The sequence below is a fragment of the Lontra canadensis genome, unplaced genomic scaffold (genome assembly GCF_010015895.1).
Source record: "Lontra canadensis isolate GAN:19392208 unplaced genomic scaffold, GSC_riverotter_1.0 scaffold118, whole genome shotgun sequence".
NCBI classification, from domain to species: Eukaryota; Metazoa; Chordata; class Mammalia; order Carnivora; family Mustelidae; genus Lontra; species Lontra canadensis.
This window is the reverse complement of record NW_022631112.1, coordinates 2,756,265-2,891,480: the sequence shown is the minus strand read 5'-3', so window position 1 is coordinate 2,891,480 and position 135,216 is coordinate 2,756,265. Positions and strand designations below refer to the sequence as shown.

Sequence of the window (135,216 nt, the reverse complement as noted above, 5' to 3'; positions counted from 1 at the left end):
TTATTTTGGGGGTGAGAATAGAAGGATGAATAATGGACTCAGGGTTAAAAGACATGAGTTCTTTTTCTTTTTGTTTTTAAAGACATGAGTTCTGATCTCCATATAGTCACTAAAGACTTGAGTAAACACTGTCAAGTCCCTTTGCAATTTGGAAGTTATTTTGGCATATTTAAAATTAGGGGTTTAGATGAGATCATTTCTAAGCTTTTGAACTCTAAAATTTACCTGTCATCCTGGCTGACAGGTAAATTTATGTATATGTGTATATACATCATGTATGTATACATACTTCTATCAAAGTGATAATGCTGCGTGACCTAGAAGCACAGGAAAACATTACCATGTGCAAGAACTACAGCATCACCAATGATTTCCCTTGACCTTGGTGCTCCTCCCTATCCCTGTGATCTTCACTGCGCAGGGGAAACTGACCCGTAGGAACTGTGTTTATCATTCCCCTTCTTTGAAAAAATGGTTTGATCTCACAGGTATGTGTGCCTGGACAAGATTTGCTTATTTTAAGCCTTAGAAAAAGGGCTACATGTAGTCTTTTTGGACCTGTCTCTTTATTACCTAATGTTGGGTTTTTGTGTTCATCCATGTCGTTACAAGTAGCTGTGGTTCATTCATTGTCACTGCTGTATAATGATACTGGGTGGAAAATATGCCACATTTTGGTTATTCTTTTTCCTGCCAGTGGAGATTTGCCTCATTTCCAGTTGTTTTTGTGTGTCAGACAGTGCTGCTATGAACATTCTTGTATATGTCCTTGACATATAACCCAGGAGGCTTTGACATATGGGCTCCTAGATACAATATTAAAAAAAATGTGTGTGTGCATGTGTGTGTGGGAGAGAGAGAGAGAGAGAGAGAGAGAGAGAGAGAGAGAGACTGGAAAGTTCCTATTCAAATCTTTTACGTGTCCATGGCTCGTTCAGTGGGCCCATGCGTGGACCACCACTGGACCCCCTACTAGTCCACACACTGTTGGCTGATTAATGAAGCCCATGTCATTAGTGAGAATACTGAGGCAAGTGAAACCAGAATGTTTTTAGGAGGTGTGAATTTAAGTTTAAACTGAAGCGGGTCACCTGGGTGGCTCAGTCGGCTGAGTGTCTGTCTGCCTTTGGGTCAGGTCATGATCTTGGGGTCCTGGGATTGAGCCCCATATCAGCTTCCTGCTCAGTGGGGAGTCTGCTTCTCTCTCTGCACTTCCCCCTCTCATGCTCTCTCTCTCTTTCTCCCTCAAATAAATAAATAAAATATTTTTTAAAAGGTGAAAGCTGAAGCGTTCTTTCCTCAGACTCACATGATCCAGCTTTTAACGCAGCTCCGAGGTCAGCTAGACAGGACCCACTATATCTTTCCTCTCTTCTTTACCCACAATGTTGTGGGCCCCGCAAGCTCCGCCGGATGTTAGCAGGCTGTTTGCTATGATGCCAACCGTTGTTTGAGAGAAGTTACAGGAAGTCACAGGAAAACTCTCCACCTGCCTCTCAAACTGTTAGCAGCCCCTGGAGCATCACGCTGTGGTCCCATGATGGTGGACTGTGGAACCATAAGGGGCAGTGTGTCTGAAAAGGGCGGCTGCATGGTTGCCACCTGAGGCCCCAAACCTTGGCACCTCTTCTTCCGGGCACAGTGACCTAAAACAGGAAGCCAGGACTTTCTACTTCAAAGAGCCACAGGTGACAGAAGGTTCAGGAACCTCCAGGAAAGCTTTCATGAAGACAGGAAGGCATGGGTGGAGATGCCCACACGTTTGACGTAGGCTGTGCAAGAACAGAAGAATGTGGAGTCCCCGGAAAAAAGGCAGATTTTTTAGCTTAGTACTTTTCTTCCTGGTAGTTTTTAAGGTTCAGTTCATTCATCCTCCCACTGAGGCAGGGAGAGGCAAGAGTTAATTCCTGTGTCACTGTGAGAAAAACTGAGCCAGAGTCAGGCTTCAACTCAGGAGTGTTGGTTGGGTCGGCGTCACTTGTCCAAAAAGAGTGTAAAGAGGGTAAAACCATCCAATGTAAATACCGTTCTTGCTCACAAACATTGAAAAGCAACAACTTTAAATGCTTATGAATTCCATAAGTCAGACAAATAAATTGTTACTTTGTCCCTTTCCCCCTCCCCCACCCGTGCTCTCTTTTTATCAGGTCAGAATAAATACACAAAACCCCAAGATCTATTTTGGTTGGTGATTTGTGGTAATCAGATGTTAGCTTTCCAAATATTGTCTGGAAAAATCTAGTGGCCTCCAGTGAAGGAAAAAAGGGCAAATATAGAACTACAGTCATCTGTGGTAGACTCCTTCTGTTGCATGACTTGGTTCTCCTGGAATTCTCCAACGGCCTCTGTCACTTCTCAGATGTTTTCCAGGCCTGGACAGCATGCTGCTCATAGGAGGAGGGGCCCTGGAATTTCCAAATTGCCTTTATCTGAGTGAAAAGTTCAGATGGAATGCAGTTTTCCTTCTCCAGTTGCTTTTCTTCTCATCTCAAACTTTCCCCTCATCTTGGTGAAGAAGAGAGAGGTCATGCCAGACTGTAAGGCCAGAAAGGACCTTAGAGGGCGAGTATTTGAAGGCTAGCCATGCCTTTCTCAGATGAGGAAAATGGCCCCCTCATTTAAAATGAACTAGAGGGAATGCAATGACAACCCAAGGTTAAATCCTCGTTCTGTACCTCTTCTAGCTCTGGGCCATGGATTGTTTGCTGCCCCTTCTTCATCTGTGGAACAGGGCTAACCCTGCCCATGAAATAGGAGATCTGATGAGAGGACAACCACAAACTAGTTGGCACAGCATTTGACCCATCAATGATAGCCATCACCACCATCATATGCATCATCTTCATCGTCACTATTGCCACCCTTAGCATTATCAGTAATAAGTCTTTAGTGGCTAACCTGTAGGAAACCTTGCTTCCTCTTCCCCAATTTGGCCCCTTTTCAACCATATCACATGGACACAAGCATTTAACCCAGAACTCAGAGCTCATCTTCCAAACATCCGAGCTCTCTTGATAGACTGTGAACTCTCCTGACCCGGGCTTTACTCCTTTACTCAGCCTTTTCTCGATGATAATCATCCTTTACTTCTAGAGAAGCTTCATGGACATCATGAGATGGTACTGCCTGGTGTTGAAGACCCTCTAATACTTTCTTTTATTATTTACCAAAGCTATGATCTCTAGCAAACACCCTAGATTTTTTTCAGGGAAAGGAAGTCTCAACCTGGCTAAAGAGGCCTCTCACCGGGACAAGAGCCTGTGATGGCTCTTCCAATGGGAAATAGGACATCCAGGAATGAGTGAATTCTTTCTTTACTGAAAAAGCCCCTCAGGGAGTCCCTAGCTCACAGCATTGTGTATACTGGTAGAGCCTAGTGTCATGAGAAAGGCCATTTCTGTGGAATGTGCCCAACTCAGCAGCACCCTACAAAACTCCCTTGGCTGGGTCTATTCTCAGCAGTTTTCTTCCCATCACCCCTTTCTCCTTTGCCTTGTCTTTTTTCACAAATGATGTTTGCTTTCTCGCCCAACAGTTTCAAGAACACAACCTGGAGCCTTTTGGAGACTTTTGGTTTGGGGAGCTCATCCATCGCCATGCTAGAATCATCTCAAAATAGTGGCCCTCTATACTTTTCAGCAGCTTTGAGGCATGTCCACATCTTAGGAGCTTGCTATTTATGATTGATCATAGCTACAGTCTTAGTTGGGATCCCTAGAAGCAGAACCTGAGACAGGATTCAAATTCCCACGATTTTTCTGAGGGAGTACTTTTCACAAAACCTTATAAAGAACTGAAGGAAACAGGAAAGGGAAGAGAAAGAGTGGAGCAAGAAGATAGTCTCAGGGAAAGTCTGAGTTGTCCTTTAAGGGGACTTTGAGTACCCGGATCCCTCAGTCATTGGCTGCAGGCTACTTGCGGAAGGGGAGAATAGTCTCCAGGATGAGGCAGCTCCCATCTGCTGAGAACCATTTTCTAGAGAGGGTAGCGGCTGTGAGTTGTTAGTTGTCAACAGAGCAGTTACGGTATGGATGCACCAACCCAAGAAAGGGATCTGAGCTGAGAACCAACAGCATCATCTAAAACTTTCATCCCACGCATGCCTACCACATGGCAGGCTCTTGTGTACCTCAGCTCATATGGTTCCCACAACAATTCTGTGAGGTAGGTAGGTGTTATCAACATCCCCCTCCCCCTCATTTTACAGATAATACCACTGATGTTCAGAAACATACATCCAAAGAAAAAGCTGTCCTGGAGGTATTTCTAGTTCCAATGCTTTTCATATACTGGCTCTGTTTTCTCAAATAACCCAACAGAGTCTACTGCTATGTTATGAATGTTTTATGGCGTTTGAACCTCTATGCTCCGCATAACATTCCTTGGTGTCTAATCTTCAAGCCCAGTCATCCATTCAAACGAGATTGGCCATGCTTGTCATCCTGTATGGTCCTGCATCACCTACTTAGTTGCCCTCTGCAGTCATGAAACCCACATTTGGAAAAGAGGAGGTCTCTAAGGATGCCCGGAGCCCCAAGCTGCATCCATACGGGTTGGCCCAGCTGGTCAGAACAGATTATTCTCTTCCTTAAAGTGTTTGCTAAGTCTGCAGGACAGTGAGTGCCATCTTGAGTGTGAACTCCAATCAGCTGAGAGTGAGGGAGACTTTTGGGCACTCTCTGTGCTCGCTAGGAAAGAATGACATTGATTATCAATGACTGCAAAGAAACTTGGAAGAGGGAGAGATTCCTGTCTGTTTTCTCTCTGCCATTCTTGATTGTATGGGTCAGGATGAGTTGTAGGGCAATGGTATCAGCAAGATGAGCTTATTATGGGTTCACAGCATAGTTGTACCATGGGTCTGCAGGGCTCATTCTCCTCCGTGTACTTTCCCAGGAACCCTACATTGATAAACCAGCTATGACCTTAAAGAGGTTTGTTGCCATGCCGGAGGGAAAGTCAGCTCTAGGGAGGTTCTCACACAGTTAAAGGTCACCTCAGCTCACAACTCATTGGCCAGAATGAGCCACATGGTCCCGTGCAGCTTCCAGGGGGAATGAAATGCAATCCTGCCTCCCTCCATTCTCAGGATGGAGGAGATCCAGACACACTCGTGCCAATAAGTTACTGTAGTCTCCAGTCACCCAATACTTCGTGCAAAATGTACTCAGAGCCCCTCCCCCAAGGGGGCCTACACAAAGTCTCATCCATTCACGGCATCAAGCTCAAAGTCCAGGATCTCAGAGTGTCACGTGGAAGTTAGTATATACGGTTTATTTATTTATTTATTTATTTTTAAAGATTTTATTTGTTTATTTGACAGAGATCACAAGTAGGCAGAGAGGCAGGCAGAGAGAGAGGAGGAAGCAGGCTCCCCGCTGAGCAGAGAGCCCGATGTGGGGCTCGATCCCAGGACTCTGGGATCATGACCTGAGCTGAAGGCAGAGGCTTTAACCACTGAGCCACCCAGGCGCCCCAGTATATACAGTTTAGAGGTGGCTCCTGTTGCCCCAGAAATCGGTGAAAACAAAATGCAAGTTCTCTGCAGCCCCCCCCCACCCCTCCCCTCCATCCCTCACATACAGATGCTCCAGTGGCCGAATAGGGACAGTTTAATTACCATAACATACTCCCATCTGGAAAGGGGACAAATGGAAGATTGAGTCACTGAGTCATAGCCTTCAGAAATCCTGGTGGGCAGACATTAGAGGGCCCCCTTCACTTCGCATAAGGGACATTTCTTGATTAGGTCCTAATCTGGCTCCCTGAGAGGGCTTCCCCAGCTCCCCCACCCACCCACCCACCATGACATTTCATTCCACCCTCAGAAGCCCCTCCTTCTCCATCACACTCCGTTGCCTCATGTGAGGAGAGCAGGTAAGAATAATGTCTCTTGCAGCAACAGCATCTGCTTTCTGCTCATAGAAAGTTAGGGTTCAGGGATCCTTTTAATTCTCCATCAGGTACAGAGTTTTCTAGTTGAAGTCCACAGTGTCTTGGGCAACTTGACTCTTAAAATCTTCACCAGCTTTATAAATTTGACACTGCTCAGCCTCACATGCCAAGAGCCACACCCTCAGCCTTTCTAGAAACACATCCTTTTCTCGTAATTGTGGGGACCTTGAGCCAATCAGGCTTGAGGCAAAGAGCCCTGTCCTTAGATTTCTTGTTCTCTGAGCCATTATTATTATTATTATTATTATTATTATTTAGAACAAAAGGATATGCTGGATGACCCCATTAGCTCCTGCAGGGGTTTTAGCAATAGATAGGATGACCATGTCCTCAAATCGATTTTGTTTCTGAGACTGAGGGCATAACACGTCTATTTTATCTTTTATTTTTGGGGTTCGGAAGTAGTTGTCTCTTTCGGCTCTACAAATGTTCACATTTCTAGAATCTCGAAGTAATGAAAATATTTGAGTTTGTGACAGCACACTGATCACTCGGGGTCTCTAAGTGTGGTGATGGAGCCTGTCAGGACCTGTGATGGCCACATAGCAGGAGGGAGAGATCAACTTTGTCATTTGTGGCCAGAGAAAATTTGCAGTTGTCTGTACTGCAATCACCTGATATATTAGAGAAACGTATCTCCTACCCTAGGGTTTCGGCTTAGATGTTTTCTCTTTGTGGCAGCCTCATTTGGAGGCAAAATTAAACCCTCCTTATGAGCCAGTTACTACCTGATAATACCAATGGAAAGGATATATGTTTGTCCGTCCTGAGAAAATGGAACTCAGTCACCAGAGAGGCTTCTGAAGGCAGGCTGGAGGAAAAGACAGCACACATCAAAGTCGTCTTGGCTGACACAATCTAAGAGTATCATTTTTCTAAGGTCGAGGTATGGAGAGTTTAGAAATTACTCTTTTCCAAAAAAAAAAAAAAAGAAAGAAAGAAAAGAAAAGAAAGAAAGAAAAAGAAATTACTCTTTTCTGCACCAATTTCAAATTAGGGCTGAGGGTTTTTTTTTCTAAACAGCTGTGTTACTGAAAGCTAAATGATGAAAAAAAAAATAACCCAAACTGATATATTATCTTTATTTCTGTCCCCACGGAATGGGTTTCCAGCTGTCATCTGAAGAGATGAGTCAGGAAGATGGACTTTTTCCTTGGTCCAGCCAGAGTCTTGCTGTGGGGAAAAGCTCACGCTGCCTAGTGGGGGACCCACTGACTCCATTTCATAGATGAAGAAACTGAGGTCCAAATATGTTAAGTAAGGGCATAGTGTCTATTCAGTTGTTGGGTATCGGGAAGGGAAAGATACCCCACCTCTATTTTTCTCTTTGGTATTTGGAGGCTAGGAGGCAGATTAAGTTTGTAAGGACATTGCCATCAAGGCTTCCCTTGCCCAGCTCCACCACCGGACACAGCTGCCACATTCCCACAGCTGTGAACCTGTCTCCACTTCTCACTTATCTGTGTGCTGTGTGCTCAAGATTACAAGTCCTGGGGGTCCTTTGGACCAAGCTCGTCTAGCTCAAGTTCAAGTCATGCTTTTGTGCTCCTCAGTGCCACTCTGTCCACTTGCTGAGTCAGGACCCAGGTGTCTCCTACGGGACATGGGTTCTGTGGAAACTCCTCTCAGAGACACTCCCTTGGCACCCCCACTGGCTTCCAGCTTTCCACACTGGCGAGACCAGGAATCCTGCCACCATTTATGAGCCGTCTTCCCAAATCTGCTGAACTCTCTTTTTCTATTAATGTGCTTTCTTTCCATGCTTTTTGTGTTTGTAGATCTATACTCTTCCAATACATTGGCTATTATTTGAGCGAGTCTTAGGAAGGAATATACATAAATGAAAAAGAGACATAAATGAGTCTTAGGAAGGAATACACATAAACGTTGACTCAACCCGAAAGTCTGAGATGGAAGATCCGTTCTCGAATGGAGCCATTGTGCACGCTGCACCCCCTCCCAGAGGGCGGGGCCTAGCCCGGCTACACTGGCTCGCATAGATCCCTTGTTTAGATAGGGTGTTGTGGAAGAAACTCTAAGGTGCACCGTCGCCCACTAGCTGGCCAGCTTCCCTTTGACATCTTGGTGACACCCTGCTAACCCTTTAGCAGCCTGCCTGGCTGCTAATCCCAGCTTAATTCTAGGTTGTGACTTGGTTTGGAAGTAATCATATATCATTTTCTTAGGCAGATATTCTGGAAAAGCTTCCAAAATATAACCAGTGAATCCGGTTCCTCTTTTTCTCTCATATAAGATATGCCTCTTTCTATGATTCATGTGGGTCTTTAATCAGCATATATCATTATGCACCTACTGTATGCCAGAGTGCTCCTCTAGATGCAGAGGCCACTGCTGGAAACACAAGGCTTACTAAGAAGGTTATACAACCAGCTCCCGATTATCTGAAAGTCTTACACAATTGTAAGAATGGAGTGGGGAGAGGGAGATGAAATATTGTGGACTTGATCTACCTTCCTGTTTTCTTGTTTCATGTCTTTGTTTAAATTCTAGTTAGTTTACATATAGTGTAATATTGATTTCGGGAGAATGGATCTACCTTCCTTATTCCCAAACCATATAAGCCGGTGTTTGTGCGTGTGTGTGTGTGTGTGTGTGTGAGAGAGAGAGAGAGAGAGAGAGGAGAAAGAGTTTCATTCTGGGGTGGGCAATATGAAATGCAACTTTCTAAGATTTTCTCTTTATCTCTTTTCATTCCTGTTCCTTATCTCTCCTCCATGAACCCCATCTATTTCTGATATCCCCACAATCCTTTCTCCTGGTACCTGACAGCTCTGCCCACAGAAAAAAAAATCAAATCTCTGCCCCTTTCAGGTCTAATTCTCTCAGTGTTCCCAACCTTTCCTGTTGGATGTCAATTGATTTTCTCCTGCAAGCTATAATTGCTCCACAGGGAATGGTGGGCTCTATCTCCATGTCCTCTGCATTCTCCAGAAATGAGCCCTTTTCTCTGAGAACTGGAAGAATGGAAGGAAAAACTTGGTGAGAAATTGCCACCCTGGGTGGTGGCTGGATTTCCCCTCGATTACCCAAAATCAAACATATCTCATGACTTCCGGGCTTGATTTCCTTCAGAAACCCCTGTCCTGACCTAAATAACAAATACCATTTTCTCCATTCATCTTGACAGTTCTTAGAATGAATACCCTGGACTTAATATGCCTGAGGAGTATTTGCACCTGCCTTACCACTAGGGTAATTTATCAGACACCTTACTCTTACTGGACAACAAAGAACATCTTATTCAAATCATGTTTCCCTAAATTCTAGAAGCAGGAAGAAATCAGTTTATCCAATCAGACTGATATGATTTGAAATTCAACTCATTTGTGTAGCTGGTTATCAAACTTAGAGGATACTTTTTGGGAGAGAAAATATTTCCAGCTTAAAACTTCAGGGAATAAAGAATTTTACAGAAAATAGATGTTTGGTTGTCTATTTACTTTTTTCTAGAAATGGGGTAGATCATTCATTTTGTACTTCTTAAAAGATTTTATTTATTTATTTGCCAGAGATAGAGAGCGCACATAAGCTGGGGGAGCAGCAGGCAGAGGGAGAGGGAGAAGCAGACTCCTGGCTGAGCAGAGATCCCAACTCAGAACTTGATCCCAGGACCCTGAGATCATGACCTGAGCCAAAGGCAGACACTTAAACAACAGAGTCACCCAGGCATCCCTCATTTTGTATTTTTTAAAAGGTTTATTTATTTATTTCAGAGAGAGGAGAGAGGAAGAGAGAGAGCAAGCTTGAACTGGGGGAGAGGGAGAGAGAGAATCTTCAAGCAGACTCCTAGTCAAGCTTGCAGCCTGACTCAGGGCTTGATCCCATGACTCTGAGATCATGACCTGAGCCAAAGTCAAGAGCCGGTGCTCAACTAACTGAGCCACCCAGGTGCCCCTAACTTTGTATTTTTTATGTTAAATTCTTTTTAAGGAACAATAAAAGGCTCCAAATAATCCAACCTCTTCTTTGAGTAGCCTTGGATTCTTCTAGTGAATCCATTTAGCCAAAGGGATAATTCCAAACCAAATAGAGACAAAATCTGGTATAGAATTGAACTCATCCCCAAACACCAAACAGCTTAATATGTGCTGCGATTAGAACCAACTAATGGACATAAACCGTTTTAAAGTCCCAGATGATTTTGAAACTCATTTGATAGCTCATCAACGCTGATGCCAGCCCTCTCTAGGAGCTGTCACGAAAATCATTCCTGTTAAAAGCATCGGTGTGTTGGAGCAGAAGCAGTACCGTGTAGGGGCTCAGAGGCAGCCCTGGCTCTGTGCTATTCACGTTGGCATCCTGTCTCTGCCACTTCCTGAGTAATTATACTCCCTGTGTCTTAGCGTCCCCATCTGTAAAATAAAAATAATAAAGTACTTTATTCCATGTGGATCTCCCGAGTCTTGTTTTAGTTTTCCAACTGTAGCACATGCTTATGGAGCGCTCTGGGTGAGGCTTTGCTCTAAAGCCCAAGATGTTGATTCATTTAGTTTTGATAATGCTATGGACTGTGTTCTATTATCTCTTTAACCACAGAGAGGTTAAATCACTTAATCGGGTTACTGAGTTCAGCAGGTTTTAAAGAGTCTCTGGAAGGTAACAAGTGTCTAGTCAATGTCCACCATCGCAGATGGCCACCCTCCTCTCCATCCCCACGCCCCCCGTCCGCCCCATCGTGGAAAGTACTACAACACTTATTTGTGTCTCTCAGACGAAGGTGTATAGCCCAGTACACAGCATGGTTTTCAGCACATAGAAGGTATTTGGTATTATGATTAAAGAGCTGGTAATTAATATTTCCTTCTCTTTATGATCTTTTGAATCCTTTTCAAAACACAAGGTATTGGGCACCTGGGTGGCTCAGTTGGTTGAGCGACTGCCTTCGGGTCATGATCCCAGAGTCCTGGGATCGAGACCCGCATCAGGCTCCCAGCTCCACGGGGAGTCTGCTTCTCCCTCTGACCTTCTCCCCTCTCATGCTCTCTCTCACTGTCTCTCTCAAATAAATGAAATCTTAAAAAAACAAAAACAAAACCACAAGGTATTGATTAAAAAGAGAAAATGTGGACCATCCGTTGTCTCCTGATCCTTTGTCCCACCATAAAGGCAACCCAGTCTGATCCTTTGTCCCACCATAAAGGCAACCCAGTCCACTCCCACTCTACACTAAGACTTTAGTGCAAGGACATCCTTCAGACTCTTTTTCGGGTTTTACTTGGAAGAGCCAAGGACCAAAGTCAGGTGGCAGGATCCAACTTCTCCATGGACCGGAGGAATGTTCAGGAATGTCCACTAGGGGGCACATTATCAACGGGCCAGAGAAGACCAACAAACTGGTTAAATAACAGGGAAAGAACAATTTCTCAAAGGACACGAACCTAGATGGGAAAATTCCCATTGATCCCATCCTTGGCTTGCCAGGTGAACATGCAGAACTTTTCTTGATTGGGTTTTACACAACGCTCGAAATTTTGCCGGAGGAGAAAGTGATCTACAACAGAGGGTCAGGGAGTTGAGAGACGTCCTCTTGAGAGATGTCCCAGCCCGGTGCTGCCCTGAGACAGAGTCCAGTGACTCCGCCCCCTAGGCTAGATGCAGGTGCTGGGTCCCAGCATCCAGGGAGATTGGCTTCAGGGGGCGGAAGAGCAGGGAGGCCAAGTGTGGCCAACCCAACCTGCACTGGGCTCAGCAGCCAGCCAGCCTCACTGGGAATTAGAGGAGAGACACTGTCCATATTGGGACTCATGGGGAATTCTCTCTCTGCCGAATACAGAAAGGCCTTATTAAATGAGCACTAACTTGCTTTTGCTACCTTTGTTCAGGTCTTGAACTTCTTCGTATTCCTCTTACTTCTATTCTTTTCCTTCCGATAGCTTTTCCTGCCTTTTCTTTCTTCATTCCTTAATGAGATTTAAAGAATCCTTGGAGGAGGAGAAAATAAAAGGTACTGTTCTTTTTGAACTCTAGTAACCTCGCTTGAAGTTTGAATTGCCTATAAGCCTTTACAGCTGAAAACCTGTCTCTCCACTTCTCCATAGGAGGGTTCCCAAAGTGTGGGCTAGGCTCTTGGGAGCGAGGCCCCTAGAATTCCCATCTCCTGTCTCTCCTCATCCAAAAGCTGAAAAAAAGTCCCATTTTGGTGGGGTCTTCATGTAGTAAGATGTTGGCAATAATAAGCATGAATGCTCCACCCTTCCTCGGAAAACAGGAGGGAGAACCTCTTTTCCTTTCTAAGGGGTATTTGGGAATCTCAAAGTGGGAGGGTTTTTAGGACCCCAGTTCTTGTGAGGGTGGGAGGGGCTCAGAAATTCTTAGAATACCCCTGATATCCCCCACACCATGGTTCACATTCTATCTGGGTCCCTACTACATGTTCCCCTGAGAAAAAATGTTGAAGATGGGAGGAAAAAGGGGAAAAAAACCTGTGTACATCTGCTGTACCCCACGCATTTTTACATATATGATATCATTTAATCGATCATCTTTCTGGTAGTAATGACGATTCCCATTTTACAGATGAGGAAACCGAGGCTCAGAGCGATTCAAAAACTTATGTAAGGGCATATAGGGAGTAAGGGGTAGGGTTAGATTTGTACTCAGAATTTTCTTTTAAAGACAGCCATTTTCTAACTCAACTTGAGCTGCCTTTCCTGAGGTTCTTGCCATTCTTCTGTAGGGAGTGAGGAAAGAGGAAGTGGTTTGGACTAGACTTCTGGAAAACAGTGGTCATCACATGATGAGGCAAACAGTCTGGAAGCCTGAGGGGGTAGGTTGAGGGGGCGGGTTATGGGGAGCCCTGACAGGCAAGCTACTGGTGTTGAAGCCCAGATGTCAACATGGGCAAGAAATGCGGCTGGAGGCTGGAGAGCTGGTTATTGAGAAAGAAGGACGGCTCAGCCAGACTTCCTGCTCCCCTGACTCTTTGCCAGGCAGCATGGCAGAAATCATATTGACATAGGACCTGCTTCTCTTCCTTCCAATAAACACAGCATCTATGAGGTTGTTTACAGTTTCCGAAGTTAATTCTATCACCAATGTGGCCTAAATGGTGAGTGTACCTTCACCTACTCATTCCCAAGCCCTTCCTGTGGTTTCTGGAAGCCTCCTTCAGTCCCACCAGACCCAGAGAATGAGGGCACGCTGACCTGGTTTGCAGCCTTCAGAGCTGACCTCTTGACTTGGACAAGTTCAATTTGCCAAACTTCAGACTACAGGCAGCAAAGCACGGGAGGTCAGAGGCTCTGGACAGAGCTGAGCTCCGTTCCAGGCTCTACCCCTTTCTATGTGTGTATCTTAGGGACAATACTTAACTCCTCTTCACCCCCAGGTGCCTCACCTGTTAAAAATAGGATGCTAATTCTCCTTCATGGGTTATAGGAACAACTCAGAGGAGTGTGACTCCAGGAGTATGTAAGCGCTCCGTAGAGGGCTGTTGGAGCCATTATTGATCTTGGCCTTCTGATGTGCACTGGAGATCCAGAGCTGGATCCTGACCTCAAACTTGCTCCCTTGTGGAAAAGATAGGCCCAGGAGCCAATTAATTAGGTGGCACAGTAAGATGTGTGTCAATGACACCCGTACAAGGGCAAGGGGTGGCACTGGGAGAAGAAGGGGCTTGGCCTGGGGAGGGGTGTGGTGAGGCAACTTTCTGGAAATCTTGATCCAAGCTGTGGGTGGAGCCACCAATTTGGTTAATCCACAGTCACAGCTTGAATGGCCAAGATTTCATCAAGGGATGCCTGCTACTCTGCTTGCTGGACTCCTTGCTCTTTAGCCTGGCTTTGGAATCAGAAGACCTTGCTGTGAAAATCGATGAGCCTTGGAGCCCAAAATATTCTAGTTCCGGGCATCCTAAGTTAAGAGCTTAAAAGCTGATTAGAGCTCTGGAAACCAGAGAGGATGGTGAAGAGAGAAGTTAAGTGCGTACCGTGTGCATAAGGGACATGAACTGATATTCACTTAGGAATCAGTATTTTCGAGGACCTGATGGAGGCCAGACCCTGCCAGGTACTATGACCTCATTTAATCCTCAGAGTGGCCCTGTGGAATTTTCACGGTCCTTCTTTTACAGATAAGAAAATGAAGGCTCCAAGTATTTAGGATGTGTGGACAGGGTTGAAGTTAGCCGACAGAGTCAGTCTTAAAACCCAGGTTTGTCTGATTTTGAATCCCATGCTCCTTCTACTGTATTAGATAATCTCATGAACGTAGATTCACACAGGACCCTGCTTCTTCCTTTTCCAATAAACATGGCATTTATGAAGTTGTTTACAGTTTTCTAAATTAATGCTCTTGTCAACATGGCCGAGAGAGTGCGTGTACTTAAGCGTAAACATGAGAGGTGCCTCCAAGCACCAAAGCAACTTTCAACATATCTCAAGGACCAATTACACTAATGACCCTGATCACTGGCTCCTTGTAACCACACTTTTTGCAGTGTAACTTTGCAGCTCCTCCCATTCAGAGGTGAAACCTGTTTCCCACCTTTCAAGTCTGGGCTGCCCTTGTGCTCTGTCTGGTCAGTAGTACATGGTGGAATGATGGAGATCCAGTTCCTGGTCTAGGCCTCAAGAAGCCTTATGGGCATCTACTGTCACTTGGATTGCTGCCAAGGCTCGATCAGGCAGCTGGGGGCATGTGAGGGACACACAGGCGGAGACCACCCTCCTATCTTCCCAGCCATGCCAGATGAAGCCATCAGAGATTCTAGTTGACCTGTTGTTAACCACAGCCACATGTGTGAGTATAATCACAGCCCCTGAGCTCTTCCTGGGTCAGCAGCAGCAATGGGGAGAATCCTGAGAAATAATAAATGTTTGTTGTTTTAAGTTACTGCATTTTTGGAGTGGTTTTTAATGCATCGATAGCTAACTGCTAGAACAAAAATTTAATTTTCTTCTTAATTAGAGGTCTATTCATTTATTGTCAGTACTTCAGTTTGGACAGATTGGTCCCTGTGCAGCTGCCATCTCAGGATCTCCCCTTGTCATCATTGTAGGAATTCCCTTTACTTTGCTCTCTGTGTCCCATGCCCTCCTCTTTCTCAGTTACCTCCCTTGTTTTGATGGAGTACATCCTGTGGGAGTTGCCTGAAAATGGGTGGATAGGTTTGGAGACAATGCATATTTGAAATGCCTTCATGCTACCCTTTCTCTTAATTTGTGGTTTAGCTAAATTCAAGTTCCAAGTGGGAACTATTTCTCTCAGAAATTTGAGGGCATTCTTTCATGGTCTTCTATGTGGCTCTTGAGAAATCTCATTCTATTCTGATTCCTAATCCTCTGTATTATCAATCTTCCTTCTCCAGAGGCATCGAATGATCTCTTTGCCTCGATTGTGATGAATTTTTAAGATGATGTGCTTTAATGTGGGTCCGTTTTCACCCATTGTGCCAAGCATTCACCTGGTTGTTTTAGTCTAGATATTTGTGTTCTTCAGTTCTGGGAAACCTTCTTGATTTATTCTTGAATGAATCCTTCCTCTTCATTTGCTCTTCTGCAACTCCTATTATTCACAAGGTAGATTTCCTAGAATGGTTCCCTACTTTTATCTTTTCTCCTCTGTTTCCTTTGCTTTGTTTTTTCTCTCTTTTCTGGGATATTTCTTTAATATTATTTATCCAAATCTTCTATTGAGTTTATTTTTCAATTTGCAGTTTGGAGTTTAAATTTTATTTTATTTATTTTTAAAAGATTGTATTTATTTTTGAGAGACAGAGAGAGAGCATGAGCAGGGAGGGAGGGAGATAGAGGAAGAAGCAGACTCCCTGCTTAGCAGGGGACCTGATGCAGGGGCTCCATCCCAGGACCCTGAAGACAGACACTTAACCGACTGAACTACCCTGGCACCCCTAGAGTTTAAATTTTAAAGAGCTCCTTTTTTGCAGGTGTTCCCTCAATGTTCCTTTTCATATCAGCACTGTGTTCTTGTTTCATTGATATAGGATCTCCTTTTATCTTAAGGTGGTTATTTGTGATGTTTTTAAAAGTTTCCCTCTCTGTGAATCATCTCTACTTCTGATGTGTAAGAGGGAGCCAAAGGAAGCTAAGAGCTCTGTGTGCCTGGTGGGGGTTGAGATGTGATCTTCACGACAGCTTGCTTTGCTGTGCCATTTCCTTGGCAGAACTCTCATGTTTGCATCTTCAGAGTTTTCTCTGTCTTATCAGACTCCCCAGAAAGACTGAACTTCTGCCTGATGGATACATGCTTGGCTGCTGGCACTCTGGAAGCCAGGCTGGGGGGAGAAGGCAAGGGAGTCTCAACATTCCTTATGTATGTTTTCACTTCTGGGGATGGTATTTCTAATGTCAATGGGATATGCCTTGTTGCCCCTCGTAGACCTTCCATTTTGCCATCTTCAGAGAATGGATTTCTGGTCATTGGTTGGGATTCAGAAAGAACAGATTTTTAGCTACTTGAAGAGGGAGATCTGGGGTTCTAACTGCATCTTAAATAGACCTCAAAGCCATCCTCCTATTTTTAGCCCCATCTTCTCCAGCACATCTAATGCTAATGCTGCCAATTTCTGAGCCTTTCATGGGGGTTCTGCATCACACATGAAATTGACCTGTCTCAACTTCCCCACTGCTGGCTTAGGATTCAGCTTCTCCAGATTTGCTGTTACCAATGAACTGTCACTCTCCAGCTTCAAATTTTTGTTCCTATTGTCTCTTCTTCCATTCCCTTTGATCCCCCTGGTTTACACCTTTTTGGGATATCTCTATTGTCTTTTCAGAGGTTTGCATGAGAGAATGGAGGTGAATAGGTTTACTCTTCTCTCTCTGCATGGGAGTCCAGTAGTACTTGGTTTTTAAAGAACTAATGCTTCAAGATATCTTATTTAGTCTGAGTTATGTAGACCACACATTTACTAGAGAGGGAAGACTGACCCTCAAGTGGTAGAAGTCCATGTGATTTTTTTTTAAGAGAAAATGAGAGTAAGGTTTCAGACACTTCACAAAATTTTAACCTTGTGGTTCTAAATTACCGAGACAGCCAGATCATCACAGCTCTGCCCCTCAAAGGCTTCCATTCTCTTTAAATCAGAGACTCTCAAGTCCATTTCCTTTAGCCTTTTAATAGTAGCCTTTTGGTATTTTTCCAATAAGTGCTTTCAACAGGGCAATATACATATCATGCTTTCCTCATTACTACTGGTCCATCAGTAAGTATACAAAAATCAGGGGAAGGGTGTGCTGTGACAAATCAAAGTAACAACAGTCGCTGTACATGCATGAACAATGAGCTATTCTTTGAAAACTCAACAAAAGTGATTTATAGAAAGGCATACCTATTACATAAAGGTAAACGGGCCATGTTATTTTTATTCTTAAGTACACGTAACATTTCTAGAGAAGTCAGAGGTTCCTTTCTCCCACTCCTCAGTTGTACTAGTATTGAATGAACACTGGCTATGGAATCAGTTCTTGGCATCATGGTCTCAATATAAAACTTTGAGAGGTTCTGCTGGAGAATTCCATTCTGCTAGGCCAGAATCTACAAAATATGGATATGAAAGAGTCTCTTGCCCCATTTTTTTTTTTCACGCAGTGCTAATTTAAAGGCAACCCTCAGGAGACACAAAAGATTTACAATTGTGGGAAAAATTGCATCTTAAACTCTCAGCTTACTGGAATTACATCATTATTTCAAATGGAAGAGAATACCTCCTATTCCATGAACTCAGGGCAATATTGGAAGGATATTACATTCGAGGGCTGGACGCTCTGGACCTCTCCCATTCCTGTCTGTGAACACAGAGGTACATACAAGTGTGGACTACAACAGTAATAAAAGGAAAGATCGTATGAAATTCTAAAATAAAATAGAAAACAATCACCTATCTCAGCCTGTTTATTGGAAATCTCTAGAAAAAGAAAACCATCCCTAACTGTGAGACTTGTAAGACTATCCACGACCCTGAAAGGAATCTGGGGACAGATCAAACCTGGCATAGCCCTCCTGAACCAAATCCTAGAGTGGCTAAAGAGTCAGAGTGAGGGTGTCTTCAGCTGACCAGGAAAGCTCTTGGAAAGCAGAGAGTGCTTGGACATAGCAGCTGTGAAGGGGAGTGGCTAGATATCCTTTTCTTTTCTATCCCTTGAAAATAAAGAGAAACCCTGACAGCTGGATATGGAACTGGCTGAGGAAGTTCACAGAAGGAAGTTTTCAAAGATCATGATTGAGAGGTGGTCTTGAGGATGGATAGGGGAGAACAGAAATTGGAAAGGAGTGCAGAAAGTGGGCCCCTCTTTTAAAAATAGTTCCTTCATAATCACCCCATGTATAAGACCAGCCCTGACTAATGTGGGACTCATTTTCTCCTCCTCCTCCTCCTCCTCCTTCTTCTTCTTTTCCTCCTCCTCCATCTCTCTTCCTCTTCAGTCTTAGCAATGTTACCAGTTAAACAAATCAGTTTAGGCAGAGATGACTTTTTGTGGGGGCATAAGGAAAAGGTCTCGTTTTATAAGAGTCCTTACTTTATAGATTCCATTCCTTCTATTACAAATCATCTTTGGAAGTTCCAGGACCAATGGGACTTCTGAACTAAGGAATAAAGACCGAGGACTTGCCAAGCAAGGCATAAAGCCATTATTCTCTCATTTGGTCATAAACCTGCCTACGCTGCTGAGACTGGCGGGCAGCCCTGTAACCTTCTGAGGGACTTCCCAGGTATTTAACTTACCCTGAGTAGCAACTGCATCAGGGACAGCTGGCTTGTTAAAGTATAAACAAATATAGTCATAAAAACACTCAAACAGGATCTACACAGCTGCCCCCCTCCTCCCCAACCTGTGGCAACCAGTTGGCTACGGTTTATGCTCTCTTTCATTTCCATTGGCTTCTCTTTTTATTACAAGAGGTCAAAAGGTTCTCCCATAATGTTTTTGGACATGACTTAGCAGGGTCAGCGTCTATGAAATGAGATGCCACAAATGGTAGCTCATGCGATGTAATGTGACTTTTCAGAGCCTTACAGGGCAGAGAACTGGTGGCCATTCTCACGTAAAAGCAGCTGAGGCTCCTCCCCCTCGCGGTTCTGGTGCTAGGATGGGATGAAGTCTTTGGAGACTCAGAGATAAAATAGTGCTGTCTTCCTTGATTCTCTTTGGGATTTGGTTGAGAGAGCCTGAATGGGGGCTTAGTGGCTCTGAGATGAAGACTTTCGAGGAGGGCCTTCTCACATCTTCCTGATGAGTTTTTGGGAACCAGACTTGGCTGGTGAAAAAAAGTGAAGGATCACAGCATCAAGGGTTAAGGTGGAAGAAATACAGATGTTTATTATGAATCAGCTTGAACCCTTTATGCCTCTGACAAAGTAACAAAAAAAAAATCATACTAATCAAAGGACCTCCAGGGTTTAATATTTCAAAAATACAGATAAATAGCTTCCTACAGATAAATAGCTTCACCTTTTGGGTATTTCCCAGAAGCACATGAAAAATTTCCAGGGGTTCTGTAGAAGGGGCTTTGTAACCAGTACATTCTGACCCCTAGCCCACCGGAAAGAAATGCCCAGGGACGGGCTGCAGGAGGGGGGCGGGGATGTGGACTGATTCAAATATCCTCCCAGGGACCAACCCCTCTTAGCTCTGGGGGATGTCTATAGCAGGTGGCTACTGCCTGGGAGGAGGAGTGGTGGGATGGCCGGGATCAGGATGACATATTTGTGGCTTTTGTTAGAAGCCATCCAGAGCACGCCCTACGGCGTGGAGGCTTCTAGGTGGGAACTGGAACAGTCAAATTCTTGCAGGTTATCAATTGGGTCCTCATTTCAGAAAGCAATGCTGTTTTTATAAACTGGACTTGACTTTAAAAAACAAAATGCAAAAAACCAAAAAGGAGTAGAAAATTTTATACTAAAAAAAGATCCCCAAATGAAACAATCAGTAGCACGTCACATCTGTGAAGTGTCCCAGCTCCTTCTTAAGGTGATGTCTCCAAGTGCTATTTCTCTCCAAGGTCACCACGGCCTGGGTGTTACACCCCAATCTTCATGTCCACGTTCTGCAGGTTCCGCGTCTCGTCGGCTGTCATATACTGATCGGGGGTCTCGGAGGGCTCCTTGTTCACCAAGTGCACCATCTCCTGAGACTTGCTGGCCTCTCCATTGATTCCGCTTGGCTTCCTGTCCCCCACCGCTCCATTGCCATTATTAATCACCAGCTTCTTCTTCTGCCCACACCTAATGATTGAGAAAAAAAGCACATGAGAAGGCGCTCTGATGACACAGATCATCATTGTCACCACCACCGTCAAGGTCATCACGACAGGTTTGGATGGTCCAGCAGCATTTTTCATCCGACCAACAGTTAACCCTCCAAAGTGAGTCCCTGAACCAGCAGCAAAAGCATCACCTGTAAACTTGTTAGAAACGCACATTCTCAGCCTGACCCCAGAGGTACCGAGTAGGAGAAGTCTCGGAGTGGGTTTAATCTCTGTGCTTTTACAAGGCTGCAAGGGGGTTCTGATGCACAACGGAGTTTGAGAAACTGTGGTCCCAACTTGGGGACGCCGGGGCTAGTATTGTACTCCAAAAATTCAGTAAGTTGCCCCCATTTATTCGGCAAGTAACAAAAGAATTGGGAATCAAGCCTTTTGGTGTCTGACTCCTAAGTTCTAATTCTCCTTCCTCATCCTAGGCGATGGCAATGTTTGCCTTTTTTAGGCACTTCAGCAGTTCCTGCAGACTTAGATAAACCGTGAACATGAGGACTATAAATCATTCTGATTTGTGTATTCAACCAAGTGCCCTGACTTCCTCTCCCAGTGGACATTTTGTTGGCCTTATCAGGGTTCTGACTGCATGGTCTGAGAAAAATGAAACATTATTCTGGACATGTAAGGCCGCATTGATTTTCATCAGCTAACATTGGTTAACTTCCATATAACTGCACATAGGAGGCTTAATTAACTATGTAAGGAAAGCTCTTCATGGTTACTGCAAGGGTTCTCAGTAACATTGCTCACGATTCGAGCTCAGGAGGTCTTCTATGGGAGAGCATGACCTTGATGGTATCTCTGGGTCATAGCTGTGGCATTGCCTTGCCCCACTCAGCCTGATGCAATGCTTCCTCTGTCCTGTCCCAGGCCTACTGCTGCACATCTAGAAGTCAGATTGCTTAACAGAAGCAAAGCCGCAGAGCCTCATGGCAACAAGGAGGTGGGGAAGGGGGAAATGGACTAGCATTTATTGAACACCTCCTGACTGCAAGGCACTTGACATATAATTTCATGAAATCTGCAGAATAATCACGCAACGCAGCTGTTATTCTAGTTACACAGCAGTGGAAACTGAGGTCTGGGGATGTTTGATAACTAGCTTGAGGTCACACAGCTAGTAAGACAGAGTCAATATTCAAATCTATGCCTTTATGACCAGAAGCCTGGGCTCTGCCCAGCTCTATTCATGCTGCCAGCCATCTGGAGATTTGGAAACAGTGTGAAGTCGGAATTGTTCACTTTGCTGCTAGATATTTGGAGTTGTAGAGACAAAGCCTCTATTATTCATGATTATGGGCCATTCCCTTTAGAATTGCCAAGGCCATAAACTTTAATCTCTTATTTGGGGAAGGAGAAATTATACCTCCTCAATGGGAGGTAGATCCTGTCTCCGCTGGCATGATGCTTGAGGAGGGGGTGGAGGGAGGGTTGCTTGAACTTTGGGGCATGTCCGTGGAGCGGGGACTATGGGTGCAGTCCGCACAGATAGGGGTAGGGGCTGGGAAGGCTTGGGTTTTGAGAACTTCTTGCTGTGTGGCCTGGAGCAACTGATTCAACCTCTCGGATTCTCAGGTTTCTTATCCATAAAATTAGGCGGGCAAGAGTACCAGTCTCACAGGATTGTGGAAAGCCCTTGAAACACAGCCCAGCACTGACACATGAGTGTAATCGCAGTTACTACGTTTTGCTCTTACTCAGGGGGATGGGGCAGCCAAGGCCTTGGAGAAGCACTTAGGACAGAATCTGGAACACAGTGAATGTTTGAGAAACGCTGGCTGTAGTTCATAGACCCAGAGTCATATGAGTTGGGATTTGCTTGTGTTCTGGCTGCTCCCACCCAGTCATTATATTTCCTATGAAGACGGCCCAGAAGGCTGAAGGTGGAAGTCTGCTTGTATTTTTTCAAGTTCTCCAATGGGTATCTCAGGTGTTCTTTGGAGGGAAGGTGTCTTATTAAAGCAATTCCCATTTGCTGACCTAATGGATAGTTTAGAAGTTGAACGGCACATTGTAGGAAAGTGATTAATAATCACAAAAAAATGTTGGTGCGTGAGTGGGGGCAAGGGACTCTTGTTATTTTGTCTAATAAAGATGATTTTATTTAATTATTTTTAAGATTTTATTTATTTATTTGACAGAGTGATAGATAGTGAGAGAGGGAACACAGCAGGGGGAAAGGGAAAGGAAAAGGGAGAGGGAGAAGCAGGCTTCCTGCTGAGCACGGAGCCCCATGCGGGGCTTGATCCTAGGACCTTGGGATCATGACCTGAGCCGAAGGCTTAATGACTGAGCCACCCAGGTGCCCCATAAGCAAAGCTGATTTTAAAAGTGGATAACGTTGAACCCATGGGGCACCGAAATACTGTGCTTGGGTTTGTCCTGCCCCCATTTCCTTTTGGATTTCTGTGTCTGTGCTCTGAGTTTCTTCAGGAGGACAGGATGAGTCTCATAAATAACTAGTTCAATATTTTTGCTCCAGGCACTAGTAAGTCCATCCATCCGTCCTTCCTTCCTTCCTTCTCTTTTCTTTTTTCTTTTTCTTTTTTTTTTTTTTTACTTACTATATCACTGTCTTATTAGAAAAGGTAATAACCCAGGAACAGCCTGATGGAAGAGATGCACAGGGCAAGGGCTGAGGAAAGGGTGCGGAGTGGCCCTGTCCCTGTGAGGGCACCAGCCTCCCCGAAGCTCACCAGCTCAGAAGCATTAATAAGTACCTTTTAAAAGACAAGTTATAATTTTTTTCATTCTTTTTAGTTACAGAACTTTCAGAGAGAACACAAGAGCTGAGGGGACTTCAGAGGTCGCCCAGCCAACCTCTTCATTACATAAAACCAGAAACAGAGTCCAAGAAGCCAAGGGTATCATCTGAGGCTACACGAGTTATGGCAATAAACAGAGTATCTGCAACTTAGACTTTCATACTCCAAAGGGCAGACAGAGATCTCTAGCAAACTGTACCCCTTCTTCAGCTCCTTTCTCCTCAAATCTCAGGCATCAGTCAGCTGAGCAGTGGAAGGAGCCATACAGGCGTCTCACCAGGTCTCCAGAGTGGGCAGCCTGGGTGGGGTGAGAAACCAGGTGGCACACATTTGTGACATGGAGGAATTTATCCTGAAAAGTTTGGGGGAGAAACTTAACAACGGCTCTTCTGTCTTCCCCCACCCCAACACTCCTTAAAGATACTTAGAGATTTATTTTGCATTGTGTCCGAGCTGTGCCACCCAAAATGGCAGCCACTAGCCACGGGCCACTGTTCAAATTTAAACCAATTAGAACAGAAGAAAGTTAAAAAGTCACCTCCTCAGTCAAACTAGCCACATTTCAAGTGCCTAGGATCCACAGGTGGTTAGTGGTTGTGCATTAGTACAGATGTGGAACATTTCCATCATCACTGAAAGTTCTATTGGACAGCTTTGTTCTGGAGGACAGAACAAGGTCGGGTGAACAAGGCAGTGAGCTTGACTGTAGCTGAAGAGAGAAGGAAGGCGGCTAAACCATGGAGCTTTACAGAAGGGGCTTACCGAGCAGAGGGGGAACGACTACCCTCTGGGAGGCGGCAGCACAGAAAAGATGATTATTCCCCTGAGACTGACAGCTGGTGAAGGCCTTTTCTGCATAGCCATATAGTGACACCCTTGAATCATTCCAGCTTTGTGAAACCTCCTTTTGTAAGGTCCTCACATTCCCTCCCCCATCTTCATACAAATCAGATCACATCCTTATGGGAGAGGCATTTAACCCCTCTTGGGCCTCACCTGATACCTACCAACCCAACCGACTCCTAAGATAATTGTCTGCCCTTAAGAAAATGGAATGAAGTAGGATTTTCACTGGAAAGCGGAAAATCAAGGACTCTGATTACGAACAGCAAGGGAAGATGATGTGGGGCGTGAAGGGGATGGGAAAAGCTAAAGAAACAACAGGACCCCTCCATCCGCATCTTTACGATGCATGACTCACGGGTCACTTTGTCATGGAAGCCCGTGGGCAAGCCTTGCCCATCAACTTCAGTAACTGCTTTTCCCTTTCGTCTTTTAACCAGAGTTCATACACCAGGGCCCAGCACAGAGTATGTTCTCGGAAAGATCAGCTGACTCAGATCCAGCAAGTCAATTCTGCTGTTAAACCTCAAGGTTCTTCCGGGCTGGGATGGCATCTTTTCCGTGTTTAATCTTTTCTCCCTCACCAGCGCAGATTGTAGGAGCTGCTCAAAAGACGTTTGCTGGATAAACGGAAGCCTGCCTTGGGTCCTTATTTCCCACCAAACTTTCTTTGATGAAAATAGGATTCTGGATCTCTCTAAAATGTAATGTTCAAAGCAAAAAGGCCCCAGCCTTTTAAGAGGATTAGAAATGGGCTTGCGGCTTTAGAAATGCAGTGCACATGAAGGGGCCCGGGGAGCTGTTAACCACCCAGTCGCTGTGTGGCAAATCTGTTTCTGATTATCAAATCGGGACATGGTGATTTACGGCATCCAAGCAGCTGCTTTCCCTGTGAGATACTCACTGTGCCGGCCCGCGTGTCCCTGTTTGCCTGTTGCTAGGGCGATGGCTGGTGTTGGGATGGGGCGGGGGCGGGGGGCACGGAGGGCAGCTGTGGGGCCCCTTTCTGCAGCTAACAGGCTGGGGAGCACCGTGGGAGCTAACCAGCCCCACTGGGCAGACTCCAGCTGCTCTCAGGGACAGCTGAGATGCTTCTCGGAGGAGTCTCCCACTTGGACAGCATCTGGGGCCAACGTTTCTATGGCGACGTGTGCAAACCTTATGGATGGTGTATGTGAGCAGAGGGAGTGCAGTCTAGGCCCTGGAACAAAAGGACTCATTTCCAACAATAGGAAATTCATCTTTAATTGGGCAAAAGTAATCTAAGAGAAAACAAGAAGGCTGAGGGAAAGTATAAAGACGCTTTGTAAGGGCTCCCTCAAGTCACGTTATTTAAATTCAGCAAACAAATTCTCTTTCCATTTAGTCATAGGAGCCTCCTAAGAGGTCTTTCAGATTTCTTTTTCTAGTTTTTGTTCCTTTTACAGTTGGCTATCATGAGTAATTTTTTTATCACTTTTTTATCAATGATCATTTTTTAATCAATTTATCAATGATAAAAAATTACTTCTTTTTCTCATTCTCTCAAAGGTACAGATAACAACAGCTATTTGACTTTAAGATAGCACTTGTATTAACTGGTACCAGCTTCAAGTGACATCATCTAGTTTCCTCAGATAACCAGTAACCTCAGAGATACTGCACATGCACTGCACGTGGCCACACAATTAGCTGTTGCTTTCCAAAAGCCAACAAGAAAGATTCTAGCATGTTCTCAGGGTCCTCTCCTCAATCAAGAGCCCCTTCTGGGCTGCTAGATGATCTGGTGATACAATAAAGGGAGCCCTCCTTGGAAATACAATTCTTTTATCTCGTCAGAAGCAAGCTCCAGGGACATTTATAAAAGGTGCAATGTTCCTCTGCCTATGCTCAGAGGAAGACAGGGCACGTTTAGAGCCCTGGAAACTGAGACTCACACTTAGGAGGGCCCTGTCAAAATTCATGTTGCTAGAATGAAGTTTTCCTTCATTTCCCTGAGGCGGTATTAAGTCTGAGACTAACCAGCTAGGTCAGGTACAGGCACGATTTAAATAACTTCCGACATGACAGGTCTTCGTTGGCGTGAAGAGAGAGGAGGACCTCTGAGAATGTGACAACAGCCCACACGCTGTTTGATTGTCTTTATTCAGACTTTTCCAAGGAAAAGTCTTCATCATTTCATAGACCTCTTGTCAGAGAGCTCTTCCAAGCAATAACCTGGATCCTTTCAACTACAGTTTCCAGAAAATACAAAATAGTATCATTACAAAAAACAAAAACAAAAACAAACAAAAAAAAACCCTCACAAAACCACAAACAGCAAGAAAGCCACAGAAACCCAATGCTTATTTTAGGTAAGGGCTCTAGAAGGTTCCATGGGCCATAAGCAGGCTAAAGGGAATCACCAATTCCTAGATCTTTTTACAGTGTTTTTGTGCATTGTGAGTGCACTTACCAAATACTGTTTAATCAGTCAATGAATATTATGCCTTCCAGGTGAGATATTTTATAAATTTCATTAGATAGTGTCTCTATTTAAGTATTTAAGAACCTCGAAAGATTAAACATTACCTAAAAGTGATGGTCCAAATAATCACAGGGTCTCTTTTATCTAAAGAACGTGCCAGAGCAGGGCTTCTTAAACTGTACCATGCACATGAGTCCCTGGGATCTTATCAAAAAACACAGATTCTGATTTAAGAGATCTAGTTAGGGCCTGAGATTCTGCATTTTTAACAAGTTCCCAGGGTGTTGAGGCTGCTGGTTCCAGGGGCTACACTCTGGAAGTTCATGGAGTCCACATGTAAGTGACGTCCTTTCTTTTTTTCTTTTAAGATTTTATTTATATATTTGAGAGAGAGAGAGAGAGAGAGAATGAGAGGGAAGGGGTCAGAGGGAGAAGCAGACTCCCCGCCAAGCAGGGAGCCTGATGTGGGACTTGATCCAGGGTCTCCAGGATCATGACCTGAGCCAAAGGCAGCTGCTCAACCAACTGAGCCACCCAGGTGCCCCATAAGTGATGTCCTTTCAAAGCAAAGGCCCCAAGGTGCATCCCCTTACCTTCTTCGACTATTGACAGCGATGCAAACGGCAAGAATCAAAGCCAAGGCCAGGAGGGAGGCCAAGATGATGAGCCATTCTGGTGAGAGTGAACCAATAGACAACCATGAGCTTGGGAAATACACTTTGTAAAAACAAAAATGCACTTTATAAATTGATCTGCTCCAAACAAGAGCTATACTCAGCACCACAGGCGAGTCCAGCCAAAGGGCCCTGCCAGCTGGCAGATAACGCCAGACCAACTCTGCTATAGGTGTCTGCCCAACAGGGCTCTTATTTTGAACTCTGACCACCAGTCAGAATTTTCAAGTTCCTCCAGGAGAAGCATGTCTCCAAAAAAAGCATAGACTGACCTGTAGAAACCTAAATGCCTTTGGCACAGTGAGATTAAGGAGACTAAAGGAAATTTATGTTTCCCTCAAAAGGAACTTTCCTCTTCTATATAAGAGCATCCACCTTGTGTTTTATTAAGAAACACAAATGGGGGCCATGCCCTAGTGGGTGAAAAGAGGACACCCCTGTGGAAGGCTGAATTTCTGCACATTCAACAGGGCAGCGGGGTATGTGTGGGGTCATTTGGCAAATCTTATCCTTCAAAATGCCCATGCCTTTGATTCCTGCTTCTGGGAATTGATAGGACCTCAGAATTCGTTTTGAAAGATGTTCATTGCATGCTATTTCTAATAATAAAATTTGGAAACAACCTAATGTAAGAGTAAGGGATCAGTTACCGGAATTAGGTCATACCCACTCTATTCTGCACAGTGAGAACAGGAGAAGAATATTTACTGACATTGGAAAGCCGCAGGCAACCCGTTGGGAGTGGTGGTGGTTCACTAAACAGCATGCGTGCTGTAATTACATTTTTGTATATAAATTACATTTTAAAATGATGGGAAGGACATCTATGAAAATGGGAACCATGGCATTTCCAGACGGTAGGGGAGCTAACAAATGATTTACATTTTTGTCCTTTGGTTTGTATTTTCTCAAAGGTCTCCACGTATCACTTGTGGACTGTTAAGATGTTATATATGGGTTTTACAATCAAATTTTAAGGGGATAAAAATATGACTTGACAACTTAAATACGTTCTCTTGCCACATGGGTTGTATATCCGTGCAATGAGATAGAAGCTCATGACCCGTGAAGGATGGGAAGTCATTGGCTGGCCACTCCCCCTTGGGAGTCTTGGTTTTCCTCCCACATCCTGCTGAGGACCACCTCTGCCTGGCCTCCACCTGATTAGGTGCGGGTGGGGAGAGAGATGGAGTCAGGAGGTGGGCACGCCAACAGGTGGCCTCATTTCTGTTCTTTTCTTTCTTTTTTTTTTTAAATTTTTTTAAAATTTATTTTCAGCGTAACAGTATTCATTGTTTCTGTTCTTTTCTCTGGTCTCTCCTGTTCGTGCTCACTAGAGCTGGGAAGAGTACTGCAAATCTCATCTCCACCACCCCTCTGCCCAGGGAACCCACTCCCTCTCTCAACTTGCTCCTGTCCCAGCTGTGCTCAGGCAAGCTGAGGCAAGGGGGCAAGGTGCACCCTACATTCTTCCCTTTCCCCGAGGGAGGCTCAGCTCAGAGGCTTCTGAAGAGGGGAAAGTTAAAAAGAGAATTTACAACCCTAGGAAAACCCTTTCTTCTTTGTCACCCTACCGCCCCTTAGAAATGCTCCATTTTGACCCCAAGTCAAATAAAGAATGTGCCTTGAGTGCCTTAAACCTTGATGCTCAGGAGACCCAGGTGTCCCGGCCCTCTTACCGCATGATATGACTCATTTGGACACTTTCTTCTGTCTGGATCAGGAAAGACTGTCCCTCGAGAAACAGTCGTTTAGGGACCGGAAGAATGTTTTTACTCCCCCACACACATGGCGCTCATGTCTCCCAAGTGTCTGTAGTGTGAAACTTATATGCTGTCTTCCAACCCCAGACATAAAGCAGAAATTGGGCCGGGATAGGAAGGACCCGGGTATGGGACAGCTATGACCCTGGGTGACGGATCACTAATGTGGGAAGGAAGCTTTAGTAGCTAATGTGTCCCTTCTTTGGGACAGGCCAGGGACAGGTCTGAATATTAGCTCATTCTATTTATGGGACCCGGAAAAAAGAAAGTTGCCTTTTTTTTCCCTACCAAGTGCTCTCATTCACCTTTTAGCTTGCAAAGAATGCATTTTTTGGTATTTATTTATTTATTGCCATACAGCTTGAAACTTACCTGGAATTTGAGGTTTCCGCATAGGACCTGAGGTCGTGTTTGCCCCACCTTCTTGACTTCCACTTGAGTGTCCTAAGGGGAAAAAAATAATATCTCTCAACCAAAGTTTGCAATGCCTAACGACGAGCTCCTTACAGAGCAGCACACACAGCGAACCTCTCTACCTCCTGCATCACTATGAAGCTATTTATAGATTCAAACCACAGACATTTACAAAGTGTTACATGAAAGATTTCTCCCCAGAAGAATTGGTTTGATTAAATCCAGCGTCTGGAAATGTCACTGTTCATCAAGAACACGAGAATTCTCACCAGCAGTGCTGTGCCGTGTATAAGACCTCGGGTTCCCAGAGCCTGGGCAGCCCTAGATTCATGTCCACCTCCGCCTCTTGCTAGCGATGTCTGCTGAGTCAAGCTACCCTCTCCAGGTCTCAGTTTTCTCATTCAGAAAATGGGGATAAGGATAAAAATCCACTTTATCACAATTTCACAGAAGTTTAAAAAAGTACAGAAGAATGGGAATTATGGAGGAAAAAAAAAAAAGAATGGGAATTGTATGTAGTTGCTCCATCCTATTTCTGATTTAGGACCTTGCTACTCAAAGTATGGTCCCCAGACCAGCAGCATTGGCATCACTGGGGAGCCTGCTGGGAATACAGAATCCCAGGCCTCACCCAAACCTACTGAGTCAGGATCTTCATTTTAACAAGATCCCTAGAGGACTCAAATGCTCTAGGAAGTCCAAAGCAAATCTAACAATCGCATCCAGTGTCTTCACAGACACGAAAATAAACATTAAAAAATAGGGGTTTCGGGGGCAATGGCCCTTTCTGTCTGGGAAAAATCACCCTATTAGAGGTCCTGCTAATATGTTATTGAAACATGCCTTGTTTTCAGAGGAATGAGTATTTTCTACCACTACAAAACAAAATAAGGAAATAAAGCATCTCAAACTGGAAGGAAGCGTCGCAAGACAAAGAACCCACAACTCTAATCATCAAAATGAGGGAGGCATTGTGTTTTAAAAGAAACTTCTAATCCCTCTTATGAAGAGACTCACCGAAGTTAAAGCTTTGTCTTTTGTGTTTTATGCTCCCTCCACTGCTTCAAAACATAATTTGAAAATATCTCACAAAAGTGAACTTGCTCCCTCCTACCCGTGGGGAACCCACTGCAATATTCTGAAGTCTACCAAGGGAAGGAGAAGCAAATCAGGGCAGTCTGTCTGGTTAAGCAAGGGATGAAGATGGCCAGGGGTGGATGAAAGGATGATGTCTGCGAAAAGTCAAACTTTAGACAGTGGACAGTGAAATTTTGATGATGGTGGTTATTCTGGAGAGGATGACTCCTGTTTGTGCCATCTGGTGTATTTGTTAAACTCAAAATGGAACAAAACAAATTCTTACCAGACCTCTGGCCGTTCAATACACCTCACGCCACTAGGACAGTGGCCTTAAACTTTGCAAACCTCAGGAATCCAAGGTGCTTTTCCTAGCTGCCCCCACCCCCCAGGGCTCTTGGTCATTGGCACGTCTTAACCTGCACAGGTCATTGGCACGTCTTAACCTGCACAGGTCATTGGATGTTGGCCATCTACACTGGAGATCTTTGGGCTTGAAAGCCCATCTAAGCAGTATAGTCTCTCTCCCTGGTCTTCCTCTGACTCATAGCAGCCTTTGATATTTGAAAAGGAGGCCACTAATGGATCATAATCTCTTTATTTTGGTTTTCAAAAAAAGCGCTCCCAGCAAGGAAAGATCTGGGTGTGTGTACAACAAGATGAAACCTCCCACCTGAACAATACACACCTGCACAGGAGTCAAACAAAAGAGACCGCTCCCGCCCACCTGATTCTCACTTCAAGCGAAAGCCAGAGAAGATGAACGAGATAGAGCAGGCCTCACCTTGCGCCCTAGAGGTCTGCAAATCCAGCCAGAGCAGGGCTGGCTGGGAAAGCAGGCTCTGCCAAGACGGACACTTGACACTGTAATTTGGAGATGAGATACAACCTGAGACGTGTGCACAGAGATAATTCAAGTGGCCTTGACTGTGAGAAAAACAGTCTAGGACAGAGTTTCTCAAACTTCAGGGCACATACAAAACACCCAGTGTTGGGGGAGGCCTAATTAAAATGCAGACATTGATTCAGTAGGTCTGGGATAGCTGGGGATTCTGCATTTCAGCCAGCTCCGAGGAGATGTCCCAGTGCTGTTCCAAGGATGACAATTGGATTAGCTCTCTCTTGATTTCAGAGAGCATGGTTGTAATAATAACTCCCTATCATTTCCCAAAATTTTTCATTTTCCTGATAGTTCCCATTCTTCAAAAAAAAAAAAAAAAACTCTGGGAGGTAATAGAGGCAGGTGTCCTGATCCTCTTTTTTACTAAAAAGGAAAACTGAGTTGGGGAAAGGCTAAATGGCCCATCCAAGGAACGTAAAGAGCTTGGGACTTTTGTCTTTACTTTAGAAGCATTTCTAATGAACCCTTCTATCCCGTGCTCTTGCATGAAAGCTTATTACCAAGCCACCTTGTAAATAACCGTCTACATATTTGCTTTAAGTGTGTGAATCTTTAGGCCCGGAAGCAACTGCAGCCCTGACTTGGGCACGAGGGGAAGACCATGGTCCAGATGGATTCCCTGGTTTTCATGGGGTCACCTGGACTAATGATATCAGGGTCACCGGTATCGGAAGAACCTTTCAGTGGTCCCAGCATCACCAGTCACAAGTAAACCTGCCTCATGTCAGACTTTGGTGCCTGCAGTAATGTTTCCAGGACTGTGATCTGAGTCACAGCAAACATGTATCCATTTAATAATACGTGCCTGGCAGTAATTATGGTCATTATGGAGTGTTTTCTCTAGAACATACTTATAGAGGCAATATGAGACTCCAGGGCTTGAAACCCAGCTCCACCACTCAACTCACCAGTCATGTCAACCCAGCCAAGGTACTTGCCCTCTTGGGGTCTTAGTGTCCTCGTCTGGAATATAGGGATGCTAACCATACTTTCAGAGGTCACAGGGTTTGTAGGATGATTATATAAAGTAATATTAGGTGAACCATACGGAATCGTGGATATTTGACTATTGGCACAAAAATGGCAGCTTCATCTGGTCCACCCTAGTACATGGAAAGTGTTCAGTACAACACCACCAGCACACCGTAAATTCTCAGTAAATGCTAGCTACAGTGCCATGTGCTGGGGTTTATGTTAAATGCTTTATACCTATTTCATCATTTAGTCCTTAAAACAATGCCCTGTGACAAGTATTATTATCTTGTTTTTAATTATTAGGAAACTGAGTCTCAAATCCCTTAAGCAACATCCTTAGTATATGCAGGAGCTGGGGTCAAGTCCAGGCCATTCATACTCCAAGACCCATGTTCTTAATCAGGCTGGAGCATATAATGCGAAACTGAGACCCTGCCTGAATTCTTCCCGATCCTTCCACATGGAAGACTTCTCTCCAACACAGTCCTTCTCAAAGTGCGGTCCTCGTCCCTGCAGCATCATCAGCACCAGGGAACTTACCAGAAATAGACCTACCACATCAGAAACCTGAAGAATGGGGCCCGGCAGTGAGATTTAATAAGCACTCTCCATGATTGTGATGCGTGCTAAGAAAGTCTGAGAACCACTCTTCTCGAGACACTGACTCATGCTTTATTAATCATCAGCAGGCTCAATGATGATAATAGCAAATGACTACAGTAGCACAAACTCACCAGCTGATTCTGATCCATGAGTGGTATGGGACGTTCCACTGTGGTGAACCGATGAGTCCTGGTCTTCTGTAAAGAGTAATCAGAACAGGCTCATTACTGGATGTTCTCCGCTACATCCTGCATTTCCTCACTTTTGTAATTTCAGACATCTTATCACCAAGTTTAGTGTTTAAAAGGTCACCAAAAAACCAATGGCAAGGAGCCTTGAATGGCTCCATGGTACTGATTACTGTTCATTGCTGGATTCACTGGCTAGGGATTTTAATCAAAATGAAAGAAACTGGGACAGCACAAACCATCCAGGATGACCACAGGAAGTGTGGTTTTGGTAGAAATCTAAGAACATAACACTCTAACAAAAATATTATGATGTCTTCACAGATCTGAGGTTGGAACTTGATACTGTGTCTTTGAAATAAAGACTATATGCTTTGAATTACACAAATGTGATTACTGGGAGTATGTGTACTCTCTGACTCAGAGGGTGAGCCACTTAAAGAGATTTCTCAGAGGCAGGAAATAGAAAATGGTTTTGGTGTGCAGTAAAGGATCTTGGTGTTGAGTTATGTAAAATTTCAAAGGGAAAGGTCAACTGCTTATTTAGGGAAAAAGAGCCTGAAGATAAGTGAAAAAGGAGTAAGATGAAGAGAGCTAACATGTAAAAAATGTGGAACTATGTTTTAAAAAATAACATTTTTCAAAATATAAATTTGTATTTTCAACACCAAGAGTTAATATAATCCCATCGTCCCAAATATCTATCACCAAAAGGCTTTAAATTGAGACAACCTTATGAACTACTCAAATCAGGGTCCACAGGCCAAATCTGGGATTCAGCCTATGGAAACCCCTCCTCCTCTACCTCTTCCCCAGATATTTTCCAACATGCTGGAATCTTAAAAAACAAAACAAAACAAAAGCAAGACAACAACAAGACAAACAATAATAACAACAAAAAGGGACAATGGTTTCATAAATGGCTATAGTCACCTCTTATGAAGACCTGTAAGGAAAATACAGTAATCTGATCATCACCATTTCCTTGATTAGAGAAGGCAGAAGTAGGCATCCTGTCACCTCTCATGTAACTGTATAGAGGAGACAGCTTCTTTTGTTCCTTAGTTAGAATACTCAAAAATAGCATTTGTTAAAATGCCAACACCAGTACCCCCAATATCACCACCACCACTGTCACCACCATCGTCACCACCACCAGCACAATGGCAAATGTTTTAGTTCTTAATATTAAGCATCAAAACAGAGAAAAATGTATGGGAAGAAATAAGCTTTATCTGAGTGGCTTGGAAGAAAATCAAGGATGACAGTTGAATCACTTACTAATCATTTAATCCATGAAGAACCACAGAAAATCTGTTTGACCATGGAACAGAAGGAATCCACATATGTGAGTATCAATTTTGTAGAAAGCATTTTATTTACTAACAAATAGGCTATGTAACCGTTCCGCGATACTATTACTTTGCAAATTGCCATTTGAAATTTAAATTCATTTGATTGAACCACAGTCCTTATTCTGCCAAGAGAAAAGAGCAGTGCTCTAAGATTCATTTCTTTGGAAGAAAACGGACAATGTTTCTTGGGATGTTTCATAACTGAGGGCAGAACCATGCTGAATAATTAATCAAAGGGTGTGAGGAGCTTTGTCTTGCCAATATCACCAAAGTTAGTACTTTTAAAAACTGCTTTTCTGGAAGCTCTGGGTGTGCACCACAGAGGAAAGAATCCAAGCACTTGGCATTCTGAGTCTTCTGTCCCCATTTCAGTTAGAGCATCACAGATGTCATCTGTTTTATATACTGGGTTCTCATAAGACTTATTCATTTTTGGGGGGGAGGAGAGGCAGACCTTGCTACAGATATAAATATATATATTTAAAATCACAAATCTTTAATATAATTCAATGGTTGAGTGGCAGGAAATACTTGAATCACTGAATCACTCTCATGAGGAGGAGAGATTTTAATTCTCATTTCTTGTCAGAGTAATATTTCTAGTTCTTTTTTCTTCAATGTAAGTTTCTTAATGCAAATGAAGGAACAAAGAAAGGGAGAAGTAGGGAGACTGGTTATTTGAGAAGTCTCACTTTCCTTTTAGGTCCGTGTCCAACTTAATTGAATAAGGCATTTTTAATCATCCCTTTGTCATTGCAACAAGAGAAATCATGTCTATTTATTATTAGTAGATTAAATCATAAAGTTTGAGGTGTGAATCATAAGTAGGTTTAGCCACAAGCCCTTCACCGAAAGTAAAATTCACCAACCCATCACCAGTAAAGAAAAAATTTCAGAGCAAAGATATTAGCATATGTAAATTATTCACATGTTGGGTAAAGCCGTAAGAAACAGGTAGCATATCTGAGCTGAATCAAATGAAATTGCTAATATTTAACGACTTTGACCTACAAAAGTATTGATTTCATATGGCTCAAGTCAAGATATCACAAGATTAGGAACAAAGAAAGAAATTCTACCATAACAACCAAGTCACAAAAATAAACGGAGACTATACTGGCAAATAAAAGCATTATTTATCTAAAATAAATCTAACTTTATTGGCACTAGAATGATGACCTGTGATAAAGGCCATCCCCAAATCACAAATCGGTCTAATCACAGCCCACAGAGAAAGCGTCCCCCTGTAGTATGAGAGTATGCGCTGTTTCTCTCTTTAGAGAAATCAAACCGGATGACAAAGGGCCAAGTTACCTGAAAAGAAATGAATAACGTTAGAATTGGGATCTACAGCGATATTGACTTCAGTAACTCCAGGGGACCCCGTGTTGGCAGGGGTCACTGGGATGAGGGTCCTGTATTCCCCCGTGGCTGGTGAGTGAGAAGTAGAGCCTTCCACTGAAGTAGCTGAGTCTTCAGGAAGATGTCCACCTCTTCTTCCGCCTCTGCCATCAGTCCTATCTGTGTGGAGGTGGGATCAATGGTAAGCCCATGATTGTGAGGCCACCCCCCCATTGGGGGCTTGTCTTCAGAACGTGCCAGTGCTGCAAAAGCTTTCCACTTGTTATTCATGAGTATGGAGCAAAAGACAGTGCAGTTCGTTCCTACTATTGAACAGAAGCGATATTTTGCCATCAGCACCACCTGGACATGATTCAGTGGAAGAGATTCCGGTGGATCCCAATACCCAGGAGAGGCATTTGTCACAACCAACATGTGCCTGGATTGTTAGCCACCACAACTGTGACCTTGAGGTCAACTCAGGTACTAGACAGTCTTGAGCTCTTACTCAATTGGACCAGGCTTTGATGAAGTGGAGAAAACACATCATTGAAATAACAAGTAAACTTCTGCTGCCTGCATATGGAACCGTAAACGCCAGGGCTCAAAACCGTGAGGCTTTCATTAGTCTTTCCTTTGCCATAAGGGCTCTGCTTCCAGCATCATGGGCATATGTCCAGAGGATGAAGGCAAAATAACATGTTGATGAAAGGAAAACAGAGTGATAGAATTCAGACCTTTACACCAATTATAAATCATATATAAGCGATTTTGAAACCATGCCACTAACTCTAGAGTTTAAGAAACCTGACCTTTAAGATTAAGAAATACACATTGCACTGAATGTACAATAGCTTCTAAGAGGCCTACAAAGCAGAAAAATCAAAGAACCATCACCAGCCGCACCTTGTGATCAGAAGTAACAGCACAACAGCAGCCACCTGATGTACCTCCACCAAAGACACTACAGAAACATCCATAATTTACAGATTTTTATACAGAGCTGAAGGCTACAGGGCTTTACCATCCTTACTGCTAGATGTTGGAGCAGAAGTCACTGGCTGGTCTTTATCTTCTTCCAAGCCTCCATGTGAGGTAGAGAAGCTCTGAGTCTGACTCTGCTCTGTTTCAACGAGGGAGGAATCCAATGTTAATTTGGAGCCATGAAATAAAGCCTCTATTATCTTCCAGGAGGGAGAAACTGGCTAGAGCTAGTGTCGATGGGTGGGTGCCTAGGAATGCCCAAGTTTGTGTCCACCATTCTCCTCTGATTGCTAGAAATGTACAACAGAATTGTTTTGTCTCTAATTGGCTCCTAAGAACCTCTTTTTCAGTACAGTCAAGAGAGGTAAAGTGCCAAGGCGAAGTCTGAGCCGACACTCTGTCCCCCCAGATCATCCTGGCCCGAGGGTAGCACTTAGGAAAACCAGGGAACACAGAGACAGGGAAAAGGGAATGGCTGAATTCTGGTGTTCCTGTACACAGTCAAGGGCACCCAGCTGTGGCTTGAGATGTGGGACTGCAGGGAAATGAACACCAGGATAGCAGAGAGCACACTTCTCACGACCAAAGGGGAGGAAGTTCTAGAATCTAGAAAAACCTGCTCAAGTAACTCAGATCAAATTTACACAAAGAAATCTGAAGTCCCTTCTAAAGAAGATTAAATTGAAGTTAGTGTTTTATTCTGTTATTAGGTTTTTGATCTTGTCTATGAATGAGGATTCTCTTCACTGCACTGAAACGTCAGGAAATGCTCGACTGGGCAAACACAGGGCCCCTACTGACATACACCAATTTGAGGTTGAACCACTGCCCATATCTGAAATCACTTTGACTGTTTTGAGTTGATTTCTCATGTGTTCTTCTAAGGAAGGGACTGACCTCTGAGTTACAGGTGCAAGCATTCCATAAAGCACATCCATAAGCCACGTCCACCACCAAGTAAACATGACAACCAGGAGAAAGATGGTCACCAAATCCCCATCCCAGTACCAGAATAAAAGTCAGAAGGGACATAAAGTAGAAACACAAGGCCCTCCACTGGAGGGGACCTTCTTAGTCTTCTCTCCATCTCCTTTGATTCTTAACACTATGCTACCTACATTCTTGGTGATCAAGACATGCTTGCACTCACAGGAAGGAGTCTGCCCAGTATGTGTAGCAAGCAGTGAAATGAAGCCCTCTTAATTCTGGATTTCTTTCATACTGCCAAGAAATTGTGAATGACTTCAGGCTGATCTCTAGGATAGCCCTGTCCATACAGTGGCAATTAAGGCCACTAAGAGTTTAGCATTGCTTCTCCCAGACGTTGAGTAGTAGGAAGAGATATGAGTAAATGTTCCTCTTTTGTTCCCGGGCCCTGGCACCTTTGTTAATATTCACAGCATGTCTTGCCCCTCTTCTGTGGGCTGCTAGAATTTCCCAATTTTATATGATTATCTGGCCCCAAAATGTCTTTTCACAACCAAGAAAGCGACCCTACTCCTCTTCTGCTTGATTGGAGGAAAGATGGGAACCAAAAGGAGATGGTTAAAACATAGAGAAACCACTATCTTAGGCATGGTCTTGGGTTGCAGTCATGTAACTATTTAGAGAAGGAAAATCAAGTGGGGTAGAATCCCACAATCGTTTTCTTTTTCTTAACATAAAGTCATGTGTCTGGAAATCACCAAGAATGCAGGCAAAAACCAGATTTAAAGAGCCCACCAAGAAAATACAGATAACGAAGACCCTTTTATACTCCAGGGTTGAACCTCTCAACTGCACCTATCTACCACCAAGCTCTGCTTCCAGGCCAGTGGGAAGAAGAGCTGAAGCAGGACTACAAGCCAGCAAAGGGGTTATTATATCCTTACGAGCTGTCACTGAAAGAGGTCCTGTCCTGTCCAATTCTTCCACCAAATGTGTGTTTGGATCTGCAGAAGGCTGATGTGTTGTACTATGGCTGGAGTCCATATCTGAAGGAATCAAACCAGTGTTAATGCTCAATTTATTAAGCCACTCCCTGAGGGTGGTTCATTGTCTCTAGACAAACTATTTTCATATCCAAACCCGGATTAGAGGGAAAAAAGTACGTACTGATTCAGGTCTCCAGAACTGGAACAAATGATGACTTCTTTAAAAAGTATCATAAGAAGTAACTGGTTTTCCTTTAAACACAAAGTGTACGAAAGGTGCAATTTTTGTTTATTTTTGCTGAGTCTGGAAGGACTAAATGAGCATATGATATGTCTCTCAAACCTTGCAAAAAAACCGGAAACAAAGCCTCTGTGTGACTTGTCCCATGCCATACATCTTGCCTCCCTTACAGACACATGTGATCTGGATCATGGAGAAAAGACAAAGTGTACTGTTTCAGCACCATTTTTTCACACCTCCTTCCCTTACTTGGCAAAAGAACTTTCCTTCTTCCTTTTTTTTTTTTTTTTTTTAACAACCCTCTTCTCTCTTTTGGTCCTTTCTGCTTCCCAAAGAGAACATGCATATAACGCATAAAATTATCATCCAAACTATTTACGTGGAAGTCACGGGAAGCATTTAGGGGCAAGAAATAAGCAGTAGAGGTCAGTGAATCATTCTCCCCATAAACACAAGTATGAGGTCTCTCTGGAATTTAACATGTACCATGTTGAGTGATACACAAATGTCACTGAAACATTTAAATGTGCTGTTTCTAGTAAATATCACGAATCAGTGTTGCTGGAATAACAAGTCCTGAGGGAAAGAGTGGCCAAACAATCCAAGAGCCCCATCACTGTTGCTCAAAGTTCACCCACACTGCTACATCCGGACAGACTTAATCAGGTCCAGATGACTCCAGAGGGAAACGCCAGAACACTGGGCACTCGCATATCTACACCAAAACCTTCACATACAAGAAAAGATCTTTGTAGGACATCAAAATCTTTGTAGGACGAAATGGGGCTGACTGTATTATCCCAGGTTTCAACAAGGAGGAAAGGCTAGTTAACCCAAATCAAAACCCCAAATGGATATTCTCCCAGAAAAGTCCTGTCTGTTGAAAGTCTCTAGACACTCTTGCTCATCCTCCCTTTTGTAAATTAGACTCCTACAAGATGTTTTGCACTGTTCTATGGTTAAAGCCCATTGTATTGAAGCCCATTGACATGTTCAGTTCAATAGGCTCTTTCTGTTCATCAGTATGGAGGCTTAATATTGATCCAGAAGACATTTTTTACTGGCTTGGCTTTCCACCATGGATATACCAGAGCCTCAAGCAGTCATGTGCATAGACATGAATGTTGGGTTTGCATGTGGTACTTCAACCCCGCAACCTAATGTCCATGACCTAGACATTCAAACTCATCTTCCATTATTACAAATGGACCCAGTCACTCTGAAAAATTCATTCCTTGGTTTCCCTTCCTTTATCCCTCTCCTTACATGAGTCTCCTTCCTATGAAATGTTCCCCGACTTCCTTTCTCTGACTATCCATATTTCTTTCCATTTTTTGAAAAACCCAGATTAGACCCATCTTTCTCTGACACTCTCTGGAGGGTCCTCTGAATGTTTGTGTTTATTGTTGGCAACATTCATTTGATATCTATTACCTATTGTCCAGTATTGTTAGATATATTCTGATTTATCATCGATGATAAGTGTTTTCTTTTCCTAGCTTTATTTTAAATTAGTTAAGGGCATGGAACATGGTGTATCTACAATGCACTGCACATTAGAAGATATTTAATACAACTGTAGCTTAAGGGATACCTAATCATTAATATTGGGGTACAGCATAAATAAATGAGGCCATAGAAACTGTGGGATTCATTTTGGAGATAATTTTGTCCAATTCAATATCAAGGGACATCATCATTGTGCTCTTAGAACACATTTCAATACAGTCTAAGTTATGCATACCCTTGGCTGTTTGGATCTAGATAATATATTCAATGCTATGACTGAAAATTCACATCCTTCTATTGACTCTTTTGGTTTATCTCCCTTTTTGGAATGTGACATTTCTGCGATCAAGACATCTTGTCAAATAATTAAAAAAAAACTTGAGTAACTCAATTCATGGGTATAGTAAGGAGCATCAGTTCTTCAGTCTGGTAAAGACTGAGAAAAGGGATGACACCGCCTGCTGCCAGCTCCTACAGATTCTCTTGGGAAAGCTGTCATCTGTTCTGATAAAGAAAGAATTCCTTTGGAATATAAAAATTAGTCAAATATAATCACAGTCCACCATTCTTGAAGAACTACAGCTAGTATCTTTTTTACTTTCTTTCATTTCTGTTTTTAACTGCTTATAGGTAAATAAGAATGGTATTTAAGGAAATGGGGATTCCATTCCGTATAAAAGTTGTCCATTCATTACATTTGAAAACATTTATTGAGGGCCAAGAGTGGTCTAAATCCTAAGTCACTGGGTGCTGTATTTCTCTCTAAATGTAGAAAGAGTGAATAATAATGTTTTCTGAGTTTTTCAGTTACTTGTTTGAAATGAGTACTCGCCAATGTTTGACCTCCAATATTTCTCTACCAAGGACAAGTTATGTCTTTGGGTCTACAATGAAAATAGTCACTGAATTGATGTAAAAGAAATCTTAAGACTGCTCCTTCTTCAGAGAAAATAACTTCCACTCCCACCATCTTAGAACTAATTCTTTTTTAACCTTCTGGCCGAATTCTTCAGTCTCAGTCTAGGATTTCATATTCAGATGAATATCCATATCACCCCTACTTAGAAAACTAATTTTTAAAGAAACTTCAAGTTCCTTAAGGAAGCAGACTGGTCTAAAATCAAGGGCACATTTCTAGGTAAATAGCTATTGGGTGGCTTTCAAAAACAGCATATAAAAAAGCTCAGAGGCTATTACCCATCCATCTTTCTGTTTGATGACCTCGTCCCATTGGATGTGAGATGGGGTCAAAGAAATACGTCCAGGAGCTGTCCTCTTGACTCTGCGTTGTCGTTCTTTGATCTAGATGGCCGTCTTGGGCTGGGGCTGTTGTGAACATGTAGTTCAAGCAAGTGTCAAAGTCTTAGCTGACATCTGGCCAGGGATACACATGCTGATAATGTTAAAAAGACTTAACTCTCTAGATAAGACAATGAAAGCATCTTCCTGGTATAGAGGGTCAAGAAGTTGTGTAAACACAGACTGTTTCAGCAGGTCTGGATTTGTTCATGCTCATTTACTTAGCATTCAGCATGTGAACCAAAGGCTACGAAAGCATTAATGATCCCTGCATGAATAGAGGATGAGTTACAGTCATCACGTGAAGATAAAGAAGTAGTTCTTGAACCACATGCCATATGGTCACCATCGCCTAAAGGAGGAAGTATCTGAGCACATGATGTCATTCTGAGACAACCCCATCCCAGGGAAATGCACATCAGGCTGGCAGTGATTTGAGGAGGAATTGGGCTTCCCACAAGATAAACCTGAAATAAGTAACATTCATCTCAAAAGCATGAATGGAATCCATTAGAAGCATTACGTTCTAACAATGGGATTCACAGCTCAAGGGACATATAAGAATTCAGCACGTGTTTTTGCTTCATTCTGAGCCAGTGGAGATATATACGTAGAGAAGAGTCCAGTTCTAGCTCCTTAGTACCAACCACTAGCCAGTCACTGAATCCACGTCTCTGCCAGGGACGCATTCAGAAGCTGCGACACCCCGCAAGGACATTCTGCATTACCTTCTATGTCGCAAATGGAAACAGAGGACTATTCTGATACCAAGTGAGAATACGGAATTCATATGCTTTTACAAGACAGGATGCATCTCCATGTTTCTGCCACACAGACAAAAGAATCATGCACTGCAGCTTGCAGAGCCAAAGTCATCTGGCATCACTTAGAGATGATGGCAGAACTCGAGTCCAAGTTCCACAATCCCACCAACAACAGAGAAAGTGTGTTTCTAAATATAAGAAGAAAGCATGGTTCTTTCAAAGAGAAATCTCCAAATAGATAGGACCAAAGTGCTAAATGACATCAGACAGGTATTTTTCTAACGATCTGGCTCCATTTCTTCCAACATTAGGATTCTGACCAAATGTGTTCTAATGTGCCCAGTATTTCATAAAGCCATGTTATAGATTCCGTCACAAGACAAGAGGGAGTATTTGGTCAGATCGGAGTCTCTGCCACAATCTCATTGGGAGATGCCCAAAACTAGACCCGAAAGTGACATACACAAAAGACATATTCTCTAGGTCTCCTATGTATGCTATATCCATTCCTGTTTTGGTGATTTGTTCTGTGCATCTAAGGATTGGCTCTGTATTGCCCATATTAGAATTTATTTAGGAACCTTAATATCTTGTGACAATTCCTTAAATGTCTTTCTATTCAGTGTCCTTAATGCTCAATATTTAACCCAAGAGGAAGCTTCCACCCAAGTCTGCTAGTTAAACAATCCATTACCAGCTGCCCCTGCTGCTGAATGAGAGTCTTCTTTTGGTGATTGGGAGTATTCCCCATGCCACCCTTTCTCCACCCACTGCTCTTTTGAGGGTAGCTCTTTCTTCCATTGTACTACTAGGGATTCCCTGAGCTGTGAGAAGAATGTCAGCTGGGAGCCATTATTGTTCAATTTCTTTACCAACACATATCTTAATACTTTAAGGCCATATACACATGGGAGAGAAAAGGTAGAAAAGGAAAGCAGCATGGAAAGAGATCACTGATATTCTGAAAGAAATATTAGAAATCAGTGGCCCAATCCTTCAATTTTTCAGATAGGAAAACTGGGACCCAAAGTAGTTTTGCTCAAAATCTTACAGCCAGATTGGCACACACAAAGTTAGGGCTGGACCACAGTCTATGAATTTCCAGTACGATTCTTGGTTTACCATACTCTATGGCCTCATATATCCTCGTCTGAGAGCACTGTGTGTTCACAGAATTAACCTTTTTGCTCCCGTGATTGGGCGGGGGGGGGATGTATTATATATACCAACTGATGACAAAATCAGCATGGTGGGAGGCCTTCTCAAATGGTGGTCACATAATCCATGATCACATGCACTGGAAATGCACCAGCAGTGGATTTGCCCAGCATGAAATAGGTTGACAATGATGGGCACATTATGAGGTTATGTCTATGTGGTATCTAAAATTGCCAAAATTACTTTTTAATGAAATGAAGTCAATGGAATAAAACTATTCTAGCCAATGTTTGGCATTATATAAACAATAGGAACGTGTGACAAGCTAAACATTTCAACCCCTCGGTGTTTTAATTGCTCAGTTTTAAAAAGAATAAATTGAATGGAATAAAATTGTATCAGGTTATCTTTGGGAAAAACCAGAAAGCCAGGGTCATTTTCATTTACAGCAACTAACAGCAAACTTTTAGTTCAATAAGAAAATGAGAGCCTATAACCTTGCCAAGCCAAAGTATTTTTTACAACTGGTAAGACCAGTTGTATTTCATAATTTTAGAAAATGATATGTGTGATTTGATAATAAGAAAAATCTTAAAAAAAATACAACTTGTGTCCTCATTTTACCCTTGCATTGGCCAGAACATTCCTGGGGTTAACTGGTTATCCAGAGGGAGGAAAAAGAAGTCTCAAATCTTGTTTTACCTCCCACTGACTAAATCACTACCTCCTGACAAATAATGAAGTTAGAAAAACTATGAACTTAATTACCAAAAAGGGGAAAGTAACCCAAACATAAACTGTCTATTCAAAATCTTTTAGAAAAGAAAGAAAAAAGACGGAAATATATGTGCGCGCATGCACATACACACACGCACACACTACACTATCTTCATAAACATAACACTCCTTTGAATATCCAGTTTAAATACCCACTGTTTTCAACATATGGATTAGCAGAATATAGGATTTCCAGTGTAAAATATGAAGGTTGAATCTCTTCTAGAAGCTGTAATGTCCTTTGATAAAGCCCAGAGGTCACCAACCAGAATCTGTTTATGTTTTGCAAGTACTAAGTGGTTACTGCTTTCCCTTTTCCTCTGTGAGGTTCTGTCACATCTGGCTTTTCAACTACCCTCCAGGAATGATGTGCCCCCCCATAACCCCCCCACAACCTTCTGACAATGGGCTCATTAATTCCAAGCCTCTCATGTAGCTATCTTCTTTTTAAGTACAAACGGTCTTAAATTCTAAGATGTACTTTTAGGTTCCAAGGGGGATTGGTACAGAATCCCATTCCGAAGAGACTTCTGCTTCTCACCTCCTCCTTCTATCAGAAGACTCTTGTTTGTTCAGTCCATAGTCCCCACACAAAAATGAAATCTAGTGGGATAAGTAATGAGATGCAGGCCTATTTGATGTATTCAGTACAATCCCCAGCACTTAAAACCTATGTCCTAGTTGATGTCTGAAATGTTTCTTTTGTTGTCTGAAGGTCTCCCTCAAACTCTGGGGTCTCCCTTTGGTTTCTAAGTGGCTACTTCTTACATTCTTGCTTTAAGAGTATCCAAGACTAAGGGAATGATAGTTAAACCATAGTTTTAAAGATGCTACAAGCTGTTACCCTAAATTAAAGCTTCTTTTATTCCAGATACGATGGGCATATTGCCAAGAGAGAGATAAAAGAAGAAGTGTATATAGTTCTTATTTTCTTTGGTCCCGTCCTCAAGACCTGTAGTGAGACTTGAGATTGTTTGGGGAAACCTGAGATGTTGGCACTTAAGTAGGAATAACAGCATCAAAGCCTTCCCCAAGTTACTCTGGGCTTAAAAACAGAAAAAGAACAATCACAGAAATTCAAACATAGTCTCTATGAGCTACTGACCTTCTTGCAGAGAGTACAAGGGATGCCTTCCTACAGTGCAGTGAGGAACAGAATGTAAAAAAAGAAACTGGATTCGTCAGAGATCTTCACAGAAGAGAAGGATTCCGAAGATCATCGCGTTTGTCAAGCTCTTTCCAGACCCCACTGCCTGGCACCAAAAGATACACTCTTCCTCACATATTTCTATAAATACACACAAATCGCCCAAATGGAGCCTCGAAGAATCTCTAACACACAAAAAAATGTATCTCAGACCTTTAAAAAAAAAAAATTTTAAGCTTTCCACCATTTTGGCCCTTCATGCAACCTGACCAGTTGGTGTTTTTCTCCCAATTTCTGAAACTAGTGTGTAGATTTGGCAGCTTTGCATGCTCTGTGGATAAAAGAAATGACAGAAGATGTGGCTAATGTCTAAAACAAAGTCTTCCCTATTCTTTGGAAAGACTTCACTAAGTCATGGACACCAGCACTGCTGACCTCCAGCCTCCTTACTTGTGCTTGCAGGATGCTGGGTCTCCTCTTTATCGTGATGCTCATGGTGAACGAGAGGAGAGTGTGGTTCTCGGGGCCAGTTCTCTCCATTGGCGCTGGTGCCACTTTGGTCCACATCTGCAGTGATGATGGTTATATACGCTGTGACTTTTTATCAACCAACCTTTGGTGTTGTGTTCTTCCATTGAAATGCATGCTATTTAAGAGTGCCATGCCTACATAGGACCTCCGAGCATCTACGCTCAATGCTTTTGAGTGACTCCACTCATCTCTCCCAAGAGAAAAATCAATGGGTGGGAAATTTCTTAATGATTACCTGTTTTTCTACTACGATCACTTTGTCGAGGGCAGCATCATAAACTGAGCTAATGTATTTATTTTTATAATAAAGCAACATAATGTATCTTGTGCCCAGACAGTGTGATTGACGAATGACTCCTAGGTTGAACTGAGTTTCCTCATGAAAGTTAAGAATTTGTGATGAGACATGAACTACTGTTCCCACCGTGTCCTGATGATTGACCTTTGCAGTGTCATAGACTTTGAGAGGAAAAAAAATCTTTAATGAAGTATGCAAAACCCATTACCAGTCATCCTTGTAGTAGTCTGAAGTAATACTCCTGGATTCGATTCACCGGGGCTCCGCGAAGTCCAATCCTGGTTCTGTTTTGGGTGGCTAAAAAGCCGTGGTGTGGTTGGAACTGTTATAATGATGATTGAAGCAATTAGGAAAATGTTAGTTCGTGAGCCTTCACCACTTGTTCTGCACATCTCTCCCTTCTTTGGTCTATACAGTGAATCATCTGTACCAGCTCATATAGATGGTTGAGTGGAAACGGAGGGAGAGCATAGAGGACTTCAGCTTGGTTCAGCCATATTGTTAAGCACCTCAGGATCCTCTGCCTTCTGTCATAGGAGACGCTGGGGTCAGAACATGAGCTTTTCTGGAGAAAGCAGCCAAAGGAGTTGCAGCAGAAGGAAGAACAGTTTTGCAAATACCAGCCCTCCACCGAGGAGAACCAAGAACATCAGAGTTTTGGCCCATCCATGCAGTCCGTAATGGCCCTGCGCGCTTGAAAGCCCAAGGGATTGGTATCATTGGCAAGTGTGCTACAGCAAGATCCTCAGGCTGAAGAGGTAGATTCCTGAAAATTATACCATGATGATATGATCACTTTATTTATTTCGCTAGTTTTGGTGGGGAAAGGCGTACTCTGAGCAGCCACGGATTTCCTATAGATGGTTCTAAGAAAGAACATCTACCTTTAACAGCCATATGATTTAGCTGTACATTTCGGAATATGTAGCAAACACCTATGGTATTCTCATCAAATACAAAGCATTTCATGAGCAAGCCATTCATAGCCAATGAGAGAAAAACAAGATTCATACATTCAGTAGAAAAGCACCATAGGTCACCAACCACCATTATGAAGCTCTCCGAAAAAAAAAAAAAAAAAAAAAAAAAAAAGAGGCATACATCCACCAGAGGCCTGATGCTGTCACCCAAAATGATAGAGCTGGAGTAGGAGATGCACTTGAAAGAAGGATCATGACAAAATTAGGATCGGTTGCTTTAGTGAAACTATCATGTGCAAACCCATCCTAATTCTTCCAAACTTAACTTTGATACCCAACTAAATATAAAATTCTTTTCAGAACTGTAATACTATCAGCTTGATTTCACAAATGAAATTTTCAGGTTGATCTGTTTGGGTTGCCACCCAAGAAAGCTATGTTTCTCGAGTATCAAGACCACATCTATCCTCATGGTCCCACCTGGAAGATGGGGCCACATCCTGAACCCAGAAGACAGTGTGATAGTAAAGCTCCAGTGTTTTTGGTTATTTGGTTTTCTTTCTGAAGTTATTAAGAAGAGGTTACTTGTTTTATAGACCAGACTCTGCAGAGCTGTCTGGGCTAAAGAATGAGCCAGTTAAAATCTTAGATATAAAGTGTCCAGTTCATTTTGAGTATTTGTGGTATTGATGCCATATACTCAGGTGCCTCAAATCCCAAACTATTATTTTGGACTCCTCCCTTCCTGGGTGTTGTCCATGTGGGGACAGTCCTCTCAGGTTTCAGTAGGACAGTGAGAACTTCAGTGACCTGAGAGGGTCCAGTCACACTGCAAAGGTCCACCTTCTCTAAGAACAGGTGATATGGTGGCATCAGGTTCGGAATTCTCATCTCTGCTCAGCAACATCTCACATCATTACAGATATGTCTAGGAAACCCAGTCATCTGGCTAAATGTTAGACTGACCTTTGGGTATTTTTTTAAAGGATTTTTGGGGCGCCTGGGTGGCTCAGTGGGTTAAAGCCTCTGCATTCAGCTCAGGTCATGATCCCAGGGTCCTGGGATCGAGCCCCGAATCGGGTTCTCTGCTTAGCAGGGAGCCTGCTTCCTACTCTCTCTCTCTCTCTCTCTGCCTGACTCTCTGCCTACTTGTGATCTCTGTCAAATAAATAAATAAAATCTTAAAAAAAAATAAAGGAGGTTTTTTAAGAAAATAAAAATTAAAAAAATAAAGGGGGTTTTTCAGATCAATTTCCATCTCTGTTCTCAAAAAGTTTTATAACTGTCACAAGTTTGGACTATTACACAGTGTTTTCACTATTCATTTTTAATAATAGGCACTGTTTTAGTTAAAGCTCAACTGACGTTCGTCCTTCCCTTCAATGTCTTTCCATTATATTTGTGCCCTATTTGTTAAAACTAGATTTGTTCCCTTGGTTTCAACAAAGTTTTGATTATGATGATTCTTGAGTTCTGTACCCAACTTTTAAGGCTTTCTAGGGCCATCTAAGTCTTTAATGTAGAATCACCTGCAAGCTTTAATTAATATCCTCGCACTCACATTCTATTGTTTCAGTAAGCCAGAGTTTGAAGGCAAAAGCTCTGGCATTTTTCATCTTTGTGTTGCCAGCACCTAGCACAGTAGGTATACAATAAATACTTGTTGTAATGTTTTACTATGTCATTCCCTGTCAAAGCTCAATAATTCAAGAAGAATCTGCAGCAGCAGACCACATAAGTAAACAAAACAGAAAACCTGAGGCATTAGTTTTATAAAAGATATTTTCCACATTTATCCTCCAAATATGTTTTGGCTTCCATTTTTTTAAAAAGCCATTTTTCTTCCTTCATACTCTTACCAAGGTATGACTAAAGTGTGGTCAGTCATAAGTTTATGCTAATTTTCCACAATAACTATTTCCCAAGGTAGACACTATTGGGCATCACTCAGTTTAATTAGTAAGCCTTGCATAAATGGTTCTACTGTAATTGATTATTCTTACTGGTGCTGGAGATAAAATCTTCATCATCATCAATGCCTGATCCAGAATAACTGGGGTGTTTGTCTCTTTCATCTTCATTTTCTTCAGTTGGTTCCCAGCCTGCTGAGATGATACTTGAATCCGTACCTGTTGTGGTGACTTATGTTAGTGGCTGAACTGGATGCCAAGCAACCCATTTGACAAAGGAAGAAAATCAGGCACAGAATGTATAATGAGTTCCCAACACTTTAAGAAGAGAGTGAGACATCTGATTTGTGTTGTCCAAGATTATCCTGGTCTCTGAAGCTAAGGCATAGATCTTAAAACAATTGGCTATGACCTTTACAACCGAACGATCTCCTTAAGGAAGTCGGAAGAATAAATATGGACATAACCCCACCAAAGAAACAAAAGAAAAACAGGCCAATAAACACTGCCCCCACCCCGTGCTCTCAGATTATTAACTTATTAAGCATGTGCCATTAAAGCGAAAGTGTCAAGACTAGAATGGAAAGGTTTCACATGTGCCCATTTGTTGTATCAGCCACCTTCAGAAAACTATCAGAACCTAAACACATGTCCACCATTTTTTAAATCTCATAGATGTATCATGATTTGTTAATTCATCTGCTGACCTTCTCCAGCATCACATCACCAGAGCTCTGAACACAAGCTGAGCTACCATCCCAACAACAGTGCAGCATCCAGTCATAGCAAAGTTAGTCAATTCACAGAGAAATCAAGCCTGGCATTTCTCAGTCTACCAAAAGGGTGGACTAAAGTGGACTGGAGCCAAGATTTTGAGAAATTCTCATGTTTTCCCTTCCGGACACATCAGAGGAAAGAAGATGGTGACCTGTGCCTCTTCTCAGTGGTTGCTGTAGATGTCTCTTTCCTGAAAAGGGGTTTCCTATCATTTGACTGAGAGTCATGCTATCTTTTGGAGTGACCATTTGTCTTTTCTTACTACTAGTAGCTGCCCCAAGAATAGTTCCACTGATGGAGAGTTTCTATATTTTTCTAGTTCTAGCTATGTTATTTTATTTCCTCTTGGAAAGTCAGAAATTTCTAATGGCTTTTGTCTCTTTGGAATATCTTTCAGAGCCAAAATTTTGTTCTGTCATCAAGAAAGACTGGCCCCCTTTCATAGTGCTCTTAATAGCCTTCTTCAGGCCTGTATTAATTCTATAGAATAAAAAGAAGAAATCTACTTATTAGTGTTATCAACTCAAACATATGGGTCTCTGAGCTCATGACCCTTTGAAAATCATCAAAAACATGTGTGAAACCAGAATGCATTTCAGACTTAGTATCCCTAAGGTCAATGAACTATTGAAAACTGTCAAGAGATCTTATGAAATGAGATAATAATAACTCATTACCAGCCATTATCGTTGTTGTGTGAAGATGATTCTTGGACTCTGATGGTTGAAACCACCATGAAAGCCAATCCTGGGCTTCTCGCCTCTTGGTTGCTGTTTTGGGACTTGTACCACTAGTGCTCATCAAAGCTGTTGTAACCACAACGGAATTGACGGTTGAAAGGTTAATTATCAGCCCCTAAGAAATAGCACTGTATATGCTTCTACTCTTTTACTACTCAAGAGAGTCATCTATACTTCATATAGATGGCGGGAAGAAATAGAAAAAGCACAGAAGTTCCACTTTATTTTCGAGGCCCATACTGCAGGTCATAGAATGTCAGAAATGGAAAGACCTTAAATATCATCTTGTTCATGATTCTCATCTTAAAGAGGAAAAAACTGTGCTGGATGGAGCTTGCCTTGTCTGTAGTCCGAAAGGCCAAATGAAGGGCACCTGGGTGGCTCAGTGGGTTAAAGCCTCTGACTTTGGCTCAGGTCATGATCTCAGTGTTCTGGGAGCAAGCCCCGCATCGGTCTCTTTGCTAAGTAGGGAGCCTATTTCCCCCCCTCTCTCTGCCTGCCTCTCTGCCTACTTGTGATCTCTGTCTGTCAAATAAATAAATAAAATATTAAAAAAAAAAGAAAGGCCAAATGACAGAGAGTGTGACAATAGTCTTTGAATTTTGAAAAACTGTAATGTAGAAGTGGGATTAAATTTTTGTGTGTGCTCCCAAAGGCCAAACCAAGGCCTGTGGTGATTCATTGTAAGTGGAACAAATATTTTCCCAAATGTTGAATTTAAAGGTTATAATCTGGACTATCCAACAAAGAACTTCTTCATAAAAGTTGTGTTCCTCACCATCAGAAAGATCACTTAGCAGGAAAATTATGTAGATCAAATCACTGGAAGTGTTGACTAAGCTAGACTATTGAAGATGCTCTCCAAATCTGAGAGTCTATGATTCTGAAACCAAGCTCTCCAGGGTCCTAGCCCTTCATGTTCTATCTTGGCCAACCAATATCATTCTCCAAGAATTTAGGGTATGATATTTCTGCCAGCAATCCCAGACACTTAATCCCAGCAATCCCCAACACACAAAAGAATGCCACATGAAGGGGAAGCTGGAAAAAGATGCCTTTCCACCTTTTTCCAGTTAGTGTCCAGATCCTCCAGCAATTTTGCCCATGGTCACTTTTTTATATCAACACTATATTTTGCAAAGCAGAACAGGACATTTTTGAAAAAGAGGTAATCAGTCAGGAAAGATGGACAGAAATGAAGTGACCCAAGGATCTCACGAATAAGATCAGAAGTAAGAATCCTGGTTTGAAAACTTCCCCAAACCACCATTTCTGCCACCATAATGTGCACCAGAAGAATATTAAAGAGTGGATAAAAAAACAAAAAAAAAGTTGAAGCAGTGAGGCCGAAACCATCGTAAAATCCCCCAAAACAAAAGTAAGGTGATTAGATTTTTTTCAGCTATCAAGAAAGCCCAGAAATGGCCCAAGATACAACATTGACAAGACTTTTTCTTTCCAATGTTTGTTCTATGAAGATAAACATTGTAAACATTTAACATTTAAAAATAGCATATTCTTTATTCTGCGTACCCCCTCCAGCATGACCTTTATCACCATGATATGAAATCACAACATAACATCAGCACTATTTTCCTTATGGGAATATTTGTTAAAATAAAATATACTTTATTCAACTAAGCTGAATATTTGTTAAAATAAAATATACTTTATTTGACTAAGCAAGTATTAAGGACCATTTTTATTATTCTCCTTCTGCAGAAAGAATGCCCAATTATTTTAAAATATGACCATATCCTCAATCAACAAAAGCTAATAAATGAAGATATGCTTGTAATCTCTCATTGTTCTGGACCTGGACTCTTTTCCCCCATAAGCTCTCAGTCCAGAATACTTTGCAGGGATTCAGAGTTAATGGTCAAACATCCAGGCAGTCTAGATTCTCATGGAAAACAACAGGTCACCCCTCCACTTTAGAGCTGAGGGCTGAGTGTCCAAACAAGTACACAGAACCTACACTTTCCATCCATAAGTCAGTATTTCCCTCTATTATTACTGACTGTGATAAGTAGACCAGCAGAAAGTAGGAGAATGCATTTTCTAATAGGCTTCTTTCAAAAGGATCTGTTCTGAATGAATCTCCTAGTTGAAGCTCCTGAAGGAAAACTAATTCTGATTCTATGTGCATGCTGCCGAAAGAAAAACAAATAGAACACAGAGGATTATCTAACCGTATCCCCAGATCCATAGGCTTCTCTGATAAACAAAATGGTATCAGATACCAATTCCTTAAGGATGGAGACAGAACATCAGTCCCAAACTTGGACATGATCATGGATACTCTTCTCCTTGATGCTGAAAAACTTGGCATTGAGGACAATGGATAAGCAGAAGACAGAGCAGTTTACCTGTTGTTGCTGCTGCTGTGTGATCCTGAGTCTTAGGCTGTGAGTTACCAAACCAGGACCACATCCAATGCATTTGCTCCTGAACTGCTGCTTGGCTGTTTGAGTGCACAGTTGAGGTAACTGCATCAATTATGAAAATATCATTTAGTGAGATCTTTCTACAAACCTTTATTCTCCACTCTATGTATATGTGACATCTGTCTCTATTGTAGAGCAAAGATTAGAAAAAGAAAGATTGAGGCCTGGCTTTATCTTTCCAATCTTCTGAAGTATCTTGGAATCTTAGAACAACATGAGAAATGCAAATTCTGGATGGGTGTCAGTTCAGAGCTACTCAAACTTCAGACGGAACCCTCTGAACACAGGCTCAGAACAAAATAAAGTAAGAACTTAACAACCTGTGAAGGAAAAGAGATTTTATGTTTACTTGATGAGGTGACCCAGTCATGGACTGAAGGTCTTTGATGCAACATTTCATAAAGTTGCTTTCATTCATCTGTGTTTGGAGTGTCTTCAGAGGTGCTTGCTTGTGTCTTCTGGGCCTATCCTTCACGCCAGTAGCGTATGATAACAACTGACATTTCAAAGATTCACACACACTCATTAACTTCAAGTCAAGCTTGATGCTTGAGCAGGAACCTTGCAAAGGGTGTGTGTTCAAAACGACGAAATCAGATAAAGCTTTGTCAAGTCTCCCTCTATAACCTTCCGTCACTTGTAATTCTTAATTTGGAATGTGTTTCCAACAAAGAAACAAAACTGCCCAAGCCAGAGAAATTCTGGACACTATTCAAATTTGAGAAAGGACAATCAGTGATATTTTGCAACTTGAAATCTCCCATTTGCCTCTCAAGTAGGACTTGGGTCCAGAATGTTTCCCTGCGGAAGAATAGCAAAGGTCATCAGGACCAACACCTAAACAAGCTGAGGTTTTTAAAAGCCATTTTGAGCTCTACCTCCCTTTGAAAATCTGATCTAAGTTATGACTTCTGTCCTCAAAAGAGTGATGTGACACATACACATTCTCAAAATTCTGTATATTATTTCAGGTTCTTGAATGCCTTAGGGCCCATCATTGAGCCTACTGGAGGTCCATGAACACCAGGTTAAAAACTTTGACCCTATATTCACCAAATGTCAATAACCTTTGCAGTATGTTCTGTGCTAGCCAAGGACACACTGGCAAAGAATAGAGACGAGACACAGGAGCCAATTTCACCAACAATGTCTCCAGATCCACCTGAGCATCCCCCCTGAAAAATTCTCAGGCACCCATTCTGCCCTCAGAAACTTTATTACAGAGTTCCTGCCACCTTCGCCCTATAGAAGGCCAAGAAGAGACCAACAGGAAGTAAACATACAAGAGCAAGACAGAAATAGGAGTTATTTCTACTTTCCCAAAAGGAGTCATATGAGATTTGGGGAAAATGGAAGAATCTACTGTCTAGCCAGCAGAGTTTCCAATTTTCCCCACCCACGTAGGTGATGCCAGACCAAAAATATATATGTATATATTTCTTTGACACCCAGAAGACAAGGAAATGGAGCGTTCCAAGGTAGGAGTCTCTGCTTCCTGAATAGTGTACGTTTCTGGATTCCAGAGAATTCCAGATCACCAATAAAAAAGAGGCTGATGACATGCCCCCAGAAAGTCTCTTCCAAAAATAACATTTATAATAAAAAGCCTGCTGGAAGCCAAAACCTACCCAGGTGGTTGTTCTTATTGGCTTTCCCTATTGCCACCCACCAAGGACCCTTACGGAAGGAATGAGCTGCCAAACTAAAGATGCACTTCTCTGTCCTCCTCTTGACATCTGTCCTTCTGCATGCATTAGGGAGGACTTGCAATCACTCCTCTCCACCAAGACCCACCTTTTAGTCCAACAGTCATGAAGCTTTGGGAATCTCTACACTGGGCTCAGAAACTGGGGTCTATTCAGGAATTTACCAGTGGTAATCTTTTCTAGTATGCCATGGGTTGCTTTCAAGTTTCCACCTGATTTTTTTTTTCTTGGACACTCTTCTTTGCATGCATGGATTTATCTGGAGCTGCCACTGGCCATTTAGATGTTTTAGCACTTCGGTGACTCTCAGGTTGGCCCTGGACTCACTCTTTTGGACCAGTGAGTCTCTCTGTTCCCAAACTACTAAGAGAAACTTAGCTAAGTGCTTTGAAAAGAGGAAAGCAAGATTCTTTTCTCAACCCAAATCCTGAACTATGCTTTCGTGAAATCTCAAAGCACTCCTTCTCCTTGGTTTCTGAACAGTGGATGGGCTCCACAAATGTCAGTCCAACTGTGGGCCCCCAGTAACTAGGGCAAAGGCACAGAGAAGACCTCAAATATTGGTTAACATTTGGCAAATATTGGTCCTTATTTCCCTTCCGTATTACTTTCTAATGGTACTTACCACTGGATCCCCCAGCATTAGAACAGGTACATAGTAGGTCCTCAAAATAAGTATGCTGACTACCTAACTTGGGCAGGAAATGTGCAATCCCTAAAAGATGTGCGGACTATTCATTAAATGTCCTTGTTGCCTTTCTAAAGTACATGTGTAATACTCACTGTTTGATATAGACTAATAATGACTTCAATGTGAATTTCACCTAGTTCCTCAAAGGTATATTTTGCCACGATTTTCTTCTTTGGTGGGAACTAGTACTTTGGAGTAGACTCAATCTGCCTCTCGCTGAGACCACTAATTGTTACGTTTGCCAACATCTGACAAAATTGCATGCTCTGATGATAGGAGCCTTCTGCATGGTTACTTTAACAGGGCAGGGAACTCAGGGGCAGCCAGCCCCCAGCAGCAGGGCCTACTGGGTTTGCAGAAGCTCCTCTCCAGAAAGTTTGTCCATGGGACCACAGGAAACGAGGTGACGCAATCTCCAGAGAGCCAGTAGTCTGGGAAGGCATCAGCCATTTGAGAATGTCTGCTTCCTGAAAATGCTTCAAAGGATCTGCAGAGAATGACCAGACTTCGGGCCCATTGGTACTGCTCCCCCATCCTTAGCAAGCTGCTCACAGAAATTTAAAACACTGTTGAGCAAGTAGCCTTTGGCTAAATCATAGTGCTCTGAAGGTCACCCTGAGTTCTGGGTGACAAGGCACAGAAAAAGGCCCTATGCAGCGCATTCCCAAACCAGTGAATGTCAGCCACACCCTTGGGAGAGCAGAGTCCTGCCCCACAAGAGCAAAAGCCTGGACAAAAGAAAATCCACACCATAAGAGGAAAGTTGCCCAAAACGTGGATATCCTACTTCAGTTCGAATAATCCTCCACAGAAGGAATGCAGCCAATCTGGAAACCCGTCTTAAACCACAGGGAAAAAGTAAAGTGGAAAGCAAAGAAGGAGGCCAGAGGGAGATGCAAACACTTTCCAAGGACAGTGGAGCACAAAGGACAAAACCCCAAAGAAATCGAATGCAATGTTGCCATATTTCCACTCTCACAGTCCCCAGGTAATGAATTATCCACGTTACCACGCAAGTATTAACAGCTTTCCCCTAGAGGCTGCAAGGAGACAACTTTTAAGTGGGTTGAGTTTGATCAGGTAACTCCTTTAGATATGCTTCCTTAGACTGAAACCAAAGGAATTGTTTAGTAAATCATGGACGAATAGGACAGAATATCGCACCATCAATAATACTGCATAAATCAAGTTAAAACATAAAAACATAGAGTTAAGATGAAAAAAGTAGATGGGATGGTATGCATCTGTTAGGATCCCAACATTATGAGAACAATCTTATCCAAAGGTGGGAAAGAACAAGAAGGAAACATGTAAACATAAAAACAGCTTCTGTAGCATGCCTGAATTGTCACCACATCCCTGGGACCAAAGAACAAGAAAGTCTTCTAAAAAATCTTCCAGTATGGCGCTTCTTACCCCAAGGTAAGCAAAACAGAGAAGAAGATGGAAACAAAACAAAACAAAACAAAACACTGCAGACAGTAGCAGGCAATGACTACAGGTTACCATAATACCCCCTTCCCCAAATGGTGTCCCCAACTTCTAGAGACAGGAGACAATCAACACACAAGGGAATGCTGATCACCCAGGAAGCTCAGAGCCGGTTTTGTAAACAAATTACCACGGGAAAGCACAGTGATTCATTCTCCTTACTGGTAATGGGGGTATTCTCTGGGTTGTCAGACACCCCGGTACTATCTTGGTCCTGGGTCGGGTACACAGTTGGAAGGAGGGTGTGGAAGACGTAGCCTCCTGAAGTGCTCCTCTCGCTGGAGGAGCCACTGCTCACGTCATCGTCAGCGGGGGTGCTGGGGTTGATGTCTTCAGGGTTCGTTCTGTATTCCCCTGTCTGGCTGTAGCGGGTGCCATCGCGGTTGACAATGGCTGGGGGAAAGAGAAGGCACTTTCAGAACTTGGCAGCTGACGTTTGCTGAGTATAGGAAAGACTGTGGGTTGTCACATAAGACAGTGACTTCAAAGCTATTTTTCTTCATTATCAAGCAAAACAACACCTAACTACCTATCTAGTCAGGGGGGCAGGGAGCAGGGGATGCTCTAAGAAAGTCTACCCTCCCCTGCCCACCTGCACCTGCTGGAAATGGGGAGGGGGAATGAGGGTGTGTTTGGAAGTCCCCATGTTTGAATCTCAGCTGTGTGTGCCCTTAGACAAAGCTGGTACTGAGCTTCAGATTTGTCATTGGTAAAATGAGGATGCTACTCCCCTTTGCTCTGAGCCCTATATGATACGTGGTATGTGAAGTGCTTAGCACAGGATCCTATATTGACTTGGTCTCAATAAATGATAGTTCTCCCACTGGTTCCTTTTCTCCCTTCCAAGTACATATAAAATCTGTTGCTGTTAATTCCATCTACTTCCAGAAAGGATTGGAAGTAGGACATGAAGAGGTTAGCAGTCTCAACAAGGAATATATATTTGCACATCCATGAAGAAAGAGGCTTTTCTTCTAAGGAGCAAATTTTGTCAGTCTACGTGAACCCCTTCTCTGGCTAAGAAATCAGCATGCCTAAATGATGACTGAGCCTCCGCCCATCCTCCGTGAGATTCAGTCTTGAAATTAAGAGGCACGGAGGTATATAAAGATCAGAATCTTTGATTTAAACAAGGAAATGTCTAGAATGGACAGGTGAAGGAAAAGCAAAGCAAATTCATTCTTTGCTCCTCCCTGAGAGGATTTGCTGCCTTCAAGTCTGGGCCACTCACCGTATAAGTGTGCATTTAGCTAAAATTATCCTCTGCTATATTGCACTGGACAAAATGTTCCTTTTGTTAACCTATCTGGCTTGCCCAAGTAGAACTATTAGTAAAACATACATTAGAAAATATCGCAAGGGTGCCTACGTGGCTCGGTCAGTTTTGGCTCAGATCATGATCTCAGGGTCATGAGATCGAGCCCCACATGGGCTCTGTGCTCAGTGGTGGGGGTTGGGGGTTCCGCTTGAGACTCTTTCCCTCTGTCCCTCCCCTCACTTATTTTCTCTCTCTCAAATAAATAAATAAATCTTAAAAAAAATTGCAAAATCTCAAACACTCTGATAATCTCTCCAGATGTAGATCTGATTAAAAAATATCTGACCAAATTTCTACAGATCTGGACTTTGAAAGGTATTGCTGGGGACCAAGGAAATGGGAAGTTTATTGAACATGACTATGGTCCTGACATGCATTGGACATACTACTTTTCTTCATTTTCATTTCAAATCTCACAGGTTTTCCAATATCCAGATGAGAAAACTGAGGCTCAGAGAGACAGTCATTCCTTTGAGATCACCCAGGTGGCAAGGGACTAGGATTCAAACCAAGCCTGACTGAGACAGCACATCTGAACTTGTGAGCCTCCCTTTCCATGAGGCACGGGTTGGGGACAATTTTTGGCCTAACGGTACAGGGCTGGATTTGCGTGGCCATGATGATTCTCATCCTTCTGTCGCCTGCCACCTCTGTTCCCTTGCACAGGAAGGGGTCTGTCTCTTAGGAGGCAGAAGTCAGGCCTCCTCAACATTATGATACTTCTCAAAAAAAGTGAGGTTCAGAGGCCATAAGATCAGGGTTAATAAGTTGACCTCTTTGAAAATTTTGGTTGAGATTTTTGTTCTCATATACTGCCAGACGCCTACATCTTGGGATCATCAAGATGATTTTAGGTGGATGTGGTATAAATAATGTTGAAATTAGAATTAGAATTAGAATTAGAGTTAAATTAGAATTCTCTTCCAGTACACAAATAATCAATCAAACAGAAAATTTAGGGGGCTGGAATGCATCTCCCCCTCGCCCTTATTAATCCCTCCCCATGAAAGAGAACATGGCTCAGACTCAGAACCTTCAAGCAGCTAGAATTTAAGAAGACTATTTAATTTGTCCTACATGTAAGTGTATTTTTAAGCATACCCTCTGCTTATGACTGGGGGTTTTGTTTTCCATTTGTAGGGGATTGTTGGTTTATTTTATTTTGTTTTATTTTTTGAAGATTTATTTATTTGAGAGAGAGAGAGAGAGAGCGAGCATGAGCAATAGGGGCAGAGAAGGAGAGAGAATCCCAAGCAGACTCCCCGCTGATCATGGAGCCTGACATAGGGCTCGATCCCACAACCCCGAGATCATGACCTGAGCTGAAATCAAGAGTCAGACACTCAACCAACTGTGCCACCCAGGCACCGCTGCAGGCTTTTATTTTTTTTTTTTTTAAATAAACTCATTTAAAGCGGAAAAGAATAGGCCAATTAAGTGAAAAATATCAAGTAAATGACTGTGCTGTGTACACAGAGGTGCCCAAAAAGGTGAAAGCAGTTTTCAAATGACTGCAATTTGAGGAACAATGTGTTGGGGTCAACGGAATAGCAGTTTCAAGCCACTGTAGGAAAAGGGGAAGGGACAGTGAATCACACCCAATGTCCCTCGCCTTGGGAAAATGACTGCTCTTCTACTCAAATATGAAACACAGAAAGTAGACCTGATCCCCTTCCCAAGAATGGGAACACCCCACTGAAGTCAGAAGAGATACGTACTTATGGTAATTGGTCCTTCAAAGGCATTGGGCAAGTGTGTGACCGATGTACAATCTTCTTCGGGTGGAGCTGTGGAGCAGCAAAGAGAAAAACCATAAGAACTTTAAAAACATAGGAGCAAAACTGATGTCTACTTCTATTAGTCAGGATGGGGTTTTATTAAAGCTCTATTTGGTAACTAGACCTTGTATTGAGATCTAAACACTCAGAGAGCTTTCAACTGGCTTGGCTTTGCAGGGAGAATGGATCCATTTGTGGATGATAACTTTTTTTTTTTTAAGATTTTATTTATTTATTTCACAGACAGAGATCACAAGTAGGCAGAGAGGCAGGCAGAGAGAGAGGGAAGCAGGCTATCCGCCGAGCAGAGAGCCCGATGCGGGGCTCGATCCCAGGACCCTGGGATCATGACCTGAGTTGAAGGCAGAGGCTTTAACCCACTGAGCCACCCAGGCGCCCGTGTGGATGATAACTTTTATACCGTGTGTGTGCATGTATGTGCATGCACTTCTGTGTCTGTGCACAAGATGGCAACTTATTTCTTAGACTGATTTCTCTCAATGTTGCTTCTTGTCAAAGAGGAAGGGAGAAAGGGATGGATGGATCAATGGATGAATGAATGAATGGATGGATGGATGGATGGAGGCAGGTCAGCAGACTGCTATCACAAGGAAGGCTGTTACCACAAGCATTTTAGGTGTTCTGTCATAAATCGCGAGGTCCTCATAACATTGGACAGAAACATCAGTTCAACAAAACAGGGCTTTGTTGCTTCCAGGTCCCAGAAGCTTCTTTCCTACAGATAAAGGGCATGTCCCTTGACCTGCCTATTTCTTTGACCCATTGTGAAAACAACCGGCAGATTTATTCACCTGGAGAAAACCAGGTCTTAAGAAAAGCCATTCTTGCAAAGGCTAAGTAAAAGACATCCCAGAAGAGAGTCTCAGAGAAAGTCACCTCCTCAGTAAGTCCTCTCCTCACCAACCAATCTCAACCAGCCCCTTACCAATCCCCCACACATATCACCATCACATCTTTGCTTACAGTTCTCCTTCTGACTTACTGCTGCCTCACATTATCTTGTTCATTTTACATGATGGCTGTTCATGGCACATCTCTCAACCCCTAACCCCTGCTACCCAACCCCCTCACCTCCAAAGAGCTATAGAAGTTGAGTAGTGATAATTAGTGACCTTATTTATCTTGGCCAGAACATTTATGTATGACGGGGTCAGAAAGACACTCGACAAATACTTGTCGAATGAATGAAAGAGGAAGTATCGATATAATTCCCACAGGCCCATGCTTGCAGAAAACATACCTAAGATGTTAACCACCCCCCCAAAATGGTCTACAGTGATGAACAGGTCAAGAAATGTTTAGATGAACCATGAATGGAAATGCCATAAGAAACTCTGTTTTAAAAAGTTTAAGATATATCAGTTCATTTATTCATTTTAAGCATTACTCATGAAACAGATTAAAATAAAAAGGAGCAAAAAAGATGAACATGTTCCTGTTTCTACTTTTAAGGAATCCACAAGGTCATGGACAACAATAACAATTAATATTTCTTTAGATTTTTACAGTTTTCAAAAAGTGTTCCCAATAATTTCCTCATTTGAAAAGCAGGGCAGATAGCCTCCCTGGGAGATCGTGAAGAGTATCTACACTGTCTGCTCTGGTAATACCACCAGAAACCCGCCTGACCCATGAGAAGCTTCTGATACTTTATGTCGCACAGGCCCCGAAACAGACTTGGATTATGACTTCTTCATGGCAGGGGTGGAACCACTTTCCCCGAATTCAGGCAACAGTAGTGCCCTGGGAAGAAATTTCTAAGGGTTAGGTTGTGATAGAATGGGATACAATGTAAAAAACACTAAGACAGTTTTGGAAATCATTAGAGCATTTGTTCAAATGGACCTTCTTCATGCTCCAGTTCCCCTTAACTTTTAAAAAGAACACCAAACCTGGCAAGCACAATATGATGAATGGTGACCCAATTGTGCAATTAATACATTCATGCTCCCATGTCAGACAGCAGGGCCTCACTGACAATCTTTTATTTTAATGATTTAATGTTTAATGAACACAGCACTGCTGGGAGCATAGGGCTTCGTGAGATTTTCCTGAACCTAAGGAATTGTTAGAAAGACTCTGGGGCGGGCTTCCTGGTGGGCTGCACCTCTAAACAGTGCTTCTATTGCCCCAAAATAGCTGGGAGCAATGTTAATTACTCAGTCTAGCCAGTGACTCAGTGCCAGATAGAAAGACATCTTCCTCAACGCCTGATACATTCTAGATATCCAATAAATATTTGTCGAGTAAATGAGCAAATGAGTAGACAAATAAATGTAACATCTTCTAAATTCTACCTTCAAAAAAGAATGAGGCATTTTACTGGAGGCAAACTCCAAAAATGAACTAATTCAAGCCAGTTCTCTGGGCTCTTAACACAGAAGTCACCAGGGCCTGAGATATAAGGCAATCAAAATAAAAATCATGGGGCCTTTCCACAGTCTGCCTTATTTTCGTCTATAAACCACAGGCTATGTTTTACAAAAATACTGCTGAAACTGAAAGCATATGGAACCTATCTGCTAAGATTGTGCTGGTCTGGTCCCTGTAGACCAAAAGGGTTTGGAGGGGGTCACATCATTGGGTCTTGACCACCTGCCTGCAACTCTCAGTTGGACCTTTCCGATGGGATGCTCTGCCTAGAACAGAAGGTTATCCAGATCCATAGTTCGCTTAGCACCTCTCTCATCACCATGACATTCAGAATTTATTTATCCTTAGATAAACACTCTTCTCCAGCTTCTTCATTCTTTTGTTTCATCATTTCAATGAGGTTACCTCCCAAGACAAAAAATGTGGCTGCTGGTTCTTTCTCACCCTACTTGCCCAGCAGAGTCCTGATGGCATATAGTTGATCCAAAAATACTCTTTTTAAGACTTAAAGAAAAACTTATAAAAGCAGTCTATATCCATTAAGTAAACTTGGATAAAAGAAAAGGAAAAAATCTTCTCCTTAAACTACTTTAAGACAGACATTTGGGTATGAACACACCCCCCGGAAATTCTTCAGCTTTTCAGCTGCTTTAACACCTCCCCGCAAAGAAGAGGAAAGTTAATCAGGAGGGTTCACTTCCTTCTCTGAGGCTAGACCCAATCCTGCAGGGAAAACTAAGGGGCAGGGAGACAAGTCTCAGTAGTAACTTGTCCACATGGTTGCCATTCCTGGTAAAACGGTGGGAGCTTCTAGTTTTTTGAGTTAAAGTTCTTTCTAGGAAGTGATACTAACTTTTTAAAACAGGGGAGACAATGTGGATTCGCAACAACATAATTTATTGTGTCCATGTCCTCAACAAGATTCAGTGGGGGAAGAAAGGGGTAGTACCCACTCTCGAGTGTGCGTCCCACACTAGCCCAGTCTCATGTGACCAGCCCCTTCCTCTAAAACACAAAGTCTTCCCAAATCCCCCCTCTAACCTCTGGCACTAAGATAAGCTATTGAGACCCCATGCTGCTCTGTGTCTACTTCTCCTTTATTTGCATGTGGTTTTCCTCAATATTGTGTCCTTAGAACAGACATTCTAGGTATATGGGTACGGGAACTGGGTGGGGGCCATGCACCATTTTGCCTCATGGGGACTCTCCTCTTTTTGGCTAAACTCCATTTGCATTCCTTGCTCATATACCAGGGAATAAGAAATAATCTACAGTTTTCTTCTCTTTTTTGTGAGCGTCCCCCCAGAGGTTTAGGGACTTGCCTATATTTGACATAATGTATTGGCTTCAAAACACACCATTTCAACTATCAACTCTGAAACTTTCTCTTTCCCCTAATCTCTAGATTTCTCTTCTGAATTCCCACTTCCATCCCTACTTCTCATGCCACAGTGGGTGGCCGGCAGAGCCGAAAGCTACTGACGTAATCTAGCAATTACTTTGATGCCTACCACTTGCACTGAAAACCCCGTGCAGATTTCATACTCTCCCACATGTGATATCTGTGTTTTTCTCATGCAAACAATGCCTTAAGTCATCACTGAATAACATCTGTGTTTGTCTCATACAATATTCTTTAACCACTCTTCAGCTAATTTAACACCCTCCTTCCCAACTCTAAGGAAAACAGATATGCCAGGAAGACGTATCGAATTTACCTCATGGTTCCGTCTTCCCTTCACAAAATCTCAGACCTTCCTGAGGAACAGAAGCCCCAGTTTGAGAAGGAAGTAGTCAAACAACATTTGATTGTTGGCATTCAAAAGCTTGACATTTGTGTGTTTGACCCTTCTCAAGAGACCCTGAAGATACACAACGTGGAGAATTCTTGAATTCTGCTGGAGCCTGAATTAGACTAATAAACATGAGTTTCTAGGGCAGTGGTTGGAAGCAAGTCCCTCTGACAGGCAGAGTGGCCAGGCCTGCAGTAAAGCACACACATCTTAACTTGGTTTTCTTGTTCTCTGGTTGTCAAGGCTCTCAATTGTTGGGAAAGGAAACTCAAGAAGGTCAAAGGCCTACCGTACATACATCCTCCCAGCTTTCTCTCCAGGCCCAACATAGAATAAATACTTCTAAACCAAGCCATTTGGCTTGTACCCCAATACCATCATTAGGTTCATGTCACTTCCTGATTCAAAACCCTGCAGTGACTTCCCATCCCACTGAGAATAAAATCCACACTCTACCATGGCCTACAAGGCCCTATGGGACCCGGACCCTGCTTACGTCTCTTGACGTCATTCCTCAGCATTCCCCCTTCTGATCACTGGGCTTTATCCACCCTGGCCTCCTCGGTGTCCTCAGAATAAGTTGCAGTGCTCCCCCATGCCTGGCTTGGCACTGCTGTCCTCTCTGCCCATGGCTGTTCTCCCTGACACCAGTTGGGGCTCTCTGTCAAATGGACCTCCTCACAGGCACCCTCGCAGGCCACCTTCTCAGAGAAAAGCTTCCCTAGCACTCAGAACCCTCTTCTTCGGCTTTCTTTTTTATAGCACTCATCACTTTTTGACTTCGTATGAGGTATTGACTCTTTCTCTCTTTCCTGTCAGCCTCCCTGCCTTGCAAGTAAGCACTCCGGAGAGAGGAAGCCTGTCTCTGCTGCGGCTGTGGAGATATTCAATGAGCATCCATTGTGTGAATGGAAGCTGTATGACTCCCTACTTAAGCCAAGACTGATGTGTGTCCAAGGCCACCCCAGACACAAGACCATCCCCTTGGAACCAACCTGAGGCATTGAAGCAGTACGTGTCATACTGGGAGGTGTTGGATGTGAGGATGTACACCCCTGTGTTGTTGGCCGCACAGATGGAGTTGGGGTGGATACGGGGGATCACCACATGCCCTTCTATGAACCCGTACCTGCAAAATGAAAGCGAGAGGTTATCTCCCTGCAAGGCTGCGATGGGGACTGTGTGACGTGTCATCAGATGACATCTCACACAGCACCCGGGGTCATTCGGTTCACCTCTGGGGATCATACAGGTTTCAACAACTGGTTACGTGAAATCCAGAAACAACAGCCAAGAAAGAGAAGGAAAGGGATCAACACTGAGGGAAGCAAGGTGATTTTATTTAGAGCTCTGTAAAGAGCTTTAAAAGAAAAAAAAAAAGATTCATGGAAGAAAAAACTGACTTTTTAAAAATAAAAAAGTTTTATTTAAATAATCTCTACACCCAATGTGGGGCTGAGACTCGCAACCCTGAGATCAAGAGTCACACACTCTACTGACTGAGGCAGCCAGGTGCTCTAGGAGAAGAAAACTGCTTTCAAATAAATTATGTGGGCAGCAGTGTCAAGTCAGTTTGAACATGTGGAGGAAAGCCTGAGTCACTGAGGTAGGATCCACTCTGGCTCTCTATCGCCTTCATATTTTCCAGAAAATACATCAGACGACCAGTTCCCATAAGCTAGGGCTAGGTGGCTCTTCCTTTCAGTCCACACAGGTCAGACCTGCCTATTTCCCATCCTCTACTCTTCCTTTTTTGTGTCACCTTTCCCTGTGATTCCCTCCCTCCTGACTCCATTGCTATAAACACGAAGCCTTGTTTATATGCTAGAACACAGTATATTTTCTTCATGAGCATCCCAGGCATAATTTCATTGCCAGTGGAAGTAAACTGACTGTCATTAAAATGGAGTAATAGTGATTAAGTAAGTAGATAGCGGTGCCTCATTTAGCTCAGGAATTTTCCAGAGGCAGCTCAGTCAGAGAAGTGCGTAAGCCCCCTCTGCCCTCACTAAGATGTTTCTGGGAGCATGATGGAGACTGAGGCCCCGTGGGGTACAGCAGAGAGCACCCAGCCTCTTCAGTCCGCATCTCGGAAGCTAAGTACTCACTCACTGCACAATCTCTCCTGGATATAAAATGCCTCCAAAAATAAGATATGTGCGGTGAAGGGGTTGGTGGCAGGGGTACGGTAGAGAGGACCAAGCTAAATCCAGCAAGTTTCTGAAAATGCAATGCTGGCTAAAATGCATGGCGGTCTCGCCTTTTTAATCTTTGCTACCAGAGGTAACAGTTCACAGTTCATCATCCTGCAAGACCCACGGAAATGGCTGTGAGTTTGAAATTTCTAAGCACACAGAACCCATCGGGTCCATGTCGCAACTGTAGCTTGCATGACTAATTCCTCCTCTGAAAGGACAGACTGGTTTCTCCAAAGACTCCTTAGTTTGGTGGGGAGAGAGAGAGAGCAATTAAATGTTAATAAGTTTCCATCTATCTGGGAAATGCTACTAATCAGGGTGGGGCAGACAGAAGAGAGTGGCTGCTAGGGTTTTATCCGAGCCTATAAGTCTCAGCCACCTGTCTTATGGCAGAGATCTGATTCACAGCGCCTGAGTGAAATTATGGAAATGCGTTTTGCAACACTTAATACCCGCTATGGGTGGAAGGATAGATTTCTTTGGCACCGTTTTTCTTTTTCTTTCTTTCTTTTTTTTTTTTAATGGCAACACTCTGGTGAGCCTACTCCCCACCCCGCCCACATCACACTGGGAGATCTGTGTCACACTGACATTCTAGAATCTACATTCCCTTTTTAAGTTATGCCCCAGTTGTTGCCACCACAAGCCAACCGCCCCTTGTAGATGTCCCACCACATGTGAGTTGGGATATTAAAATTTATATATGTGTATATCCTGCCCCAGCAAGTTGCTGTTCACAGGGAGGAAAGAAACGCTCAGCAAATCCACACATCGTGCTTCTGTCTCCCCCTCGCCCTTAGTCCCTCGGGAGGGTCATGAAATTCTTGCCCTGGGCTCAGATGAAGCGGAATTAGCCTCTGGACCCCTCCTGGTGCAAGCGACATGGCCCTGGGTGAGCTCTGGCATGTCTGCAAGCTTCAGTTGCTTCATCCATAAAGTGCAGAAATCAGATCAATGCCAGGTGCAGTCCAAGGATAGAGGGGACGTGGGCAAGTGGACAGCAGGGTGCGTCCCACCTCTAAGTGCGCAGAGCTTAGCCCGTGGGAGTCTGCAGAAATCCCCTTGCTTTCAGCAGATGGGAACATTTCTGTGTTTCCTAAGTATGTCTTGTCTGTATTTCACAACCCAGATTCAGTCTAGTAAGTCTACTTTCTTAGGCTACTGGCCGAGTCAGGGCCATATTTAAACAATTAGCCTTGGGAAGGGGATGCATGGATCTGCTCCCTGGCCCGCCTTGGGAGCAGCGGACAGAGCTTCTCCCTCTGCTGCTCTCGGGTTCTCCCAGACCTAGCTCTGAATGCACGCAGATGTGCGTGCACGTCGGCCCTTTTTTTCAGAGCAGTACCGCTGAGTAGAACGTTCTGCAGGAATGGAAATGTTCTGTCTAGAATCTATGCCCTCCAATCTGGCAGCCGCTCATCACCTGGGGCTTGTGGAGCAACCAAATGTCAACAGTGTCACCGAAGAACCAAAGCTGAATTTTCTTTGTCATTTAGTGCAAATTGCCACATGGGGCTAGTGGCTACCTTCTCAGTGCCATGTGGGAGTAAAGATTTATCTTTCCGTTTTCAGGAAGAGGGACCCCGCTGCCCCTCCTGATGTGTGTGCATCCTCTGCAAGCAAGGGCCAGGGTAGGCACGTTGACATTATATTTCATGGTCTGAATAAAGCCTTCCCCGACTTGACTTTGAAAGAGCAGCCTGTGTTTGCATGTGTGCATGTGTGTTTAAGAGGAAGGGGAACCACTTTATCTAATGACATTACACTGTAAAAACAGGGGGGAGCTGCTGGCAGGCTGGAAACTTCAGAGCAGTTGTTCGGATTACCCAGAGCTCTTCTAGTGAAAACAAACCAACCAAACCACTTTGCCGTGGCTGTCACCACTACTAGCTCTTGGTGTCTCCCGCTCACCACAGGGTCAGCAGAAATTCAAACACACAGGGCCACTGCCTGCTGTGAGCGCCCTGAGCAGCATGGCATGAGCTGGAGTCCAGGGAGCTCTGTGATGTCCCATGCAAGGTCTCTCAGGAGGTCTCCTGTGTCCCTCTGACCACTTCCCTCTCACTTAGAATAACACATCTTAATAATTTTCATGTCCTTTTATTTCTGGTCAAGCCAGAGCAACACAGAAGAGAAACAAACACACGAGAGACAGAGAGACAGAGAGAGGGAGTTGTTCGAAAACGCTGCTTTGAGCCAAGTCTGCTCAGCCAAGACTCCACAGGCTCATATTTATTTTAAACACTGTTATTTGGTTTATGTTTTCTTGTGGTTCCGACAATGATACTGCACGCTGCTTCAAAGCTGGGAGAGCGCTGTGGAAGCACTTTAGGCAAGAGGATTCCAGCTGCTGACCCTTAATGGCCTCCTCTGGGCAACCCCACTATGATTCACGAAGGTGTCTTTAGCCAGCTTTAAATTCCTGTTGTCCTACAGGTTCCAGGTTGACTTGGCCAAATTGATAGGTGGGGCCCACCCTTCAGGCAACCATCCATCAGCTGTCAGAGAGGAGCCTCTGAGGCCTAGGCCCCGCCCCAACGCCCCACCCCCAGCTTTCCTCCTCCTACCTGCAGGTCTCAAACCCAATGCTCAGGGCTTTCTCCATCTGGTCCATGGTGGGCAGGCTGCTGTTGAAAGCCTTGCAGAGGTCAGGAGCCTCCGTCCTGGAGATGCTGTAACGACCGTTCTTCTCCACGTGGAACACACCTGCATATCGGCAGGTTATATTCAAATCTGTGGGATGAAACAGAAATGGTACATGCTTTTGCATAACTTATTTGGGAAGGGTTAAGAAGTCTGTCTGAGGGTAAATTCATTAAAAACAAAAACAGCCCCTGGGGCTAATAATACAGTGTATGTTAATTTTTTAAAAAGGTATAAATAAATAAATCTTTAAAAAAAGAAAAGAAAAGAACAAAACAGAATGTCTCCACTGGCCAGAGCCTTCAACATTCACTCCAGCATTCCAAAGCACCACACACTAAGCTCAACTCTGAGCTAAGACACAGTAAAGGAGCATCACTCTGGCATTGTCTCCATTGGGTACTCTACAAACAAACATTTTTTTTTAAGATTTTGTTTATTTCTTTAACAGAGAGAGAGAGAAAAAGAGAGAGCAAGCGCACAAGCAGGGGGAGTGGCAGACAGAGGGAGAGGGGGAAGCAGATTTCCTACAGAGCAGAGAGCCCTATGTGGAGCTCGATCCTAGGACCCTGGGATCATGACCTGAGTTGAAGGCAGACATTTAACTGACTGAGCCACCCAGGCATCCCTACAAACAAGTTTTTTAAAAGCATATGACTTTTTTCTGATTCTTAAAGTAATACAACTTGTAGAAAACTGACAAAATTCAGGGAAATAATGAAGGAAAAGCAAGGTTATCACTACTGCCAACACTTGAAATATTTTGTTTTATCTTCTTTCAGTTTTCTGAATGTGTGTGTGTGTGTGTGTGTGTATACTTTTGTACTTATATAGTTAATACTAAATGTACAGTTTTAGATTTGGGCATCCTTTTTTCTACTTTATCTTATACCATGAGCATTTTCCCACAATCATGTGATATCCCTCCCTCCCTTGTAAACTCTAATGCTTCTGGTTGCACCCAGAATAAATGTCCTCTTCATGGCTGACAAGACCTACAGGAGCTGGCTCCTATCTCCCTCTTGAACCCTCAGCAGCTCACTCTGCTCCAGGCATAAACTTGCCTTCAGTTCCTTTGGACATTCTGAGCTCTTTGCTGCCTTAGAACATATTATCTACCATGCCCTCTGTCTAGAATGTTCTGTTCTCAGATCATCACGTTTTGTGTTTTAGCTCCACGTCACTCCCTCTTAGAGGCCTTCCCTGAACACTGTTACCCAACCCACGCATCTCCCTCACTTGCCCTGCTTTGGTATCCCCACAACAACTTGTTTATTTATTTGTGCATTCAATTATTATCCGTCTGCCCTTCCTGTCATAGAAGCTCCAAGAAAAGCAAGGACCCTTTACCTGTTTATTTGGTTTCTCTAATTCTTACAACAGTGTGACGGACAGTAGATGTTCAATAAATATTTACTGAATGAATAAATGGTTCCTTAAAATTTCCTACAAAACACACCTTCCACATATTGACAGAGAGAGCCAAGATCAGTGGTTGGCTCCCAAGAGTTAATGGCATTTAAAACGAAGCCTAATAGCTATCAACTGGCTAAAGCATGATTTAATCCAAGGGCTCCTGTGAATTTTGCAGACATGAATCTAAAATCTCAATAAGGAGCTGAAGAATTATCTGCTTCTACCTGATTCTATGAAACCATCTCACAAGGCTTCTAAACCATTAATAGAAAACTCCTTTTTCTGGGGCTGTGTTATCATCCCTAGTTGGCACTCCAGTGAACTCCAACATGGAAAGGTGATGTCATTGAAACCGTCCTGGAGGAGTGTGATTTCTCCTGACCACATCCTTGAGCCTCAAGTGCAGTCCTTGGCCGACAAAGAAGCTCACTGACGTTTCTGCTGGGCCTACCATATGGTGGACCATGAGCCAGGCCGGGCACCATGTTGGTAGTTAGAAGCCAGCTCTGGATTCAGACAAAACTGCCTTTAACTGACTCTATCCCTCACTGGGGCAGGTCGAGAGAAAGTCAGAAGATCCTGCTTATGAATCAATGAGAAAACTGAAGCTCAGAAAAATGAGTTGCCCCAGGAAGTGAGCACTTCTATCTAGAACCTGTAGTTGATTTCCTGAATCTCAGCTGCTTTGTTCCTCAGTTCTGAGCTGATAGCCAGGGGCGGGGAGGCCTGTTACTGCAATGTCCTTGGGTCCCCAGCACCTCTGGGGTTCTCTGGAACCCCATCTTCCACGAATGCCAAGCAGCGAATGTATGCATGTGTGTATGTGTTATTTATAGGCAAAGAAACTGAAGCTCAGAAAAATTAAACAATTTCCCCAAGTCAGCCAATGGCAGAGTTGGAATCCCATCTCGGGTCTGCATAGCACTGAAACCCACCCTCCAAACCACTTTGCTGTGGACCTGGGATCCTTCCAGGTCATTAGAGCGAGATCGGCTCTAAAGGGGAGAAGCGCTCCAAAACAAGGGCCATAGAAGGACAAACACACGGCTGTTGTTGGTGAGCTGAATCAACAACAACCGCTTTCTCCTTTCCGAGCAGGAAGCAGTTCTAACCACCAGGAAGCGGTGTCTGATGATTTACAAAATAAGATGATGAGAGAACTGTCAAACTTCTGTATGATCTTCCTCGCCTCTGAAAATACTAAAAGAAGAAGCAAGAAAGGGAGCTTCGATAAGACAGAAGCCTCCATCAGTTGCTTCTCTTTTTGTGTCCTTAGCATGTGGGTGCATTTTAAAAGCATCAGTACTGAGTGGCCTGGAGAGCGCATGTTTTTCCGTGATTCGTTCCTTTTGGGGGTGTCCTTCAGCAGCTCACACAATGCCTGGCTGATGAAGGAGGAGGACAGCAAGGAGGGAACTGCACAAGGCTCTTTTGAAATATTGTTTGTTCTCACTGACATTTTCAGTTTTGGCCTTTGTCAGCCAGTCTTCACGCGGTGGGAAAACTGTCAGGCCGGGTGACGGCCCTTCCGGCGGCTTTCCTCGGCCAGCATACAAAAGGAAAACACAGCCTCGCAGTCAGCTTCTCGGAGGGGAGGCTGCTCAGGGGAGGCCATGGGAGCGGGGTGATCGTCCTGTCACTGTGTGGCCAGGTGGCCGCTGTCACTCCCGGGTTAAAAATAAAGTCTGTGGCCCAGACGGTGGTTTGGAGCCGAACGGCAGTTTCTGTCGTATTAAAATTCATTCTCGTTTACCAGCTGGCACCCAGAATATGCAAATGCAGAAGGAACCGAGACGTTTGAATAAAATGCCTTGAGTTCCATAGGCAGCCGCCTGTGTGACTGCAGAGACCCGAGGCGCATGCGTCGTGTGAGCACGCCAGCCCGCGTGAGCGGCAGGAGTGCGTGCGCGGCTGCGCGTGCCCGCGGTCAGCCGGAACAGCAAGGACCAGGGGACCTCAACCTACGGCCACCCTCCGTAGGGCGGCTTACCCAGGGCCCGCCACATGGCAGGTAGCGGGTAGGGGCTGCCCAGGGAATGCGCAGTTCTGGGCAGAGGGGAAGACCCACGGCTCACGTTTAGCTTCATTCAGCGAACGAGGCCGGATGGAAGTTCGCCACCAGGGCATATGCAAAGATGGCGCCCGAAACTTGCTTCCAGTCAGCTCTCCCCAAGAGCCTTCTGAGTTCCTCCCTCTAGCTCCCTCTTGCCTTGAGAGGGACCAAGCCTTCAAGGCTGCGTAGCCTTTCATAATTTATGAAGACTTTCCAACACACTTCCTTCACACTGACGCAAACCCCAATTATGACTCCAAAGGATACTAACTATACCAGCAGCAATAATAGCAAATATAGACTGGGCAGACACCCCTCTACACACTTCACAAGTACTCACTCATTTTATCTTTAAAACAACCCTATGAGGTAGATGATATTATTATCCCCACTTTACGGATACAGAAACCGAGGTACAGAGAAGGGAAGAAACATGCCCAGGTTCACAGAACTAGTGATGGTGAAGCCAGGATTCAAATCCAGTCAGTCTGCCGCCATGCATGCAACACACTTACCCATTGGGCTAATACGGCCAACTCCAACTGAAGTAACTTTTGATGACCTCCCAGCCTCCCCGGTGCGTAGTCTTTCCAGAATATTCCCAAGGTTCAGGGAAAGTTAGAACAAGATCAAGGTGTGAGTAGCCATGGACCACAGATGACTGGACAGGCACCAGCATCTCCGGCCATGGCCACACCATAGACCCCTTCCAGAGAAGCAGGACTTAACACGTGTGTGTTTTTCTCCTGAGAAACAGAGGCTTCTGTGATTCGGGATCTGTGGTGACTCAAGAGGGCTAATACTGCATGGCCAATTGCATCTCTCACACAAGCATTTCCAGCTGTAAGTCAGTCAAGAATGTTTTCCGTTGAGCCCTCTGGTCTCCCATAAATCTCCTGCGTCATGTAACAAAGAAACGGTCCCAAGTCCCTCCGTCTGAGAGACCCAACAGGCAACATTAACTGTTCAAAGCCACTTTCGCATTCAGGGAGGAGTCTCTCTGGGGGGAGAAGGGCCACCCAAGCCATTGGAGTGCTTGTGACTATAGGAGGGACAGAGGGGTCATGGGGGCCAGTGCCCAGGATTTCTCAAGAAGAGGTTTGCCAGGGACCTGTCAGGAAGTCTAGAAAAAGGTGCTTTCCAAGAGTCTAACCTACTCCCTGGCACCAGACTTTGGCGTACTGAGGACCTCCCACATCTGGGTTCGAATCTTGACACAGCCCCTTGCTCTAGGCTACATAGCTAGTTAGTTCCTTCCCCTCTCTGACACTCAATTTTCTCAATGGATGATGATACCAACGGATCCCAGTGTTTTTTTAAATTATTTTTATTTTATTTGACACAGAGAAAGAGAGTAATCACAAGTAGGCAGAGAGATGGGGGTAAGCAGACTCCCCACTGAGCAGGGAGCCCAAGGTGGGGCTCGATCCCAGGACCCTGAGATCATGACCTGGCTGAAGGCAAGGCCTAACCCACTGAGCCATCCAGGTGCCCCCCGATCCCGGTTTGATAGGTGATTAGCAATTAATTAAAGTCAATGGTGTTGCATACCTATTAGGCAGCTTATATACTCCAGCTAATTTAATTCCCACAAAAAGTGCTATGAAGGAGGCACTACTGCCAAACCCTTTTAGAGACAAGGGGACAGAGGCACAAATAGATTCAATAACTTGACTCCAGTCATCCAGGTAGGAGAGGCAGGGATCTAACTTCGGTGCTGGGCTGCCAATTAACTATGCAGGGTTCTGCGGTAAATTCATTCTTACTCGGATAAATCCTAGCTGACCCATATAATACCATTAATCTTACCTATATTTTCCACTAAGCCACAGATCAAGGAAAATAGGTCTCTCTAGTAAAATTGGCCCAGCACATTTCAAAACCTTGCCAAGTGAGATTGTAAGGCCGGAGACAAATGGTTTGCCCAAGTCACTCCCCCAAAGTGGGAGAAAATCACAACATCTGCTGAGAATAGAGCACTGTATAATTTTTCCCTAACTCGCCATTATCCATGTGTCTGCAAACCTTCTTGAGAGGTGAGTGGGGTGAGGGTGGTCTCATAGTTGACTAGCGATGGAGCTGGGTGACAAGAGGTTTTCCACCTGGAATCCACCAGTTGGTCTTAAGGGGGTGTCCATAAGCCTTCAATGTTGTGTGCAAGCCTATGTGTGTATGTACATCTTTGTGTGCACTTGTGTACATATAGAGGGGTTTGGGTGGGACAGACTCCCTAGGTTTCACTGGTTTCTCAAAGAAGTCTGTGAAATGAACAGGTAAAGAATTATAAGGAATTAGGATCACCCCAGGTTTCTTCAGTAATGAGAGATTCCAGGATTCTGGAATTTCAGAACTTCCTTGTGGCCTTGTGACAGCCCAGGTTGTATGTCTCCCTCCACACTGTGTCCCCAGTACTCACCACAGTACTGCCTAGAGTAGGCACAGGCTGAACAAATGAATGACTAAATGAGTGAGTGAATGAATGAATGAATATGGGGATACTCTGGCCTGCTCCCCAAAACTCAGGACAAGCAGACTTGGGAGGTGCAAAGAACACATCTCAGGTCCAGTCCCCAAGTGACATATAGAAAATCACCAGCTGGGCCTTGTTGAGAATTCCTTGTCAGATGTTTAAAACGTCTTTCCCCCGAAGCACCTGCTTCTGAGAATCTCTCCTGTTTTCCCTGGAAGTGAGGATCTCAGAGAGCCACTTTAAGTGTTGGAAGTGGCTTTATCGGTCTGAATTCTGGCTGTTATCTCTGCAATGAGCATCCTGTCATAGGACCGTTTCTGCGGTCAGGTCTGAGAGAGGATGACAGTCATGCTTCATGGCAGGTGGAGGCCAGCAGAAGATGACACACAGTCGTCTTGTGCCCAGAGCCTCCTGGTCCTCCGAAACAGACTTCTCCAGATAGTCCCAAATGAATTCATTGCTTCTCCATCATGAGTCCCCCAGATGTGCCTAGTCCCTATTTGACATGTCCCCAAGAGGGATAAGGCAGAATAGGATTTTTTTTCCCTACTGATTTGGTCCCAGAGTCGGCTATGTGTCTGGGGGAAATGGATTTTTCCTGAAGTTGGAATAGGGCCAGCTCCTGGGACCCGGCGCCTGGTATAGTTCCCACGGCCACAAAGACAAGCATCATGACTCCCCCATTGCCAACACAGAGCCGTGTGAGCTTTTCAACGTCTGCACCTCAGAATTCATTTCATTCTTGCCACCATTCCATGTGATCGGTACCTTCATTTTCCCCTTTTAGGCAGGAGGTAAGTGATTCACAGAGAAGACAGGAGGAACCAGAGCTTGTAAGCAGGGGCTACGTTTCAGACTGGGCAGTCCAGCCAATCACACCGAGGTGAGAACAGCACCCTGTGTGTGAAGAAGATGCTAGAATACAGGAAGTCACTTATCCTCCACGGGGTTTCTCAAGTGCAGAGAGGTGAGCTCTACAAGAGAGCTCCGGAAAGAGGAATTTGAGCTTCCTGAATATTACTGTAAGATCAGCGGTCCCTTGATTCTGGGCCATAAGACTCAAGAGGTCAGGGCCTTTGCTCAAGAACAGGTTCTTCAAGAACCTGTTTGCTCAAGAACAGGTAAGGCTTCAGTGGAGGCCCTCCCCAAGGAACGTCCACCCTCTCCCTCAGGAGGAGATTCGGAGGTCTCCTGTTCACTGACTTGCCCCAACCATGGGCTGCCTACCTCGTACTGATTCTACCTGTGCTGGTCTTGTGATCCCCTTGGTGGCTGAGAATTCAACCTGAGCTACAGCCTCAGGCTTCCCCTGACCTTTACAGCCTCTGGCCCATCAGGCAGGGCAAATGAAGAGAGGAGCTTGGGACTTAGGGTTGGCCCAGGGCTGGGACACCAGACCGCAGGCTGTCCCTGTGACATTTTGAGATGTTTTCTGCCCAGCCCGGAAATCTCAACAGACCAAGCTAAAATGCCAAGCCAATCAAGCCAGGGATGGCCCTTCAGGCTAACTGCGTCTAACACCATGAGCCCCTGGGAGGAGGTGGCAGGCAAGCTTCTCGGGTATTGCCAGCCGGAAGCGCTGGTGGGTTCCCCCACATTTTTCATTTTCATAGTGTTTATCTTGAAGTAGCCAGGATTCTGTTTCTGTATTCTGATTTTGCTGAGCTCATGTCTAAAAAAAGATTACACAACTCACAAACCTAACCGAACTGATTCTGATTAGAAGCAGGGAGGAAAAAGGCCAATTTTTTTTTCCCCAAGCATAATGGTTAATTGGATTGTCTATGTTTAAAGCCGGGTGGGGCAATGGCAGTTTCTAAGAGAAAATCCAGAATAACTGAGCATCGTCCCCCAGCCCGTTGTGAGAAAAGCAGGGCCTTCGAGGTCCATAACTGCTAGATTCCTGACTCCTCGTCCAGTGCTCTCACTCCTGAACTGCTCTTATAAAAGGCCTGAGCAAGCTGTTCCCAATAAAGCCACAATCTACTGTCTTAACAGGACACGAAGAAACCATTCTATTCTTTGTTTCTTTGACTGTCTTTAAAGCCCTCCAGTTTCTATCCGGGAGCCTTCCTAGCTCTTAGGGCCCCTGCTGCCACCCAGGCCTGCCAGGCCAGAAGACTGGCAGCCTTCCTGCTGCCCCCACGTCACTCGCCCCCATCCCCTGACGCCCATGTGATGAGTGCCTGGTGAAAGGATCTATTGTTCAGGATCCACTTCACTTCTGAATGAGGCCAAAATCACACTCAGTGGCCGAATCGCCTTTGGCTGCCCAGTGCAGACCATGAGTCTTGGGTGACTCAGTCTCTCCCGGAATTGCCCCCGGAGGTGGGTGAGGGTTTAATGAGCAGAGAAAATAGTCATACACTATCATACCCAGAGAATTTCCTCCAGAAATGTGTCCTGGGTTGCTTTCAACCGAGCTATTCATCTCTTGGCACTTAGAAAGGAAATGTACCCCAACTTCTTAGCGCCTGGTTATACCCCCCTGACCTTTCAGCCTCTTCTCCATGGACCATAGAGCCTGTCATGGCCGCCAACACCAAACCAGCAGGGGCACATTACCTCTGCCCTCTCAGATGAGAGTCCAAAGGGATTTCTCAGTCACTATCCTGGCCCTTCCATGGAGGCCTCCACAGGACTGACCCAGTGGAGTTGTTTTGCAGTCTGAAAAAAGACCCCACCCCTGCCTCCTTGTAGGGTGATGGGGAAAAGGGAAGGGGACAGGGTGGAGAAAGCCTGGATCCTGGATCCAAAAGAATCTTTCCGGCAAAGGAGAGTGTGTGTCCCAGCACTGTCATTTCAGTACACAACTCTGAAGGTCAAGCAATCTTCAGTGAGCGAGTCTCCAGGAAGAGAGAGGGAGAGAAACCACAGTGTGTACACCTGCGTGTTGCCATGGCAACCAGGAAACACTCAGGTCTGCCCTTGAAACCTTTGTTTTCTTCTTTTTTTGATCGTATCAATTTTAGCAGATTGACTAACACAAAGCCAGGATGTGGTAAAATGAAATGAGAAAGCCTCTCTGGGACCCACACGGGGTTTTTCCTGCTGCAAGGAGGGAAAAAAGGGGTCCCACTCTGGTAACTACATTTGCTTGTCCTGGTGTAGTTATGATTCTGGCTATATCACCTCGTTCTGGTTCAGCTTTTGCTCGGTCTGCTGCCCGTACCTTGAGGAACTGGCTGACTGTACTTAGTTCAAGGGAGGCCCTTCATGAATGCCGAGGTAGACCAAGGCTGTCACACACAGGTGGGAGCTACATTCAGGGGGTTCACGGGCCGCTGATACGCTTCTGAGCCCCAGGGCCCCCACCTGGGAGGAGGAACTGGTTTTAGCTTAAATCCTGTTAGTTATAAGCTGCATGACCTTGAGTAACTCATGCTAGCTCCCAGGTTCACACCTCACCTTCCTCCCTCCCAGGACCAAATAAGGACTTAGGGAACACTTGGTGCCTGTGGGATAAAAGGGAGGCGGGGGGTGATACACACTCCAGGGACAGTACTGAAATCTCAGATAGCTTCTCAAAAATCCAGTATTAGTTTAGGGCACATTTGGACTCCAAGCCCTGGGGAACAGACAGATGGAAGTGTAAGCCAGCCTTAGTGATCTTGCCATGTGGGTGGCTTCCTTCTCCAATTCCACTTCCCAAAGCAGTTCTGTGAGGTCCAGCAGGTAAATGCCACGGACCCATTTTCCAGATGAAGAAACTAAGGAACAAGAGATTCAGAGACTCCCAAGTTTTACAGAGCCTGAGTAACACCCAGACCTTGACTCAGTTTCCCCTTCTTCCAGTTTCCCCCCATTCTTGGCAGGGCTCACCTTTCCATCTCGGATTGTCAACAAGCAAAAGGGAAAGGTGAGTACTAGAGAGAAACAATCGTTTTCAGACTGTCCCTTACCATGATGCCTTAGGCAGAGCCACAGTATTTAGGACAGGTGAAAGCAGACTTATTCCAGGGGCAGCAGGAGTGAAGGCGGAGGGGCAGACCCCAGATCCTTGATCCACCAGCTGCTCATTCTTGCCCAGCCTCCCTGCCACCCCACCAGTGGCCCTGACGCTCTCCACAACGCTCTGGGAGGCTCACTCTGGAATTCTCTGGAAACCACTCATAGCAATGATAACCAATCGGTAAGGCCAGCAATGTGCCAGCAGCTCCAAAGCATTTGGAACCCTAAGAGGGTTAGTCACTCCTCGTGATAGCTATGGAAACACAGAGTCAGAGCGCTAAGTAATTAGCACAGGCTCACAGCTCAAAGGCTGTAGCCCAAGTGAAACGCAATTGTGTCAAAATGCTTTACAAGTGATACAAGCTTAGTATGACTATTTTTGTATTTTTTCCCCCTCAGTCTCAAGAATAAAATTACCTTGCTTTTTAAAGTTTGGCAAAGATTGTCCCAAGCCACCCCCACCCCCTCTCCCCCATAGAGAGGAGACAGCACAGTCTGATTTTCCAATGCTATTTTACAAGGATGGGATTGGTCTACAGTGTACTCCACAAGATTTCTAGAGTCAGGCATGAAGGTGAACTGTTGTCCTTCAAGATAGCGCCATCCAGATAGAGGGGAACAAGATGGCCACCAGTCTCTTAGGAACCCAACCTCACCACACAGCCTGGTGCCTCTCCAACCTGGATTTTATTTCCTCTGGCCTACCTCTTTGAGCATCTTCACAAGTGTTAAAGGACAGGTTCTGAAGTTTACAGAGCTGCTAGTCTGAGTCACACCTTAGTCCAGGAGCCATAAGAGACTTTACACCTGTGACCCCCAGAGCATCTTCAAGAAGTCAAATTATCATCCCCATTTTGCAGACGAAATAAGTGAGATTCAGAGCACAACTGACCCACCTGAGTGTCAGGGGCAGAAGTCAAGCCTGGAGATGACACCTGGTCTTTGACATGAGTCAGTCTTCTTGGGGCACAAAGATGGCCACACTGGGGGCCTGAAACACAAGTGTGCTGTTGGGTGTGATTGGGAAACGTTTGTATGGGCAGCGGATCCAGCAGCCTGGCCCCTCGTCTCTTTGCCACCGCACTGCTTGACTCAAGGAGCTTCCAGGCCAGTTTCCAGATAATACCCCTTGCCAGAGAGTTTGCAGGCCACTGGGCTCATATTTGTTAGTACCAGGAAGATAGAGCGGGTGGACGGGGGCTCCTACTACTGGCTCCTCCAAAGGGGGTAACTCACAGACCAAATGAGCTGGGGAGGATTTCACAGAAAAATTGGCCCTGTCCTGGGACTTAGGGAGCCCGTGTCCTAAACAGAGCTGACCACCCCAGGACCAGGACAGGCTTGATGAGCGGCCTGGCTTTCCACCTGGCTATGAGAGTAGGTCATTACTGCCACTCTTCCCATGACAGTTCACACACCCCTTAGACTGCTAGGCTTTAACCTAACCGTTTTAGTAACTCTCTCTCTCTCTCTCTCCTCTCATTCCTGCTGGCTCTGTCTCCCTCTCAGGTGCTAAAGTGAGAAGCTGTGGGCATTGTTGGGATGCACGCACAAGAGGCAGGCTCTCCTTCCCAGTCCAAGAACCCCACTCCTGTTAATTCTTCACATGCTTTTAAGAGTAACACAAATGTCACAGAGCAGAAGCCCTATAGAGGGAGAGGGTGGATGGTAGGATATTTTTAAAAATCTGGGCCAAACAGATTTCTAGGATCGGTATAGTTGCAATTGCCCCGTGAGCTAATAGCTTGTAATTCACACCTCTTCCTGGGCTTTCCGTCTGTGAAATCTCATCTGTAACCACACATGCCAGTCTTGAATGCCAGGCTCCAGAGAACTTATTGCTGACAAGCTTTTAAATCTGACTCAAGCCACGGGGTTTGGACCAAAATCTTACCACTTCATGTTCAACTGTGGTGGGCCAAAGACAACTTCCTGCTTTTAAGGAACAGGGCCCATGCACAGAACCAGGAGCCTTGAAAGTAGAGGAAGTAATAAATGACTCTTCTGTGAAGTTGCTAAAAGAAATAGGACTTGATTTTCCTCAAAATAAATGACCATTGGACATGGCAAGAGACCATACCTGGTGAAAGCGAAAGCTCCTTTTCATAATGGACATTTGAGAAGTGCTCTAGAAACATCAGGGGGAGGATAACTGAGCCTCTTCCTATGAGATCTTGGCCTTCCAAATCACCATTAGTATCCCCAGGGCATGGTGCAAGGCATGAATTCAAAACACCTTCTAGAAGGTACAAGTGTTATGTACCTGATATGAACCCTGGGAGCTAGGGAGACATACAAGGTCCATGCCATCAAAAGACCTTACCTTTTAATGTAGGGAGGCGGACAATATATGGGTAAATGATTAATATATAAATAAGGCAATTTGGGGTACTAATAGTGCCTCATAGAAAAATAAAAGGGGGTTCTAAAATAGTGATGTGGGGCTACTTTGTCAGGCAGTCTGTGTGGTCTGACATTTCTATAAATTTATGGATGTATTTTACTCATTTTTATGGGGCCTTGGGTGTGATCAGATACCCAGCCAAAGGAAATTACTCCCCCGCAACACACACACACAGATAAAATTAGATACGGAATTCATCTTTGCCTTCCAGGGTCCACACGAGACATCCCTAGGATTTGGACTTAGGAAGGAAGACAAGTCTCCGGCAACTGAATAATCTAATTTCTGAGATGAGAGTTCCACTGGGGTCCTAAGCTGGGGACAGAGCTGGCAGAAGGGGGTGTATGAGCCCAGAATCCTGGGATCATGACCTGAACCAAAGGCAGCCGCTCAACTGACTGAGCCACCCAGGTGCCCCACAGTTTCTTAATCTTTAAACCTCAGTTTGTTAGTGAAGTGAAGGTAATGCCTACCTCATGGGGTGACTTAAGGATTAAATGAGGGAAAGCACCAAACACTTAGCAAAGGAACTGACACCTAGCAAGTGCCTGGTACTTGTCAATATTATCCAATCATAACGTAGTTCCAATATAAGGTCCCTCTTACTCTGGCTTCATTCTTGATTAGCTGGTCAACCACCCATTGTATCCTTGGTGACAACCACTCGGGACCTCCAGCTAACCAGGAACCAGGAGCCTAATTCTCCAGAGTCATGCCTCTTGCTCTACATAATTGTGTGCTGTCCGACAGAGAGTCTGTCTGTAAATCTTCATCCTAGGAAGGAGCCTGTCTTGAAGTGGGTTCCACTGGGATGACCCCCAATTCATCTCTGTATCCCCAGTGTCTGATATACAGTGTGGTGTCTGACAAATGTCCCTTTGGTTTCAGTGGGAGAAGCATTAGGCTGAGAATCCAGTAACCTGGGGTCTGGAGCCAGGCTTCTTCCTGATACACTGTCAGTCCTGGGAGAAGTTACTTTACTTCCCTGGGCCTTAGTTTCTTTATCAGACAAGCAAGAGTTTGGATCTGGTGACCTCTAGGTCCTCAGCAGACCCAGTCCCATCTCTAGGAGAAGTCTATGCTTCTTTCTAACTCGCTCCCCTGACCTTCCCCCTCCCCGACCCCCAGAACCTGAGTGGCTCCTTCTTGCCTGCAGGACCATGTCTCTGCATCCTGGAATCCAGGCAGCAGCGGTGTAACCAAGCTGCTGACAGTAATGTGTCAGGCAGGGTACACGGCCAGCAGAAAGAGACAATAGACAACACAAGAGAGTGTCACCAGCATCCTGCTCTCAAATTACGCCAAATAAACACCTTTGAGCACTCAGAGATTAGAGCCTCCCCGATCGAAGCTGGAGGGAAAGAATGGTTTCAATTAAGAGAAACAGCAGAATTACTGATTTCCTTAGAGACACTCCTCCCAAATTACTACAAACAGCCCCAGTGCTCCCTACTGTGAATTTCAGTGTCAAGGGCCAATTCAAACCATTCTTCAGTCATGAGACAATCCTCAAGCAAGGCACTCTCAGCAGCCCCACCTCTGCAGAGGTGGTCTTGGAGGTCCCACTACCCCTGTCCAAGAGGGAAGAGAGGGAAGTTCCCACCACCTCCTTTCCTGAAGATAGCTCCCAGTAGTTCTAAATTGTTTCAAGGCCCTTCCTTTCAAGGAACCAGAAAAACCCAGACTCTCAGGAAAAGGAGATGCTTTGAATTTTCAAGACCTCCACTTATGGGGATGGAAGAACAGGATTAACTCCCCATAAAGTGGAGTGGAAGCTCGTGGTGTAAGGTTGCAAGGGAGAAGGGAGCTCTGGACTGAATTTCAGCCCCACCACATAAGAGGTGAGCCATCTTAGGCAAGTTCCTTCACTTTGATGAGCCTCAGTTTCTCAGCCTATAAAATGGCTCTGATGAAAATCAGTCGATCATTTATTCAGTGGCTATTTGCTATGTATATACCTCAAAAAGGAGTCTGTGGGAGTTATATAATAAATATGCATGAAGCAGCAGCCTTGGGTTTGGTTCCTAACAGGTGCTTAGTAATGTCAATCTTTTTACTTTTCCCACAGGGATATAAATCTTGGGACGACTGGCCACAGCTCTCCCCAGTACCGTGGACATTCCTAGGCTGTAAACTATGATGTCCTAACACCACGAAAAAACATTTGTGCTTTGATAATCTTCTGTTTCAGCCTGAACAACAGTCCACAGCCATACTCTCATGAAATTAAAAGCAAAATGAGAATCCAACAAAAATGCAAATACTCCTATTAAAAGGTGCAAGAGCCTTAGTCACTCCTCAGGTGTGGTTGGGAGTGGCCAAATCTTCTTTTCTTTAGAGGATAGCAGAATTAAGCAGTTAAAGGTAATTAAAGGTCTTTTTGGAGATGAGAGAAGCAAGCCCCTACCATTCTTACCACCCCCCCCCCCGGGACTGATGGCCAGACACTCTATGCACCTAGAATTTTCTCTCCATGCATTTGAATTTCCCCCTCAACCACAACCAGGAAATTCCAAGCTTGGGCTTCTAGGGAGGAAGCGGGCTCTGGGAAACTCCAAAATTTCCAGAACGAGAAGGAAGCTCCTGCATTAAACCGCCCCGAAGGGCCCTTCTCTACTGGGAGGCTGGAGAACAGTCCTGCAAGACGCTTGGACCTGAGAAGGAGGAAAATACTCCCTCCTCCTCCGGCCCCACCACCAGCTCCCAGGACCTAAGGCAGGAAGAGGCCCATCCTGCTGAGACACGCAGCCTGGGAGACTGGCTGTCATTTCGAGAGGCAAGACCAGACCTGCGGTGCATTTCCCCATTCACTTTCACCAGCTACTGCACTAGCCAAGGTTCCCGGAACATCCCGTGGGGCTGGATCCGCTCAGTCATGGCTGCTGCAGTCAGCGCACATGGGGGCCAGCTCTCTGGGGTGCCCTCCTCACCAAAGTCAATGTGAGTCCCCTGGCCGATGTTTTGCCCGGAAATGGAATGAAAACCTTCCAAAGGCAGCTGGATGCATTTCCCAAATGTAGCAGCAGGAATGAAGTGAGGGCTGCATGGTGGAGGGGTTCCAGGTCTAATCCTAACAATGATCACAAGGATTACTAATGAGCGCTCCCTCCATGCCAGTGGTTCTATCAAGGGCTTTGTGCAAATGATTGTCTTAGTCCTGACACCACTGGACAAGTAGGTATTGTTATTCCGTTGTAAAGATGAGAAGACTGAGGCTTAGAGACATTATGTAAATTGCTTAAGGTCACATAATTAATGAGCAGTAGGACTCCAACGGAGGCCTACCTCTAGCACCCATATTGTTTTCTGAGCTGCAGGACACCAGACTCAGCTTCTCCCTGGGCATCCCTGACAGCCAGCCCTTGCCCCGGGCCCTGAACCTTGGGAACTGGAACAAACATCCTCAAAGGCAGCCTTTAGTAGCAGGTCAGAAACCTGGCTTTAAGAGACAATGTTTCCTGCCGGCCTGTCTGAAGTGAGGTCTGTTTCTGAATGTCTTCCAGGAGGTATGGGAAGCTCATTTGGAGAAGAAACCAAATTAATTTTCCAGTTTTTAACAATGCAAACAATGCAGAATATAAACGTGGTTGTTGACTTTTGCCTCCCAAACAATATAAAGAACAGGAAGCTCAAACAGATAATAGGGTACATTTCCTGATTCCCGAGAAACAATCCTTTAGGAAGGCTGGGCCTTATCTGGTGTCACTTGTTTGAGAGAGCCTCCCCAGATATGTCCCAGAGGGAGTGCAGAGAGAAGAATCTAGAGGACCCAAGCTTGCTTCCCCCAAGACTTGCTTCATTTTTCCTGTCTAAATGGAAAATGTTTCTCCTTCGTCTTTCACATCTACCTTGAGTGGCCAGACAACCCACACACTCAGCTTCCCTTTGGTGCCCTTGCAGGAAATCATGGTCAAGACTGGAAGATGCCAGCCAAGGAGGGAAGGTGGGAATTGGGGTGGTGTGTACCATGAATGAGTATGTAGGAGAATGAGAAATGTGACCTGCTTGATGACCCTCCTTTGCTTTTAAGCGCTTGTCTCTTATTCCAATAGAAAGTTATTTCAATAGATGATAGATAGATGATAAAGATATAAATAGGTAAAGTGATAGATACATAAATAGATAGATGCACAGATAGGTAGGTATATAGATGATAGACAGATACAGAGTGTTGTTTAAGTTGAATTTAGAGATTACAGCTGAATCCATGATGGTAAACCACAATCCCACAGAACCACCCAACAGTGAAGTGGATACAGGCCTTCAGAAAAGAGAATTCCAGCCCCAACTTCATTCATTCAACAAAGTATCATTCAGCCCCCATGTGTTAGGCACAGGGATCAGGGCACTGAGCAAGGTAGGCAAGGTCACTGTTCCAGTGGAGGTTATGGTCCAGAGAAGACAGACATTAAACAAGTCAACAACATGACACAATAAATGTAACACAAGTACAAGGTGCTGAGTGATTAGTCCAAAGGGAAGCCTCTCTTCTCCAAGGTCATTGCTGTCCCCAAGGGATGTCTCTCTAAGGAAATGCTGTTTCAGCTGAGAACTAAAGTTGGATTGGAACTAGCCAGCCAGTCTCATGCTCAGCAAACCTCAGGGTCAGGAAATTCACCCTCAGAATAAGCCATAAATCATTTGGTTTAATAGAATCCATTTCCTCTAGCTCCTTCATCATTAGATACCAAAAACAAATTGTCCCCTTCCTGTGTAAGAAAGGACCATATCCTTGAGGTCCACATTAGACATCCCTTGAGCTCTTCTTCCCTGAATGCAGTCATCATAAATCCTTTAATGATATTTACGTGGAAAAAAAAGAATGGAAAACAAACAAACTAAATCCCAAAGTTTCCCTCCCATACCACTATATTCATGAGCCAGCTGCATGGAGGCAAAGTACTGTTCCAGAAAGCCCTCCTGTTCATCGTTGGGCTTATTAAAATGTTAACATGTTAGACCTTGAACTTCAGACTCAAAGAAGCTATATTAGGAATGAAATAGCAATTTCATTCCTGCTTATGAAAGAGCATTATTAATGTAAAATGCAAGAGTCAATTTCAGACTCCTTGAAAGAAACTCAGGTCCATCGGAAGCCAACACCATGTGGTGACATGGACATCAGCTCCAGGAGTAGAAAATTAGGGTTCAAATCCCAAACCTGCATTAATTAGTTATCTGACCTTCAGAAAGTCATTAAACTTATCTCCTCTACAGGAGGATAATAATGCTAACCATGAAGTTAATGTGAGGGCCAGGTTATATAATGGAGCTGAAAACACTTCACAAACATTAAAACACTCAAGGAGTGTAGTTATAGAAAAGGAAAGCTAACCATCTCCCTTGGAGGTGATCATCTCATAATTTACAGGAAGAGATACTCATTCAAGGTCATAGTCATTCTTTTAAAATGGATCACTACAGACTAGTGGTCCTCATGCATGGTGTGGCTCCAGCAGTCCTGGGATATCTTGCAGTCACGTGTTTCTAATAGTAAAGTGCTCAAGGACGCACACAATTGATTACCTCTTGTAAATCATAACCGTGTTAAGGTTACTCCCCGATATGCTTTTTGGGGGAGAGAGAAAAGGATAAAGTTATAGCTATTATGATTGAGTGTAAGCTGCAGTCCATCTAAGTCTCAAAATGCAGTGTGTCCCCCACATGAACTCTATCCATTAGGTGTGTCTTCTCAAGAAAAGGCTGAGGGTGTGGCTTAGGAACACAAGAACTTAGCTTTGCTTTTTTTTCTTTACTCTATGTATGGTCTCAGACCACAACTCTACCAGGTGGGTGGACACCCTCCAGGGCCTTACTCATCGTAACAGACATTGTTATTCGTGCAACAAAGTTCTCCTAATTGAATCTTGGTTTTGTTCAAAATCCCTAACTTATGCTTCAGGGGGTGTGAGGTCCTAACTCCCAGCTCCAGTGGGTGAATCATCACTGGTCTAAATCAAGGACTGTGGTCAAAGGTCTCCTAGCCAATGATTGGCTCTGCATGAGCATTTCATGGAATGTGACCCCATTCTTCCAATAAGAAGTAAAGGGAAGTCAATTAAGGACTTCTGGAAAAGCCATTCCTCCAATTTTCTAGAAGAGATGCTTGTAAATAAGCATTCCTCCTTCTGCTGCTGGATACTGTTATTTTTTCCAAAGGATGCTTGGAACTCTGGGAGTTAGTGTCAGACTATGAAGAGGGCTAACCTATAAGAAAGTGATGGGCATGGTGGACTGGAAAATTAGGAAAAAAACTGGATTTTTGACAATATCAGTGAGCTCCTAAACTCATCCTACCTCCATACTTCTTGCTGGGGGAGATAGCATTTTATGAGGGTTTCTGTTTCACTGTTCTTTTACTTCCAGAGATATTCAGATATTCAGAGATATTCAGATATTCAGGTGCACTGATATGAGTACACCAAGAAATATGTGACAGATAGTAATTACATGGGGGACACTTCATCAGGTCATCTCCAAGTAGTTACCAGCAACGAAGGAGATAAAGGAGTGAGGCCCTTGCAGCCACATGGTCGGACATCTGTTTCCCAGGGTTCTTGCCTGTTCCTGCTGCCCAGACCCAAGAGACACACTTGCATGACTGCTAGAGGTCATCCTGCAAATCTTTCCCTATATACATACCTGGAGCCCAAGCTCCAATCAACAAAGTGCTCTCCCCAAAAGACCAAGAAATCTCTAATAAAATCAATGAGATCTGACCCTCAACCAGGCTTAACAGCAGAGATTCCTAATCATGAATTTTTTCCCATGGCTTAAAATAACTCTGACATCAAATGACACTACTTGTTTCCCAGAATTTGGGTTCCTTTGCTCCCCCAACACATACTTCCAAAGATCTCATCCAGTAAAATAAATAAATAAACTAATTAATTAATTAACTAACTAACTAAAATGTCTCAGCCAGCTTGGAGAGTCCCATGGCTCCCTTTTCACCACTGTCTATTTCCGGGAAAACATGATAAACCAGATGCTTTCAGAATTGTGAGGAGTAGAACTTTCTTTTCTTGCTCTCTTCCTCAGTGAACCAAGTGTGAGGCAGCCGGAAGAGGGGCTGCCTTGGCTGGAGTTGCTGAGGGGCCCTGAGCCCACACACCAGAATGCTTCTTGGTCCTGAGCCCTGGTAGGGTTGAGAAGTTCAACAACACGGGCCCCCAAGGAACTGGGGACATCCTGTAAACACAGTCCCTGCTCTTTATCCCCCCGGGCTCCCCTGATGCACCAGATCAGAGGAGGTCTCCCCGTGATGTGGCCTCAAAGACCCTTTGCTTCCCTATCACAGCATTCATCGCGGTCATTCACTAAGGGCATTGCTACTTATTTACTCTCCATCCTCCCAGATAAACTGGGAAGACATGTTACTCCATGAGTAGAAACTGTGTCCCCAGTGCCTAGGAGAACACAAGGCACATGTTATATTTCAATACACATGTGTTGTATGAACAAATGAATCATTTGAAAACCACCAGTTATTGACTCAGCTCACAGAACTGCTCGGAGAGGTTGGGCAAAAGCCAGGCTGGGTTGCATTGGGCTTTCTGGTTTCCAAACACTCATTAAGTCAAAAAAGATCGAGATGAACTCCAAATATGGCTATACATGGTATGTCACAGGAAACCGGGTCCAAGTACAATAACAGCGTGTAAACACCTACACTATTTCCCATTGTGCCACAAAACCCAGTACCCTTATAGCCTCCTCTCTTTGTCCCCCCAAGTCTTCTTGCCAGCCTCATCTTGTTTAATGCCTTCCCTCTATCATCTCAAAGCACAAAATGGAAAGGGTACTGGACTGAACATTGGAATACCAGGATTTTGATCTTAACTAGTTACGTGACCTGGGGCAAGTCACTTGCAGTCTTTGAGCTGCCCTTCCCTCACCTGTCCAACAAACATGTGCTTTACAGAGTTTCTAGCATCCTTTCCCATTCTGACATGCCATTGTCTTTGGCTTTGAGTCACCAGCCCATGACAAGTTCTCATTGAGGGTCCTCTCTCCCTTTCTCCTCTTCTCCCTCCTTGGATCCACACTTTGGTGCTGCTGTAAGGGCCCAGGCCAGCTGGCACTTTCTAAGCCCCCACAAAGCCTTTGAAAACTCTCGCACCCCTGCCTCCAGTGCTTTTACTGAGTTACCCTAGCGAGGGTACTGTGATTCACCTTGACAGGGCACCCCAGTCCCCTGCCACCCCAACTGCATCTGCACACCTCAGGCAATGGCACGACCAAGAAGCCTGAGCACATACCAGGTCTTCCTAGATAAGCACTGCCCAGGAGGGGATGGCAGCTCGGAAGAGATGGGTAAACATTCTGAAGAATACAATTTCAACGATTGGGGTCAACCAGCAACGGGAGACAGAGATAAAGGCGAAAGTTACCTCCGGTAATAATAGGACCTTGTAGTTCCACACCACGTGCTTCTACCAACCAGCACAAAACACTTTCACACCAGCAGGCCAAGGAGAGGTCCCGGGGAGGCAGAGGGATTATTATCCCCAGGTGGTTCACACAGTGTATTGAAGCATTAGACAGATAAAGCCAGTAGCCCAAGGTCACACAATTAGGCTTTGACATGGTGGGAATTAGAGCACAGTGTCCTAATCTCACCTGGGGGCTATTTCTAGTAGACTCCTGGTGGAGCCTTTTGTTTATACCTTGGTTCTATCTTATCTTACCTGTCCAGGTAGTGAGCTGGCTTTCTCTCTTGGGCGTGACTAGTGGGAAACTTGAGTGTCCCTGGATGGGCTTGCCGGCCTGAGCTCAGAATCCAGCCTACGTGACTTGCAGGCTACAAGCTGGACCCAGAGGGGCCAGTCTGTGGAATGCTGTTGCCGTTTGCACTTGGGAGGCACCGAAGAGCCCCAAGTGGCAGCTGAAAATGCAGAGGCTCCAGGGCTGATAAAAGTTGTAATTAACGTGCACATACAACCCTTTCATCTTCAAAGGCTTTACTCCCATTAGCTAGTTATTCCTCCTATCACCCCCATGGGTGAGGCGTCATTTTTGTCTTCTCGGTTTGCAGACGGAGAAGCCAATGTGCAGAAGGGGCCTTTTGCCAAGGAGCCTGGCTCTGGTTCAAACAGAGGAGATTCCTGGCTCCCAGCATCTAACTTCACTTGGGGTGACGGGAAAACAGTGCAAAGGAATCCTAGAAGGCTCAAGCCACCAAACTCCTCTGGGTGAGAGACTGAATTTATACTCTTTTGGAAGGAGGTGGAGTCTACAGAATGACTTGCTCACTAGATTGGAGTGGCTAACATCCTAGTGACAGGCAGCCACCAGAACGGAAAACCAGAGAAGCCTGCTGCTCTGCTGTAGTGCTCTCCCAGAGAGACAGGAGCTGAGTCTTCCAGACCGTGTCCGTGGCAGACATCACTAATGGATCACAGCACCCTCTGTGGCTGAGCCAAGGTTTGGCTTCTTAGCGCAGCCCTCCAGGCAGCCTCTAGCAATCAAGGGGAAATGGTCCATGAGCCATCTGCTACCGGGAATCTATTTGCCACCGGGGCCGCAGGGCTTGCCTGGGCTTCTCTTCCATTGTCACTCTCCAACCCAGCCAGAGCTGCTCAAGTTCTATCCCAAGCAGGGCGGGAGCAGCTGCCCCACTTCTGAACTCCATCCAGCAGCCTCCGAAGAGGGTGTCGTGGGAACTTCCCTGGGGCAGAAGAACAGGATCTTGCCGCCCGTGCCACTGACACTTGATTGCCTGGAATCCGCCCGATGTCATCCCTCACCCGCCGGCCGCTCGGCCTCCTCCTCAGACGGCCTGCGCCCTCTCCTGAGCCCGTCAGGCCACACTTCCTTGCGTCCCTTGGAAACTTCCAGCCCAAGCTCTGCACTTGCGTAGGTTGCCCCCTACTCTCCCCTTCTCTGTCCATCTTCTCTTCCATGTGCTCGTCCCTCTCGTCCTCAAACCCCGGCCCGTGCAGGAAGCCCGCAGCGTTGCGGCTCACCGAGCTGTCCGCCTTTCCTCACCTTCCGGCGCTCGGTGATACGTCATCTCCTGGAGCCCTGTCACCTGCTTGTTCTCCCCCCAAACCATAAAGCCCCCGAGGACAGAATCTAGATCTTCCTCTTCCCTCACTACTTCTTACCGTGCCAGCCACACTACACTTTTTAGTGAACTGAATTAGGGAGTTGATCACCGTGTTACAACTGGGGAAGCGGGCAAACTGTTAAGGGGCGAATCTGGCCCACAGTCCTGCGACCAAGGGGAGAAGAGGGCCGACCTCCGTGGGCTGCACGCGGTTGTTCTTTGTCCTAGAACGCCGTGTCTGCGGGACGGGCTGGAGGCACGGTGACCAAGCCATAATGGAGGGCATTGCGTGTGACAAGGGAACAGAACGCATCTGGTATTTTATTTCGGTTTCTGGTTGGCGGATCCCAGACGGATATGAGAGGGGCACGCCCAGGGTGGATGGGATCTCAGTAAGGATTTTGAGAGACTGGTGGGAGGTCAGGACCCTGGCAGGGCATTTAGTCCTTGACCCACTTGGGCAAACTCTTAAGTAGTGCCATCTCTAGGACTTCCTTTTTCCTATTTTTTCTCTCTCTCTCCCTCTCCCTCCCATCCTCCCTTTTTCCTTTTCCTCAACAAAAAGAGCTTCCCTGGGTTTATGAAAAAGAAATATTTTAGCAGGAATCTGGAAGGTTCTCAGTAGAAGAAGCAACTTGCCATCTCAAAGGTCTGTCATGCCCAGTGCTTGGTAGGGGTGTGTGTGTGTGTGTATGTGTGTGTGTGTGTGTTTATAATAGCTATAATAAATACATGCATATTTATGTATTTATTATTAATCATATGATATATTAATATTTATTATATAATTATATAATGTTAATTATATGATATTTTCATATGTTAATTATATAATCTATTTAATATGGGTTAATTATATAGTTAATATATATTAATTATGTAATGTATATAATACATAAATAATAAAAAATAATATATTTGTTTGTCTTATTTGCTTTTTTTCCCTCATGGTCACCCTAGTTGTTTTCCATAGGATACTACATCTCACCCTCTACACACTGCTTTGGTTGAGTAGTGTGGTTCATTTTGTACCAACATACTGCAGCATTCCCTTAAGGGAAGTGGAGAAATCCAAGTTACTCATGGAGCTTTGAGAGTAAAGGACGTAATCTTTTCTCTTCTTCACAGCTTGGCTTTTTTGATCACTTGAAGCAATGTCTCTTCCAATGTACAGTTTAAGGAAAAGGGTATTGCATTCAGATCCTATAGGTAATCTCAGGACTGGTTTCCTGCAGTCTTAGCCGTGTGACTCAGACATGTTCCTAACTTCTCTGGCCCCAGCTTCTGCAACTGCCCATTCCAAGGTGGTTGAGAGGATTCAGTTGAATCCTCTGAACAAAGCACCTTGTTCCTAAGAGTCATGCTTCCCCGCCGTTGGGGTTTAGAGTACAACTGAGTCAACAGACTTGTTTCTGGCATGGATTAATAATTCACCTCTGACATTTAATACAAACCAGGCATCACTTTTTTTTTTGGCCCTGCATTATAGTCATGTTATTCTTTCCATTAAGTTTTATGAGGCTTAGGTGTTCGTGGCCTACAGAGTGGTGGATTTATAGAACGTGAGGTCTGGAAGAGATTTTACAGATCAACTAGAATCCAACCCTCTCATTTTATACATGGAAAATTGGAGGTAAATAGGGGTGAAATGATTTGTTCAGCAAACTAAAATATAATAAATAATAGTCATTTTTATTCTTGAGGCACCTCTATGTGCTAGACACTTAGCACAAGATACCACATGCTAAACATTGTTCAAGACATTTAATGTATGCGCTGTCTGAGCTCACGCAGCTCCGAAGTGGAAAAGAGGGAAATCAGCCTCAGGTCTGGCTCTTTTCACAGCCGCTGCTCCTTCTACACAGCCCTCCTCCAAAGCCAAACCTCCTCATTCCCAGGAAACCACAAGAAACCTCTGATTTCCCACAAGTGATCTTTGGAATAGGAGGTTTTTAAACCATTGAAAAAAACAACTTCCTCTTTTTTTCTTTTAACAGAGTGACCAAAAGACAACATCTTTTCTCTAAGTGTCATTGGGAATATGATTTTGAGGCTGGGGGTTTTTTGTGCAGGAGACCAGATTTGGAAGGAAGTGCTGGGGCATAGAGGCAGACAGATTTATAGGAAATCAAGATCCCTGTTCTATTGGACAAAACCTAATTAGCTCTGAACTTCCCCTGCCTTGCCTGACACGTCAAACTTCAAGAAAGATACTCACATTAGGGAGAATGCAGAGAAAAGCAATTTCAAGGAGGTTTGAGGATCACTAAAAGCGACACTAGAATAAATAAAATTAAAAGGTTTCTATAGACCAGTAAAAAAAAAAGGATAAAAAAGAATTATCCAGAATCTATAAAAATCACCAAAGGTAAATGATAAAGATTGCTTTGCCAAATCTAGAAATTTCACCCATTCAGTCATCCAAAATTTATCAAGCATCTACTATAATTGGGGAACTGAAAACTGGGGGCTACCGCAATACAAAAATGTACGCAATGTACATAAAGCATGAACTTTTCCTTAAGGCGCTCCTCTGCTCACCAGTGAAAGAGAACAGATGGCCACACACAGCTCAGAAGCATCCCTTAAACTTCATCTAAAATTTTTTTAGATGGAGCTATGCTCCTGGGGGGTTTATGAATTATCAGGGAGAAACAAGACAATAGAGGTGAATAAAAGTCACTCAGGCTAGACTGGCGGGATGTACCTGACCTCTAAGGCTGACATTGGGAAGACAACTTGTCCAACCACAGAAGATCCACAGAGAAGATAAACTTCAGGTAAGAGATTTCTACGCCGGCATCACTTCCCTCTCCAAAGTCTGGTCTACTTCTGTGTGACCAGTGCTCTGGTCAGTACCTGAATACTTGTCTTCTCCTTGCAGGAAATTGTGACCGTGCAACCAGCTGGGGTCTCGGGAGGTGGCTCAGTGACCTCACCTGGTCTCCCGCCTGCTATAAGACAGTACACAGCTCTGCTAGACTCTGCTTCCTTCCGTCACATTTGTGATGGGCAGATAAGAGATCCTCATTTACTACTTCTGGACTGTGTGAAGGCTGGGGTCAGGGACCTGCACAGAAACCACCCTCTAGACCCAAGGCAGGAGACCAGGTATTAGTTGCCGGGCATTGTGAATTTCTCCTCAGCATCTCAATTGGCATAATGATGAACACCTACAAGGCTTTACTGTCATCACCTTAATACCTTGGCAGGTTGTCTTTGGAGAGGAGTAGTAAAAGATGCCTCCTGGATCCATGACTGATGTGTGGGTCCTAGAAGGCCCTGCAGACCTGCTCAAGTGAAATTCAAATGGGTAAGGAATCTGTGATGAGTCTCTGAGCCCAGGCCAAACACACACAGATAAGGCAGATGTCCCCAGGGGGCTCTGCCTCCACACTTCCTTGGTGGCTTGTTTCTCAAGCAAAGCACCCAGAGGAAACACTGCCCATCTCCCCCACCTCCCCTTGCACAAGTCACCTGCTGGGCCACACAGAAGCCAGGCCACCTTTAGGTGTAGGCTAGGCTGAGGAAGAAGGGCCCACTTGTAGTATTTGCTCAGATCCTTACGCCAGAGAGTGTAGCCTGACTCCTCATGGCCTCATCTCTCAGTTCCTTCTTCCCTCAACAATTCTAGCTGGTAGAGAGAAGGCCCTGGGGCCAAGGACTCTTGCACTGAGGGCAAGCACATTCCTGCTATTTGACTGACCCCTTTCCCAGCTTTGTCTGTTCACCAGCCAAAGTCCTAGATGGTGGAGAATCCCCCATCAGCAACCTCCACCTCTCCTCCAGGGGACAAGTAATGACGTGATGATGAACAAACAACTCAATCTACCATCCTTTTCAATCCTACTCCCTGCCCCCAACTTCCCACCATATAGAAGAGAGCAGAACTTCTCTCCAGGAATTGGAATGAACAAGACACTCAGAGTATGAATGGGGAGAAGTTTTCATCACAACTTCTTTCTCCTTCATATTTGCAACTCCATCCCCTTCCTCTGGCATCATATGGAGAAAGGGAGGGCAAGACCAGCTCTGTGGACCTTATGACCTAACCCACACCTGATTCCCGGATGGAGTTTATGGAAACAATCAGAGTACCACCAGGCATCACCACTGGGGTTTCTGGGGGCCCTGACAGCTTGATACACTAAGAGAAGCACAGTAAGTCAGTGCCTAAGAGCTTGGACCCAGTAGCCGGATCACCTAGGTTGGAATCCCAGCTCCTTCATGTACCAGCTCTGTGGCCTTGACAAGTTACTCAAATTCCCCATGGCTCAGCGTTCTCATATGTAAAACAGGGCAAATAATCACACTACTCAGAAGGCTGGTGTATGTTAGAAGGCTGGTGTAGAGTTAGCGCTGTGTAAGTATTCACTATTGTTACTAATTGTGGCGATCGTCACCTCAAAAATATCCAACCAACTGCAAAGAAACAAGTGCACAAGGTACAGGCACTCTCTCTAACTGTCAAGGAAGGTTGTGGGGAAGGAAGGTGAACTGACAGGCACCCTCCAGAGGACACTGGCCGAGACACCAGAGCAAATGTGAATAATATCTCCCCACTGGAGTTTCACAACTCCAAAACTCCAAACCTTCCCTCGAGGAAGATTTCTGGGGCCTGAGTTTTGCAAATCGCCTTCCCGGTGAGTCAGCCCCCTCCTACCCCCAGGCCAGTAGGCCCACACTTGCACTCACAAGAGCCACTTGCCTCGGATGGACACACCCAGGCAGCCGGAGCACACCACGCTCAGGAAGGTCTGGCTCCGGGATGGTCTTTCCCCCCACGACACCTGTCCCTTCATTCCCCATTTGACTCCCTGTGTCCAAGCGTCACTGGACAGATGATCCCTGGGGTAGGGAGGCAGGACCTGCCCCAGTTATGGGCAATTCCAGACTTGGCAAGCTTCTAGGGAGAGGAGACAGAGTTTGCTGTTGCCCGTGGGGTTCCCCAGCAGACAGCAGGCTTCCCTGGAGACTTATTCTTTCCTGAGCTGCAGGAGACCCCCAGAAATGGTGAGACGCTTCTGTGAAGCTCTTCTGCTTCTCTCCCAGCTGCCACCACCTTCCAGAAGCAGGCATGGTGGGAGGAGGAGAATCAGAGGGGTGTTCAAGGAGTCCAACCTCAGATCAGCATCTCCCAAATAACCAGACCTCCAAGCGGGCTGCTGCTGGGGAGGGTTTTATTTTGAGGCTTAAATTTGGGGGTTGGTGTCACCATCCTGCCTGGCTTCCGCCCCCTTCTTGGCCCAAGAAGCTAGTAACCCTGTCCTGAGACAGACGTCCCCAGCCACAGCAAGCAGCCACCAAAACCACAAATAGACGGGTGACCTCCCTGTTTGGGCAGACCAAACATGAGCCCTGTGGTGGGCAGCTGACCAGCCCAGCACCCTTCTCACCCCTGCCCTCAGCAAAACAGCCATCACCGACTGTTACCCTATACATGCACAGACGTATCTGCTGTGTTACGTATGCTGTCCAGCGTGCATCCGTGTAGAGGGCCAGGTTAACTCTGGATTCTGGATATTCACTTGAGTTCAACAGTTACCGCTAACCAGGGCCAATGCTTGGATCTGGGGTCACACATGCATACAATGAATGTGACATGATCCCTGACGTCAGGGGGCTCCCACCGTTCTGCAGAAGACAGATAAGACAGAGCATGTCCGGTTGGGGTTTTCCCCCTCGGAGAAGTGAGAAAGTCATTGCACCCCTTGGCCCACAAAGGGAAAAAGGCCTCCCTCTGCATGATTTTACTGCGCAGCTTCAAGGCTAATTAATTTTAGCCCAGTGGGGCCCTATGAGAAGCAGATACTGCATTGTCAGAAGTGAGCTTCCTGGAATGGCTGCCGTCCTACGACCCCAGCTTCTCAACGGGAGGTGACTTTACCCATCACCACCACCAATTTGACAATGTCTGGAGGCATTCTGGGTTTTCATGACTTGAGGGGGACAGTGCAAGACCTGAATCTAGTATGTGGAAGCCAGAGACACACAGCCAGCCATTACCCAGGAAACCACATACCACACCACGCGCTGGCGACTCAGGGGTGAGGGCGGTGGCCTTCTGACCACGAGCCCCCCAGTGCCTAACTGGCTGCAACAGTCAGCAGGGATGGGATAAATGTTTGTTGACGCTGTGGGCTGGTTCACTAACGTATTCGACAGTGGGTAGATAAGTAGCAGGGTGACAGAGAGACACGCCCTGCTTTCAGTCCTGCTCTTTCGTAGATTCAAATCCTATCTGGTCCCTACTGCCATCTCCTCTCCGTGGATCTCTCCAGCCCTGCTTATCGTGTGTCAGCTCGACAATGCCATTAGCCTGTCAGTTGGGTGCACCATATTCTACACACAGAACCACAAGGTTTTTGGCCAGAGGTGCCGATCTCATACACGTAATTCCCCCGTGGTACCCAGCACAGTGTGGGGCCCATAGAAGACACCTGACACATGCGTAAGGAGGGGCAAGCAATACCCACATGAGGGGTAGAGGCATGGGCTCAGACACATACCGACACCCACAATGCATGTGTGCCCACACGCATGGCACACAAGAATCAAATATGTAGTGTGTCTTGGTAGTTCACATATTGGGGTGATCAGGAAGTGGAGAGCAGAGGCATATGAATGTTTCTCCCCAATACTTCTCCATGTTTTCAGAACCAAATATCAATTTAATCGGACCCTAAACTGAAGAAGGCATTGTCAAGCTCTGAATTCATTTATGCAAAACACCTTGCAAAGGTTTTGACTCCTAATCACACGAAGCCATACATTTATTGGTAGAAAAATGAGACCCTTAGACAAAATATATACTATGCGTTAATTGGTAGAGTGTTTGCATATTTGAAATCCTGACTTTCCTGGGAAATTTGGCATGCCCAATCACTTTATCCATACCAAGCCAGATTCCACAACCACAGACTAGAAAACACTTCTTCCTAACTCTGTCAGGTTGGTCTGGCTTCCCATACCCTGGATGACCAGCTTTGGGGGAGGACATTTTTTTAAAAGATTTTATTTATTTATTTGACACACAGAGAGAGAAATCACAAGTAGGCAGAGAGGCAGGGGGAAGCAGGCTCTCCGCTGAGCAGAGAGCCCGATGCGGGACTCGATCCCAGGACCCTGAGATCATGACCTGAGCTGAAGGCAGAGGCTTAACCCACTGAGCCACCCAGGAGCCCTGTGGGAGGACATATTTTAAGAAAAATTTCAACTTGCCGAGTGAGTGGAGAGTGGGGTTCGAATTTAAAGTAGGAGGCACCAGGCTACCCTGATCGTTCTAAAGAACGCTTGTGTACTTCCTAGTCAAGCAGAGACACAAAAGAAATTGAGTCATCAGCTTCTCGCTGTGCAATCCCCAGAATTTCTTTCTGAAGCAGAAAAGATCCCCTTTGAGAACCATGCTTTGTCCGACAGCATCTGCCACCTGCTTCTGCTCGCCCTTGCACAAGAGCCACTTCCTTTTCAGGCTCTGGGTGGAGCTGGCTGACCCCAGGTGCTGGGGAGACATAACTTGCCAGCCTCTGTCTCAGTCCTAGCCAAGACCCAGACCCAGCCACAGCCCTGGCCTAGCCCCAGCCCAACACAACCTAGCTCCAGTCCCAGGACAGCCTCCAGCCCAGCCCAGCCCAGCCCCAGCGCTGCCCCAGCCCTGCCCCAGCCCTGCCTCAACCCTGCCCCAGCCCTAGGCAGGACCCCTGCTGGGGAAGCCCAGCTTGCCTCCCACCATCTCTACTCTGCCAGGGAACCCCAGCTTAGAACCATCAGCCCAGAAGCTGTAGACAGATCTGAAATCTCACTTGGGTGGCTGCCTTCACCTTGAGTTCCATACAGCTTTCAGTTCAAGATCCTTGACCTTTGTAGAAGATCATGTCAGCCCACCACCTGAGTCCTTAAGGCTTGCCCTCGCTGGGCCACATACAACCTGCTAAACACCGGGGGCCTCCGTGGAGCATGTGATGAGGGCCTTGCTAGGTTAATGCATCTAAAATGCTTGCAGGGTTAGGGTGAGGAACTCTGCAGGGGCTCTTCTTTAATTTTCAGGCAGGAGGGAATTGCCCTAACTTGTCTCTTAGACGAGAAGCAGAGCCTCTCCTTTTTTTCCAAGCCTGCAAATGAGAGCATGTCTAGAAGGGCAGCTGAACTCTGATAAGGCAATTGACTTATTTTAGTAACAAATAACTAGGTTGGCATCTCTTGACAGCTGTGGCCAAGCCTGGGGAGAAACAGTCCAGGGTAGGGCAGGGTAGGGCAGCCAAGAGTCCACAGAGCCTGCCAGTGGGGAGAGGCCTTCACACCAGGCTTCACGTTAGTTGGTCACATGGGACAGGGAAGGGAGGAGAATCACATACACACACAATTTCCCAAGTAATGAACCAAAGGAGCATAAGCATTGGAGTCTAACACTCAAATGTTAGACAATGGGAAACCCCATCCCCATGGTCTACCAGCTGTGTGTCCTTGGACAAGTCACACCTCCTCCCTGAGCCTCAGTTTCTTGATCTAGAAAATGGGGTTAAGAAAGTGCTAAACATATACAGGACTGTCATGAGGCTTATACAGAATAACTTATTCAAATCCCCCAGCTGAGCGCCTAGTGCAGAGCTGGTGCTCAGTAAACGGCACTTTCTGGGACTTAGCATTCTTCTTTGCAGTAGCAGCGTGAGGCTTCGAGAAGAAACTCTGCTTTGTGGTAAGAAATATATATCATTCTTCTTCTATTAAGCTCAAACTGGATATATTGTAGATTAAAATTTTTAAAATGTAGTGGATGTTTAATATAGCATTTAAGGTGTGAAACAAGTGTTGTACCCATTGCAGGGACAAGAGGCGGGGGCTCATCACTGTCCTGGATGGTACAGGTGTTTCAGAGACCCGTGGATGGAAAATGTCCAGCCCTCAGTCCATCTGCAAGAGGAAAAGTCACTCCTCCCTCCTTTTCAGGATCTGTTTCCTCCATGGGAAAAAAGAGGATTTTTCTAAATGGTCCTTGGAGTCCCCATTGCTGAGTCTATGACAATGAGTCAAGAAATATTTCTTGAATGAATGGAAGGGGATCTGTCATAAGTTAAGAATTTCATGCTGCCTGTGCTGCTTCTGCGTGGGGTGATTTGGAAGAAAATGGAACCTTTTCCTACTGGCTGCCAGCCTCAGACACACCTACTTGGCCCTGAGCCTTTGCAAGAAATAAGATGTCCAATGCGTATCTGGGGAGCAACCAAACTGATTGATGCTAACCTCAGCAATGATGGATTTCTTGCTTCTGCACCTGGGAAAACTCAGCCAAAGTCCTAACTCCCAGGAAGAGGGGTCTCTAAAGTCCACAGGGAGCAGAAGGGCCCCTGCCACCCCCAAGCTCCAGGGCCCTCAGATGCACCCCTCTTTCTCAACACCGGGGGCGCAATTCCCAAGCAGTGAGGAGAGGAAGAGGGGAGATGTGGGAGGCCTCGACCCCCTTGACCTCTACCTGGGGCCACTTTCTTTCCCCTGCTTATGACACCCAGTTCAAAGCGTCTATTCTCCAACTTAGTTTTTGGGTCCCGTGTTGGCCATTTCTCTACTTTTTGCTTTCTGACACGGAGGATGGAGGCCTTCTTCCTCCCCAAAGCTTTGTTCCTTTCCAAAGTTTCCTCGTTGTCTTTTGGAGGCGTCCCTCCTTACTAATCCACCCACACAGTGGGGGGCGAGGGGGGACTGGGGCAAAGATACTGCCCACACCCCCACCCCAGCTCCTCTTCCTCTTTCCCCTCTCTGCCTGCCCAGCCGACCTGCTGTTAAGTCACGTCTCCCTTCCGAGTCTCAGTTCCTTCCAAACAACGTTACAAGCTCATGAAAGTCAAAGCTCTGACAGTTATTGCTACTGGCACTTTTTCGTGCTTCCTCCAAATGATGCTGCCCAAAAGGACCATGAAAATGTGGGGCAGGGAATGAGGCTTCTGGTCTCTGGAAGAACTCAAGGGTCAGGACAGCCCCAAATATTTGGGGACAGGGCCCTTCAGAAGAATCAAGGAGACCGGTTGGAAGGAGTCAGTAATCAGGATCCTCAGAAACAAAGCAGAAGAAACGCTGGAAGGTAATACCCAGATAGACGTCCCTGGAGGTCCCAGAGAAGGCCGGGCCAGCGCTCTCCCTGAACTCCAGATTTTCTCTTCTCTGGCACCTGGAGCATTTTTGCCTTTCAAGGGCTTGTTAGAGCTCAGTTCGCCTTAAAGTCCTCCTCAATGGCCTCTGATCCACCTGAGCCCTCTGTCCCCAAACTCTTTCCAAGGATGTTTGGACTATCCATACAGTCTAACATGTTCCCAGTAAGCACAGGCTCATGGACCTGGGTTCACACGTGCACCAATCCTTCTGGCTGTGTGAAAACTGACAAGTTGCTTAACCTCTCTGAGCCTCGGTTTGTTTCCGTCCTGTAAAACAGGGCTAGTAACAGGACACTTCTCCTTGGGCCACCGTGAGCATAAAGAAAGTTAACACTTATGAAGATTTAGCACGGCGTCTGGCCCCCTGAAAGCATGTAGCAGACGGCGTCCGGAGCTGGCATTTCTTCTATTAGTATGATTATCATCGCTATTACTATTTCTGTTTCACCAATCTAACTCTTCAATCCTCACTCATCCCCAGCCCAAAATACCCAGGTAAGACTGTGTCTTTACTTTCTTGGTCCCCCCCAGAGCTGGGTTTAATAAAGACTTGCTGAGTAGAATGAACCATAGGCTGAGCTGTCTTAATGACCCAGCTGGCACTTCTTAAAAGAAAAATTAATTTTGCTAGCAATAAGCAAATCAGCCATGTAATTATCTGTACACATACAGACAAAGAGAAGGAAGGCCTGGAGTTCGGTCTCACCAGAATAGCCCACGAGCCATCTTGCACTCCAAAGCCCCTGAAGGTACAGACCCTGTTCGGATGGGGCACGGCAGCCCCAGCTCCGGGGTCCCTAACACGACCCGGATGCCCAGGCTCCCCTCCCTGTTCTGAGGCTGCCAGGCAGGGAATGTGAGCCACAGTACTGTCTGGGTTTCCCCTAACTGATTGGCAGAAGCAGGAGGCTCGCAAGGATCCAGTAGCGGGCTCAGTCACTGCCCTTCCTCCTCACACTCCCTGCCCCAGGCTGGCACCTCGTGGAAACCCAGAACCTCACAGAGCTGGTTCAAGTTCCCACAAGCGCTGGATAGGCAGTGACTGGAGCCAGCTCCAAGGGCGTTGGAACCCAGGCCCAGTGGGGAGCTCCAGGGCACCCGCACCCCTTTCTGGAAAGCTCATGGCCATCAGCCCTCACACCACCATCTCTACGGCCACCTGGCCAACAGCCCCGGCCCCGCCTAGCTCTGCCCTGCCCGGCCGCAGCCCAGCCAGGCTTCCAGCGCCCGTGGGCACATGAGCCTGTTGGTCCAGACACCGGTTGCGCGCACCCAGGAGTACAGTTACTTTCTGCCTTGTGCTCCGGCACCAGCGACCTCACCCAAAACCGCGCGCCGGCAGCCTGCCCGGCCAACTTTGTCGCTCTTTCTCTTTTCCTTTGAATCCAACGGCGCTTCCCTCCAGCACACTCTCCAACGGCTTAGCGCAAATCCTAGCCCCGCTCTCCGGAACCAAATCCACGCGACCCGCCTCCCACTTGCCTCCGGTCCCCGGTCCCTGGGACCAATTCAGCCAGGTGGCTACCGGGTCCCTCCGGGCCGCCCAGGCCACTCCCTCCCGCTGCCCCCCGCGGCACTCACCGATCTGCGCCAGGCTCAGCTGCAGGAGGCACAGTCCCCAGGCGAAGCGCCCCCAAAACTTGTCCATGGTGCGAGCGAACCGAGTGAGCGAGCGCGGGGCGCCGGAGGGTCGGGGGCGCTGGGCAGGGGCCGGCGGAACACGGGGCGAGCGGGCGGGACGGAACCTATCAGGGGCTGGGGTCCGGCTGGGCAATGAGGGCGCCTGGGAAGTTGGGTGCAGTTTTTATTCAAGGGCTGAAAGAGTGACCTAAGAGGGAGGAGGGAGCGAGCGCAGGACACACCCAAGCGAGGGGGCTGTGACTAAGCAGCCTACAGAGGTTTAAAGACGTAGCAGCCCTCCCCTGCGCTGGCCCTTCCGCCCCCGCCCCGTGCTCCGCCGAGACCATAAATCCGGGCGGCCTGGGCTGGCGCCGGGAGGGCTGGGGTGCCTGTGCACCCCGGGACGCACCGGGGTCTTCTCCGGGCCCGCCGGGAAGGCGGCCTCAGGACCCGCAAGGGATTGACTGAATCCCCAAACCCAGCCGCCTTGGGTTCAGCCTCCGACCCCTCCTCTCCGCTGAGTTTCTCTGAGAATCGGGCTGGGGAGTAGTGTCTCTGGGTTTCGCAGCCAGTTGGATATTCTGGGAGGGGAGATGGCCTCATGGCAAGGAGGTCCTGCATGGAGAGCTGAGTTCCCGTGCGCACGTTGGGTAGGAGGGATTGGGAGCTTGTGATTCTTCCCAGGGGAAGAGGATGAGCGCCTTCTTCTTCCCAGTGAAAGAGAAGCCAAGTTCTCCTGGCTCAGGTGGAGTTTTGCTTTTTATCAGGGCTGCTCAGAGAAAACAAAAGAGGGCCAGTCTTGGGACTGCTACTTCCCTCTTCCAACCCATGTGTCATCTTCCAGCCTCAGGCTGGCACGTGGATCCATCCAGCCACTCATCCATCCAGTCACCCATACTCATTCATCTTCCCAAACATCCTCCCACCCACCTATTCACCTGTCTACCCATCTATCCATCCCTTCCATCTACTTATCCAACCACACATTCTTCCTTCCATCCATCCAACCATCCATCCATTTATTCTTCAGATCACCCTCCTATACAACTTCTCCACCTTCCCATACATCCTTTTTCAAGTGTCTTCATAAACCTACATCCATCCATCTGTATACTATCCTCTTCTCCAGCCAGCCACATCTGTTCATCAGTGTATCTATCCATCGCCCATCCACCCATCACCCACAAATCCAGCCACCACACAAACATCCATACATCCACCCATCCTCTCTTGCTCCTGTTTAGGCTCCAATGATGCAAACATTCATCTACTTTCCCTCCTCCGTCCTACCCAGTACATCTCAGAAAGAGAAGGAGGATTGTCCTGTTCTTCAAGAGAGGCATTTTGAGTTAGAAAAGTCACCCTTTGAATTATAATTTCATATCTACCTATAACATAACAGTGATTTCATATTTGAAAATCAAGAGCAGTATTTATTGTTGATGTGGAACACCAGAAGTGTAACTGAATGGCCTTTTTGCCCGGTGGGGTACACAGAAAAAGATAATGCTGTCCGTGACCTTGGCATGATCCTGTAGGTGCCGTGCCAGGATTTCTGACCAAAGCAATTCCTCTTTGATTTTGTTATTTATGGGAAGAAATTGAAAAATTGGGAGAAAGCGTATGCAGCCATCCCTTATTCACCAAACCTGTAGCGAGTGCTCAGGGATATCAAGATAAGGAAGATCTGCCCTACCGTCAGGGGCCCCACAATTTGGTAGAGAATCAGACTCACAAGCTGGCTGTTAGCATACAATAGGAAATGTAGTGCAGAATCCCTGTGAGCAGAGTGCTATCCATCCTAGAGAAGAGAGTCCCACCCTTTTCTGGGGGAACCCCAGGGGGACTTCTTGCTGGAGGTGGTATATGAGCCAGGTCTTAAAGGAGGAGGAATTCTTCAGGACAAGGCATCCACCCACTGGCAGTACTCCGTAGTGACTAAAAGCACGGATTCAGGAGCCGGAATGCCTAGCTTCCTACTTGCCTTGGTGACCACAAGGTCACAGTGCAAGCAAGCACATTAGCCTCTCTGTGCCTCAATTTTCTCATGTCTAATATGGGGTTAATAACGGTGTCTACTTCATAGACTTGGGGAAGATTAAATGACTCAGATGTCCTGTACATATTAAGCACTAGATATATGCGTAAATATGCATGCAATAAGCACTGTAGAAGTGTTTGTTATTATGACTAAAAGCAAACTTGTGAGTGAGCGCAGAAAAGTGAAAGCACATGACTTGTTCTGGCAATGGAGAGCAGTTTAGTGTGGCTTGAAGATTCAGTGAGACGAAGATGTTGAGAAGAGGATAGCAAACAGGAGGCCCCGGCTCAGGTCACAGACTGTTTCAGGGACTTTGAACTTGACCCTTAGGGAATAGGGAGCCAATATAAGTTTAATTATTGTGGTTGCTGCTGCTGCTGTTGTTGTTGTTGTTATTATTATTATTATGCTAAGGCACACCTAATGTAAGATTTACCGTTTCAACCATTCCAAGACATTCTTGGCCAGCTCTGGCTGCTACAGTTGAATGCCACAGATGGGGTGCTTAAACAACAGATAGTTATTTCTCATGGTTTGGGAAGCTGGGAAGTCCCAGATCAGGGGGCCAGCGGGGCTGGATTCTGCTGACAACACTCTTCCTGGTTTGCAGATGTCTGTCTTCTACCCTCACATGATGGGGGAGACTGAGAGGGCGGGAGCCCCAGAGGGGATAGAGTGAGAGACAGGAAGGGAGAGGGTGAGAGGGAGGGAGAGACAGAGACGGAGATTGAGCAGGGGCAGGGAAGGGGGCAAGCCTGCTCCCAGTCCTTCTCAAAAAGGCACTAATCCCATTCATAAGGGCTCCACCCTCCTGACCTAATTATCTCTCGAAGTCCCTACCTCCAAGTATCATTACATTCGGGGTTAAGAGTCTAAAATATAATTTGGGGGGAAACATTCAGCCAATAATGATCACTCTCTAGTTCTGCGTAAGGTTTAGAGCTGGGGAGAGCCTGCTTGACAGCAGGCTGCTCCTCTTGCATTCCCAGGGAAAGTGTTGGGGACTGAAAAATTACTGGACCTACTCCCAACCACTATGCCGCTGGCCCCATGATTCCTGAAAAGAAAATGATGCTTCTGAGCCCCACCTGCAAAGCAGGCACTTTGAACCATGTCCCCAGTCATAGCAGAGATGTCTGTCACCAAGAGGACACCTTCCTGAGACACCTGGGTGCCCAGTGACCCCCAGGAAGATCTTCAGACTCTAACCACCTGAGGAAGCAGCCCTGGTGAGTTGCAAGGAGCGGGCACTGGCTCAAGAGTGACCTTGGACTTCTCTGGTTAGCTCCCGGGCCTTCAGCTCTCTTTTCTCAGGAGAGGCAAATAAAATGGAATGGGTGTTCACTGCAATAATGTTTCTCGTTGGGTTTCACGGAAGTTGCAGATTCCTGGGAGACCCTTCAGGAACAGACTTAGGGGCCCAAGCAAAGGCTTCAGCATAGGCTGTGCCCCCCCCAATCCTATCCCCATCCCAATGGTGACTTCCAATCTCGTCAACTTTAGACCCTAGACTTCTGAGTGAGATTTCATTCTGACAAAGGAGTTGATTTTGGAAAAAATATATGAAGACCACTTGACTCAGTCTTCTCGAACCCTGGTCCCTTCGGCCTCTGGACAGTTAACAATCAGCAGATGAGGTAACTGATATGAACGTGCTTTACAAACTCTGGAGGGCCATGCAAATTCTAGGGGTTATAATTAGGACTCTTCTCTCCCAGAAGGAAATACTTTGCGGGCCCTCTTCCCGGTAGTTTAGCGAGGGACTGAGGTTGCTCGCCCCATGCCACAAGTGACTCATTTCAAACTGACAGAGCGATTGCCTGAGTCAAGGCCAACCTTTGGGAATTCCTGGACCACCTCTCTGAGAGAATCCTGTCATCCTCTATCCTGCCCAGATGTCTCTGACACCCCACCCCTGAGCCCCCAATCTCACAAAGACATTCCCTCCTCCCCTTGGAGCCTCTATAAACTTTAAATCCCTGAAGTTACTAAGTTGAGATGCCCAGTATCTGTTGTGTGTTGCACCGGTTACCTTTCTAAGCGCAACCCAGGGCTGTGGGAGACTGGAAAAGAGAGCTTGAGTTGATCTGAGTTGACCTGAGGTCACACAATTAGGTAAGAATCCAGGACCCAATCCATAGCCCATGGGTTGAGGAAGCCCAGATTTGAGCTGTGGCTCACCCTTTCATCAGCCGGGTGACCTTACTCAGGTCACTTGACCTCTGGGAGTTTTACTTATCTCATCTACAAAGTGAGGTTAATAAGGCCTGTCTCATAGTCTGCTATGACTAGTAAGTGAAAGAAGGCATCGAGACTCATGGGAGGGCTCAACGACCCCTCAACCACTAAGCTACCTGAGGATGGGGACGTCCCTGTCTTAGACACCGTGTGCACTGGCTCTCAGTTCCTGAGGATACCCCGTCTCTGGCAGGTATATGTTTCTCAATGAAAAAGCATTAAATAATGTATGAACAACCTGTTCCTTTTCCTCCCCAAAGACCTCAGAGGGTAACTTCAGGAATCCCATGAGCCAAAAGAGAGAAGCATTTGGACGACTTGATACTTTCTACACACAGACACGCAGCAGGATCTGATCTGCGTGACCATTTTCGAAAGACCCAGTGGAACAGGAGCGCGGTTCGCTCTGGCAGACTAGGATTCATTTATTTATTTTTCCTAAATGTGGGGGCCTGCTGGCTTCTGACTGGCAATAAATCTTGTTCTTCTTTAGCAAGGAAAAGTCAAATCTAGACCAAATGTGAGCAGGAGTGTGTGAGCAAGGCTGGGAGGTGGGACCAAATCATGGGATTCCAGGATTATAAACACAGCCGGCCACCAGACGCTTTTAAAGGGACAACAGTCAATTCTTGCATGGGGCTTGCTTACCACAGGAGGAGGGAGCCGCCAAGGTACAGTGAACTGCCATTCCAGTTTGACTTTAACTTAAAAAAAAAAAAATCCATTCTTAGTTTACTCTCAACATGTGAGTTCTACACATGCAAATGAACAGTGGTTTAAAAAGCTCCTGTGAGATAATTATTAGTGAAGTCGAAATAAACTGGTAATTAGGGAAACAATCTTCATGACACATAAATGACATTGAACGACTCATTAGTCTCGAGCTAACCAAGTGTGATTACAGAGTCGAGACTTTTGCATAACTAAGGCTTTCAAATGATGGCAAATAAGGGAGCCCATGTGGCTGGTGCACCCTAGAAACTCCAAGGAGGCCAAGGTGACTCTGGATTCTAGAAGGGTCCATGTCAGGTGCAAAATGGTCTTCTACAGAACTTTCCAAGCTAAGATAGTATGCCAATAGGTCAAGTCCCACAGTTTGGTGGTAGCTAACATGAATTTTTAAAGATGAAATTTGAATTAGTGGTGTGAGACTTTATGTAGGAGCCTCGTCCATTCTTTTTTTTTTTTTTTAAAGATTTTATTTATTTATCTGATAAGCAGAGAGAGAGGAGGAAGCAAGTTCCCTGCTGAGCAGAGAGCCCGATGCGGGGCTCGATCCCAGGACTTTGAGACCATGACCTGAGCTGAAGGTAGAGGTTTTAACCCACTGAGCCACCCAGGCGCCCCAGAGCCTCATCCATTCTTGACACTTGACTGCATTCTTGCCTGCAACTTCTCTGACCTACCCTGACGTCCTCATAATATGCCCCTTTTGTTTCCTTGTGTTCGCTTAAGCTGGTTTCTGTTGCAACGAAAGAGACTTGAGGAATGTAGGAGGGCATCACTCTGTTTTACAAGAGAGTAAGCAGAGGCTCAGAGGGCTGGGGGCTGTGCCTACCACTGGGTCTTGAACTCAGGACTCCGCCTCTAAATCTCAGGTCTTCTGATTCTAAGTTCCATGCTCTTTTCTCTACCTGAGCTCACCTACGAACCCTCCCCTTTATCATCCACTTATACCCAAAGAATGCCACTGTTTCTCCTTCACTGTTACAGAAACTAGGCATCCCTCATGATCTGCCCACAGTTGCATGGCAATTCCAACTAGTGGTGGGTCTCCTCAGGCCTTCTCCAGAAAGCCCCTTTCTGCCTGAACTTGCCTCATAGATGATTTCAAAAGCAGAACCTTTCCGCTGGCAAACGGGAACAGCTGCTTCTCTTCAAAACACCCAAAGGGTAAAACTTCTGGGCTCCGATGTCAGGGCATAACATGCTGGCCAAGTCTGGATGGGGCTCAGTGTTAACTCCTGCAGGAAAGGATATAGGTACTGAACTTGGATGTGAGGCCAGGCCAAAACCCGTTTGCTTGCTGGATACTGTTGCTCAGCCACAGTCGACCACGGCTTTGCAAGGCATGGCGTGGGTGAGAAAGAAACTTGAACTTAATTGGGGGAGAAACCAGTAAGAGAAAGGAAAAGAGAAAGGAGAGACATCTTGAGTACGTGAGTGGTGGAGGAAGGACAAAAGATAGAGACATAAACCCACCATGATATGAAGGGAAATAACCTGCTTCTCCCTCTCCCTCTGCCCCTCCCCCTGCTTGTGCTCTCTCACTCTCTCTGTCAAATAAATGAATAGAATCTTAAAAGAAAATAAATTCATCCATATTCCTACCTGCATCAATATCTCATGACATTTTTATTGCTGGGTAGGATTTCGAGGGTATCATGTTTGTTTATACATTCATCTGTTACTGGACTTTTGTGTCACTTCTGGTTTGGGGCAATTATAATTTGGGCATAATAATAAAGCTATGACAAACATTCAAAAAAAAATGAAGGGAAATAAAAGTCTTCTAACCATCCACCAGGAATTTAATGGACCTCTACTGTATACATTACATGGACTAGAACCAAGGAAAAAGCAAAGAGGAACGGGAACTGGCCTCTCTTCTCAGAACGATTAAGGTCTAGATAGGGACTGGCCAGTCACTTCTTTGCACCAAATACTACTCTAAGTGGTAGGAATCCAACAGGAAAAAAAAAAAAAGTCCAGTGTTTTATTGTCACTGAGGCAGTTGGGGGAGGGAGCAGGGTACATTTAATATGGTAGACAGGATAGTCTGTCTGAGGGTGTGACATTTGAGCCACATAAAAATATTAGAGAAATGCTTTCAAAGAAGAAGGCACAGCAAATGTAAAGGTTTGAGATGTGAATACTCTTGGTGTGTTTGAAGAACAGAGAGGACCAGTGGGGCTGGAGCTGAGTGAGAGAGCAAGCCAGCAAGTCAAGTGGTCAGAAAGGAGACTGTAAAAGAGGGTGAGCTGTCGCTCTTGCATGGCTTTGCAAGCCACAGGGAGAAGTCAGATTCTGTGCTGATTTCAGTGGTATGATTCCCGTGGGTTTTCCTTCACTTTCCAGCTCTGATTAACTAGCCGTGACTGCTTAGGTCACTGTGATGACGAGGATTCTGAGGTTTGACAACTCAGTGGGTAAGAGTTCAGTGATGGGTTAAGAATATATGTCACGTGTTTGAGATGAGGCGATGGTAAGGCTCCTGATCAACATTCCCCATCTCTGATCCGGATAGAATATTAAGTTGTATCGGTCAGGTTAGTCCCAGGTTATGCTGCAGGAACAACATCACTAAAATCTCCGTGAATCAAGGCAATCCTCCAAGTGACTTCTTGCCATGCGAAATCTCCTGTGGGTCTAGGCGGTTCTTCAAGGCAGCTGTCTTCCAGGCAGTAACTCAGTGATTCTGGGTGGTTTGATTTTACGGCATCTCCACGTTAACAGAATCGCTGCATCAGGGAAAGAGAACAGTAGAGGATCTGACACCAGCAATTAAACACTTTGGCACAGAAATAATACACGCCATTTCTGCTCACATGCCATTGCCTAAAACCAGTGACAGGACCCCACCTAACTGCAAGGGAGCCGAGAGAGGGTCATTTGCCCAGGAGCCTAAAGGTGCAGAAGAACCGAGCATAAGCAAGGAGTAAAAATCTAGCACGTAAGTCAACTTTAAAGAAAGTCCAGTAACCCTCCAATGCAGTTTGTCATGAACTGGCTCAGGAACAGTCAATAAAAAGAGTTCACAAAGCAGTGAGAGTGACCAGGTGTGGTTCCAAAAGGTTCTATGGAGAACCTTTTGACTAAATATATAGTCTTGTTAGAAGGTCACCCTCCAGCTCCATCTTACCCACACCAAACCCATTAGATCCTACCCTTTTCTTGGTCCAACCCCACCCACTAGTCTACAAGAGAGTCTTTGCACTTATCTGGCTCTTTAAACTTATCACTTTGGATGCAATAACGTAGGATGCTAAAGAGTGTTATTCATTTGCTATATAACCTTGGACAATTCACTCAGCTCCTGGAGTTCATTACTCACTTAATGCTTTATATAATTATTGTGAAAATTAAAGTATATAATGTAATGATGTATCTATTTATCTTATCATAGGGTTTGGAATAGAGCAGGGTCCAAAAAATTGTAGCTACTATTATTTTTAAAAAGAAAGTCTTTAATTTTTATTAACAAAAAACACAGAAAAAAAAAGTAGTTCAAGGGTTTGTTCAGTAGCTCAGTGATAGTATAATAGTATTATAGACACAAAATCTGTTCATTTTTCTGTACCACTTTCAACATGCCAGCTCCCTCTCTCAATGATTTTGTGCCTCATGTCACAAAATAGTTGCTGCAGATCCAGGCATTATATCCTCACTTGACAATGTCCAAGGCTGAAGAAAGGAGGTAGGCAAGAAGAAAAAGATCTTTCATCACAGGTTCTCTCTTTTAATCAAAGAGAAAAATTATCCTCAAAATCTCACCATCCCCCAGCCAACCTCTTCATGTCTCAGGTTCTGGGTTTTTAAACCCAGATGTAGTTACAATTATTTTCACCCTCCCTTCCTTTAAATTCTCTCCTTTCTTGGCTTTAGAGATACTGCCCTAGCCCATTTTTCATTCTATGTTTCAGACGGATTTCTCTTTTTGTACCTTGTAGTCTAATTTTAGCTACTGACCAATCAACTCAGAAATACATCATGGCTCAAATACATAGAAACTTATTTTTGAATCATCTAGTACTCATAAGATAGGGGTTTCTGGATAGACAGGATAGTGGGGAGGATGGAGGATTCAGGGTGATGGAGGCTCTGTAATTCTCAACACATGACTTCCAAATCTGCTGAGGCATTCCTCATTCACTCAGTGGAAGGAAAAAGAGAATGGAGGAGCACTGTTTTGGGGGGTTTATGAGCCAGGCCGGGTATGGGACCATCACTTTCATTCAGGACTCACTGAACTGGGTTCTAGCCAAGCCAAATCACAAGGGAAGCTGGGAAATGGAGTCCCCCTGTGGGTCCAGGGAAGGGGGAGAAAGTGGAGTTGAATTCCGCCCTGGCTCTTCCTGTGAGCTCTTTCCTGCATTCCTTCTCCTGATGTAGACGTCCTCAAGTAGATGCCTAGGTTTGTATCTGCTTCTTCACTTTTTCGCAAGGCTTACTTCACCCACGATGCCACGGCCATGAGAAAGGAGACACCAGGCTGACCTCACTCACTGAACACGCCACCATTTTCCAAGAGCCCTGCTCACTTTTCTTTTTGTCTTCCACTCGAACATTGGGTAAGTCCAACTGCAGACATCGGTAGAAGGTTTGGGGCAAAAAGAAAGAGAATGGCCTGCCAACATGGGCTGTCTCGATTCCAAACCCAGCCATCTGGGACCTTGAGCACAGTTTATAGGCAGGAAATGGTCCATGTAGTCCTGGGCTATAAACCTGTGGCTTCCTCTGCCAACTTGTTGGGACCTTGTGAGACTGGTTTTAATACTATTTATAAACTGCTCTGAGACCATTTCCCAAAATATTAATTTCAAGGGTGCTCCTCAATAAAAGGCTTTTCATAAGCAAATACGTTTGGGAAACACTAGGTTGAAACAGGGGACTAGGTTTCCTCATTGTAAGTGTTTTTCCTTGTTTATTCCCACATCACCCATTTCTTGAGTGCTTGCTAGCATTGGGCACCATGCTAGGCAAGTGGATCCATGGTCAACACGCCCATGTAATCCCTATTCTCTAGCAACATAAAATCTAACACTAAAACACACTGTAGGTCTCTGAGAGGGGGCCATGTTATACAGCTTTTCCCAAAATTATTTGACCACAGACACCTTTTTTTTTTTTTAAAGAGAAGAGTATAATAAATTCCCCTACACCTATCACCCAGTTTCAACAATGACCAACTCATGGCCCATTTTATCTATCTGCACCTCCTACTTCCTTCCCCATTACCTGATTATTTTGAAACAAATCCCAGACATCATATCTTATTTATATGTAAATATTTCAATATGTATCTCTAAAAGATAAGGGATCTTTGATATAAAGTAAGTAAAATACTATTATGTCAGGGGTGATTTCAAATTTTCTCCAGAAGTTTGTATATGTAATGTTTGAAAAATATATTAAGATGCAATCTATGTAACTGGCATATTGAGGTGCATGGGCATGTGTGCACACGCACATGCGCAGTCACACACATGCACACCCTGAGTAGCTGTGACATCATCTCCAGGGAAACACCCTAGTCCTGAGGGCAGTCTCCACCACACACTGGGTGGACCCGTTCTGCCGGTAGTAGAGCTGGGAAGGAAGTTCTGCCCATCCTCATGGACCCCAGTCCTATGGGAAGTGGGGCTGAGGGGGATGTGGTCCCTTCTTACAAGTGCTGTCAGGTGGCCTCTGACAAGTGACATGGAGGAAGGTGACAAAATCTGGGCAGCTGGAGGCAGGGCCACAATATGACATTGTTCAGAGAAGTTTCTATCAGTCTTTCTTCTGCCAGCCAGCTGACACTCCAGTGTCTACCATCTGACCTTCTACATCTACATCTACCTTCTACAGCCTTCTCGGTTACTTTAGCCTCTGTGTCAATACATTTTGAAGACCATTCCTCACGAGCGAGTTTGGCCCAGTGGTGGTCGGCGTGGGCAGGAGCACGGGAACTCTGAGCATTCAGGAAAAGCCAGAAGGAAACCCCAGAGAGAGGATGGACTGAAGACGTATTTGGCTTTGGTGCTCATTGTACCTGATCTGGCCTCAGAAGCAACCGTTGTCTCCTTTCCCAGTCCAGAAGGGGCAATGCCAAGGACGGTCGGCACTTTTCAAGCCTTGGCTTGCCCTTGTTCGAGGATGGAAACATTTACTTATTCTGGACCAGGCTCGTGGGGCAGAGGGACTCCCAGGACAGGGGGCCTGTATCTCCGCAGATAAATCCACCAGCAATGGCACTTCCGCTGCCTCATCTTGTGGGGAAAGAGCCCCATGTCCAGCGGCTGATGCCCACTCCCCTTAGAGCTGCGTTCATAATCACCAGCGCTGGGCACGGTGCCTGGGTGGGGATGTGAGCAGAATGCAGAGGGGGTTGTTGGGAATCCCATCAGCTTCTCGATGCTTTTTTTTTGTGTTTCTCAGCCCCCATTCTCTCCACCCCCTTTTAACTTCTCTTTTCCTGCTGCTCGACCTCTCTCCCCTGCCTCCCTTCATTCCTGTCTCTTGACTGTCTTCGCCTCCCACCGGCCATATACATTCTCTTCCTTAAAACTTCGATCTCTCTCCCCTCACCTTGATCAGCCCACCTGTTACCTCCTCAGCCGGGGTTTGTCCCTTCTCTCTTCCCCACCCACGGAGTGTTAGTCCCTGGCAGCCTGGCTTAGACTTCTCTCGTGTTTCCATTCTCATCTCACGCAATCTGGAAACTCACCTTCAGAGCAGAAGGACAGCCCCGCTTCACACCTCTCTCTTCCGCTAAGAAGCAGTGACAGGCTTCTCTGGTCCTTTGTTAGAGAGAAAGCCAGAATGGCAGGAAGTTATCACGTGGGGTGGGCATGGAGGGCACGGGGAATGCACTGGTGACTCAATGATTACAGAACCCCCTCCCCACGGGAGAGATGTGAGAAGGAAAGTACCAGTTATCAGGAGAAGGGCTTCTTCAGGGCATCTCCCTGAACTCTGTGCTGTAGGAATGGCTGTTGTCAGGGAAAGTTAGAAAATCTGAGAATCAGAGAGGTTAAGTGACTTGCTCATAGTCATACAGCAGTGGAGTTAGCACAAAAACGTGGCCTCATGTCAAACCCTTGTTTTATCTACTACACTAAGGGCTGCTGCAGACTGTGGAACCCTGCTGACGGACTGCTTTTTCCTCTCTGAACCATCTGAGAAAGTCTCTCACCATCATCCAGCACCTGAGCATTTGTTTTTCTCTTTCCTGCCCTTTACTGATTTGCATCTCATTTCCTCTAGAAAAGTTTATGGTGTCTATGTCTCTGTCTCCTCCCCTGTCCTGCCCTACCTGCTTCTCTGCCCATGTCTCCGTGATGTCACCAGCCCCATGGGCCAATTCCAGAGAACCTCTCTACTTTGTGGAGCTTCAGGGTTCAAGCTGTCTGGAGTCAGGCCAAAGTTTCCTGTCCTTGTGGGATGCTTACAGCAACCTGCATGGGTGACTTCGGGGTCTGCTTCAAGGTAAAGGAGACCTGGGGGCAGGAGAGGAGAATCCTATGCAACTGACCTTCTCAAGGGCAGGCTAATAACTGCAGGCTGGATGGAGGCTGAGCTGCATTAAACTTCCCTAGATACGCCCAGTGACCCTTCTCCCCTCCAGTGTGATTATACTTCAGTGTCCCATGAAGATCTGTTCTGCTTTTATTGACAAGGTAGTGCCTCTGCAATGTTGAAAATACTTTTGGGAGGAAGAAAAAAAATCACCTAGATTTCCACTTGTTATTAAAAGTTATTTTGCTCTTGCGTATTTTCTTCTCAGTTTTTGGATCACATATGGGCACATTAAGGTTTTTTCCTACCAATAGGAAATAGGTGCCATTGTGGTGTACACACCATTCTCTTTCCTGCTTTGTTTCCCTAGCATTTATTCTGTAGTGTTCATTTTTCAACACACATTCCAGAATTACTATTTATTATTTTTTTAAGATTTATTTATTTATTTGGTTGGGGGGTAGAGGCAGAGGGAGAGAGAGAGAGTCTCAAGCAGACTCCACATGGAGCATTGGGCCCCACTGTGGCTGGATCTCACAACCTGAGCCCAAGCCAAGAGTCAGACACTTAACTGACTGTGCCACCCAGGCACCCCCAAAATTATGATTTCAAAATTATGTCCAGCATTTCATTGATTGGATACAGCTTAGTGTGTTAAAATATTTATCTGCTGGGTGCCTGAGCGGCTCAGTTGTTGAGCGCTTGCCTTCGGCTCAGGTGAAATCCCAGGGTCCTGAGATTGAGCCCCGCATTGGGCTCCCGGCTTGGCAGGAAGCCTGCTTCTCCGTCTCACACTCCCTCTGCTTGTGTTCCCTCTCTCGCTGTGTCTCTCTCTGTCAAATAAATAAAATCTTTAACAAAAAAATTTCTTTGCCTGTGTATGTTTAAGTTGCTTCCTCTGGTCACAATTATATAGAACATTCTAATGGACATTTTTAAGTGTGTAGCTTTTTGCTTCCATTGAATTATTTCTTTAAAAAGTTATAAAGAGGGGTGCCTGGGTGGCTCAGTGGGTTAAGCCGCTGCCTTCGGCTCAGGTCGTGATCTCAGGGTCCTGGGATCGAGTCCCGCATCGGGCTCTCTGCTCAGCAGGGAGCCTGCTTCCCTCTCTCTCTCTCTGCCTGCCTCTCTGTCTACTTGTGATCTCTGTCTGTCAAATAAATAAATAAAATCTTAAAAAAAAAAAAGTTATAAAGAATGAAAATGGTTGGAACAGCTTGATTGCAATATGGAGTTAGTATTAAGAGAGGCATCCCCATAGGGTTAAAAACCCAGGTTTGGCCCTTGCTAGCTGAGTAATGTTGGACAAACTATCTTTCTAAGTCTCAGTTTTCTCAGATGTAAAACGAGGCAAGCATAGTCCCTAATCTATATGGTTGTAGGTAGGGCTGAATTAAATAAAATACTATGTATTCCATATATTTTGGCTATTACGAGGAAGTACTCCATGGCTGCTGTGACTATCCTTGTACTCACACTATTTTTCTGTTCCTTTAGACTAAGCTGACTTAAGACCATGGGGCTGAAAGTGAAAAGGTTTTCTAGAGGCAAACTCAACCTGGTTTGCAATAATCAAGCAGGTCAAATTACTTTAGATCTTCTTGCTTCATCGATAACTTTTACTGTGCCACTTGCTCCCGTCACAAATGTGTCCATCCTGAGTCTGAGACTTGTTCAAATCTGTCTTTGCTTGATCTCTTTCAAGCCTCTTTCAAGGCCTTTGTGGGACCCTGGCCCCAGCTGACCACAGGTATATTAAAACACCCTCTTCCCTATCTTGCTGGACAAATAATTAGATGGGAACAGGAGACTAGTGAATGTAATGTGAGTTTCTGTATCAAATTAAGTACATACTGGGGCACCTGGGTGGCTCAGTCAGTTAAGTGTCTGACTCTTGGTTTCAGTGCAGGTCCTGATCTCATGGGTCATGAGATTGAGCCCCACATCGGGTTCTGTGCTCAACGGGGAATTTGTTGGAGATTCTCTCTCTCTTTCCTTTTCCCTCTGTCCCCCCCTCACTCAAATAATTAAATAAGATCTTTTTCAAAAATTAACTACTTACTAATTGTGTGGTTTGGGTCAAGGTGTAGGGGTCCGATGAAGAGTGCCTTCACCTTTCTTCCTGAGTTCAGAACCAAACCGGAAATATACTCGGGAGTCAGGTAGATGAAGGTGAAGGTACTGGCTTTATTCACAAGAGCAGTGGAAGAAAAGAATAAGGTTTTGAAGGGGCAGGGGGTGGGAGGTTGGGGGAACCAGGTGGTGGGTATTACAGAGGGCATGGATTGCATGGAGCACTGGGTGTGGTGCAAAAACAATGAATACTGTTACGCTGAGAAGAAATAAAAAATTAAAAAAAAAGTCATGGGATGAAAGGTACAGCATAGGAAATATAGTCAGTGGTATCATAATAGTGTTGTATGGTGACAAATGGTGGCTACACTTGTGAGCATAGCATAATGGATAAAGTTTTCAAATAATTATGTGTACATTTGAGAATAATGTAATATTGGGTATCAACTATACTTCATTTTTAAAAATTGACTTTGAGTGGAAAAAAAAAAAGAATAAGGTTTTACTACGCAGCCACAGGGACTTTCCAACACTGCCCGTGGAATGAACTTGCAGCATCTCCCCCCCGACCCAAATACCCTGGGGAGTGCATGGGAGCCTGGAGGGGACACCGCAGCAGGTGGGCACATCCGGAAGAGAGGGAGACGGAGGAGCTGCAGAAGGGGCTGCGTGGAAAACGTTTCTGTCTTTCTCCAGACTCACTGTCTGAAAGGAGGACACAAAGGATGCTCAGAGAGGCCAAGAGTGTTTTTAGCTACAGTTCCTCCGCATGGGACTATCAGAGCAGGGAACAATAGGTTTCTTTTTGGACCCCATATCTGATCCCATACTGACCTGCTGGGCGTGGTGACAACAGGTTCATTCTCCTTGTTTGGACCTGTACTGCTGTCTCCCAACTATGGTTGGACCCACTCTCTCTCTCCTGCTCTCTTGGCCTTCCCCATGGCCACCCGCACCCCCCCACCCCGGCCCAGAACAATCCCCGCCCCGGGGCCAGTGTGGGCCCACAGTTGGCACCCCCAAGATAGGGGTGCAGCTCTGACATCGTGGCTCTTGCCTCATGTTTTCACATTGGTTTTCTGTCAGTTTGTGATTTCATCTGTTACTCAGTAAGATTACATCAGTAATCACAACAACAAGAAGAATCCCCCCAAAAAAACAAATTTCCCTGTTCAAACGGGCTCAAGCAATAGAGATTGATTATTTCACACGAGAAGGTGTGTATTACCAATACAAGAAGGTGGTATTACCGCTATTACTCAGTGATCATGAACTCAGGGTCTTTCTCTTTTTCTGCTCTGTCAAGTTCCCGTTGACCTCATCCTAACACTGGTCCTGCTTGGGATCCTAAGGTACATGCTGCCGTTCCAGGCATCCCCTCTGGGAATTACCTCATCCAGAAAAAGTAAAGGGACCATGCCTTCTCTGATTTACAATTTTCAATGAGGAACTCTTCCTGAAAATGCCCTCCACACTGTGCTGGCCGTTACCAAACCAATCTCTAAGTAAGAGGATGGAGCCCCCATTATTGTCTCTGACCTAATAGCTAGATGGGGTAGACATTCTAAGAAAACCAGGGCTCTGAAAAGGGGAGAATGAATGTTGGGTGGACAGCTTGCCGTGTCTCGTGCGTATTACTAGGTATTTGTATCAGTGGTTGTCATTTATTTTATTTTATTTTTTAAAGATTATTTATTTACTTATTTGACAGACAGAGATCACAAGTTGGCAGAAAGGCAGGCAGGGAGAGAGGAGGAAGCAGGCTCCCTGCTGAGCGGAGAGCCCAACAGTGGGCTTGATCCCAGGTCCCTGGCAGAGGCTTTAACCCACTGAGCCACCCAGGCGCCCCTCAGTGGTTGTGATTTTAAAGACACAATCTCCTATTTCTGTGTTCTCAGCTCTGAACCTCTATCTCCTCTACCTTCTGCATGGGGCAAGGCTGCTATGTTGGATGAGATAGTGTGCATGATGACAGAGTGCTGGTAAACCTGGCCTGTCATGAGCATGACCGTCAGAACATGAGCCTTTCCTCCCATCCCTGAGATGTGACTCCTTCCAGAACCGAACAGTTGTTTGCCAAGCTGGGGAAGTCCTTGCAAGACTGGAGAGTGGATACATCTCACCACTGCCTTAAGAGTTCCTCTTTGACCTCCAAATAGAACGAAACAATGTAAATACAAACCTAAGGAGATTAAACCAACAAGCCTGAGAAGATGTTCAGTACCACTCACTCATCGTTAGGGAAATGCAAATTAAAGCTACAGGGAAATGTCACCTCACAGCTGTTAGGATGGCTACCATCACAAGTGTTGGCAAGGCTGTGAGGACACCGCAACCCTTGTGACACCACTGGTGGGAAGGTAAAATGGTGAGGCCATTATGTAAAACAGTATGGTGGTTCCTTAAAAAATTCAAAATAGAATTACCATCTGCTCTAGCCATTCCCCTTGTAAGTATATAGACACAAGAAGTGAAAGCAGAATCTCGAAGAAATATTTGCACATCCATGTTCATAGCAGCATGAGCTAAAAGGTGGAAGCAACGCAAATGTTCATTGACAAATAAATGAATACGCCAGGTGTGGAATATACATACAATGGGACATTATTCGGCCTTAAAAGAAAGGAAAGGCTACAACATGGACGAACCTGGAGGACATCATGCGAAGCAAAATAAGCCAGTCATGGGGAGATAAATACTGTATGATTCCACTCCTGTGAGGTCTCTAGGGAGTAGTCAAATTCATAGAAACAGAAGAAAAGTAATGGTTGCCGGGCAGGGGGGTGGCGGGAAGATGAGGAATTGTTCAGTGGATGAAGAGTTTAAGTTTTACAAGATAGGAAAGTTCTAGAGATTGATCATACCACAATGTGTATGTACTTAATGCACTGGCCTGAACACTTAGAAATGGTTAAGATGGCAAATTTTATGTTGTGTATTTTTTTTTTTACCATAATAAAGCATTTCTTACATTAAAGTTTGGTAATACACAATGCTGGATAGTACATCGAGAAATAGGCACTTATCCCCACCCTATAAACAGTCGGTGGGACTTTCAGTGGGTTTATTTTTTGTGGATGGTGGTTTGGAATTACCCACCGCAATGGAAGGCAGAGGACGGAGGGGTGGGGGAGGGATGTTATCAGGGTGGAGGTCCATGAGGCCCGCAGGAAGGATGAGAGTATAATAGGACCCTAAGAGGAGCAGAGTCAGCTTCCAGACTGCCTAGGCTCTGCCTAGTGAGGACCATCTTCAGCCAACATCAGGAAACTGGGAAAACCGCCCCTTGCCAGTCGAGGGCACACTGAACCCTCCGAGTGGTGAGAGCTTCTACTCAGTGTCTTTCTCCTGGCCATCAGGTAAAGGCCTCTTTCTTGTGATTTACAGGTCATCTTGATAATACTGCCACCTACCTAGGCCTGGAGATTTTGCCGAGCCCTCTCCTCACCACCCATATTAGGCAGAGATTGCTAAACAGCACAATCAAAACAAAAACAAAACAAAACCCTTAACAGTTCAATACAGATTTTTTTTTATTTGGTTGAACAGATCTCATCCAAGCTAGGGATGCAAGTTTCTTCCATCTGGTGGATTTGTTACGTCCTAAGCCCTCCTCAGAGTCTCCCCTGGAGCGGAGCTCTGCACTCAGCCACGCAGCAAGCCGAGAGAGAACGGGGAGAATTGCACGGGCTGTTTTGGGAGCCGGGCTTGGAGGTGGCATCCATCATCACAGCCGCATCCTACTGGCAACTGTGGTCACATGGCAGCTCTTGGATGCAAGACATCCAAGAAGTGGAGTTTTCTAGTGCAACCACAAAGAAAATGAGGTCGTTGGTGAATATATCCCAATGTGTTGACAAACTCCTTTACAACAACCGAGAACACTTATGTTCCCTGAATCAGAGGTGGTGTCTGGATACCTAAAGGGAGAGTGGTGATAAGTGAGACATCATGATGATGTGGAGTTCAGTACAAAGGATAACCCATTCTCCGATGATGGTAACAAAAATAATCATTGCTTTGTAAGGCAGAAAGGGATGAGATCTCTATGGGAAAGAAGCTGCTACACTCATTGACATCAGGTATGAGAGACTAAGAAGGTACCAGATCAGTGGGGATGGAAAAGATAATTTTAATGGAAGAAACATTCCAGACAGGACAGGATGATTGTAGATGGGGAAAAAAAAATTAAAAACGATTCTGAGGTTGTGAATTGATGACTTAAAAAGATGGTGAGTAGAAATACGATCATCTAGGAGAGACAGTGAGATGATCTTGAATCCATAAATCAGGTGCGTGACGAATCGCAGTGATAATAATAATAAGGTGATGCTCATTAAAAATAAAATTAGTATTCTCGAGCCATCAGTATACGTCAGGCACCTAGCAGATAGTTACTGAACATTTCTTCCTCTGATACACGTATGAATTCGTTTATTTCTTAAAACAATCCCATAATATCCCCATTTAGCAGAGGAGGAAACTGAAGCTTGAAGGGGTAAAAGTAAGCAATCCAAGGTCACATAACTGGTAAGTACGTAAGGGGGACTCAAACCCAGACCATCTGACTTTGGGCCCTGTTCTTTTAATCATTATAACAGTAGGTAACATTTATTAAGCATCTACTTTGTGACTGTACTTTATATCCATTCTCTTTAATCCTTAAGAGTCAACAGTTAAAAGGGGTAGTATTATCCCTCCTGTACAGAAGTGCAGCCCGAGGGTAAGAGGTTTGCCCAGAGTCACACAGCTACTAAACGGCAAAGGCGGCATTCCAGCTGCAGTAGGGAGAGCTCAAAGACATGATACGATTCTGTATCTTCCTACGAAACTGTGAGAAAGAGAAATACAGCCTAGGACCCCAGGATCTACATCCCTTGTCTCATCGATTATATTTTACACTTCCAGCATGGGGACCAAGTCTTCCACATTTGGGGCACACGCCTGGTGGGGACCTGGTGCAGAGCTGCCTGGAACCAACAGACTTGTGAGGTCTCTGGGCATGTCTGCACTCAGGAAAAAGCTGCAACTGCAGCGGGAGAATCCCGACCAACTGAGGCATGGAACAGGAGGAGCTGGAAGGGCGGCGTGCTTACGGGGCAGGCTCGGGTGCTTACGGTCCGGAGCCCAGTTGCAGTCCTGTAACTCAGTGGGCTGGGGAGCCCTGGGCCAAGTGTTCTACCTCTGAGCTCCAATGTCCTCATCTGTAGAATGGGGGTATTAATAGCCTAACGGGGACTGAAGATGAAGCAAGGGAAATGCTGGGCTTGTTGCCGAGCATAGAGCAAACGTGTATTACAGGGTAGCCATGTCGCTGTGATTGTTGTTGCGATGGTGATGTTTTCAAGGGAACGTGGGAGGCCCACAGTCAGAGCCTCCGTGGGAGGCAGTCTGCTGCTTATGTTTGATGGCCTTCCTGCCCCTTTGAAGGCTCCACACAGCAGCTGCCTTGCCTTCCAAGCATCATGGAGGGATCTCTGCAAACCAGACGGACAGAAGCCAGCTGCAACTCTGGAGGGAAGGAGGACAAAGAGCAGGGCAGGGGTGGGGTGATGGGATGAGGGGGTGGAGAAGGCCTGCCCACCCAAGGATCTTCCCAGATCACACCAGCTCCCAAGCATGACCCCAGGCCTGACCCAGGCTGTGCTTTCCACCCAGACACATCGTTTGTGTTTCAAAATGTATCTGACAGCCGGTAGCCACTGGTTCCAGCTGTTACTGCCATGACCCAGAGCAGCAGAGCTGGGAGATCAGTGCTAGCCCTCGAGCAGCCGCTTCCCTCTCCACACCGGTGGGGAGCAGGAGGGTGAAGAGGACCCGGTGGCCCCTGGAGACCCATAGCAGAGGGCACTGGCTACCCCAGAGGAGTTTTTAGATCTTCTGGACCATGACCCTCAGCTTGGTGAGCCTAGAACTAGGGGAGAAGCAACTTCCTCTCAGCAGCTAACATTTTCCAGAAGCATCTAGAATCCCGTGAGTCCGCAAGTGCTTAGTCATGGAGCATTAGGGCTGGCAAAGCCTTTAATTCAACCATCCCGTTTTATAGGTAAAGAAACTGAGGCCCAGAGGGGTGAAGTAACTTGTGGAAGATGGCTCCGTGAGTTAGGGTTGGGCTGGGGCAGGAACTCTGGCTGCGAAGGGCAGCAAGCCTGGGGCTTTTCCATGACGCAAAACCACAGAGCCCGCCCCAGCATTCTTACCTAAAAAGGGCTGGATCCTGAGATCCGGTTGGGACCTGTGACCCCAATCTATGTGCTACACACCTTTGAAAGAACACTTGCCAAAAACGGATGTTGGGAAAAATGAGAGGAAAGAAAAATGTATTTTGACAAGGAAACGTGCTCACCCCACAGTGTGAAATGAAGAAGAAACAAGAGGTTCCCAAGCAGAATTGACCCTCAATCCTGTTTGGGTAAGGAGTTCACACACACACACACACACACACACACACACACACAGAAAAAAGACTGGAAAGATGAGTAAAACAAACTTACTTCTGGGAGGGAGGCTTATGGGTGGTTTTTTATGTGTCCCTTCTTTTGTCTTGCCCAGAGTTCCTAAGTTTTCTACTTTGAGAATGTTTATTTCTGTAACCACTGTTTTAAAAAGACACAAACTAAACAGACAAATGCCCGGGTCCCCAGTCACCCTCCCTGGAGCCAGCTCAGAGAAGCTCCCAGAACAGACTGCACCCATTGCACAAGGCGTGGTGCTTTCCTTCCCAGTGAATCCTCAACAAGATCAGACCTGAACACAGGCAGCCCCAGCTGCGGTTCTGTGGCGGACTGGGAGCCACAGCTTGGGTTCAGGGCACCCCTGGGTGTCCGGGGTGCCCGGGGGAGGAAGGGCCAGACCTTCCTCACAGCCTCACAGCTGGCTCAGCTGAGCGTGGCTGACGGGCGGAGGCAGATGCCAGCCTGGGGTCTGACGTGTGGAGAATGAGGAAGCCAAGATGAAGGTCAGAGGGCCCTCTGAGGAGCTCTCCCAGCCCCGGACCACACCTTCCAGGGAACCTCATGGTCCAGTGTCACCTTGCAGGCATGTCCATCTCACTCACAGTTTCTGCCACTTGCCTCAAGACCAAGCCACTTTTCTGGATTATTCCATGATGCCATGGGGACCTCCCGAGCTTCTTGCTGAGTACAGCCCTGGGAACGGGGAGCCTGTCACCAGTGCCACAGAGCTCAGAGCGGGTATGTTTAGACAGAAGCACAGCCCCACGCCTCATACCAAGTTGGGACTATGGTGGCTGCCTGGTGTCCTGGCTGGAACACTGGCTGGGAGACGCTGCTTCCCCAAAGGGCCATCACACATTCAAGGGGCACCTCCATTAGGACAGCGCCTCCTGTTCCCAGTAAGGGTGGGTCTTACACTGTGGTGACAAATGCAGAGAGAACCCAAGCCTCTAGCTCTGAGGGCATCATGGAGCAGACGGGCAGAGCAGAGGACCTGAATTCCAGCTCTGCTCTCCCATCTGCTGTCACCTGGGCCGGTTATGGACCACTGCCCGCCCCCCCAAGTCTCCCCCAAGCTTCAGTTTCCTCATGTGTAAAATGCATCTCAGAGCCGCAGGCAGGATGAACCGACTCTTACCTCAGCATCTGGGGTCAGCACATGACTGTCCTCAGGTACCTGGCCCGCTGCTTGTTTTTGTATGGTGAGAAGGGATATTTTACATTTCGAAAAGGCTCTAAAAAATAAAAAGAAGAGCCCTACTTCACAATACATGAATATTATATGAAATGCAAATTTCAGAGTCCGGAAATGAAGTTTACTGGAACACAGCCATGCCCTTTTATTTACATATTCCTGCGGCTGCCTGTTCCATAAGCCTAGGAGGTGAGCAGTCAAAACAGAGACCAGATGGCCCCCAAAGCCTCAAACAGTTACTAGCTGGTTCTTTCTAGAAACAACTTTGCTGAGCCCCGACCCAACGGTCTAGTGCATGGCAGAATGTTAACAAGCGGGACACTCCTTTCTCATGATCTTCTTCTCACTCCTCTCTGCCAGGTACCTGTTTTTCTTGTCCAAAAGATAAGCAGTATCAGCGTTTGGGGAGGAGGGTAAAAGAGGAGGCTCTGTCCTCACTGGGGATCATCAGGCTCCCTGAAGCTGGAAGGCCATGTCCGAAGAGATCGGATCTTCATTCTGCCACCAACCGGCTGTGTGACCTGGGGAAGACCACTTCCTCTCTCTCTGAGCCTCAGTTTCCCACCTCTGTAAAATGGGATCCTGGTAACAATGTTTACACGGCACTTGCCACAGGCTAGGCATTGTTCCCATCTTGTCAGTCACTTATTCAATCCTAACAGTTCTAGGAGATGGGAACTGTCATCGCCCTGTTTTCTAGCAAAAAAAGCCGAGGCAACTGGAGTTTGAGTCACCTCAGGTTTTGTAGTTGGTCAGAGGTGGGATTCAAATAGCCTTGTCACTTGGCGCTTAAAGCACGACTTAACAGGGCCCTGCGTGCTTCCCTGGTGTCTGGGGAAATTCCACTGAGATAAGAACCTGACGCTTTTAGGGTTTTATGGGTACGTAAACCCTTTTCATCTTGAAGAGGAAGGGGTCACATTTCCAAATCTCTCCCCGATGGTGGCGGAGAGCATGGTGGCACTGGAATGGTGGCAAGGAGACATTTGTGGGTGACAGCAAGCCCTTCCCAGATGGCTCATGTTTCCCAGCTCTCTCACTGGGGAGAGAAACGACCACGCTTGCTCCAAAGGCCACAGCGATGCCTTACTCAGAGCTGACCTCAGTTGACCCGTGATTTGAGAAACAGGAGTCGCCTTGCTCCTTTGGGGGTTGGCAGCTGGTGGTGAGTCTCCCACCCCGGGCAGATCTCTGAGGGACTGCCCGTGGGTCAGCCAGGAGTGCGGGGCCTGTCCCTCTACCCGTCCAGGCTGGATGAGGGCCCGCCTTCTCTGTGGAAGGCTTTCGAGGCCCGCCCTTGCCCTCGGTTCCCGTTCTCAACGCTTCTTCCCGCCTCTCACTCCCACATTTGATTTGGACAAGATCCAGTGTGGAGGGTTGGGGCAGGCTGGCTCTTGCCTTTTTGTCTAATTGATCCACATAAGGATATCTTGCCCATGCTATGTACAGGCTCTCGGGCAGCAGGGAGGCGGGCACGTAGAGAAGCAGCTTCCAAGGTCAGGGTCAATGGCTGGAGCTTCCATGGTCAAAATCCCTCCACCTCTTCCTGGCCGTGGGGCCTTAATCAAGTCACTCAGCTTTTCTGTGCGTCTCTTACCTCGTGAGCAAAGTGGGGCGAGGGCATAGGTCATAGGGCTATTGTGAGCACTCAGTGGGGTGAGGCATGCAAAAAGCTTAGGGTAGTGCCTGGCATCTGTTAAGGGCTTAGCATATCAGTGGTCATTATTATTTCTCTGCCACCTGGCAGCTGCTTTAGCTTAAGTTACCTTAAGAGCATGACAAAGGCCTTTTCCACATGCTTCTAGAACGTCTGCACCATAATGGGTCCTTGATTTACCCAGTATGTATCGAGGGCCTACTAAGTGCTGGACACTTGTCTAGCCCTGGAGAGTGGAAGGATCTCAGAGTCAAGGGCAGCCTGACCCGTAGACAGACACACAGACAGATCCGTGCGCTGTACTGAGCCAGGGTTTGAGTGCTTTGAGACCTGTGGGCATTAGGGAGGGATCTTTCCACTCCAGGACTGCGTAGTGGTGGAGGGGACAAGTAAGGGGCAGGGAAGACCCACCAAAGGAGATAGACTTGAACCAGGTCCTGAGTCATGCACAGGACTCAGGAGGACCAGGAAGACCACTGCAGGCAGCAGAAACACACGGCCTAGCACACCCTGTCCATACCACCACCTTCACCAGCCTCCTTAAAGACCCACCATGGTGCCAAGAAGTACCTAGACCTCGATCCATGGAGGAAACATGAAAGTTCCTTTTAGCATCTGACATTGAAGTCATGGCTGCCAGGACTGGACAGGAAGAGGGAAACCCTGCAAATGCCCCAGCTGGGAGGGAATGACAGGAAAGCGAAAGGGGGATGGGGGTCGGGGGTAAGGCCAGGCCTCACTTCCCCAAGGCATGCTTCAGAGTGACTCCACCCTGAACCCAGGGGACAGGCTACTGATGGTCAAGGAGGCCCCAAGAGAGCTAAAAGGCTGACCCTCCAGTCATAAGGCCAACCTTCCCAAATGGCTCACAGAGGGAAAGGAACCAGATGGGCTTGATGGAGGAAAAAAGAGAACTAGTCCAGGGAGGTGCCATCCCTGCAGGTCTTGGCCTGGAAATTCCTTCCTGAAGCCTCTGATCATGGGGGAAAACAGCGCTCTTGGCTCTCGTATAAGCTGGAGAGAACAGGCAGCGGGCATCATCAGCTCCCCGGGACATAACACGTATGGCTGCTCCGATGCCTGCCATCCAGCCTGTCCTCCTCTCCCCTCCTCCTCCCACCCCGGTGAGGCTTCGGTTCAGTGCTGCTCGGCCCCGGCAGCCAGCAGGTCTCTACACCCAGGGCAGGACATGGCCCCGGAGAGGAGAGAGCTCTCTCCTGGGAAGCATAAGCCCTGGCCCCTAGTCCAGTCTTCGCCCTTAGCCAACAGCCTGGCCCTGGGCAAGTTTCTGCCCTCTCTGGCCTTCTGTTTCTGTATCCAAAGCATGAGACCACACACTTGCTTTCCCTTAGAGTTTGCTGGGAAGAACGATGTGAAAATACATTGAAGGGCTTTAACTGTGAAGGATTGTGTTTTCTGACTCCTTCCCTGAGTGTGAAGTCCCTGGGAGGTGAGGAATTTTTCTGGCTCACTGTTGTATCCCGACATTGAGTGCACCTAATGTGTTTGGGTGTGGTTCTGCTTGAAACAGCAGGACTGAAGGGGAAGTGATTTCAGGCTTCCCCCCAACCTGCTCCAACCTTGTGATCACCTGCACCTTCAGAAACTACCAGAGGAATCCCTGGGGCAACAACGCAGTGACAAGGAACATGGTGCCCTCTTCCTCCATGTACACTGCACCTAGCCCCCCACCTACCAGCTGTCGTAATTGACTCCCTATAGTCACTTTGCCTTCTCCTGGACTGACAGAAGTCCAGTTTAGTCTGAGTTGGTGAAGCCAAAAGCTACATTTCTTACCACCCCTGTATCTAGAATAGCCATGGGACACAGTTGTGGCCAAAAAGATAAGGTGTTGGATTGCGATTCTGGAAAACATCCAACAGGTTCGTCTGGTGTTTTGCCATCTGTCCTTCATCTTCTTACTGCCTTGAATGTAGAATTGATATTGGAACTTTAAGAACCATTTTGGAACCATAAGGACATGATCCATATGATAAGAATGATCGAGTAAGGCCTTGGTGGCATCTTGGAACTGCCATATAACCCTGGACCACCTACTTCTGGAAATATAACCTTCCCAGTTATTGAGGCTGCTGTTTTCTTCCCCCTGAAAAGTGGTTAAGGTCGGGGAGTGGAGTCTTCAATCTGTAGACAAACACAATTATAACCAATACACCCTTCCTCCAAAGACTAGGTCAGGGCCACCTCAGGCAATTTCTAAGACTTCACAAAGGACTTAACACACTGCACTATGAGACCCAGTTACTCATACGCAACTGTCACCAAACTGCAAGCTCAGGGAAGACAGGGTCCCCCACTCCGTGTTGATCACGAGTATATCTCCAGAACACAATTCTTGGCAAATGTTAGGTTCTTTATATGGTTTTCTTGAATCCGTGAATAAAAGAACTCTGTAATTCTGATTACAGGAGATGTAGCTAACTTGCTTTAGACCTAGGAACAATTATGTCTGGTCAGTTTTGAAACCTCTGTTGACACATCTTTGAAAAAGTCAGCTCTTAAAATGGTTTGCCTAAAATACCGAAACTTTCATAAAAAACTCCCAGCCTCCCACAGAACCATTGCTTTTCCTAACCACCCACAGCCCCACATGGCTGCCCCCAACTTGCCATTATATGACCCAGAAGGCAACTCACACAAATGCTCTGGCAGATTCTGAGGCCAAATGATTATCACAGCTGAGAAGCAGCACCCCACCCCCCCCACAACATACAGAGAGTTTGACTGAATGTACATAAACGTGTGTATGGAAACCTTCACAGATATATTCGTCAGGTTGCTTTCCTATCTTAAACATCTCAGTTATTTCTAGACTTGTACAGTTACTTTCTCCATGACTTCCGGAGGGCTCTGACAGTTTCCTCCTCCTCTTTCCTTTATTATGACTCTCTTCAAAACCTGCTATTTTTACTATGTCTCTAAAACATTCACACTTTTTCTGTATCCAAGTTATCCAACTTAAATATCCAACTGTATAACTTCTTCATCTTCCTTCTTTTTGAAAAGCAGAAAGGGGCACCTGGGTGGCTCCGTTGTTAAGCGTCTGCCTTTGGCTCAGGTCATGATCCCAGGGTACTGGGATCGAGCCCCAGGTGGGGCTCCCTGCTCAGCAGGAAGCCTGCTTCTCCCTCTACCGCTCCCCCTGCTTGAGCTCCCTCTCTCCCTGTCTCTCTGTCAAATAAATAAATAAATAAAATCTTTAAAAATAAAAAAAAAGAAAGAAAAGCATGGAAAGTCCATATATTAATAATGAGAATACAAAGTCCATCTATTTCCAAACTTGGAGTTCATCAGTTCAAGATGTTTGCTGACAGTCACTCCAAGAAAATTACAGATGATGCAACAGGGCTGCCTGCCAATGACCTCTTGGTTTCCTCTTTCTGTGTTCACACCCTCCCAGGAAGGGTAGGGGGCCCCATAACCTGGGATCCTCACTCTTCTTCATTGACCAGATGAATGGGAAGAGTTCCAAAGACCTGGGGGAGGATGGAGCCATAGATGGAAGAAGCTTGAATCTCTTGAGTGGCCATGTGAAGTAGAGAGCTGCAGATCTGCTCTAGGCTATCACAAACATGAAATAAACTTAATGGTACCAAACGGGTACTTTGGAAATGCATTTATTATAACAGCCAGCATTATTTATGTATTACTCTTTACTTATCGGTTACCCCTTTTTAGTGTCTGTGTGCTAAAATGCTGTCCCAGTTTACTTTGTACTAAAGCTACTTAAAATCCATGGTCCTACTGAATTTAAGTGTTTAGATCAATGGTTCTCAACAGAAGTAACGGGGGAGCTTTTGAAATCTCCCAGTACTTGGGCCTCCCCCCAAGAGGCTGTGATTCAATTTGTTGGTGGGGGGACTCAGCCTTTGCTATTTTGAAAGAGCATCCCAGCTCATTCTAAAGGATAGGCAGAGTTAAGAACCACAGTTCTAGAGTAGGGGTTCTCAAACTTGAGTGTGCATCAGAACACACACAAGACTTGTGCAAACATTGCTTTCTGGGCTCACTACCTGTCCCCCAGGTTTCTGATCCAGCAGGCCGGGGGTACAGCCTGGGAATTTTCATTTCTAATGCATTCCTCCATGAGGTGGATGCTGCTGGTTCAGGGACTCCACTCTGAGAACTACTGGTATAGATTTGTAAATCCTCATCAATAACAACCAAAATGGATATCACACTTATCAAACGCTGGCTGCTTGTAGTTGAGTGTATGATTCATTTGAAGATGAAGACATGCAGGCCTTTATACTTGATATGGTGGCCCTTCTTACTTTGGGTTTCAATAGACTGAGTTTGCTTAGTTGTGCAATCCAACCAGAACCCTGTACAGGGACAGGAAGAGGGACTGTAATGCTTGGGTTTGAGCTGGTATGTGGAAGTGAATATGTAAGTACCTTCTATAGACATATAGGCACCATGTCGATCTCTCCCTATTTTTTTCCTTTGGTTACAGGAGATTTCGAGAAGAGGGAGGACTTCTAGACATCTGTGACTGTGAGCAGTAGAAGGAGATGGAGGAAGGAGTGTCTGCCGGAGGAATGACCTACAGTATCAACACACACACACACACACACACACACACACACACACACACACACATTCAATTTTTAGGGGAAGTGGAAGAATCAGATTTGGTATCTCAAGAGGCACAGAATAAATGGTAGTTGAAGTAAGGAAGTCTGATGACCTTTTGTAACTCCTTGATCATCTGCAGCTCCTGTTTTTCTCCAAAAAGGAAATGAGAACCCTATCAGTGGTCTAAATGGAACACGTGCCATAGCCTACAGTCTTCCACGCAGACAGACCTCACTAGCCAATAATTCTCTGGTTGTGATTTATATATATATGTATATACATACCTATAGAGAGAGGCACACATATGATATAAATGATCCTCATAGTAATAAAGCTTTTTAAATTGAGCGGAACAGATGACTTTGCACTTAGCATTGCTATCACTATTTGTTTTATACTTATCAGCTCCACTACTCAATCTGATAATTACTTTTATAAGGCATTATATACCTGCAAAGAGCTATCAGTGAAAACCTCTTTCGTACTTGAGATTACTTTTTTGCAAAGCACAGACATTGATTCTGGCTAGTATAGAAAAAGAAGGAAAGAAGGAAGGAAGGAAGGGAGGAAGGAAAAGAAAGAAAGAAGGAAAGAGAAAGGGAAGGAAGGAAGAAAGGAAAGAAAGAAAGAAAGAAAGAAAGAAAGAAAGAAAGAAAGAACAAGAAAGAAAAAGAAAGAAAGAAAGAAGGAAAAGGGGGAAAGAAAAAAAGGAGGGAGGGGGGAATTTAAAAAGCATCGATCAGCTCACAAAACACTCCAACTGCCAAAAAACTAGGACTAAAATCTACATGGCCAAGGACAACATACAAAATCATGCCCAGACTGGTCTCAACCAGACACTTCCCTTTCCAATGCTGGGCACTTGGCTGCTTCTCCCTCCATTGCTGGGCATGGGCAATGCTGCTAATTGGGGCAACAATTTGAAGAGACTGATGAAGCTGCTCCTAGTCCCTTCATTGTTGCCACAAGGATTCCTATTTGCTGGCCTCACTGGCCCCGTCTCTGCTCAAAGTGTGGTAAGAGCATGCCTGTTCGGCAGAGCTTAGGTCACATGCAAATGCTTTTGCTGCAGAGGAGCCTGGGAAGTCATCTCTCCCTTCCACCAAGAGTTGTAAGATGGAAAATTCTCCAAACGCAGCAAAGAGGCTGAGATGCTAGATAGTCAGACAGAGCAACAGAGGTCCATTTAGCTGGTGTTAGGATGTTGAACATTTTATAACTTTGATTTCCTTAAAAATTTTACTCTTGAATATTTCAAAGTCATACAGAAATTTTTTTTAAATAATGAATTGGCATGCTAGTTCTCTGAAAGAAAGCACGTGTTTTCTTTTTATGAAAAATGCTTTCTCAAGGTCTCTGGATTTTAAGGATCCAGGAAATGGATTCTGTGGCTCTGAACGTTTCAGTAAGGAACGAGTTTGTTCATGGTGGGTGTAGAAATACTAGACCTTGTCTAGACTAGTTGTCTGGATTTTGGCTCATTATATGTTCACTTCTGGAGACTCATTCATTCTACCTGCTGGAGTTTTGGCACAAAAGGGATGGCCACTCAAAAGGATGATTGAAGAGTTTCAGGAAGTGCTATTTACAAAGGTGTAGGTCACTTAAGTGGAAACAAACAAGGGATAGTGAAACACCCCAGGGCTATAAGGGCAAGAAGGTGTGAGGATGATTAGGTCTGAAGGGGGAAAGGGAAGAAGGCAGCTCAGGGTGGGGTCCTGCAGCTGTGAGAGTGAGAGGTGACATACTACACCCCAGACACTCAGTCCACTAGGCTTTAGCACCACGTGGTGGGCGGTTCCATGCACTTTACCAGGGTCCCACCTCAAGAGCAAAGAGAAACTATTCAAAGAATATCTCTGCTTCACTGCTTTTGGCTTTCTCCAAGGTCACTTAGTCAACACAGGTACGTGGAAACAGAAATTCACGAAGTTTGTGTTCCTAGGAGCAATTTCAATCAGTAACAAACGAACAGGATTCAATGGATAAATGGCCAAAACCCTTGACCTCTGTGAAAATAATTTCGAGGCACATGCTAGCAGCTCCTCAGGGAGTCTCCGTGGTGATTGAACTCCAGTCGTCCATGGCAATAACCAGATTATGAATAAACACTCTACTGGCTTTTCTCCCTTCCTTCTGCTCTCTGGGACCAACTCCCAAGTAAATCACCAACACTCAAGTTCTTTTCTCAGGTGCTGCTTTCAAGGGAACCCAAACTGAGACGCACAAAGCCAATCTTGGGTGGAAAGCATGATCACTACCAATCTGCAAACTAACATGAAGAGACCTTAGGGAATAAATAAGGATATTGATCTCTCTCCACCCTACCAGAGGTGGGTGAAGCCAAGGTCTCTTGGAAGCCAGAGGTGAGAAAACCTAGTTGATGTGGTCTGTAGAGATCAGTCTCAGAGGGCATAGAGACAGATAGGTGGAGAAAGGTAGACGTGATTACAGAAACAGATCAAAACTATTCAACTCAACCCTGTTATCCCTCAGCACCTTCAAAGTCCCTCAATGATTTGTATCATTCCAGGTGATGAATTCTGTCACACTGTCACCTGAGATCTAAAAGTTTAGGCCCCCACCAGAGTTTTTCTTATAAGGTAGTGGAGGAAAGTAGAAGCAAAGAAACAACTGATATAAAATTAGTGTCTACAGACCCCAATTCTATACCTAGCCATTAAGTCTAAGGTAATGACTATAGTTTCCTTCTACCACCATTCTATGTTTTCCATGCCTTCTGCCAGCACCATGTTTACATGAAGTCCTTTACCTTTACCAAATCTTCATTGTCCAACCTGGTTGGGATTCTCTTCATTTGGATGCCACAGTTAGCCAATGATCAGGACTAAAACACAAAGAGTGCCAGGAGATGCCCCTTGTCTTCTGTGTCTGGAATCCCCCAAGTTTCAAGCATAGTCATTCTTGACCCTCTTGTGTAGCATTAGCCCAGTTTTTCCTTACTAATACAGGGATTCTCTTCTTTTTTGGTTCAGGTGTATAAGGTTCCCATACTGGCAGCAGCAAGCTCAAGTTTATAATTTATTAAAACAATAGTTGTGGTCCCTGGGGGAAGCATTCTACCCTTGGGCACTAGGATCTGCAATCCTATTAAGCTCAAAGACATAGGGAAAGGAGGCAAAAGTTCTTCTAAGTAGGTTATTCCTTGTAATAGTGAGAGGGGACACCTTTTACCTCCACCCCTGGGTTTCCAGATCTGTGCATTCTCCAGGCGGGGACCACATGCTGACTCTTAAGTCATATGCTGCCAATTGTGGGATAGCACCCCTAACCTCACAGCATATTGCCTGCCAGATAACCCCATAACTGAGGCTTCAGCGGGTTATCTTATCATTATTTCCAGTGTGAGAGCCAGCTTCTAAAGGGGCTCCCAAATGATCCCTGCTTCTAGGTATTCATGCCCTTGTGTATTCCCTTCCCCTTGAGTGTGGGCTGGACCTGGTGATTTGTTTCTAATGAATAGAATATTGAAAAAGGGATGGGATATCCCTTCTAAGATTAGGTTACACAAAGACTCTGGCTTCTGTCTTCCTCTCTCTTTCTCTCTCTCTCTCTCTCTCTCTCTCGCTTTCCTGTTTGCTTTTTCTGATGGAATCCAGCTGTTCTGTTGTGAGCTGCACTCTGGGGAGGTCTGCGTGG

At 45.4% G+C, this 135,216-nt stretch overlaps 1 protein-coding gene and 1 long non-coding RNA gene across 18 annotated transcripts; one reads left to right on the top strand and one right to left on the bottom strand.

The window, feature by feature from the left end:
- Positions 1–19,230: 19,230 nt before the first annotated feature.
- Positions 19,231–103,290, bottom strand: CD44 (CD44 molecule (Indian blood group)). 17 transcript variants are annotated; one of them, XM_032840975.1, is made up of 18 exons: positions 103,040–103,290; positions 68,893–69,058; positions 65,123–65,256; positions 59,881–59,949; positions 57,007–57,237; positions 52,879–52,998; positions 50,447–50,575; positions 49,086–49,211; positions 46,371–46,484; positions 45,784–45,900; positions 41,386–41,514; positions 38,397–38,498; positions 36,566–36,664; positions 35,515–35,721; positions 32,789–32,854; positions 29,060–29,131; positions 26,844–26,922; positions 19,231–20,161 (listed from the first exon to the last, which is right to left on the bottom strand). In XM_032840975.1, the coding sequence occupies exons 1-18, from the start codon at positions 103,104–103,106 to the stop codon at positions 19,957–19,959; spliced, it is 2,232 nt and encodes a 743-aa protein (XP_032696866.1). In that variant the 5' UTR covers positions 103,107–103,290; the 3' UTR covers positions 19,231–19,956. The 17 variants fall into 17 exon arrangements, with proteins under 17 accessions (XP_032696866.1, XP_032696867.1, XP_032696868.1 ...); XM_032840976.1 differs by having other exon boundaries at positions 36,575–36,664; XM_032840977.1 differs by lacking the exon at positions 36,566–36,664 and having other exon boundaries at positions 103,040–103,289.
- LOC116857114 lies at positions 66,982–67,951 on the top strand. The gene is made up of 3 exons (XR_004380697.1): positions 66,982–67,002; positions 67,126–67,286; positions 67,898–67,951. It is a non-coding gene; the product is annotated as an uncharacterized LOC116857114 (long non-coding RNA).
- Positions 103,291–135,216: the final 31,926 nt, after the last annotated feature.

What these genes read in the sequence shown, in the direction of transcription:
- CD44 (XM_032840975.1), bottom strand. Translation starts at nt 103,106, where the DNA reads ATGGACAAGTTTTGGGGGCGCTTCGCCTGGGGACTGTGCCTCCTGCAG. An exon ending in CACAGCAGCAGCAACAACAG is followed by an intron (nt 50,576 to 52,878) that starts GTAAACTGCTCT and finishes TGGTTACAACAG; the next exon opens with CTTTGATGAGCACTAGTGGT. An exon ending in AGATTTTATCTCCAGCACCA is followed by an intron (nt 46,485 to 49,085) that starts GTAAGAATAATC and finishes TCATTATAACAG; the next exon opens with TTCCAACCACACCACGGCTT.